The 121,896-nt window shown below is 37.4% G+C and overlaps 6 protein-coding genes across 7 annotated transcripts; 3 read left to right on the plus strand and 3 right to left on the minus strand.

Moving 5' to 3' along the window:
- Window positions 1-6,663: 6,663 nt before the first annotated feature.
- Window positions 6,664-23,612, minus strand: LOC121419817 (HMG box transcription factor BBX-like). Its single transcript, XM_041614280.1, has 11 exons — window positions 23,529-23,612; window positions 20,547-20,608; window positions 18,016-18,291; window positions 15,445-15,598; window positions 14,329-14,510; window positions 12,716-13,375; window positions 12,364-12,551; window positions 11,544-11,689; window positions 10,896-11,003; window positions 9,603-9,759; window positions 6,664-7,397 (listed from the first exon to the last, which is right to left on the minus strand). Exons 2-11 carry the CDS (start codon window positions 20,589-20,591, stop codon window positions 7,319-7,321), a joined length of 1,995 nt encoding a protein of 664 aa, XP_041470214.1. The 5' UTR covers window positions 20,592-20,608; window positions 23,529-23,612; the 3' UTR covers window positions 6,664-7,318.
- Window positions 23,613-30,404: 6,792 nt separating this feature from the next.
- Window positions 30,405-36,548, minus strand: LOC121420694 (death effector domain-containing protein-like). The gene is made up of 3 exons (XM_041615355.1): window positions 36,182-36,548; window positions 34,974-35,351; window positions 30,405-30,842 (listed from the first exon to the last, which is right to left on the minus strand). The coding sequence occupies exons 1-3, from the start codon at window positions 36,546-36,548 to the stop codon at window positions 30,478-30,480; spliced, it is 1,110 nt and encodes a 369-aa protein (XP_041471289.1). The 3' UTR covers window positions 30,405-30,477.
- A 2,177-nt stretch (window positions 36,549-38,725) lies between these two features.
- LOC121419819 (zinc finger protein 93-like) lies at window positions 38,726-53,709 on the plus strand. Its single transcript, XM_041614282.1, has 6 exons — window positions 38,726-38,756; window positions 45,199-45,485; window positions 46,751-47,146; window positions 47,702-47,850; window positions 49,322-49,574; window positions 50,049-53,709. The coding sequence occupies exons 2-6, from the start codon at window positions 45,227-45,229 to the stop codon at window positions 51,359-51,361; spliced, it is 2,370 nt and encodes a 789-aa protein (XP_041470216.1). The 5' UTR covers window positions 38,726-38,756; window positions 45,199-45,226; the 3' UTR covers window positions 51,362-53,709.
- Window positions 53,710-64,392: 10,683 nt separating this feature from the next.
- Window positions 64,393-74,544, minus strand: LOC121419820. The gene is made up of 5 exons (XM_041614283.1): window positions 74,455-74,544; window positions 70,648-71,480; window positions 69,326-69,994; window positions 67,538-67,778; window positions 64,393-66,710 (listed from the first exon to the last, which is right to left on the minus strand). The coding sequence occupies exons 2-5, from the start codon at window positions 71,422-71,424 to the stop codon at window positions 64,624-64,626; spliced, it is 3,774 nt and encodes a 1,257-aa protein (XP_041470217.1). The 5' UTR covers window positions 71,425-71,480; window positions 74,455-74,544; the 3' UTR covers window positions 64,393-64,623.
- LOC121419822 (histone-lysine N-methyltransferase PRDM9-like) lies at window positions 74,301-84,454 on the plus strand. Of its 2 annotated transcripts, none has more exons than XM_041614285.1 (5): window positions 74,301-74,369; window positions 77,289-77,557; window positions 79,445-80,085; window positions 81,021-81,273; window positions 82,895-84,454. In XM_041614285.1, the coding sequence occupies exons 2-5, from the start codon at window positions 77,323-77,325 to the stop codon at window positions 84,304-84,306; spliced, it is 2,541 nt and encodes an 846-aa protein (XP_041470219.1). In that variant the 5' UTR covers window positions 74,301-74,369; window positions 77,289-77,322; the 3' UTR covers window positions 84,307-84,454. The 2 variants fall into 2 exon arrangements, with proteins under 2 accessions (XP_041470219.1, XP_041470218.1); XM_041614284.1 differs by lacking the exon at window positions 74,301-74,369 and adding an exon at window positions 74,523-74,603.
- A 7,753-nt stretch (window positions 84,455-92,207) lies between these two features.
- Window positions 92,208-119,862, plus strand: LOC121419823 (26S proteasome regulatory subunit 6B). The gene is made up of 10 exons (XM_041614286.1): window positions 92,208-92,315; window positions 102,370-102,462; window positions 103,458-103,644; window positions 104,886-105,032; window positions 105,320-105,523; window positions 114,795-114,962; window positions 115,896-115,972; window positions 116,509-116,677; window positions 117,493-117,548; window positions 118,358-119,862. The coding sequence occupies exons 1-10, from the start codon at window positions 92,280-92,282 to the stop codon at window positions 118,469-118,471; spliced, it is 1,251 nt and encodes a 416-aa protein (XP_041470220.1). The 5' UTR covers window positions 92,208-92,279; the 3' UTR covers window positions 118,472-119,862.
- The last annotated feature ends 2,034 nt before the right edge of the window (window positions 119,863-121,896 follow it).

Raw genomic sequence — 121,896 nt, forward strand, 5'->3', positions numbered from 1 at the left:
AAGGGCATTACCACACTTTGGCCCATAGTCCAAACTCAAATTTAAAGGGAAAGTTCACCCTAATGAAAAGTTTAATTGTAGCAAAAATAGCAGAGAAAATAATAAAGAAATATTGGTGAAGGTTTGAAGAAGATTAAAAAATCTATCAGAATTTCAAAGTTGTTTTTATTTTTGATGTCATAAGCAAGCAGAAGCCCAATATATCATATAATATAAAATGCCTGAATTTCCTTTTTTTATGGTTCATGATATCTTATGTTTTCATTTTATTTTTTTTTAGAAGCAGAAACCGAGCAGGTGTGAAATGATTTTTGTATTGATATACTGAAGGTACAATGAAAACCATTTTCAGTTTTCCGAGAAAATGCCATTTCATTGATTTATTTTTACCATACCATATGTCGGAAAGCAGCTTGCATATGACGACACAAATCAAATAATTACAATTCTAATAACTTTTAAATTCTTTGGATTTTCCTCAAGCTTTCGCCAATATTTTTTAAATATTTTTTTTTGTCAGGGTGAACTTCCCCTTTAATGTAAGCCCTGGTTTAAAGTTGTGGTTTATCTGTTGATACATGTAGTCAACTGTGATACAAATCTCTCACTGTGAGCGAATTCATGACCTCCAGAGATCACTTCAGTCTTTACTCTCTGAGAATAAATAACTGAAATAGTTTTCTTCACCATTTTGAAAACATGACCACAGTGAACATATTAAAACATCCATTGTAAACAATACATTGACATTTTCAGCATCACATATAAGTTTTAGCACAAACCATGACCTAAATTGAATACGAGCCCACACGTTTTGTGTTCAGTGATAAATACTCATAACATGCTTAATATTTCAAGTCAAATACAAATAATCTGTGCACTCATTTCTCTCTGTGTATACAGGTAAGATATATATCTTTACAAAAATACTGATTTCATTCAGCTTTTCTGTACACGTAAAAGGATATCTTTTTATTGCTAATCTAGGCCATAATCCTCAGTGTAATGCAATATTCATTTCAGTTCATGTATTTACAGTTTATACAGTTAAAATAGAAATTGTGTTTGTGAAACACATAATAAATGGCAATAGTTTGAATGTTATACGCTACATGTACAATCGCACCAGCAAACCCAACTCCAAACAGACAGACGGTATGTCATTGGTAATAACATAGACCCGTTACACCGGATTTCCTACCCGAGACCAGTCTTGGGATGCCTCGAGACTGGTTTCCAAAGAGTTGACCTAAATTTTTGACCCCCTATTACACCGGAATCGTAACTACCGGTAGTCTCGGGGCGCCTTGAGAAAGCTTTCTGTGCGTTTACACCGAATTAACAAAGCTGTCCATGATAGGTTAGGCAGGGCGCCAAGCGCGCGCTGTTTGGATAATCGTTCCATGTGTAGTGCATCAAGCAACCCCGTCTCAGACAGGTTTGCGTTAACACCGAATCCAAAGCAGCCTCGGGGCTCCCTGAGACCGGAGGTCCGAGATAGGTTTGCTCAGAAGAGGTAACGGGTAGGTTTGTGTGCTTACATCGGATAAGAAACCTGCCCGAGACTGTTCTCCGGGCGCCCCAAGACAACTTGGGAAATCTGGTGTAACAGATGTCAAAATAGCTACTGATGGTGTAGAGTAGGTTGCACTAGCTATATCTCTGTGGCATTACACAGGCAGACAAAAGAAAGGAGAAAGAATGACGTTTGAATTATATTCAACTTAGAATAATGTAAATCAGTGGAAAAGATAAAATACGGGAGAGGGGAAAATAAAAGCCCCTAAATGTTTTTTTCTTAAATAGCTGTCTTAACTTTCAAAAGTTATTCGTTATACAAGCTAGGTATTAGGCAGCAGAAAGCCGTCTTGCCAAGTTTCTAGGGGAGTTCAACTTGACGGATACTTTAAGCACCATCACTTAACTGGCAAAAATGTAGATAATATCACAGAGTTGTTCGCAGGAAAAAAAAATCATGGGGGCTAGGGGCCATTTTGAGTCCGAAATGCCCAACAGCGCCATGGAAAATCTCCATTTCTTGCAGTGTTAAAGCTTATCCAATATTACAGATTCGAGTAGTTGTGAAAAGTAGTCCCCAAAATTTGAAAATTAATTTTTCGCCTGGTTGTTCATCATCTAAGGAGAATGAAACCTTTGGAACAAGATAGCTTGTGTGAAAACAGAAAAATAAAAAAAACAAATCAATGAAAGCTTGAGAAAAATCAGTCAAATAATGGGAAAGTTATGAGCATAATATATTGCGATCACCTATGCTATGGAGATCCTCCCATTGGCAATGCGACAAAGATGTGTGATGTCACTTGTGAACAACTCTCCCCATTACTTTGGTATATATTTCACTTAAACTGTCTCTTTCATCACATCTATCAGTAGATCACATGTTCTTTAAATAGAGTTTATTTCACCATACTAAAGAAAAAACAAAAAGAGACATTTGGGGGATATCTTATAGTCGATCAAAGGGAAAGTTGTTCACATGTGACATCACACAATCCTTGTCGCATTGCCAATAGGAGCATCTCCATAGCATTAGTGATTGCAATATTCAAATGCTCATAACTTTCTCATTATTTGTCAGATTTTTCTCAAACTTTCTTTGTTCTTATTCGTTGATATTTCTGTTTCGACACAAGCCAACTTGTTCCAAAGGTTTCATTTCCCTTTAATGGCCCAATTTCAAAAAGGTTGCCCAACTTGAGCTCATAAGTTACAATGCATTATCATAACGGCCAACCCTGACACACAGTCAATAGAACATAGTACGAAGAAATGTTGTTGGGAACATTACTACAGAAAACATTTCACAGAAATATCTCAAACACAGATTACATTGGCAATTATCTTTTCCCACAAAATAGGAATATTCATATTTAAAGAGGAAATTCACCCTGAAGAAAAGTTTGTTGTAAAAATAGCAGAAAAAAAATAATAAAAAACATTGGTGAAGGTTTGAGGAAAATCTATTAAAGATTAAAAAAGTTATTAGATGTCTTAAGTTTTGGATTTGTGGCGTCATAAACGAGCAGCTGCCCCATATGTTATTTAATATAAAATGCATGAATTTCATTTTTTTCAATGGTTCCTAATGACTTATTTTTGTTTTTCTTTCCATGATCAGGTGTGAAATGATTTGACTATTGATGTACAAAAGGTACAGCAATAACCATTATCAATTTTCTGAGAAAATGACATTTAATTGATTTTTAACCATTTTCTATGTAGGAATGCAGCTCGCATATGGCGTCACAAATCATTAAAGTTCTAATAACTTTTTAATTCTTTGATGGATTTTATCTCAAACCTTTGCCAATATCCTTTATTATTTTTTCTGTTATTTTTACAATCAACCTTTTTATCAGGGTTAACTGCCCTTTTAATAGGAACAAAGGTAAGCATTATTCATGTTTATCATGTTTGGGCAATATTTTCACCTTAAATTAGCATCCTACAAGCTATAAAAGTGAGTTAAAGGCAAACACATGTCCCCAAAACACATATAAGCCAAAATTTAATATACTTAATTCATAATAAATGAAAAAATATGTTTATTTTTAACAATTCATTTTTTTGAATATTTTACGATACAGTATTGTAGTTTACATCCGTCTAGATATGCGCACAAATTTTTTGCTACGATTGCACAATAGGCAGTCAAGATCTGAAGGGGTCCAAATTGACCCCTCATCCCCCGCCCCTCCCCCCGTAAAATCATGGTCTAAAATAGCCTAGTTAATGAAGCTGCAGATCAATCAATTTCATCTTAGTAAGAGCAAGGCCCCGTCTTACAAAGAGTTATGATTGATCTGATCAATCACAACTATGGAAAATAAGCCAGCAAAGTCAACATACAAAATGCATGTTTGCTCAAAATTCTTTCTAGATATTAATGTATATCCATACATTAATTGATTCCTTGACAATTTTTCTCCTTTGTTTACAAAGGACATTTTGCAAATATCCTGTAGAAAAAATTACGACACTGATGAATTTTCATAGAGTTACGATTGATTGGATCAATCGTAACTCTTTGTAAGACCGGGCCCCAGATGTTAGTGTTCAAGTGAATCATCCCCTTGGTTCATCACATAAAATAAATAGAAGTCTCTTTTTCAGATGCATGAAAAGTATATTCTATTACCTTGTATTTGTTAAGAGCACACACATGACATGTCAAGATGAAATAGAGGATTGGATTTTATTTTAATATAAATGCCAGTTATGGTAACATTTAAAGGGGAATGAAACATTTGGAACAAATAGGCTTGTGTAGAAACAGAAAAATCAAATAATAAGAATAAAGAAAGTTTGAGAAAAATGGGACAAATAATGAGAAAGTTATGAGCATTTGAATATTGCAATCACTAATGCTATGGAGATCCTCCCATTGGCAATGCGACAAGGATGTGTGATGTCATTGATGAACAACTTTCCCATTGGTGGACTATAAAATACCCTCAAAATGTCTCTTTTTGCTTTTTCTTATGATGATACAAACTCTTTATCCATGATGTATTCTTACAAAATATGTATTACATGCCCTCATGTAGAAAGAACACATGATCTATGGATAGATGTGACAAAAGAGGCAATTCAGGTGAAATAAATACTAAGGTAATGGGGAGAGTTGTTCACAAGTGACATCACACATCTTTGTCGCATTGCCAATTTGCTATCTCCATAGCATTAGTGATCGCAATATTCAAATGCTCATAACTTTCTCATTATTTGTCTGATTTTTCTCAAACTTTTGTTGATCTGTTTCTTTGATTTTTCTGTTTTCACACAAGCTATCTTGTTCCAATGATTTCATTCTCCTTACCTAATCTAAAAGTGAGTATGAACATAATCAAATAAAATGACCATCAAAGGGTTTCTATGTATAAATAGAAAAAAATATGTGTCGTATGATTCTAAAAGAAAATGTGTAGCTGCTGTGAAATCAACAAAATAAGTTTGAAATTCTAGACAGATGTCAGGTCTAATTCATTCCAAACAATAGTAATAACACTATGTCCCACATGTTGTTATCTGTGTTGGTGATTTTCAGAGTGATGGTTTTGCTCGGCTTTAATAGCTTTCATGAAGTTAGGCTTAAATGTAAATACCACAATATAGCAGAGATGCCAAGTTCAAAGGCCAGCTATGCATGAGATTTTCTGTGAATCTGAGTGAGATCACAGACATTGTGTACAATGTATATATGGGGATAGGCTGTGATTTTTGCGTGAGACAGAGATTTGAGGGGATGAACAAGAGTCCAAAATGCTTGAGTCTCACGCATAATGCGTGAGACTTGGTAGCTGTGGATATAGTGACAGTTAACCCTAATTTAAAAACTTTCTCATGAAGTCATTGATCGCAGCAAAACTGTGAACTTAGATTCTCAGTGATCGTGCATAAGCTAATAATTATGATTGTTCAAATTAATTGTCCAATGATTGTTCAAATTGATTGTCAATATGACCGTAAACTTTGGTTTAGTTTAGCATTGAACAAGCTGTTTAACAGCTTCTCAGGTAAAATTATGAATGTCGTTCAACTTTCTTTAACTTGATTACATGTGAATTTGATCAAAATGTTAATTGGCAATGCAGAACAGTGGACAATGTAAACCAGTAAACCAAACACACTGTGGCATGTATTCAAATACTAACATGGAATTATGTCCTAGAAATCATGATACTGGCAAGATAAACTTTTAGGACTTCCTGTCTCAGGACTGCTTTTGTTTCTATACACCCATTTCTGTCATTTTTAAGGCCATGTTTATGCTTCCACTTTTCAGGCCAGAATCAGCGTTTCCAAACGTGATTAGTCCAAAAGACGGTTGCGTCCATGCTTACTTTCATTTAAACGCTGTTTCAAAACGCTGATCGTAAACTCACAAAAAGGTGCGTTTGTAAACGTCGTTTGACCAGAATCAGGCTTTCTGGGGAAGTATAAACAGAACCACGATCGTAAACGTGTTTAAATGACGTCATTTGGTACATGCTTCCGGTGAGATGAAAATCCGCGGGCAAATACAGTCGTATTGCTCCATGTTATCTCTACGTAATAACAACAATCGGAAAAAAAACTTTCGAAAAAAGGCGCGCCCAATTTGATCTCGCTTTACGATGCGAAGCCAGCTGGAGATCATGATTTGCTCTGAAAAGTTAAGCATAAACAGCACTCCCAAAACCACGTTTATGATCGGCGTTTGGAATCGCCGTTTGAAATTGCTGATTCTGTCCTCGCAATGGAAGCATGAACACACCCTTAGTGAGATTAAACGCATCAATGCAGATTGACCTTGATTGACTTTGAATTTTTTTTCCACTAATTCAGTTTAGCTTGACATTTTTTAAAGTTAACATACAATACCATATGACATTCATTATTTTTTACTGGGAGACATAATTTTTGGCAATTAGGCCCGTATTCCGAAGTCAGGTCTTAGACCATGGTCTAACTTTGTGCTAAAATTATGGGAAGCCAAAAGTGTCAAAATTTGTATTAAGTTGTATATTTCTTATGTTAACTGTGCTCTTTCCTGATTCATCGATGGTGGACACAATCATCTATTTATACTTCCTAGACAATTATGATTGATATGAGAGCCTAATGAGCTGAAGTATGATATCTCTACCATTAGTGACTTATTTAACAATTGGCTATCCATACTTACACCACAACTTTAAACACGAGTTTAAGTTAAACCCGACTTCAGAATACGGTCCATTGTGTTGAATACAAACATGTGTGTAGCACTTTCCGAACAATAATTAACGAACAGCCTCTATAAAGATATCCTGTTGTCATGATGCTTTGGTCAAGGATCTACAACAGGCAGTGCACCAAGCCTTTCAACAAGGCCTTCCACTGACTATGGTCTGAGGTGGAAAGACTGCACTCACAAGATGTGAAGCAGTGAGCGGAAAGTGCAGTGAGACGAACTTTTGAATCTGCTCATGATACAGGAACAGCCAATCAGGAGGCATCTCTCAGACTTTTGACTCACACACACATATCAACAATGGTCTACGCCAAGGAAGAGCCCATCGTCTTGATTGGTCGATTGTCGTAATTTCCCGCCAAGCACAGAGCGATGAATATCCATGCATTTCTCCACCGGTGAAACTCGAAAAGGCCCTACAGACAGCTTTCTTATTGCCATGTAGTGGTGAAAAAAAAAATTCTGTCATTGTAGCCTCGTTGAAAGGCTCATACACACCATGTTCGCAGTGCTGTTGCTGGACAAATATGGATGACTGAATATTTCCTTGAGGATATTGATGCAATCATTGTGGTATTTTGGTTATGAGACTGTCACTGCTGCGAGGCAGAGGTTGGGCCTTTGTACATGACTGCCAGGGGTACATGCTGTACTTGCAGAGCTGCAGTTTTAAAGAAATGGTAACAACATTTACAATGGAAAGCTATAAAAGGCTTGCTGGCGAAGTTTGAATTGCAAATACAATTTTTTCCGGCCTTTACCCAGTGAAGAATATCGATCTGAAAAAAAGTATTTAAAAAAAATCTTGGACCCAGCAGGATTTGAACCTCTTGAATGATATTAGTATATTGTAGCATCCAGTTCGCAGACACTTTTTGGCTCCCTGTCCGTTCCCGGATTGTATTCAAGCTTCTAGTTTTTGCACACGACTGTTCTTATAAAATTGCCCCGTCCTATTTACTCGATTTAGTATCATATTACCAGCCATCCCGAAATCTTAGATCAAGCTCAAAAGCATTATTTGTTGTTCCCTCTGTCTTTACAAAGTCATATGGTGAGTGTGCTTTTACTCATGCCTCTGCTGTCCTCTGGAATGCTTTACCTAATTCAATGAGATATCAAAGTGATTTATGTACATTCAGGAGATCCCTCAAAACATATCTTTTCAATGCATAAAATACCAACTTTGAACTAATGATCCAATCTAAATATCTTGATTACTTTATTCTTACCTTTCACTATTTCTTCTTTAAGCGCATAGGGACATGCTATCCTATGTGTGATGCGCTATACAAGAATTGAGCATTATTATTATTATTATTAATGTTCAGCATCTATTGAAAATGCCCATCAAATCACAATGGGTAGGTTAGGGGTCATTGTCGAAAGTCGTTTGAAATTTGTCCAGAGTTTAAAGATAAATTCTAGTATTGGTAACGATCTCAAAATGACTTTTTACAGAATCTAATATAATGACCACCCAAGTGTCTGTTTGTATGAATAAAAAATATGTGCCAAAGGATTCTGGAAGAAATTGTGTAATTGCTGAGAAATAAGCAAAATAAGCGCGGATTTGGTCACTTCTGTCGGGTCTTTATTCCAGCAATAATAATACACTGTCCCACGTGTGCCTATCTGTGTTGGTGATCTTCAGTGTGAACATTTTTCAGCGTAGATTTCAAGATTTCACAAAGTTCAGTTTATGTAACTGTACCAGATCTAGATCCTTGATGATATACTGACAATTAAGCCTGGTTTTACAGACTTTCTCATGAAATCAGTGTTTACTGCAACTACTGGCATTTCTCTTTTTAGACTGCAACGTTCTTTTGATTCACTGATTTTCGACATAGGCTGCTTTGTTTCAAAGGGCTTTTAACAAAAGATTATCTGCGTTATAGAAATTCAATGCTGAAATGCCTTAATGAAACCTGTGGGATAAGTTTAATAGTTTGTGCGAAAACAGAAATATCAAAGAATAAGATCAATGGAAGTTAGAGTGAAATTGGATTGACAAAATAGTAATGAGCATATGTTTTCGAGCATATGTTTTCGATCACACCGAAATGAGAGACAAGTCCCAAATCAAAGTTCCTCTGAATTCAACAAACCAATAAAAAAGTCAAAATTTTGAAGATTATTTTTTTTCATTTTCTGGTTCTTCCATGTTTCATAATTACTCTGTGAAAAAAATGAGTGAAATTGGATATGAAACAATTCTGTTGTCTCGGTGTGATGCGTCACATATGTCGAGAACACAAATGCTATGGTGAATCCTCCCATTCGCAATGTAAACAAGATTAGTGATGTCACACATGTTCAGCTTTCCCAACTGGACAATGAAAAAAAATACCCTTATACACATCTCTATGCTCCTCATTTTAATAAGACAACTTTAAAGCGACCTTTCATTGACAAATCACAGGGAAATCAAGGCTTATCTCAGAACAGAGGAGGGACTCAAATCTTTCACTTGGCTGCATGCCTGGGGGTGTTATGTAATAGACGCCAGCATGTCTGGGAGGTCAATAGGAGAGCAATAGTAGACTAACCAACCAGAAGTAAACTGTGTGTTTTCACTTTGAAACATGTAACTTCACAGAGATTATTTATTTTGGTTTAGCAATCAAAAGACCTGCTATGAGTCTAGGAATTGGGATTGTTGGAAACTGGATCTGCGATGATCCGAAGTAAATAACCATCACGAGTTCGGTCAAACTCCTGCTGTCCAAACTTTTATCACATTAGTCCGACGGGCGCTCATGACGGATGGATTATATAATGCAAGTCAATAGGCCTTTTGAAATTTTTGTATTGACTCAATTTTCCCATGATTTGTCAGTGGCTGGGCCCTTTAACCCTTTACCTGCATGGTTTGAGTTCCATGGAAGCGACCTCTGCAAGGTCAGATAAGGTGAAAGGTTGAGGGTCACTTATTGACCTCTTGACCTTTGATCCAATTACTTTGTCCATTCTGGGAGTTGAGTGTGAAGACTGCACTGTGCTGGTAATGCTGTGAGGATCTACAAGATGAGATGATTCAAAATGAGGATGATGTTATCATTTCATTAAGCAATCATACCAGCCATGGCAAAAATTCCTGCAGCCAGAAATTGATCCAAAATGTGCCGCACTCAACCCAGGTGAGATAAATGGGTACCAGCACGAAGTAATTCCTCAAAAGCTGCGAGCACAAGAATCTGCAGACTAGCTTAACCGAGGTATTTAGGAGCACCTTAAGCACCTAACAAGGGGGTTTGTGTGCTGTTCTGTAATACCCTATTATCATTATCATCATCATCATTATCATTTTTTTATTATCATTAACAAATAATAATTGTGTTATTCACAAATATAGCAGTTTGAACAGAATTTTGTTCCCATTTTTATCATCCACTTCTCGTGCATAGGAGATACTTCTAGGATAAAATATTTGAAAATAGTTCTCATACATGCACAATCACTACACTTCCAAGACAATCGTTTGAAAAGTGTTATTTAAAAAAAATTAAAATAATAGTAACATTAATGAGAGAGAGGACAAAACATCTTGGACCCCCATGTACACACAATTGCTTTTTTAATCACCGTAAAAAAAAAATCAAATGCAATTCCCAAATACTTCTTTTTGATTGGTTGAAAATGAATTTTTTATGTTATATTACAACACTCTCTCACGATTATAACTGCCAAAACTTTACAAACTTGACTTTAAAGGTATTATTTAACTTTGTGAGCAGCCGATTTAAAAAATTCTCAAACCAAGATGAAACATGTGTACCAGTGCATGTATTAGAACTAATAAACCCTGAAAACAACCATTATTGAGAATGAAAAGCTAAAACTACAAGGTAAACCCCGATTTTGTAAATAGGCGTCTTATAGACGCCTAAATAGTACGCATAAGTCTATGGGATGAAATTAAGATAGTGTTTCTGGTCACTTTATATTTCAATTTTTGGAAGCACTAAATAATTATTTTTGAACGCAATTTTTTCTGGGCTTCATTTTTGTAACATATCCTAGACACAGGTGACAAGTGTGACCTTCTAGCTCAGATTTTTTAAAAGTCAAACCAATGTTAACCAATCACTTTAAACTTTGACAAATGATTTTGACAGAATTCCCCACAGAGAGGGGACCTTTGACGCCTATTCACCTTTAGTAGGTAGAAGGTGCATAATTGACGATTTCCTTGCTTTTCTTTTCTGGCTGCCAGTGACGGTCATCTCAGTGGAAGACAGTGACCTCATCACTTTACTTTTACCTGTAGACAAAGAAAATCACCCATAATGCATTGTTAACGCTCATACTTTCGGTGGTGGGAGGTGTCAAAGAATCATAAATCACTATACACTTCAGAGGCCAAGAGATTAAAGGTGAAATACCACCTGAGCACTGCGGTGTGCAATTGGATTTGTATATATTTATGTTATGTGTTGTAATCAGAATTCTGTTTTCATCAGATCATTGATGAAAACCAGCTTTTTGCTGATCTTTTGTACATGAATAAATATATTCTAATGAATGAATAAATCTTTAAAAAGCTGCATAATTCAAAGCCTTGGTTTCCCTCTTTCATATGGCAATGTTAAATATTGGCTATGCATGTGAGACAAAAAAAATAAAACATGAGCATAAAACAATAAAAGAATTTTTTTTTATCAATATACATTTGGAACTAAATTTGTTTGCCCTAGAAAAAATGTCTTGAATATTCACTAGCCTGAGGTAATAGCAAGCTAATGGCTTTATAGGGCTTGACTGCCTCCCTCCTACCCTGATTAAGAAGGTGAATGTTGCTTACCCCTTTCTTTGATGAACTTAGCATTCTTGTATATGTCCGAGGTCTTTTTCGATTTCAAACCAGTTTTCTTCTTTGTTCTGAATTGTTCTGGAGCATACTGAGGTAATGTCGCTAATCTGGCTTCGACATTGATCTCACCATAGTCACTACAAAGGTGAAATAATATTAGAGAAATATGATGATAAATAGCCATAACAATTACATCAGTATTATCACCACTGTCACTGCCAACATCAACATTATCAACATCACCACTACAATAATAACAATAAAAGTGTATATTTGTAGAGCGCACACACCGTCAGTAGACGCTCATGGCGCTAGCCGAGCAACAGTTCTCTTTTACAATGTAAAAATTAGATTTTATAGAAATTTATATAAATACTACACAAGAACCATAAACAAGTACAATGTAAGAATAATAATTTCACATATGCTTCATTCACCCCAACCCATCCATCGGCCCATCATCATGCGGAACCCAGTGCCCTCTAGCTGCCCCGTTCACTGACAATTTAAGGGGTAAACCCAGTCAGTACATAACTCACAGGAGCTCTAGCAATCTGAGGACACCGGGTCCCACATGAACAGCCAGTGAACAGCCAATCCCTACCAAAGGAACCATCACCACGAACACCATCACTATCCCTATCATCATCATCAACATAATCATCATAACTGTCATTATCTTATATCATTCAGCATCAGATCAGATCATCAGTAGTGCTTGAAGTCATATTATTAGCAACTTTATAAATCAAAACCAGAACTGTTAAGTTGATGATCGCACACTTTAGAGTTTCACGGGCTTGCTACTTACAAATCTGAGCACGTTACACTGGATCCACTGTTTGTTCTTTTCCTGGGTCTTCTAGCCTTCTTCCCATCCTCTGGTTGAAATACTTCATCTTCCGCATCACTGAAACCACTCATTCCTTCGTTGGTATGGCGCCAAGCCTTCTTACAGTTAAACGGTCTCTCTGGCCGCTGTAGTGATTCTAACATCCCCTGTGTAATAACAAAAAACTATTATGACAGCATTGTTGGGCTTTTAAAAGGGGGTTCCCAAATGATCGAGAAAAAATATTTTCACATGTGATCGACATTTCTGAGAAGAATAATACAATGCAAACCTTCAAAGATCATATCTAAACAAAGATTTTTGTAATTACCTGATCAACGAGCTTGCGATACAACCTCCCCTTACAGGATCGCCTAGACTTCCTCTGCCCGGCTGACTTGGAATCCTCACTATCAGTCAAGCTACCTTCCTTCTCCTTCTCTTCTTCTTCCTTCTCTTCCTCATCCTTCTTCTCTTCTTTTCCATTGCTTTCCTTCTTGAAGACACCTTTCAATGCTCCAGGCCAGCTCAGAGAGAGGGCTTCGCTCTCATCCTTTACCTTCAAAACTTTCTTCTTCTTTTTCTTCTTCTTCTTGGAGCTCTTCTCGCTTTTCCTCTTCTTATTATTCATCTTTATTTTGGTCATCCCTTCCTCCGTTTCCTCATCTTTTGCTTCAACCTTCTTTGCATCGTTTGCCTCCATCACCCCCTCCTCCTCCTCGTTCCTAAAACCCACTTTCCTATCCATGTCATCTTCATCCTTTATTTCAGTTCTCATTGATCCATTGGTTATTTCAGCTGCTTGATTGTCTGAGGTTAACCTGAAATGCATCTGACTGTTAAGAGGTATTGTATTATTGTTATTACTGGATGCATCCAATGTACTATCCTTTGAGCCCACGGTTGTATTGTTAACAGGGATTGTCACATTGGTAAGGTGTATTGAATCAGAGTTGTGTTCTGGATTCATGGCAAGTTGATCGGAGCACATCTGAGGAGCGGAAAAAATGACAGTTTAGGCATTAATCAACAAATCTACAAGACTTTCACCTTTCATTTCGAGGACTTCATCTTATCCCCGAATACATCCCCCTCCTTCCACTCACACCTGCCAAACTACAAATAAATTTCTATCAATAAAACTACAAGAATTTAGAATTACAGCTACCCTCCCCCCTTTCCATGGTCAATTTCAATTCAATTTCAATTTATTTGCTCATAAAAACCCCTTCCCTACCCAGTATTTCAATGTAACAGTTTGTTCATATGAGACCACTGTTTATTCGAACACTATAAACTTGAGTAAACTATCTTGTCAAAATTGATGAAAAATATACCACACAATTTCTTGATTTAATGCACGAAAACTCAGAAAGAGCTATGGATTTCTGGATTCACTCAAGCACGAAATCTGCATAATAATAATAATAATTAACAACATTTATATAGCGCTTATCACAAAGAATGTCTCTAAGCGCTTAAGGAAAATGCATAGTGTGTAATACTTCAAAACTGTCTCCCAAAATAGGCTCAAAGAATTTTTTTTAAATCTCAATATTCATTTAAATTTACAACTTCAGATTGTGACGGAATGAAGAGGGAGAATCACTCTTCCAGATAAGCTTTTCCTGGGGCCCGTAACACAAAGCTTAGCAATGATCGTAGAACCTTTTTCTACGATTGAGTCCATTGACTACAATGTACAATCAAGCGTACGATTAATCGCTAACCAATGTGTTACAGGACCAGCGCTGTACAGGACCCTCATCATTTTTACCATTTTAAAACAAAATAAATAATTTTGCAATTTACAGAGAATCTCGCCTGGCGACTTGTCACTGGTTTTGAGGATGAATGGTCACAAATGTACTAAAAATCAGAAATACTTTATAAATTTTGAAAAAGAATACACATTTCTACATAAAATCATGAGAGCAAGCCTACCTCGGCAAACTGGAATAATTTTGATTTAATGCTGTCATCATCTTCCCTCTCGTTGGTTGCTGGTTCCGAGTTACTCCTACGGACTGTTTTATGTTGGTCAGATGAGGGCGCTACACGTTTTGTACTCGTCTCTTGCTGGCCAGCGAGTAATAGAAGACTTAGCCCTCCCATTTGAGATGGATCTGAAAAAGGAGGAAGTTATTTTGAAGGGGCTATTAACTCAGGCCCGTTTTCAAAACTCAGGGTTTTAATCTAAACTCTGGTCTTAAGTTATGGTCTAACTAGTCTTATTGTATAGGGTCCTAAATATCTGCATCAGGTTTCTCTTGAAAAACGGAAAAACCTGAGTATCGAGCTGTCATCAAGTTTCTGCAGCTGACAGACCTGACCCCAGTTGAGAATTGGCACTAATTGAAATTTTTCCTCATTTGTAATTTATCCTTTCTTGTATTTCTCTAAGTTATCTTAACTTATATGTTTTGCTCTCTTCTAAAGTGCCTTGAGCATTTAATCAAAATGGAAAAGATGCTTTATAAATCATTATTATAATATGCATTACCAAGGAGCAGTCAGAAAAATGAAAGCATCCTATGTCATAAACCCCAAAGAAGGCCAACTCAAGCTTATCCATTTTTCACTAGACACTATGATACAGGAGCCTGTAAAATCAGACTAAATATTGCAATGACCAAGAAAATTTGGTGGGTACGATTAAGAAATGTGAGAGATTTTATGGACCACATCAGGGGTCCCGTCTAACAAAGAGTTACCATTGATCCAATCAATTGTTACTCTATGGAAATCCATCAGAGTCATAAATTTTTCTACAGGAAATTTGGACAATGTCCTTTGTAAACAAAGAGAAGCACAGTGAATTTTTAAGAAAACAATCAATGCATGAATATACATCAAAGTTAGAAAATATTTTGAACAAGCATGCATAATAGATGACGTTGCTGGCCGTCCATAGTTGTGATTGATCGGATCAATCATAACTCTTTGTAAGACGGGGCCCAGGTCTTCAGATCTTAATCCTTTCTATGTAAGGCTCAAAACTTTAGAGTCACCCCTCTATCTAAAAAAAAACCTGGTGGTAAGACCAACGATGTGATTTACCTGCTAGCTTTCCGACGGTGATTCCGGCCTTGTTTTCCTCTGTGCTTGGCAGACGTGTTGTTATATTACCAGGATTGGTTACTTTTCCACCAGCGTGTCGATGAGGACCGCTCCATTTATAATCAGGGTGGGCTTTCATGAATGCAGCTTTACACTGTCAAATTGAACCAAATAATATACATGTATAAGAACTTGCAAATAAATAACGAGAAATGCATCCTTTGTCAACTTATTTAACACCAAACTGAAATCCCACCTCTTTCAAGATAGTTTTTAAAAAAGTCACTTTTTCATGTTTTTGGTTATGTATTTTGTAGAAATAATTAATCTTTACTTATTTTCTTCGATTAATTTAGCGAACTTAATTTTACTTTTAAAATTTTTGCGTATCCTGTTAATAATTGTTTTTCTGTTTATCTGTTATGTATTGTAATGCGCAGTTGAGTATATCCAAATAGAAATTGCGCAATATAAATTTACAATTATTATTATTATTATAATAGCTGAATGCGGAAGCATCGTGGTGTAGCAGTTCTGACTTTCGCCTTGTAATCCTAGGAACACGAGTTCGAATCCCACCATGGCCTAGCGTCCTTTGGCAAGGCATCAATCCACACTTTGCCACTCTCACCCAGGTGTTAAATGGATACCCGGTAGGATGTGAAAGCCTATGTAGAAAGCCTAGCAATGGAATCTTGTTAGAAGGCTTGTTAGAATGCTCCCCAGGGAGTGGAGAAAGTGCCTACCTGTATGTTGTATGCCGCATGCTTGGGTCCAATAAGGGTAATAATATATCTGTAAAGCGCTTTAATATAGACGTTGTTCTGATTTTTTTTAAGCGGATTATCATTAATTTATATTCAGAGAAAAGAATGCGCCACAGTATTACCATTGCTTTAAAGAGAAATTCCAGTAGTTGCAGTAAACACTGATTTCATGAAAAAGTCTGTAAAACAAGGCTTAATTGTCAGTATATCACCGAGGATCTAGATCCGGTACAGTTACATTAACTTAACTTTGTGAAATCTTGAAATCTACGCTGAAAAATGTTCACACCGAAGATCCCCAACACAGATAAGCGCACGTCGGACAATGTATAATTATTGCTTAGAGCGTTGGGCCCGACGCTCTACCCGAATCCTGTGCTTATTTGCTGATTTCTCAGCAATTACACAATTTCTTCCAGAATCCTTTAGCACATGCGTTTTATTTATACAAACAGACACTTTGGTGGTCATTTCATTGGATTCTGTACGAACTCATTTTGATATCGTTACCAAAACTAGCATTTACCTTTAAGCTTGAGCTCCCACTTACCGTGCTCAGTGCATTTAAGGAATTACTAATACCCGGTATTAATAATAATAATAATGCAGGTCTTGTATGCGCATATCACATTATGTCCGTTCTCAGCGATCGCGGAAAATCACGGTCCCTACAAGTGGTAAATTCAATTCCATGACTTTTCACAAATTTTCCAAATTCCCTGACTTTTCCCTGACTTTCCATGACCACAAATTTTTCCAGGATTTTCATGACTGCGGGAACCCTTGACATATACACAATCAACTTAGTTGCCAAACTGAATTTGAAGTTGGGAATAGTTTATTAAACCGGATCAAAAAAGCTACAGTATTTGTAAGACAGTCAACCAGGTTAGGAAATCATTTTGATTATTGGGGGAATGAATGGGGGGGCTAATTTTTTCATTTTAAGGGGTTCTTTTTATGGGGTAATAAGCAATTATGCAGTAACAGCAATCATTACTCTGCCATAGTTAAATATTGATTTTCCATCTTGAATATTCTGGGGGATCAAGTTTTGACATGGGGAGCGGTGTGTCAGATTAGTTCGGCCCTCAACGCTAGGATTCAGTAATCGGGCCCGGAAGCTTGGCAATGAGGACTTTGCACTCGCGCCCCTGCTTTCAAGCTCAATACTATGGAATCAGGCACACTTCTTTGAAATACGTAACCCCTCATATCTTTATTGCTCAAAACTTGATCTTCTATATTTTTTATCATTGTTTTTTAAGTAAATGTTGTTTACATTGTGATTTGTTTTCTCTGTAATTTACCTTTGTTAACCTGCTTGTAATATATTAGTTCATGACCTGGGGGGGTGTTTCACAAAGATTTAAGTATGACTTAGAGTCGCACTTAAATGCCGAGTTGCGTACTGTATGAAAGGCTTGACCGCATTGGTCAGATCGTGCCATGAGGACGCGCACCACTGCTGCGTATCTATCAATAAGATCACGTGTTGCATATCATGTACGCGTCGGCATTTAAGTGCGACTTAAGTCATACTTAAATCTTTGTGAAACACCCCCCTGGGCTTATTTCTTTTTATTATTATGTACTCACCTATGTTCCTTTGTTAGAATTTGAATATTGAATAAAGTGATGATTAAAAAAAGAATTTGACAGATCTTGGGGCGACTTTAGGAAGAATAGTCCCCCCCCAGCATGTATTTGGTGAGGAAGTTTTGCAAGCAATTTGGGCCGTCATGAGGGCTAGTCGCCCCGTTGCCCTCATGTCTTTCATACGCTGCAGTCAACAATGCCTTACCTCTCTCGCAAGCTGCAGATATTTCTCCTTCTCGTCTCCATCCAGTGCGCCCCACATATCGGCTAACATCTTGGTGCAAGCTCGGTTATCGAGCCACGGGTGCCTAGTCCTCACCACCTGACGATGACGCTTACAGAAGAGTAGGAATGCATTCATAGGCCTTCGAAGCTGATTATCGTCTTGAGAGAAGGACTCGGCAAACAGGTCATCGGGATCGAGATGGGAATTGGGGATGGTCGTCGACGAGGACGATGGATGCTTTCCAAGTAGATCCTCCTGCAAATATTATCACATCAAGGATTAAATATATAACAGATTTGTTGTAACAGGGGGAGAGAACTGACAAACATTGGATGGACTAAGAAGACATGGATGAGGTAAGAGGAGCAGGAGAGTAGGAGGGTTGGATTGAGGATGCAATGAACCGACAAAGTGGAGGGAGGGTAAGGGCAATTGCTGCTGGGCAATTCCATAAAATAGTCAACCTTTTTGTACGTCTGACCCCCATTTTTCTCAAGTTTTACTTCACTTCATAAACTGACCAACTCATGGTCCTTTGAGAACATTACAGACTCTCAAAAGAACAAGAAATCAGAGACAGAAAATTTCATGAAGGTCCCACATATAGGGGGTCGGACGTACATATTTTATGGCATTGCCCTGCTTGTATACCGGGGCCCGTAACACAAACTTAGCATTGATCGTATAACATATTTCTACGATTGATTCCATTGACTACAATGTATAATCAATCAAAATAAAGCATGCGATCAATCGCTAACCTTTGTGTTACGGGCCCTAGATTTAAAACTTTGGATCAATGACTGTAAGTGGTCTCTCATTGACTGTGAGTTGCAAATATCTAGTCTTAAAACATACCTTTGCACTTTGTTTACAGATTACTATTCATAATCCAATCCCAAATCCATATTTCGTTGTTCGAAATAGACATGAAATGAAATACTCTGAAAATTTGCTTTGCCCAATTGATCGTGGGCCCGGCAGCCGCTGTGCAGCGCCAGATCCACGAGGCTCTATCCCTCTAATCGTTGCATGCCAAACAGGGTAGCAGCAACTCCCATCTTTTAATGTCTTTTGGTCTGATGCGGCCGGGGTTTGAACTGTGTATAAAAGAAAAACTAAAATGGTTTTTTAGAAGAAAGTACTCGCTTTGGCTACTTGGTAGGATAGATCTACTGTGGTATGAATGTATACGGTAGTGAATTAGCATGTTATTTTTTTTCAAGTAGGCCTACATGTATATTACAAGACTACACTGCTCAGTGTTGCATTCTGGGTTAAAAACCTAGCCCAATTTGAGTAGTTGATAACTTGAGATGGTGCTATAAGCCAGTTCACAGTAAGCTCATGATCAACTTTTCTCAAATTATCTTTGTGATTTTTCATTAGGATAAGCACTATCATTTTCAAATGTAGATGTTGCGTAAGCTTTACCGGTAGAGTATTCAAATTTTAAGAACAAAAGGCATTGTTTAGATTAGGTGACTAGAATAGTATATCAGGGATAAAGTTTGGAAGTCTGTTTTATTGTCTGCCTTTGGCACATTTGACTATTGTTTAGGCTACTGTCAAATACCAGTGATTATGAAGGCTCAATTTATCACTCTTCAACTTGGATGTGATAAAATAAATATTTTGAAAGGAATACATGAATAATCATCAAATCACAAATGTCTAAGTCAGTGAATTTGAAAGCCACCTTCATGGTTTATCTCAAATGACCTTTTTCTGCTCGTGCGCAGGTTACAACCGTGAACAGGCTTAAGATTCCTGGGGCTTGTAACACAAAGCTTAGCAATGACCGTACATGTGAATATATTTTAACGATTGATTGCATTGACTACAATGTACAATTAATTGTGAAAGTCAAGTGTATGATTAATCACTAACTTTTGTGTTACAGGACCCTGGGGAGTGTTTCATAAACATTTTTGTCTGACAAGTTGTCAGATCTGTCAACTTTCCTTGAATGCAATTGGCTGAGAGTCACTGTTACTATGGTAACTGTCAGTTAAAACAGGACTTGTCGGATAAAACGTCTGGAAGGTAGGAACTAGGAAGGATATTTGTTTCATTTCATTGAAAAACAAGGAAAATTGAAAGTTAAGCACAATACCCTAAGATGTCCAGTCCTCCAGGAAAATATTTTGCTTTAATAGCCTAAGTGTTTTTTTTTATTCATGTATTGCACTCTTTTTATTTTTGTTTTTATGGGTTCTTTTTTATTCTCTCTCACAGCATAATGCATAAATCAACATTTGAACAGCAAGTCCTAAGTACCAATGATCAATGGCATCAAAATGGCACCAAATGCTATCAATCGATGGTGAGATTGACAAAATAAAGTCCAATCCGGTTTGTTTCAGTAGAATCGAGCACTGACAATGTATTTCTTTCTAAATTTACTCTGAAAGTGCCATAATACAATTTTCTAAAAAAATAGATGAAAAGGTACAAAAAATATCGTGTCAACAATCAACACCAATAAGAATATTTCTGAGGTTCTTCACCTTCAATTTCTTCAGAGGACTTTTGAAGTCACTGCACTTCGGCATCTTGTTTTTTTTTATATCTGTAAAAAAAAAGAAAGGAAATAATTAAGAACATATTTATGATCAACAGAACAAATGAACATGTATGCCTAGATTTTCAATTGTACCATGGAACAAAACCATGAACTACCAAGTATGCAGATTTCTAAACATGTTGTGCTTCATTCATGAATCTTAATCCTTTCTATGTTAGGCTCAACACTTTTCAGTCGCCCCTTGTATTCACCTTCCTTTCTCCTACTTAATACAAACGTAACAGTAGTGTTGTTTGCAGATACCAAATGTATATACCTCTCAAACTAATTTAACTTAAATTCTAGTTTACCTGTAGTTACATCCTCTTGCTTGAGAAAAAAGTTGCACAGTGAAATACTTCATACAGTACACGCACATTATTCATTGTGTTTATGGTCGGGGAATGACTGACAAAAACTTTATAGTCTGTTGGAAGGGATTTTTTTTTTAAGTTTAAGGGGTGGTTTTAAAAAAAAATGAGCCAACAATTTTGAGGGGCTCAGAAAAGGCATATGGGGGAAAAATTCATTAAAAGCTGCAAATATCATGCAAAAATATTGACCTTCTTCCCACAAAAATATACTTTTTGTGCAAGACTAATATAAAAGATATATATTTCATCTTTTTCCTTTCCTTCTTTTCTCCATTTTCCTTGGCCCTGAAAATCTTGGGTCCACCTAGCTTTTGGATACTTGTACAAAAGGTTGGTGACTGTTGTGCAGAAGTAAATTTCATGCCTTTGATAAATATCTTTAATAATCACAATATTTTGTATGTCGATTTCCACTCCCTATACTTCTCTTTCCTCTTCTTCTACATGTACTTCTCTTCTTCTTTCTCCTCTTCTTTCTCTCCTTTCTCTTCTCCTTCTCTTTCTTCTCCTTCCTTTTCTTCTCACTCGTCTTATTCTCCTTTCTATTCTTCTTCCTTTTCTTCTTCTTTATATTCCTCTTCTCTTTATTCCTCTTCTTCTTATTCTTCTCCTTTCTCTTCTTCTTTCTCTTCTTCCTCTTATTTTTCTTCATCCTCCTCTTCTTTCTCTTCTTCTTCCTCTTCTCAGTTCCTTCTCTTCTTCTTGTTCTCCTTATTATTCCTCTCTTTCTCCTCCGCATTCTTCCTTTTCTCCTCCTCCTTCCTTTTCTTCTTTCTTTTCTTCTTCTTCCTCTTCTCCTACTTAAGGACTCTTTTTCTCATTTTTTCCTTCTTCCCCTTTCTCTTCTTCTTCTCTTTATTTTTATATTACCCTTCTTCTCATCCTTCTTCCACTTCTTCTTTTTCTTATTAATCCTCTTTTCTCCTTTTTCCTTTCCTTCTTCTCCTCTTCTTTCTCTTCCATTATTTTTTTCTTCTCGCTCAGTGCACTTTTCCTCTTTCCTTTATCTGGAAATTTGCATGCTATGACATAATTTGCAGACGCTGGCAGACGGATTGAGACGGGTTCAAGCCGAGGTAGGTTTCCGTTTACATCTATAAATCCGTGGACCGAGGCCGGCCCAGGGCCTGCAGGGCATGCCTGAGACTACCTCTTGTGAGGTAGTCATGGGTAGCTTCGCCAAAAAAGGTGGTCGAGGTTGGTTTGGGATGTTAACATCTGATTTCTTTCCTACCCAAGATAGGCTCCGAGCGGCCCGGAGCTACCGACTTTCTAGATGTCATGTAACAGGGATCTATGAATTGATTTTCAAACCTGTAAAAAATTAAATTGATCTATTGCAGGTCTATGATTCAAACAATAAAAAACAAAACTCATACTCGGAGTCATAGAAATAGTGAGGACATCATCGACTATCTCGGTAGCATATCCTCTATATTATAGGCTAACTATTTTGTGAAAAAAATAAGCAAAACTGTAACGTTAAGTGTCTGACTTTAAAAAGTCTTAACTTTTACATTTTATTTTTACATCCGATTTTGATGAATTTTTTAGTGTTAAAATTGCTTGTTTGATATTGATGATATTAATCAAATCAACATTTTTCTGAAGTGGACTTAAAGCCTGTGTATAGCTTTGGTAAAGGGTCAATAATGTGATTGATAATCGAATATCATCTAATATGACAGTCTTACTGAAGCGTAGAGACCGTTTGATATTTTTCCAACTGCACTTCTCTGAGAAAATTTCAAATATTCAAATCTTGGATATATAGCGCCCTCTCTCGGCGATGCTTGTTTTAAATTTAAAAAATGGGCATTCAAGCACTTATCTTATAAATTTAGTGATTAGATATCCAAAAGTTACAGACAAAGAACATATCTTGAAAGTTTCAGCCCATTCCATGATTTGGAATAGGATTTAATTGAAAGACAAAAACACACAGATATTTTAATTTGATCGGGTGACCCGATCAAGTTAAATTTCCATGTAAAATCGCCAAATTTATCCTGTAAAACACATTTTCATTTCATATCCTCCACATCATAACTGTTATAGGGCATATCCATTCATATTAGCTAGCAATGAATTGGAATAGTGATAGGTGCATTTTGGTGGATTTACCAAAACTATACACAAGCTTTAACCTTAGTTTAAAATAATTGTCAATTTTCATCTTTTTTCCTCATCCAACGCGGACAACACGTACAAGTAGATGATTTAGCCAATGCCAAGTCAGACAAGCGACAAAATCGCCAATTACAATCTATCCCAATATCCCATCATCATTCACACACGACACAGTTCGAAGCGAGTATAACTAAAAAGCCTTCACACGGTACGGCCGGGGGATCGGAGCGCAGCTGCTGATGCGACTTTCTCTCAACTGCTCTTACACTGCAGCTGCACATCACAAATCGAGCACACCATCAAACACGTTTTTCTCCAAAATCCTCGTTTAAAATGATATGTTTACGATGGAACATGATACCATTCCTCCTGAAGCACTAATAATCAAAATCTCTCTCATACGGAAACCAGTCGACACTTACCTCATTCAATTAAAAAGATGTAAAAAGTCATGTTTCAGAGAGACCATCCAGGCAAGTCAACGCAATTTACTCTAATTTGCATATTTCACGACCCCAGTTGACCTTACAGGGAGCTAGCTGTCGTTTGCAGACACAAAACTTTACCTGAAAGAAAAGTATGTTGAAAGCAGTCTGATTTTACAGACGAAAGTAGCCCTTAAGACCTTTTTTACTACAATTTTGTCAAACCTCAAACTTCAAAAACGATTTGAAACTGCTAGAATTGTTCCGAGGCACACTTTTTAAATGAGATATCAGTCAGGGTCTGTGGCTTCAGACTAGACCAGTTGCATTAGCTCTGCGTTGGGTACTGGTGCATCTGCGCTAGCGAGCGAGCTCAGCAACATCTCGCATCCAGGGATGCTATCATTGATGCTGTGAACATTCGGATTATCATTGAATTGGGATCTACAAAGGATCAGCCAAGGAGTATTGCTGGTAACTAATTGGATCAGCTAGATCAGGGCGGGGACCAGGGACCTGGGAAAGGGAACAGATGGGAGAGACTCCCCAGTCAGAAGCACTAACCGGGGCACTAACACATACATTGGCTGAGCATTTGCCGGGGCACTTGCGTAGGTCGATCTCTGTAAAAAAAAAAATAATAATAATAGTAATTAAAAAAATTGAAAATGGAGCCCCCGCCCGCCCCCCCCCCCCCCACTACCAAGTTTCACGTCCTGGAAAATCCTCATTACCTGCAATGCTAAACGATGCTAAAGCTTAGCTAATGTTGCAGCTTTTTCCCAGTAGGGTAAGCTAAAAATTTCATTTAAAAAATGCTCCACTGCATTTGTTTTTTTTCTTTTTTATCGCTTGCATTTTCTTTCCTATCTTCTCATTCTGTTCTTTCATTCTATCTTTTTTCTAGCTCTCCCCCTCTCCCTCTATCCCCCAACATTCTTCTTCTCTCTCTCTTTTTTTTCCCCCTCTCAATCTTCTTTACATCTTTCATATCTCTCCTCTGATTATAAATATTCACCAAAATATTTAAAAGCAATTCTAATTCATGTTCCAATATCTCTCAAACTTGAACCATTCTCTTTTTTCTAATATTTTTTTCTCTATTGAATTCATCGCATCAAAACCATGAATGAATAATTGATGTTTTAAAGGTCGACCACTACAAAAATTTCATTTCAATAAATGGGGAAAATCAAGTATACCTCTATAAATTTAAGATTAGATACAAAGTAAGAAAGTTGTGACCTTCCAAATTTCACTTTACCCATGGACCTAGTAGGTCCATACTTTACCTAACAATATATAGGCCTTCACTGCTGACCCAAGGATAAATATAAATCCAGCTGATATTTACCATGGGCAGAAATCTCAGGGGGGGGGGGCGTGCGATCCCCTACCATTTGGGAAGGGGGAGACACAATATTAAATGTACCCCATACTATTTGTGGTCTTTTATGATGGAAAAAGCAGACTTGTGCCTCCCCCACCCTTTTGAGAGCCATAATTAAAAAAAGTGTTTTTCCCAAGTGTGCCCCCCCCCCCCCTTGAATTGAAAGTGATATTTTTTTTTGCTCGTCAAATTTGCTTTACTTTACATTTTGGGTGAAAAGCTTTTTGGAAAATCCTGAATCCTTCCCTGGTCCCCCCACCCTTGGGGAGCGATTTCCACCCATGGTATTTACTACTGTTTGCAAGTGTTAATCATGTAACTGATTTGATAAAAGAACAAAATAAAACCAGCAAATCATGTGGAAAAATCAATTTAAATCCATATATCTTTATTGTACATTCAAAGAAAAAACAACATAATTCTATTGATTCTCCAATAGGTCAACAAAATGTCATCTTTCAACATTTGAAGGTTGCCAATTGGGTGGAGATAAATGTATTTGTATTACTTTACAAGAACCTTGGAAAAATAAGACTTTCGGTTTGTTTGTAATAAGTTGATTTGCATCTCATTTTCTCTTCATTAGCATCAAGATATTATACAATTCACCTGAAAGGGGTACTCCAGGCTTAACAGATTAGGTAAAATCCAACTTAACAAAAAAAAACTAGCACATCAATGATGTGGAGCTCATCCGGCATCTCGCAACGAAATTTAACACAATTTTAATTTCAGCCCAGTTGACACTGTAGTGTATTATATTGGTGACATAAATTGAGGATATAGAATTGAAATTGATGAAGAAATGACATAGAAGCATTTTTTGTGATCTATGAATAAATTTCATATGAATTAAGTATTAATAATCATCTAGTCAGTTTCTTAACTCTGTGTAGCACCCTGGTGAACCTAATATAGCTCTCAGATGGAACAAAAATAACCAAAATCAATCAACAAATAAAAAAGTAACTTTTGTGAGTTTTGAAAATATATGAATAAATTAGCATATTTAATGAGTTTCAAAATTCTATTTTGAAATTTTGTATCACCACCTCGAGCTATCATATAAAGCAAACAAAATTGAAATTGATCAACAAATGAAGAAGAGGCATTTTCTGTGATTTATAAATACATTTCGCATGAATTAGCATAAGTAGTTTTCTACAGAAAATTTCAAAATTCTGTGCAGAAGTTTGGTGGGCCTCATGAAGTTCTACCAGATGGAAGAAAAAATATCAAAATCTGTCAACAAATAAAAAGATGCATTTTCTGTGATGTCTGAATAAATTTGGCATAAATTAGCATAAGTGATTTTCTACTGAAAATTTCAAAATTCTGTGTAGAAGTTTGGTGAACCTCATAAAGTTCTACAAGTTGGAAGAAAAAAATTAAAAATCGGTCAACAATTAAAGAAGAAAAAGCATTTTATGTGAATTTTTAAAAATATGAATAAATTAATTTTGCATAAATTAGCATAAAAATTGTTCTAGTCAAACTTTCAAACTTCTGTGTAGAAGATTGGTGAACCTCATGAAGCTGTACCAGATGGAAGGGAAAAAAATCAAAATCGGTCAAGAAATAAAGAAGAAACATTTTATGTGAATTTTAAAAAATATGCATAAATTAATTTCGCATAAATTAGTATAAAAATTGTTCTGGTCAACATTTCAAAATTGTGTGTAGAAGTTTGGTGAACCTCATGAAGCTCTACCAGATGAAAGCAAAAAAATCAAATTCAGAATAAGAAGCATTTTTTGTGAATTTTGAAAAATGTGCATAAATTAGCATATTTAATGAATTTTAAAATTCTGTGTAGAAGTTTTGAATCCCCACCTAGTGCTATCATATAAAGCAAACAGAATTGAAATCGTACTTGAAATGGCGAAGTAGTAGTATTTTGAAATTGTGGATGGACGACAGACGCCACGCCACGGCATAAGCTCATCTTGCCCTTCAGGCCGGATGAGCTAAAAATCATAAAAACCAGACAAGGAATAACAAACCTACAACAATCTCAAATTTCACATTATGTCGGTAAAAGAGTTCTCTGCATGTCTTCATGAATATACAATGAGCAAGCTGATGATGTCATGTCCCCACTTGTCGTTCTGTATTTATTTATATGAGATAATAATTATCAACTTAAATTTTTCCTCCAAGAATGAAAAAAATCAAAAAGAGAAAAATCCAACAAGCATAACACTAAAAATTTCATCAAAATCAGATGTAAAATAAGAAAGTTGTGATTTTAAAGTTTTGCTTAATTTCACAGAACAGTTATATTCACATCCTTGTCTGTATGCAAATGAGGAGACTGATGGCATCACTATTTCTTTTGTATTTCGTTATACGAAATAGGAAATATTCAAATTTTTTCCCTATTGTCGTGTGAAACAATGATTTATTCCTCAATGAACATGTGCAATAAAAATCCAACGAACAAGCATAACACTGAAAATTTCCTCTAAATCAGATGTAAAATAAGTTATAATATTTTGAAGTTTTGCTTAATTTCGCAAAATAGTTACATGTAAATGCACATCCTGGTCGGTATGTAAATGAGAATGATGTCATCATCCACTCACTACTTCTTTTGTATTTTATTATATGAAATATTCTAATTTTCTCCCCATTTTCAAGTGAAACAATGATTAATTCCTCTCTGAACATGTGAAATTAGTATTGTTTAATACTTCATATGGTTCAATCAGGTTGGTCCTTCTTGTCAAATCTGTAAAAAAAATGAAATATTGTATAAACTCAAGTAAAGATTGATTCATCCAGGAAAAGTCAAATCATGATGGAAAAATAAATCCTATCATCTGGACTTACTTTGGAACAGAGAACAGTTTCACTTCTGATCCGGGACGCTTCTTCAGAAATATTGTATAATACAAACAATAAAAAACAAAAGAAATAGTGAGTGAAAGACATCGTCTCCTGTTTCATTTGCATGTCACTGAGTTGTGCATATCACTGTTTTGTGAAAAATAAGCGAAAATTTAAAATGTCATAACTTTCTTATTTAACATCCGACTTTGATGAAATTTTCAGCATAATGCTTCCTTAATTTTTCTCTATTAATTCAAATCAACATTTTTCTGGGGTGGACTTGACCTTTAAAAAAGGTAACCAAAGTTTAAAGGTCAGCTATATCAAGAATACATGATTTATTATTCTTGTCATTTCTATTTTACATAACTGAGTAACTCATCAAGTTTGATTTTGACACCTTGCTGGCGTAACAATTATCACAGGTCACAGAGTAATGGTCCATCGAGGGAGAATGGAACAAAACCTACTTTTTTCAAGCTTGGGGTTTTAATGTACATGCACGAAACTAACTTTGTTGTTAGACTTTAGTTTCATCAGTATTTCCCTTCAAATTTGAGTAAAATGCTATCCCCTCTGTTAACTTTTTGTGGGCGACTTGCATGTACATATCAACTGTCTGGCTTAAATATCTGTTGAACACGTTATTCATCCCTACATGTACCTTTTACACCGACACCTTCAACGTTTTCACAGTACCTCCCGTCAACGCTGCATGTCTTGCATTGCTCTTCTAACCATTGCGAGATGTGACAAAGAATGTGTGTGTTTTTGAGTTTTGTCAGACGTGTATCAATCAGATATGAGTATTTGCGTCTGGGACCAACCTTTAACGTCACCATCCGAAAGACGTGACCAGGGTTCGAACCTCTGCATCAATTTGTAACTTCCCCACGTAGCTTGGATTACAGGCCCACACCACAACGCCCAGTTGTATATGTATCTCATGCCAAAATAATCCGCATTTATATGGCGCTTAATACATCAGAACGACGTGTCAAAATGCTTTAAAGATATATCATTACCCCAGTCATCGGATACAATCAATCATTCCTGCACACAATGTGTACACATCCTCCACTCCCTGGGGAGTATTGACAAGCACAAACCTCTCTTGCAAAGTCACATAATGATGTTCTCAACCAAAATTGCAGCTAGACACCAGTTACATAACATTCAATCGCAAAATAGTAGATAATAATAAAACATTTCACTGAAATGTGCAAGAAAAATGTGCAGAGGAGTTGTGGCTCAGTGGATAAGTCTCCGGACTATAAACCACAAGGTCCGGGATTCAAATCCCATCACAGCACTAGCGTCCTTTGGCAAGGCGTTCATCTACATTTGCCACTCTCGACCCAGGTGTAGTAAATGGGTACCCGGTAGGAAGAAATTCCTTGAATGCTCGATGCGCCCGATTAGGGTAGCCGTGCTAAAGCCGGGGTAATAGTATGCAGCGCTTAAAAACATTTGTATTAAGCGCTATATAAATGTTGCATATTATTATTATTATTAAAAAACTCTAATAAGACCAACACCTTACAACAAAGTGGGTTTCTTGCATATACATTGAAAGCGAAAACTTGGAAAAAGTAGGTTTTGTACCCTTTGCTTTTGAATTGAATTGATTGAAAGCATTTTATGTGCCCTCTTCATATGTCAGAAAGTACCCAAGTATTTCCAAGTCTAGAAGAGAAAAAAAATCCTTTGAGGACTGTAAATGTAAAATAAATAAAATTGATTCCACACAAACATGAATGAGGAGTTTACTTTTCAATTTGGAAATAAAATTAAACAGAATATATAATCTTTCTTTCATATGTATGAATACAACTTGATACAATTCTAATCTGCAGTGCATGCAGCAACATCATCAACAAAACCTTCATTTAAGTAAAGCAAAACCAGGGCAAGAATTTAATGTTATTGGAAAGGGTATAATATGTGGAGTGATTTTAAACAAGTTTCATCAAATTTTTGGATTCCCATAAATAGTACAAGACTTTTTAAACTTCCATGACTCTCTTATTTTATAACAGATTTTGATGAAACTTGTTTTAAATTACTCCTCTCATTTTGCTCTACTTTCTTCTTAGAATGATTCTCTAAAATTGGGGTTTTGGTTTCCTTTAAAATTGATATTATTATAAAGTCATGTATAACTTTACAAACAGCATTATATGAAAAAATTCTTCGAGTCAAATATCTTCAGATCACAGAAATGTGTTTGACTTTAACCTATTGTTATTGCTAGGGAAAAACAGCATTCAGTATCAAACATGTTCAGATGCCTTGCATATTCTGATCTGAAAAAAATTCTTAGAATAGGTCGATTATCTAACTTTACAGGTCGACTATACATTCTACTGTAATGTACATACCCCTTACCTTCAATCAGATAAGAAGTTCAAATAATCATCGTCATATCACAGCCCCGTCGTACGAAGAATTACGATTGATCCGATCGACCTCAACTATATGAAAATTCAACAATGTCTTAAATTTTTCTCCAGGACATTTGCACAAAATTCTTTGTATGTACACAAAGAGAACAAAATGAATTTTCAAAAAAACAATGATTGTAAAAAATATGCATCATATCTAGAAAATGTTTTGAACGATTAAACATGCATTTTTAGATGTTGACGTTGCTGGCTTTCCATATTTGTGGTTGATCAGAGCAACCGTAACTCTTTGTAAGACTGGGCCCTGCTTTGTTGGGCATTAATTTATTAAGTTCAAGAGAAGTTTACTTCTTCCAGCTCTATAGTCGTCTTCATCTACATTGACTAAGAGTTTGATGGCTTCATCTCCTACAGCCGTCCTCAAGGAATCCGTGATGAAGACATCTTTAAGAGCAGCCTGAAGCGATCCGTTGATGTAGTCTCGCCAGAAAGCGTCAAGATACGTCAACTCTGAAAACTTGATGTCACATACTATGGATCCAAGGTCGCGACCTTTCAATATAGCACTGGCTTGTGAGAACAGGTCCAGATGACGCCTCAATGGATGCCGTACAATGGAGTGAAGGTGGCCTACGAGAGCGTTGTCATGACAGCAGTATTCAGCACGTACCCGTAGTCTAATGTCTAAAACAGGAAGATAATAATAATATGTCCATTTATAAATCTGTTATGATATATATAGCACAGTTACTATGTGCATATACTCAACTGCACTTTGATACTTGATATCATATTATTACCCCAGCTGTAGCTTAGCCGCCATATTAATAGGTGCTAATGCCTTTGCGGTCAAGGAATAAATCCTACCAGGTACCCATTCACCTCACCTGGGTTGGGTGCGGCACAATGTGGATAAATTTCTTGCCCAAGATATTACGCCATGGCTGGGATTCGAACCCGCGACCCTCTCTTTCAAAGCCCGAAGACTAATCCAGTGGGCCACAATGCTCCACAAATGTGCATTGTACTAAGTAGACTTTAATTATTGAGTAAAAAAAATGCGAGTTAAATTAAATCTACCATATTTAGGTTCAGAGTAATTTAAGGCTTAGCCAATTCAGAATGTTTTTCTTTTGTGATTTGGATGGTGTTATTGTTAAAGAGAAATTCCAGTATTTGCAGTTAACACTGATTACATGAGAGAGTCTGTAAAACAAGGCTTAGTTGCCAGTATACCATCGAGGATCTAGATCTGGTACAGTTACATTAACTGGACTTTGTGAAATCTTGAAATCTACGCTGAAAAATGTTCACACCGAAAATCCCCAACACAGATAAGCGCACGTGGGACAATGTATAATTATTGCTTAGGGCGTCGGGCCCGACGCCCTACCCGAATCCCGTGCTTATTTGCTGATTTCTCCGCAATTACACGATTTCTTCCAGAATCCTTTGGCACATGCGTTTTATTTATACAAACAGACACTTTAGTGGTCATTTCATTGGATTCTGTACGAACTCATTTTGATATCGTTACCAAAACTAGCATTTACCTTTAACCTATCAGAATCAGGTATTACAGAAACATAAACCGCAAAATCAGACAAGGAAACTAGCAAAATGTTATAATTAGACTAAACAGGGTTAGCCAATCTAGATATAAATTATTATAAAGTCAAAGGGAAATTGGACAGAATGAATAGAAAAAAATAAATAAATAGAAAATGTTTTCAAGAACTTGGTCATGAGACCCAAGGGGTGTTTCCTATCGTTATCAAGCTATAGGCCTACACAACTTTGCGACTAAATGTAGACCCTTTCTCAATCTTGGATGCTAAATTATAACATTTTCAATATTTTTTTTTTCTCTCAGCACCTCGGCTACAACTGAAATTTGATTTTGTAAATTAAATTCTGATGAAGGTGTCTGAAATGGAAATTAAATATTTTTAAAGTTTGATTTATTATGGAGGAAATGCACCCCAACTAAAGGACAAATCCAACCCCCCAAAAAAGTGGATTTGAATAAAAAGAGAAAAATCCAACAAGCATGACAATGAAAATTTCATCAAAATCGGATGTAAAAGAACAAAGTTATGACATTTAAAGTTTTGTTTAATTTCGCAAAACAGTTATACATGTACGCACATCCTGGTCAGTATGCAAATGAAGAAACCAATGATGTCATCCACTCCCTATTTCTTTTACATTTTTTTATATGAAATATTCTCATTTCTCTTCATTGTTAAGTGAAAAAAATGATTAATTCACCCCTGAACATACAGGAATTAGCTTTTTTAATATAGTTCAGTCAAGTTGGTCCTTATTGACAAATCTGTAAAAATGAAATATTGTAAAATTCAAACAATAAAAAATAAAATAGTGAGTGAGGGACATCATCGACTGTCTCATTTGCATGTCACTGAGTTATGCATATCACTGTTTTGTGAAAAATGGTGGAATTTTCAAATGTCATAACTTTATTTTAAATCCGAATTTCATGAAATTTTCAGCATTATGCTAGTGTAGGATGGTTATTTTGTCATTTTCCTACTTTGTTTATTTCCTTTGACTTGTGTTTTCTTCAGTTGTTTCTACATTTCTGTTCCGTCTAGCCTTGAGTTCATTTCCATTTCTTTTCAGCACTGCCCTTGCAGTCTGAACTTAGGTTATATGAGTTTGATATTCAATTGTCATTCATTCATTCATTCATTCTGAATGCCTTTCCTCTGATTCTCTTTTGTCATCTTCATTCCTTCTCTATACTCTCTCTTCAGGTGTTCCACTCATTCCATCACTCACCTGACTCCTTAGTTTCTACTTCCATTACTACATAATCACCAGACATCTTTGTCATCTTCATCTCATTCCTTATTGGTTTATCTTATGAATTGGGTTCTTACATTTTAGTTCGATCCTTCCATTCATTTTATTGATTGTTTGACTCTATTTGATTTGAATATGTAAATTATTATGTGATCCCAATGTTAGCTGAGGCAAAGTAGCCCAGAGATTAAAGCAGAGCACTACCAGACTCATTTGGTTGCAGTTCTGTTTATTTGCGTACTATAGTTCCACTTATTTTCCATTTGGTTTCATGATCGATTGAGTTGCTGCTTTGAACTTATATTATTTTCTACCACTCTAAACTTATAATTTTTTTTCAACCTTTACACTAGTTAGATTTTTCTTTTTAAATTTTTCTGGGGTGGACTTGAACAGAAAAATGTAATTTAAGCACAAGAAAGGGTCACCGGTTGCTCATGAAGTAGTGTGTCATTAATGAACACCTTTTTTTATCAGCCCAAGTTGGCTATACCAATGAATTGGTGGGTGAGTTTACTCTGCAAAGACTACAATGGGTATAAAAAGCCTGTCAAAATTTATTTTCTAGGGAGCGGACCTCTGGAAAAAAAAAATTCATTTTCAGCCCTGGCTACATGTACTTTCCACAACCTACAGTGTACTGCCTAATTCTAATATATTGGACACGCTTTTACATGGCATGAAGCCATGATGGCAGTGAATGTGGATTTCAATTTCAAGGGCTTGTGACGTTGCCCCGAGCCCCCGTGTAATTCATTCGCTCCCAGGATATGACATGTGCAGGGTTTCCCTACTTCTGAAAAGTTATTCTATTGCTTCCATTTAAATCAGGATCAGCAGAGGTGCCAACTTCATAAAATGAATACGCAGCATTCGGTAGAATGGATAACAAAACTATTTTGGATGGAAAATTATACACGTGAATCTGTCATATAAAAAATCGGTTTGACCAGGATGAATTTCAACCTAGAATATGACAATTGCAAATACACATGGTATATGAATTGCATATTGTTGTCTGACAAAAGTAAGGTTCATTTTTCTTGGGGGGGCCTAGAGGTAGACTTTCACAGAATTAACAGCATTTTCTTTTTCAAATTTTCTGCACTAGTTAAACTTTATGCATGTGACATCATAGCGCCCTCCTTCAGAGGCTATAGGAATACATGTAAACAGACTTTTTAGAGATACATCAGCTGCATATACATGTATGTACTCAAGGCAATGACTTCAGCCTCTAAGATGGAGCTGCAATGATGTCAATGCATAAGGTCTAGACACACATAGTATTATGTTCACGACACCAGCAACATTTTTAGGCCTGAGTCATGTCAGAATTCTTTTTTTTTCCGGAATCCACCGGTGTTGCGCTGGCCGGAATCCGGTATCCCGATAAACAAATTCAAAAGTGGGGAAGTCAAAAAAAGTCACAGATTATCCAATATTGATTTCATTTTTAAACAAAAATTTACTTTAGAAAAATGTTTAAAATATTATGAGAAGACGGGAAAAAACTTGCCAATGTTTACGTGGCCATCTTGTTCTCTTCGTTAGCAGCTAAGCTATGAGATGCATATAGAGTCTGATACCCATGCGTCTCGTAGCTTAGCCTTAGCTACTAGTAACAAAGGAAACAAGCTGGCCACGTAAACATCGGCAATTTTTTCCCATCTTCTCATCATATTTTTCTTGGTGCTCACCTGAAATGTAACAAAGAAACCTGGGTTAAGATTGGTATGACTGAATAAAACTGGTAAGACTGAATAAAACATACTTGATAATTATGTTAAGATATTCAGAAGATGAAAATGTTAAACTATTTGTCATACACTTTTATCGGAATACCAGAATGGAAAAAAACAAAACCGGAAGCCGCACACATCGGATGGATTCCAGTATTCCGTCCGTTCCGACCCAGGCCTAAACAATTTTATGTAAAACAACAAAATTAAGGAATAAAAAGGAACAATTGGTAAATTATTATCTTACCACATGTATGCTTGGGTCTCTCCCTTGGTAAACCTCTGGCTTCAGGTGAAATCCCAACCGTCTTCTGACATCTGGTTGTCGTGGCAACGGCCCTCGAGTGAACACTACAAGCTTGGGGACGCGAGTCCAAACATTCAGGGTGGGTGGAAGGGTTTACAGATTGTTTTGACGGACTGCAGTTACATGATGATGATGAGGAGGAGGAGGAGGACTCCATCGGCTCAGACAATGACATGGATGGTGATGTAAGTGATGAGGACAAGGAGGATGATGAGGAAGATGATGGATGTTGTCCCGAGGTCGATTCTGATGGATGAGGAGGGGGGCCGGACGATGATGTACACAGATCAAGGTAGTCGTCTACAGGATCAGCAACACCTGTTAATGAAAAAAAGATAATGTTATAATTAATGGGGAACATTTCCATGGAGATACAAAAATAATGAATTTGTGAAAATTAGAATAAAAATAAGTTATCCTTCTTTCAAAGGGCTTTATTAATGACAATGATGATGATAAAGAAGAATGATGATTATGTTATTATGATAGTATGTTGAACATGATTGTGTCTATGATGAGGATGATGATGATGAAGACGAATTGAAGATTGATGTTGATGATGATCATGGTGATGGTAATGAAGATGGCGGTGATGAACTGATGATGTTGATGGTGGTTATGATATCGACTATTGATGGTGGTGATGACGTACATACGACCACACAATGTCAGTTGAAAGTGAGAGACCCGGATGTTGGAAATTCCAGTGTGTCCGCAATGACGTTCATTGTAAGACCTGGCTTTAACTTAAGTTTAATAAAATATAGTTTTAGTCATGATTCATCACAATCTAGTATTGGATTTGGAATTTATTGAGTTTATATTACGATTTTACAGCTACAGCCACCACCATCATGGTGACCATGGGCATGGCCACAGGGAAGTGCTTGCTTACAATTCATACAAACCTAGCTTCACCAATATTTTTCTTTAATGTTTCTACTTTTTTAGTGTAGGGCCTAACCAACTTGTTTATCGGTACCTATTATCAGATTCAATCGCTTGACTTGAAAACTGACAAAATTCAATGAAATTAAACTCTTCAAATTTGCTCTACTATCTAGTCTAGTTCAGTTTAGTTGTTTAGTGTTAGTTTAGAGTCCAAATACCCAAAATTCCCAAATCCCGGGCGTAGTCATTTTCATCACCTCTTTTTCTCTTCCTCCTTGTCACGAATGGGATCAAATCATGCCTTGTAATCAGTCGAAGGACATTCAAAATCTCTTGAAAGTTTGAAGAGTCGCACAGTCCTGATTTCTCCATAGCGAAGAACAGATCGGAAGGGGTCTTGATCTTTCCGCGATCATCACTGATCGAGCTCCCGATGTATAAGTGTTTAAGGACTTCAAAATCATCTTCTGTTAACTGGCTAGACACCACACAAAACATTTCATGAAGAGAAAGGAGTTCAGTTTCCTTGCTTTCTGAAGCAGAACTCAGTGGACGTTGCATTTTTCCTCGTTTTCTCTTCAAAGATGAACATAAATTATCCGAGTGCTCATGAGTCTTAGCCATCTCGTCAGATATTATGGTATTGGAAAATAACAAATTAAAAATAAAAAACACGGACTGGAGAAGCCTACCTATGTACCGAGAGCGCTAAAATTGCTTGAATAAATAATCTTTATCATAAATTATTTTAAGTGGCGTAACATGCGGGGCATAGGCGGATCCAGGGAAGCCGAGGGCCCCCCCCCCCTATTGGCTGAGAAAAAAAAAATTAAAAAGGGGAAAGAAAGAAAAAAAGAAAAAGAAGGGAAAAGAGAGGAAAAACAGAAGGGAAAATAAGAGGAGGAAGACGAGCAGGCGCGCCGGAACACTTTCAGTTTTTTTTTTTTTTGGGGGGGGGGCAAAATCCCGAAGGGGGCACAATTTTTTGACAGCGTGAGATATACCGAAGCGATTGAGCAGGAGAGGGTTTGGGTCCACCCCCCCCCCCCCCACTGTAGGCATTCAACAATGAATTTCTTGAGAATTAAACATAGAATTCAATACGAAAGACTTTACTCATAATAAATGAAATCTACGCGCAAAACAATCGCTTCGGAATGTGGTTTTCGTGTCTGATCAATCATATTACGCATTACGCTTATATTGACTAAAAATACCAGAAATTACATTTTTCATGCAATATCCTTTCAGAAATATTTATTTATGTACATTTACATACACGGATGACGCAAAAGAGCACAATCAAAGTTTCAAGTAATTCCTGTCAGAACAAAGAGTGTATTAAGCAGAAGAACCGAAACAACAGAATCAAAATAAATTCTAATGAATGTCTTTTCAAATTCAAAATGTCATACTGTTCTGACGTGGCAGACGTCGTTAAGCACTTAAATCAAAATTCTATGCAAATCATTTCTGACATCAGCATTGGAGATAGTCCCTGGTTATCCATGCATGGGCAATACGTTTCATATTTTGTAACTAGAGGAAAAGAAATATGACAAGCTTAATTGTCTAAAAATTTAAAAATTTCGGAAAATCATTAAAGTTTAAAACATTACTAGATTTATGTGTTTCCTTTTGCATGTTTTGTATGGCTGGGAAGCACTTTTGGATGACCCCTTCAAAATCTTCTTTTTTTCCTTACACATTTTCTGGGGGAAATGAGACCATAACTAGGAAATGATGAATAACAAATTCCACGAACTATCCGGGGGAAATATTCATTTGTAAATAATCATGAACTGATTAACAAACTACCGCAGTTCATAATGTACATTATGTAACATTATTTAGAAGAAAACAATTAGATTCCAATAGCGGATGTGGTTGACGGTGCACCATGTGGAGCCTTTTTTTCGCAAAAGTGGATAGAGGAAGAAGTAAAATTGATAGGAGAGGAAGTGGACAGTTGATAGTCGAGTCATTTTTTTGTTTAAATGAGCGGAGTCCTGAAAAAGACAGTAAACCAGAAAAGGTTGAAGAGTCTTGAGTAGCCTGATAAATGAGTACTCATAATGTTCTGCACTCAATTCGCCGACTCAAGCTAGCATCTTGTCATTTATCGAAATGTTGCTACCGGCCTTAGGGTAGGTGATTTGTAATTACCATTGTCTGAAACAAAACTTATATCCAATCACAGCAAGGGGGAGAACATGTGGTGGGCGGACTCACCCCACCTATAGTCTAGGGCTGACAACCCAAGCCCTTCTATAGATAGGCCCCTACCTATTTTCAAATATTATGGTTTATTTACGTATTTAAGTATTTACTTGTAAATCAAATAATAATAATTACACCCAAAGAGGATATATCACCGAAGTAGGGGCTTGGAAGGATCTGCGACCCCCCCCCCAAAAAAAAAAAAAAAAAAAAAAAAACGGTTGGTGATTTCTAGTCCGGTGTTGGCATTGGTGTTGATATTAGTGGATTGATTCCCCTGGCTAGTTCCAAAATCTATTCGGAGTTTGCAAAACTGATCCAGCTAGATCACATTGTTGACACCTCTATAATGAGTGACTTTTCAGGACCATCTTCATTTTATGTCTGGTGTTATACTCGTGTAAACAATGGCCTTACAGCAACACCATTACCAAAAGGTCAACACTGAACTTGAAATCACCCTTTGTCGCAGGGCAAACGCATTTATGTTGTCTCTCTTGTGTTTGCACAATTTTTTTTTACAGGATATGGTTATTGACTGGCGACTCGAATGATTGACAAAGCTAAGCTCAATCTTGTATGTTCACTTCCTCCGTGTAGACGACTGTGACCGTGAGTAACCAAAAGATCACCATAATTATCGTACATTTTTTGTGTTTTTTGCAGCTTATGATGATCAAATGCGGAGTATTTGTGCTAGTTATTCTGTAATAGAGTGTCTTGGTGGTATGAGAGGTGAAAATATTTAATTTGATATAAAAATAAAGATGAAATTTTATGTCTTTTTGAGTGTGAATTAGCGAGTCGCAGAGGAAAATGAAAGAAGAGTGGAGCTGGAGGGTCGCGTTGCGAGCCGGGCCCGGCCGGGGCGGATCGGCGCGTAGCGGCCGGCGGAGATGAGGTCCAGTGATTTCTGTATGATGGGGTGTCCAAACTTCGCGCACTTTTCAAAAATATTCATCAGGCTTAATTTTGTCAACAAATTATTCATAATTTATACAAAACCAATTCAAGAAATAGTAACCACATTGACGGCAAGATCGTAAACTATAAAAATCATGGACGAAAATGTAAAGTAGGTCACGGGGTTCCGCCGGTATCGCGATCTCAAAATTCTATTCCGATCGGCGAATGCGGGCTGTGCTGGAAAACCGTTCAGAAAAAGTGTGACCTAACTTCGCGCACCAAAGCTTTTGTGCAGATTTAAACAAAGACTCAAGCTCAAAAAGTGAAATATTTATATCAGATTGATGGCAAAATTCTATGGAATCGGTTAGTACCACATTTAACTCACATTTTTTATGATTTCTGCTTGTAAAATGGTGATATCGTGATGCTTGTTGCTTTCTTCAAAACGGGCGCTAACGGTGACAATTTGCCGATCTTTTGCCAATATTTTCATGAATACTGGACTAATCCTAAAGAAACTTTCAGCGAAGGGTAATTTTAGGTCGCTTTTCACATTGATGATGTCAGATTTTAAGGATATTGGCTAGTTTTGGAGATAATGACCGTCCGCGAAGTTTGGACACGCGCGAAGTTTGGACTCACTGCCATACTGTATTAGTATTAGGCCTAGGCTAATTGAGATTTTCGTGGCTAAGAATTATATGTAGCTATCACAGCCGGTTCGACTTTAACTCATTCTCATATCTGTCACCGTGTTAAATTGGCGAGATAAAAAAAACAATTTCTACAATCAAACTTTTCAAAAAAATTAAAATAAAGAAGACATGCATGTTATTATTATGGCAGTGTATACAGCCACACGCGTGTGTCTTTACCATCCAGCCACACGCGTGTGGTTATATCCAGAACACCTATCTGTGGATACCGCCACACGCCGCCAGTAATAACAGTAAAACGCGTATGTAGGTCTGACCGTCTATATCACGATCAAAATAACCTCATTTCTTCATTAAATTCTTACATTCTAAACCACTCTGATTTCTTTAAATCGTTTCAATTTCATTCTCACCGTCTTCTTTCCTTGCTTTTCTTGTCTTGTTACAAAAGGCCGCCTGTTAAATAGCAAATTTCCACACTTTTTCTACTTGTGTCGATTCTCTACTGACTCTAGGCTATGTGCGCGTACGTGCGTACGTACGAAACCCAAACTGTGTATGTCTACTACTGCGCTGCGCTAACGCTGTATGGGTCTGCCACCGCGAAGGAAGCCAGAATCGACACAAGTAGAAAAAGAGAATTTGCTGTTAAACAGACGACCGTTTGTAACAAGACAAGAAAAGCAAGGAGAGAAGACGGTGAGAATGAAATTGAAACGATCTAAGGATATCAAAGGGGTTTAGAATGTAAGAATTTAATGAAGAAATGAGGTTATTTTGATCGTGATATAGACGGTCAGACCTACATACGCGTTTTACTGTTATTACTGGCGGCGTGTGGCGGTATCCACAGATAGGTGTTCTGGATATAACCACACGCGTGTGGCTGGATGGTAAAGACACACGCGTGTGGCTGTATACACTGCCTATTATTATTGAACTACTCAAAACTATTAAAAACTTACATCGTGTACTTTGAGGTCCATAAGAATCCATTTTTTTTACAGAGACGATCCTGTCACTTGCACATCCCCAAAATAAAAAGTTGCCATCTTGAAAATATTGAGTTTCGCGAGAATTGACTTCCGGGTTTTATTTTTTCTCTCAATCTCATATCATCGCCATTCGATGAAACATCAAATTTCTTTCTTTGCGAAAATGATTTCAAGTTTGAAAAGTTGTTTTGATGCTGGAAATACGAAACGGATAAGCAAAATTGTGTTTTTAAGTGATTTTTTTGTTTGCATAATTCATGAATATTTTCAATTTTTGTTCGGCCTTTTTAATTATCTTTTATTTCTCAGGCGACGTTTTCTTGACGCCGATGTATGAATTGGGGAAGGAACTTCAGAGTAGATCATAACAAGACAATGATGAGTCAGGATCTCAAATATAAATTCAATCCCATCGATGTTTAATTGGACAAACCTGACAAATACTGCAGAAAATTTGAAAAATGACTCTTCAGACTTCACTGTACGTAAAACACTGTTTAACATTTTTAGCTTGTTGTTGAACTAGCCTGTCGCTCTAACAACTATTGTTAAAACTTGACTGTTTGAAATTTGTAAATAAGTTGTTTAAAAAGTTTAAACAATGTCAATGACAAAGACTAAGAGTGACAGGCTTAAACAATGTGCTATTTTTTTCTCACTGTGTTCAGTTCACTTCTTTTTACTTTAACTCGCACTCTTGACTTCAGTCTTCTCATCTAATAATAATAATAATAACGGTTATTTATATGCGCTGTACACAAAAAGTATCACAGCGCTTACAATATTCAGAAATAAAATATAAATATAGATCTTAAGTAACAAAAAAGTATAGAATTGTGTCTGTGGCTGATCTGTCTTCAAAGTTTTTAAGATATCAAGATTCAGATTCAAGATTTAATAAACACACGTGATTGCAGCTTAAAAGTTGAATTGACAGATGGTGTTACAATTAAACAATGATGAAAATTAACAAATAAGCAATATAACAAAGGAGTCAAATATACAGAAATTACAATATAAAGTTTAAATATGGTATTCTCAGGGTAATAGTGGTATAAGATAATATTTGAAAGTTTATGAGAAGATGCATTTTACTAAAGATTTGAAAGACCATCGTAGAAGGTTGTGCAGAATTTCAATGAGAAATGGTAATGATGCCATATATTTCAAAAGCCAATTATTAAAAGAAATATTGTTTGAATCTGTCTATTGGTCATTTTCAAACGTGAGTGACACGACAATCGGAGACGGTTAAGGGATCACATCTTTAAACTTAAAGGTTATGAATCTATCATGACTACTATATTATATACAATGTAGGACTGGCATGGGCCACTGCCAGTTTGATTTGAATTCTACAATTAGTTTAGTAGATATGATCGAAAAATGGTGCGTGAGTGACACGACAAATTTCGGACATGGGTTTCTGACCATTATCACTTATGATTGGATTCGTGCCCAAGTAGCTGACCAGGAGTACTGCGAGTACCCATACATGTACGTAAATAGTGTACCTATTTAGCACATATAGTTAGTATCAATCAAACCTTCTCTAGGGAAAATGGTGCCCTCCTATATACCGTGAGTGACACGACATCCAAAACGTGAGTGACACAACAAGTGCAAAAATACAACATTTATCTCAACAATGAAATTATTTTTGGCATGATGTACAAGACTGAAATCCCATCAACTATAAAACAAGCTTAATTACATAACAACTGCCTTCTTCAAAGTTGATAATGTGTCATTCTGATGATTAATTATTCGTTTATGGTCATATTTGCCCATCAACTCACATTCCCTATACCATACCACATTATTGTCACACTCGAGCTTATACCACTCTCCTCTTTGGATGAGGAGGCACTTGAAGGAGGTGCTATGTGGTCTTAGCATTGGCATCAACTCAAACATTCTTTTTGTGGCCTGATTTCATTCAAAACTTTTAACTGTTTCTTCCTATCTGTATATGACAGTTTACAGGTTTACAATTCAGCATCCACAACGGATGGAAACATTTTTCCTTGTAAGAAAGGTACATGTATTCTCAATTGTCACTCGCATCCTCTGGCATGGTCTGGTAGCCAATGATGTCATGCATGACTCTTCTTTCTTGAAATATTTGATGAGGATATTATCCTCCTTTAATATTTTAGACATTGTCCAAATAGGACTTGGCAGCTTCAACGTCTTTTTTTGTACACTGTATCAAACCACAGTTACTTGGCTGCACACTCCAGATGGACTATTAGTAAATCCTTGAGAAACTTCAACTCATCAAGCATTGGTTTTCTCCTGAACACTGCTTGGTAGTTTGCTGTGCAGGCCCTACATCATCACTAGTGGTATGAATCGTGGCCGAACAAAGAATGATTTTTAACCAGGCATGTAGCTACTTCAAGCAATATCCAAAATGCTCTTTTAAATCTCTTTATATTTTCACCTCAGATGTTCTTGCAAAAAAAAATTTTATTTCATGTCCTCGAATACAAGCTTTGTGGCAAAAAGAGTTCATTTCAATTAATCAGAAGGGAAAGATTTTCATCTGATTTTGAAAGAATGTTTGGTGTTCACAGAGATCTTGTCATACACTTTTCTACCATTAGAATATTCTAGCGATTTCTGCAAATTTCAAAATAAGATCCCAGACCTTGCTAGCTTTAAACTTTCTTAATTAGTAAGACAAAGAAATAACATTTCCAAAAAGATAGGTGAACGTTCTACTCATTTTTGTAAATGGAGACAGAGAATGTTCAAGTCATACCTGACTAACTTGAACCATCACCAAATCTTTATGCACTGTAAATATGTTCAATTGTTCATTACTATGTATAGTAGTTTTTCTCTTAATATGTTCATATTATTGTGTTGATTGATTATGGTATTATATCTCAGTACGTCATCAAAATATGAATTAGGATCCGAGTATTCACACGAATGGAAAGTTGTCAGGGTTTTTGAAACTGAAAAAAACGATGGAGAGGAAAGAAAATGGATGAACTCAATGTCGATTTCTATATGTCCATTGATAGGGGTGAAGTTGGGAAAACAGAAAAAATATTAGCCTTACATAGGCCTAAATGATGTCAGGAACAACATTTTGACTCCATCATTGAATTTATTTAGTAAAAAGGCTTTAAAAATTATTCGATGTCCTTTTTTATACACGATATGAGACCGTGAGTGACACGACATTTCGTGAGTGACACGACATTGTGAGTGACACGACACAACTTTAACAGTTAATTTTAGCTTAACCTTTAAACAATGGACCAAGTTACTTTATATACAATAAAGTATGGGAAAACTGTATTTGCTCCTGTACTGGGATAAATTAATTTTCAGAATACACAGCTCTAGAAAACTTTTTCTCTTTAAAACGTGAGTGACACGACAACCAGTTTTGAAAACTTTAAAGATCTACTTTTTTCAGAAAAACACTTCAGATAATTTTTTTTTGTTATTTAGGAGTTAGATACAATACAGAGCTAATATCTTGCCAACAAATATTCTTCTAATACAAATTTTATATTGTGATAGGCAATGTGTAAATTTTAATGCAAAAATCAACATTTTGTAACATTAAATTTCCCTTGCACTACATTCACTGTATTTCAAGACACAATGAATAATTTTACATAACTGAAATGCAAAAATATACTTTGAGATGTCTAGTTTCAAAAACCATTAATGCCTACTAATTTCTAGCAAGTTTTAATTTTCACCCCCATGTCCACTTTTGTTTGAAAATGACCTATTAGAAAATTGAGTGTTGTAAAACTTTGAAATGGTAACATCAGTTAACTGGCTAGTTTGAGAGCAACTTTACATGACTTAGGAAAATAAATCACAAGAAATCAAATGTAAATATACTAAATAATCAAGAAAATTAATGGTACTATAAACTATAATTTGACATTTTTAAATAACATGAAAGTAATGACTAAAAATAAGGTACGGTAAATATGTATCAAAATTATTTAAGAATATTGATGAGTAGTTGAGCTTTATAGTTAAGTGTTCAACAAGTGGACAATGTTGCCTTAGCTGTATCCTCACTCAAGATAGCTGAAATCCTTCTGTTTGGAGGAGTTTTTAAGCATTTTTTTTTTTTTTGGGGGGGGGGACTTTTAAAATTTCTCCTCCAAGAATAGTCTAGCAGAGAAAAACTGACGAACAGAGACTGAAGCATTTGGTATATCTTCATGACTCAATCAATGGGTCAAGTTTACATTGTAATCGGAAGATATAGTCAAGATAGATTTATGTTTGCTCTAAAAAAGTAAAGAAATTTTGCTCAAGGCATTTTTTGTGAAAAATAAACACCAATTGTGACGGGGGGGGGGGGGGGGGACTCATACATACGTACAATTTGCTTGATCAAATTACACTACAGGAATAACAGGATACTACCAATGTGTTGCTTGAAATAAAAAACCTGAAGTGAAGTCCAGCTATTAAACGATTTTAACATTTTGTCACCAAACACAGTTAAGAAATTACAGACGTCGTAAGCAAGATGGACTATCGGTACATAGACCAACAAGGGTCACAACGAACTGCCTCCCACGAAGACCAGCAGAGCGGTTTGCCGCATCATCAGCAACATTTACAACATCTACCACACTTCAGTCACCAGCACTCCCTGCAACCGCCTCCACATCAACACATGCACCATGTATCACAACCCGTGTTTGTTGCTGCTGCTCCCCATAGTAGCAGGGAAGCTTACAACAGTCGGAGACAGAGTGGGCAAGATCTACAATCCATATTAGAAGGTGAGTTGAGTGTAGCGGACATCGGTACTTGAGGGGAAGATATTGAGGGAAAGAGTAACTAGTAAGTGTAAAGTTTATGATAGTCAATGTTATGATTAGTTATGATAAAGTTTATGATAGTTTATGATAGTCAAAGACAGGGTGGACAAGATCTACAATCTATATTAGAAGGTGAGGTGAGTTTGTTATTTTTTCCAGCATTTCAACACAAATCAAGTTAAATACGAGCAATGTATATAGTACAGAGCCAGATGTAACGAGGATGTCTACTGTTAAAGGTCAAGTCCACCCCAGAAAATTGTTGATTTGAATAAATAGAGAAAAATCAAACTAGCAGAATGCTGAAAATTTCATCAAAATTGGATGTAGAATAAGAAAGTTATGGCATTTTAAAGTTTCCCTTATTTTTCACAAAACAGTGATATGCACAGCTCAGTGACATGCAGAGGAGTTGGTCGAAGATGTCCATCACTCACTATTTCTCACTATTAAATAATGCTAATTCCACATGTTCAGGGAGGAATTGTTATTTCACTTGACAATGAGGGGAAAATTAGAATATTTAATATTTCATATAATAAAATACAAAAGAAATAGTGAGTGTGTGACGTCATCAGTCTCCTCATTTGCATACCGACCATGATGTGCATATAACAATTTTGTGAAATTAAGCGAAACTTTAAAATGTCATAACTTTCTTATTTTACATCCAATTTTGTGAAATTTTCAGTGTTATGTTTGTTGGATTTTTCTCTTTTAATTCAAATCAACTTTTTGTTGGGGTGGACTTGTCCTTTAAAGTACAGCTTGCATTGGAAAGGAAAAAGTAAAATATATTACTGTAGCCGGCAGGCTTTTCTCCCCGACCTGGATTTGTAAGACCTTACACAAGAGGACCATCAACAACATTTTAAGAAGTTTTACACTCTATTTTATAGAAGGTGAGATGGTTAAAAAGACGGGGATATTGAAAGAAAGAAAGAAAGAAAGAGGTAGATTTAAGACTCGTATTTGAGATCTGCTTTATACCAAATTATAGGATAGATTGTTTACAATCTATTTTAGAAGATGAGATGGGTGAAAACAGAAGTGTAGAATAGTGAGAGAATAGGGGAGATTCAGACTCTCTAGTCTATTAAAGAAGATGAGGGGTTTGGTAAAAGTTAGATGTAGAGTTTGAGGGAATTGGATCCTGTTGCTATGTAACTTCTCCATCCGGATGGGTTCATTTCAAATTCAAGCCCTGTATGATATTTCTTTTGTAGTGGCTGGTCTTGTGCCGGTACGTCCGCCTTCCCACCACCCCCAGCATCCTCACCAGACGGACCAGCAGCGTCAGCCGTCGGACACCAGACCTATGCAACTCCTTTCTGATGGACAACTCCCCAGAGACTACAGCAATGTTCCGCCGTCCCTCCAGCAACACCAGCAACCTCATGAAGACTACCAGAGGGACTTTGGATCACACCTTCCCCAGACATCCGACATCAACTCACGTCAAGACTCCAGTTTGGTTGATCTCTCTGACCGTCCTCAACAGACCAACCAAGAATCTCAGGAGAATACCAACGATAGCGATCTTGAACCGCCTAGTATTCTGAGAGAGAAGCAACACCCGGGGCCGCTACCGCCGGCTTCATCACCACCTAAACTACCTCAAGGTAAACTGATTGTAGTAACAGAATTTTATTGCAGTAAATAAATAATTGAATTTATGTATTTACAGCATTTTAAAATTTGGTCATCCTTCTATACTTCAATGCCTAATATGAGTAGAACACTTCATACTTTGATGATTAGTTCTTCCTATTATTCTCATCATCATCCTCTTTCTCCTCTTTCAAATCTTCTCCCCCTGTCCTCATTCCTCTTCATTTCCTCTTCATCCACTCTTTCGTATCATTTCCTCCCCCTCTCTTCCTTCTCCTTTTCTTCTGATTATTTCCTTGTCCTTCTTTTCCTCAACCTTCTTTTCATTTTTCTTTTCTTTTCCTTCTCCTATTTCTTCTCCTTTCCTTATTCTCATCCTCCACATTCCTTCTATTCCTTTTCCTTCACCTTCATCATCGTATTCATTATTATAATTGTTAATACATTTAATATCAATCTGGAGTAATATGCATTAGTGTGTGTCCTGATAGCATGATTTGACCACGCAACTGGGAATTCAAGTGCGACTCTAAATCATACTTTAATCTTTGTGAAACACTCCCCAGGTCTTGTGTACTGTTTTTCTGAGAATGATAAGAAGAAGGTGATAGGAGTGAAGGCTGAGAAAACGGTTGAGAATGGGACAGAGTTCGGTGTATTTCTTGGAGCTCTGGTGGATGAAGCATCTGGATGTGTTGAGGAATCATCCTGGGAAGTAAGTAATATTAATGATAATAGCTGGATTTAAAAGGCACTTTTTGCCCGAGGATAGAAAGTGCTGATATTATTACCCCAGCTTTAGCTGTGCCACCCATCATGGAGCGTTGTGGCCCAGTGGATTAGTCTTCTGACTTTGAAACAGAGGGTCGTGGGTTCGAAACCCAGCCATGGCGCAATTTCTTTCAGCAAGAAATGTATCCATATTGTGCTGCACTCAACCCAGGTGAGGTGAATGGTACACTGTAGGAAGAAATTCCTTGGATTCTTGAGCGCCTAGGCAGCCCAGCTAAAGCCGGGATAATAATGATAGCAGGGCCCGCTGGGAGAACAGTTTTCAGAACTGAAGTGGCTTCCCTGGGTAAATATACCTATAGTAATTATTACCCATATGGGTGCTTAAGCATTCAAGGAATTTCTTCTTACCGGGTGCCCATTCACCTCACCTGGGTTGAGTGCAGCCCAATGTGGGTAAATTTCTTGCTGAAGGAAAACACCCCATGGTTGGGAATCGAACCCACTTCCTTCAAATTGAGAGATGAGAGTCATAACCACTATACCACGATTAGTTTTCCCTTCCACAACCCACGACAGATTCAAGAACCTCGGAAATACAATGTCGCCTTTCCTCGACTTACTTTGCAATTTGCAATTTTATGTCAGCTTTGAAAATAAGCCAGTTCGGAGTTCCTTTCTGCACATCAAAAGATTCTACGCATGATCAGAAGAAGGTCATTTGTACTGAAGTGACATGGTGCTTTAAAATCTAATGAGATAAGCACCAACTTTGATGTCTTGATTATTCATATATTCTTTTGAATTGTCATTTTCATTTACATCCACAAAAAACAACAATGCTTCCACGAACGACTGGTATTTCACAGTTTGTCAAGTACATTGTGCAACATGCTAAGATATGCATTCGAAGTAGGAATGCAACAAATACCTTCATTAAGTGTTCATTGGTGTGCTATTCTAGTCACCTGGTCTATTCAATTTCTTCATCCTGCTATGTAAGGCAAGCTTACGTAATATCTTGCTTTGAAATGCTTTGAAATCTGCCTATCATGATGAAAGAAATGAAAGGTCATTTGAACAAAATTGCCCATGAAGTAACTATGAACTAGTCTATTAGGACAGATTGCTGTTCCGGCTCATTACTTGTTGACAACAACCTCTTAGCTACTCAATGTCATTGATTGGAGATGAAACACAGTGGCATACGCAGGGGGTGGTTACAGGGGTTCAACCCCCCCCCCCCATTAAATTTTGGGTAGGAAACAACCTAAATACAGGTGAGGACCTTTTTTGTTTTGGTTGTCAAAATTTCATTGTGAAGTGAGTGTGATTTCCCCTTTTTCAGTGTACATGTTAAAACAGTATCCCGGAAATCCCATTAAAGATATTTTATATGTCAGTAATGCTTGAATAACTTAATGTGAAACGGGTGAACTCTTTCTATTTTTCAGTTATGTCTCCTTGGCAAGATTCTCTATTACGTGGATGGCAAGTATAAACGTAATGAAAACTGGATGTTGCATGTACAATGCGCTAGGAATGCAAAGGAACAGAACATAGAGGCCGTACAACGCTACGGGTATATTCATTTTCAAACGACCAAGATGATCGAGCCTGGGTCTGAATTACGAGTCTACTACAGCGACGACTACGCCAAACACGCAGGCTTCAAGATAAAATTAAATGACCTCAGCTATAAGGAAGGTAAGTACAAAATTTTATAAAAAGATGATGCAGGGGACACCTTATAGGATTTGCATTTTGAAAAGGTTCCATTCACTACATGTTGTTTGATTTTTAACAGTGCTCTCATTCAGAAAAAAAAATATGTGCGCCAATGTATGTCGTTTATGTTCATGATGTTGACGTTGAGTTACATGGACTGGAAATGAAGACCTACAACTTATACGTGACTTCCCTGCTACTGCTTGTAATTTTCTATGTTTGGTGATTATGCCAAATGCAAATAATTACTGCAATGAATATAATGACATTAATACTGACAGTGTTACCGATAATATTTGTAGTGACATTGACAGTGATAATAATAATAAGAAAAGTTTAAGGACAGTGATAATGATGATAAATAATAATAATAACATTATTGGTATGATAATAACAAAAACAACAACAACAATATTTCTTGTTCACTTTTGTTTTGTCTTCTTTGTTATGCAGAGACAGATAACTTCCAATGCAAGGAATGCCAGTGTTTATACAAATCTGCTAAGCGCATGATGCGACACATCAAACTAGCTCATGACTTTGAGCATACGGGTGAAATACGACCTTTATTTACTTGGGAAGTCAAGAAGAAGCTCCCCGAAATCAGACAACCTTCCTCGACTCATCCGGTCAGAAACGCTGACAACCGATTTATATGCGTGACATGCGGCAAAGACTTTTCAACCAGAGGACGACTGGCGGCCCACGAGACGTTCCATGATTTCGCTGGTGGGATGTACATCTGCGACCACTGCGGGGAAGCATGCGAAAATGCAGAGATACTGACAAAGCATATTTTAAAGCATCAAGCCCGACCGTTAAGATGTGAGATATGTAGTAAGATATTCACCTCAAAGACCAGCCTACATCAGCATGAACGTGAGGTGCACGGCTGGCGATGCACCAAATTCTCTTGTCAGACTTGTAAACAGGAATATGAGGATTTAGCAGAATTCAAGAAACACCAATGTAAAGATTCTGGCAAAACAGTACAGGAAGAACATGGAATAAAAAATAATAAATCAATAGCTTCCGTGAAAGCAGCAGATGAAGGTGGAAAGGATAAGGTTTCCGACAAGCAAGCGGAAGTCTCGTCGGCATTTCCTGTTGATATGCTTGGAAAGCGTTTCTCGTACTTTGACCGCCCGCGGCCGTACAAGTGTCGTCACTGCGGCATGAAGTTCCGACAGTACAACCAGCGGAAATACCACGAGCAGGAAGCGCATGAAGGTAAGGGTACCTACCAGTGTCCTCAGTGCTCACAGAGATTTGCTACCAGATGTAACCTTGATACCCATCTTAAGAAACATAATCCCATCAGACCGTTCCAGTGTCAGCTTTGCGACCGATCCTTCGCGTCAGCGAATGCTCTAGCCAACCATCAAGGAGAACATACGGGGGCAAAACCTTACAAGTGTACCGTTTGCGATCGAGGATTCAGAACGCAGAAACTCATGGGAAAGCATCGGACGCGGATGCACGGCAAACGCGAAAAGCGCTTCGCCTGCTCCTTCTGCGACAAGCGCTTCATGGAGCGATCGAGCTGGCGGAATCATGAGAGGCGTCATAAAGGTATCCGACCCCACGTGTGTTTGGTGTGCGGGAAGGGATTCTCCAGCAAGGACTCTATGGTGGTGCATCAACGTATTCATACGGGAGAAATGCCCTTTAAATGCGATAAATGTGGAAAATCATTTAGGAATAATCATAATCTCACAGCTCATCTATTACATCACGCTACAGAAGGTCACCCAGATAACATCTAGGAGTGTATTGCACTGACGGTTAAAAACAAGGTCTTCACAACAAAACAGTGACCGGACATGATGGCTCAGTGGTATATCATCCGCCTCCTGAATGGGAGGTCTTGGGTTCAATCCCCAGTGGAGTCATGCCAAGACTAAGAAAGAAATGGGACCGTCTGCCTTCTTGTCAAGTGCTTTAGTGTTTGAAACACTAAGTGTTATAATAATATGTTACGCAGGGCCCGATAGGAAAACAGTTCATAAGAGCTGAAGTGGCTACCCTGAGTAAATAAGAATTATTATTATTAGGGATTGTGTCTACAAATGAATTGCACAAAAGGTTGAAAAACAGAAGGTCTTAATGATATATTTTGGAATGTATTGTACTGGATGTTGACTTCACTTTAAACTCCCATCTTCAACTCTATCCCTGTCCATCAAGCCAAAATATTGTGATTAGCTTTATTGGCAATATGAAGTTGAATTGAGCTTAGGTCTCAGTTTTCAGAATCACTAGGTGGTACCATTTTTTAACCAAAATCTCGAAAGTGCCCCCAAATGTCAATTACTCCCTTTTGATTCTCACACCTTCGACATCGGAGAGGTTGTCACCTAAATCATTGCCACAGATTGTCTGGTATGTTTTGTGGCAGAAAATGCAGTAAAAATTTGATATTGGACACAAGATCAGAACTTGTCTTTTTGGTGCAAGAACACCCTTAGCAAAACATTTTCGCACACCCTATCAGTACAGAAATGCCCTTACATACATGTACATGTATGCATGCTGCCAAGGGCATTTTCATGCCCATGGGATGGGTGAAAGCATGGTTTAAAGGCGTTCTTGCACCGACATGACAAATGCATTTATTACTCTGTAGAGGGTCAAAAAGGTGAGTTATGTCTTTCTGTTTGTCAAACCTATTTGACATCTGGCAGGCTGTCTCTATAATTCTTGCCACTGTCCTGTGTGTATGTTCTGGGCTCCGTAACACAAAGGATTGCAATCGCTAAATACCATTGACCTATTAAGATCATCGTTGCATTCGCACTCTGTTTAAAATACTGACTGGGAACCAATCAGTGTGGTTCTTTCATATTATGTTGTCGTTGGATCTAATGCTTTTATTTTCAACCAGACTTAAAATGAGATGAATCAATGCAGGATGTACAGTTATTAAAGATGATTACTTGATGATAATGACAAATACACGAGTAAGTCTGATGGTGACTATACTCGAAGATGAAGATAATATATGCTGCAAATTGATGAAGTATACTTTTCTGTAGCTCTAAACTCCAATCTCTAATCTGTAACTCTCTATTCTATAAAACTGCAATCTCTAACCAATCTGTATGCTGGAACAATCTCTAAAGTAATCTGATTTTGGTTCAGAAGTGGACCCCTTTTATATTGGTCTGGTCTAGACTCTTTACAACCAAACACTAACAGGTGTTGGTCAACCTTGTACACTTGACCAAAACAATCTGTACGTCATGACTTCACTCTGAATTGGAGAGTTGACCTTTTAGGGAGAACATGAAATATAGTGAATGAGAAACTCATAAAATGTGTGTGCGTCAGAGGTTTAGCTGAAGAATGAGTAATACTTTAAGAAAATTGGAATTGGTAGACATACAGTTTCCTGTTTTACTTCCTGTAGAAGCCTTGATTAAATATTGATTATGTATTGATATATTATTGAATATGTGAGATATGTCTTATCACATAACAATATTTGAAATTCATCTCAAACCTTTATGTTACGGAACCTGGTGTGTGTTATGATAGGGGAAAATGCAGTAAACTACCCTATATTGGTCACAACTCGTATTATTTTGGAGAGAGGCATTTTAAGTACATGAATTCATGAGGAAGGAACAATGTGTGTATAGATTACGTACAACTTCAATCTAACATCTCAACTGTTAACATTAGCAGCAAAGGTTTGATCTTTCCATGATGACACCTTACATGTACACATGTGTATGTAAGGAATAGAGTTGAGAATTCTTTCATTATTTGTAGACCCCTTTTTTTTACATTTCTCTGAAATAACTACATGTATTTATTTAATCAACTCTGTATTATTTATGCAATGCAATAAACCTTTTTGAATGTCTGAGTCAGTCTGACCTCAGTTCGTAAGTCTTGCAACCTTTCAGAATGGGGAGAACATCATTTCAGGAAGGTAAATTGGAGGAAGTTGGGGGGGGGGGACATACAGTTGCGCTCAAAAGTTAGTAAACCCCACCACAAAATGCACTTCTTCATACCGAGTGTTGAATGTCGACAACAACACTACAATGCTCGGAGAGCCTAGAGAAACAAACTTTTATTTATCTGATGTAATATTTCATAGCCTGACTTCACAATTAAAAATCCAAAACATGACGGGACACTTAAAATACATACATTTTATAGTGGGGTTTACTAATATATACATTTATGAAACACCCATATTTTCAGAAGGCTGTATTTTGTCGGGTAATCAATGGAGATAACCTTGATTGAATAGGGTGACATTGTACATGAATCAGTTCAAAGAATGTATCTGATTTGAAGGACTTGTGATTTTCCATTTAAAAAATGTTCTTTACCATTTTGGAAAACGTGATTCCATGCCAAATTTGATCCAAACTAGAAACTTCGGGTTTTGTCTTCGAAAATGTACACTGCCAAAACATGAATTCCATTTGCCAAAGGTAAATTATGTACACATTTTGACATAAAATATGAAGAACCAAAACATATTTCCTGCTGGATTCCTGGTAAACAGGCAATCACTGCCCCTTTATTTGGAATATATGTGAATATACAGTAGTCTTGTGTCCGTAGACTTGCAATAGAAGTAGTACATTCTACTCATATTTAAAGCTGCTTTTTAAACAATGTGAAATGAATAAATTAAATGTAAGGGTTGGCCCTTACACTCATGTAATGACTTTTTTTATAAATCAAGGTCTATGGTTCATCTGTCATGTGTAAAGCTTTTAATCTTCGCTATCTTCAATCTGCCTTTGATCCCAGTAGTGTCACTTGCCATGGTGCCATTGCAAATGTGTATGCATGCTTGTTCTAAATTTCTAGGAAAATGGCCATTTTCCCCCACCATGTTTGCGAGCGAACAGATCCGTGATATTTGGAAATAATTGGTTTTCCGAGGACATCGTCTTTCAGATGAAAATTAGGGTATGCTTCAAACACCAACTTCTTTGAGCTCTGATTACCCTCGTTTTTTTTGCTCAAATTTCTTTTAAATCTCTTTTTGATTTGGTGACCAAAGGGGTATTTTTAAAAGTACAATCGTCCTTGTTTTTTTCTGCATAACTGTGTTTTTAAATTCTCATCTTTTGGCTATACATGAAAATTAATTTCTAACCCATCTTTTTAAGCCTATATAAATATATTTAAATGAATTAATAAAAGAGTTAATTTCAAGATTTAATTTTTGACAGGAGGTAAAAGCACCTTCATCCTCTTTCGTCCTCTCTTCTCCCCTATTAATATACTCCGTACAGTGCATCTCAGAAAAAAAATTATCAGTTCTTGTACAGCGCATAACACATAATATGAATAATGTCTCTATGCGCTTCCAAAGGACTTGGATATTATTACCCAGGCTGTTGCAAAAGCAGCTAGCTACCAGCACTCAGCATTTCAAGGAATAAATTCCTGCCATTACCCATTCACCTCACCTTGGTTGATTGCAGCACAATGTGGATAAATTTCTTGCTGAAGGAAAGTACGCCATGGGTGGGGTTTGAACCCTCGACTCTCTCGTTTCAACGTCTGGAGACTAATCCACTGGGTCACAATGCTCCATTATTTGTTATCAATGATTTATCAAAAATATAAATTACAACAGACAAATGACCCATCATTGTAAAGCTTATAATCTCCTCTTTCATCTTGTATAACTCAGATGATTCCTCTTATAGTCAGGTCCAGATTTTAGAAAATGTGCTCAGAAAAAGTGCTTTAGGCATTTTGTGTTAATGCTGATTTATCAATTGCTTTAAGGTAATTCAGGGGTGCTGAACCCAAAAATGCTGTTTGCCAAACTTGATTCCGACGTTTTCATCCTCAAATCGGCAAAAAACAAAATGACGGCATTTTTAATGCAGTTTCCCATATTAAACGATTTTTATGGGTGATTATATCTAAAAATTGGGATCTATGCGTTATTTTTTATACCCAGGGTTGCAAACATAATGTGTCCGATTGATTCGTCAGTCATCTTTAATTCCAAGATGGCTGCTATGATTCACAGCTGCTTATGATTGATAAATATTATGGCAAAATGTTTGATAATTTGGGGCGATGCTGGCATATTCACATTGGATATCTTTAACGTGTACGCCATTTTTTTCCTAGCCTGCATAGCAGAAGCAAGACATGGACCCCGCTTTTCCGACGGCGGCGGCGAAGTCAACATCAAATCTTAACCGAGGTTAAGTTTTTGAAATTTTATAACTTTTAGGGTTTAGATGTTTAGTTCATGAAACTTAGGCATATTAGGAATAAACAAAGTCTATTGACACAGGTTATAGTTACAAAACGTTGTCAAGGTTACCTGGAAATCTAACATAGCGTCCACAACGGCAGTCGTTGTACCATCAATTCCAAAAATCAAGTAAATCCTCAAAATCAAAATAATCAAAAAGCTTTCAACGCAAATAATGAATCAGGACATGTTTACAAGAAAGAAAGTCAGTGAGTGTGTCAGAGAATCCAAGATTACCTTCCAAAAATGGCGTCTAATGGACGTTGTTACTTTGAAATGGTCCAAATTCATATAATATCCACCTGGTAGAAATAAATTTGGGGTCTACCGAGAATAAAATAAAACATATAAAAAAATCATGATTCCAAAGGGGAAAATTACATGTACATTGGAAACATTTCAAGGTTTATCAGTGGTGCAGTTTTGCCTCCCAAAAATAATGATGGCTTAAAAAATAGTTGCTATTTCTTAAAAATCTGGCTGCAAAGTTCATATACATACTATCTACCTACAATGTAAAGACATTTCTGGGCCTTTCTCATGATTTCAAGGGTCGATATAGGTGAAGACAGATGTCCATTTTGTCAAAAGATTGAAGAACGCTCCAAAAATTACATTCAAATTGGCCACCATTATTACAAAAATGACAATACTTCATATTCCATCTATTGCCACTGTTTTGGTGTCTGTGTTTCTAAGACTCATGAAAATATGTTTTACAAGAATTAGTGAATAATTAGGTGGTGGTGCACCAATAAGTAAACATCCAAAAACAAACTTTGAAAAACAAGGTTCACTTTCACCTAAAAATTTCCATAATTCACAGATAAGTATTTCAAGACACGTCATTTTTGTGCTCAGGACTATCCTATATGGTTTCATGATGAGAGGACAACAGTCATTTTCACGCAATTTTAGAAGTCGCTTTGGACTTTTTACGACGAAAAGGAAACTGACCATCTTTTTTATTAGTTCCGATTTATTATTTCAGCCTTCAAACCACAATACATGTAGTGTAGATTTTGTTCACCTAATTATGACTATGTTTAGCCGATGGAAGTCTTTTAAGACTCACTTTGAAAGCCAACTTTAAATAATAGGAAAAATGGACCGCTTCATACCATTGTAACTAATCCAAAAGTATTATTCAACCCTTGAAACCATACACTCTAAAAAATGAAGTGCTAATTCAGCTGTTAAAGAGCGTGTATAGTGGCTGCACTTCGGAGTGCTGATTTGTCTAGTTCAAATTTGAACGAGAAAAATCACCACTCCGAAGTGCAGTCACTATACACGCTTTTTAAGAGCTGAATTAGCACTTCATTTTTTAGAGTGTAGTGTAGACACCAACATCATATTTCCCAAATGGATTTTAAATAGATTATGTCAATTATTGAGTATCAGCAGCCATTTTAGTCTCCTTAATTGGAAGCCATTTTGGATTTTTAGACCTACAGGACCATTGATTGCCCTTGTAACTTATTCTAATGTATTACTTGACTATTAAAACCACGGGTTAGACAACCTACATGTAATCATATACCTCAGGCGGATATTATTAAAACAAACTATGACAGTTTTTATGTAACAATAGCCATTTTAGACCCCCAATTTTGGAAGCCTTTTTTGGATTCTTGGACATGCTGGATCTCTGACTGTCCTTGTAACTTGTCCTTATTTATTACTTGACCCTTTAAACCATGGGTATAACACCATAATCATATAACCCGGGCTGATAATAAACAAACTATGTCAGTTTTTTGGTGAGAACGGCCTATATAGACTCCATTTTTGGAAGCCATTATGGATTTTTGGACATAATGGAACTACTAACTGTCCTTGTATCTTGTCCCAATCTAATACTTGACCTTTTAATCCATGCGTCATACTAAAAAATCATATTCTCCAGGCGGTTATTAAACAAACTGTCGGTTTTCAATTAACGACAGACATTTTATACTCCATTTTTGCAAACCATCCTGGATTTTTTAACATGGAGGACCATAGACTGTCTTTTTACTTAATTGTTCCAACGTATTTATTGACCCATTAAACTATGGGTTAGACACCAACATCATATGCCCAAGGCAGGTATTAATTAAACTATATGTCGGATTTGGGTTTTTTATAGATAACAACAGCTATTTTAGACTCCAATTCTGAAAGAAATCTTGGATTTTTTGACATAGTGGGCTGTCGACTGTCCTTGTAACTTGTCCCGGTATACTTCTTGACCCTTGAAATTACCAATGAATACAACCCAAATAAAAGACACTAAAATACGTAAAAGATGAAATATGAATTTTTAGACCATGGCAGCCATTTTTACGCAATCTTGGATTTTCAGGTACCCTGGAGTGCTTATGTTCCCTCTTTCCCTTTTCGCCTTCCTCCATTGAATACATGTATGCACCGGAAAAGGTGTCTAGGGTAGATAAAGCGCTTGTTATTTTAATTTTCAGTTGATGGCGGCCATCTTAGACGCCATCTTGAAAATAACCACTTTCCCGGATACGGATTATGGTGGATTTTTAGTATGTTATTTTTGAGATCAAATAGTACCAAAAACCGTTGACAAACATTTTTGTTACAAGTTTTGGGGGTCAGAATAGAGTAAAAAATGGGTGTAGAATGGCGGCCATTTTGTTTTTGCCAATCACCTAAAGTGAGTTTGGTGTTGATGGCTGTGTTGATGATGGGCTAATTTTTTTACACCAGACATAATACCAAACCTAACGGAGTTTAATGTTGACAGTTGTTGATGATGGGCCAATTTTTTACACCAGACATAACACAAAACCTACGGTGAGTTAGGTGTTGACAGCTGTGTTGATGATGGGCCAATTTTTTACACCAGACACAACACCAAACCTGTAGTGAGTTTGGTGTTGATGGATCTATTTTTACACTTTCCACAACACCAAACTTGAAATGGGATTGGTGTATATACACCTGTATTGATGCTGGGCCCGTTTTTTACACCAGACATAACACCAAACCTGAAGTGAGTTTGGTGTTGACAGCTGTTTTAATGATGGGCCTATTTTTTACACCAGACATAACATCAACCCTGAAGTGAGTTTGGTGTTGACAGCTGTATTGATGCAGGGCCTATTTTTACACCAGACAAACACCAAACCTGTAGTGAGTTTGGTGTTGACGGTTTTAGAGCTTTTAGTAGTTTTAATGGGCAGGTGATTAACGCTGAACACTACAAACATAACACCACCAACACAGAATGTTTGTCCAATTAAAGGCTATGATTGCTTTGCAAATTTTACAAAATATTATAACCAAAGAAATGTTCAAAGTAAAAAAAAAATATATAATAATAATATATAGCATTTAGAGTGTGCCTTCTATCTAGTTTCCAATTCAGAGGCGTGCATATATATTATACAAATGGCAAAGCATGGATGACAAGGTACAAAATAAATAGGATGCCTATACATACATACATACATACATACATACATACATACATACACATACACATACACATAAGTACAAAAACTCATAAGTATTGTATTATACATGTAGACCTTAATTTACTTACATCATGCCATTTACATTATTCTTATCTTGGCCCTGTCTTACAAAGAGTTACGTTCGATCTGATTAATATCAATTCTATGAAAATCCAGTATTGTCATATTTTCTACAAGAAATTTCAAAATGTCCTTTGTAAACAAAAAGAAGCACACTGAATTTTCAAGAAAACCATGGATGCATGAATACATCATAGTTAGAAAATATTTTGAACAAACATTTTGTATGTTGACATTCCTAGCTTTCCATATTTGTGATTGATTGGTTCAATTACAACTCTTTGTAAGATGGAGCCCTGGGCCCCGTCTTACAAAGACTTACAATTGATCCAATCAATCGCAACTATGGAAAGCCAGCAAAGTCAACATACAAAATGTTTGTTCAAAAAAATCCTAGTTATGAATGTATATCCATAAATTCATTGATTTCTTGACAATTTGGTGTGTTCTCCTTTTGTTTAAAAAGGACATTTTGCAAATTTCCTATAGAAAAAATTCTGACACTGATGGATTTCCATAGTTACGACTGATTAGTTCAGCGAGAACTCTATGGAAATCCATCAGTGTCATAATTTTTCCCACAGGAGATTTGCTAAACAACCTTTGTAAACAAAGGAGATCATACCAAATTGTCAAAAAATCAATTTATGAATATACATTCATATCTAGAATCTTTTAAAAATAAACATGCATTTTACATGTTGACGTTGCTGGCTTTCCATAGTTGTGATTGATTGGATCAATTGCAACTCTTTGTAAGACGGAGCCCTGATGTCAAGTTAATCTCCATGATCTAGAAATCTCCAAAAGGGGCTGTCACAACGACCGTTACAGGTTCATGAGTTGCGGGTGATTTCCCGCAATTCACCAAAAAGGCTTGCACGAAACATTGTGACAGAGCCTATTAAGACACAGATACAATACACATATACCTACCGGTATATAGCAATCATACAAAAACGATGTGACCACTGACCTGTGGTCTTGGAATTTAAATTAAAACCAGTACTCTGGTGTGATCTACCTACACTAAAGAAAAGATAAATCTTTTGTCCAATATCTGTCATGTTATTGGTATATTGCAATTCGTCCACTGCTAACTCATCCACTCACCACATGGTCTACCTTCATTTAGTCTAACGCCATTCCGTCCATCAACATTTTGTCTAGCAACCATTTGGTCCAATAACCATTTGGTCCAATCATCACTTCGTCTAATAACCATTTCGTCTATGACCATATCGTCTCATAACCAGTTGGTCTAATGTTTGTTTTATTTTCATTCATTTTGCCCAATTAACACTTAGTCTAATGAGACCAAATGGTATATGGACTAAATGGCTATTGGACTAACTGGTTATTAGACAAAATGGTGGGTGGACGATGGTTATTAGACCATGTGGATAACTTATGGTAGACTAAATGATAGTAGACGAGTTGGCTTTGGACCAAATGAAAATAAACCATGTTATTACATAGAAACCCAAATTCAGAGATAAAGATGGGCTTCCTCTGGCAATTTCAATTTGTGCATTATTTTGCTGAAACGGTTTGCACATCATGATGAATATAAAATGAGCAAGCTGATAATGTCATTACCCAATATACAATATATTGTATAAAGAAAATATGAAATTATTTGTGTATTTACTCCATGTTTCTCTCCGAAGAATGTGAAAATAGTATTGATTGACGAATCGAGTGAATGCGTACGTGGCAGGATTAATACGCAGTTACTATGTGCATACACATGTATTTGTCAACTGCTCTTTGATACTTGGCATTATCCGAGCTGCCAACCTGAACAAGAACATTTCAGTATTTCTAAAGCTGAAAATCAGTATTTTGGCAAGGAAATCAGTATTTTCACAGAAATACCATAGGACAACACATAAAACTGAAACGTGAGAAATCAGTATTTGCATGAAACCATCAGTATTCTTCTCATTTTTCAGTACTAAATACTGAAAATCAGTACTACTTGGCAGCTCTGCATCATATTATTACCCCAGCTGTAGCTAAGCCGCCATATCGGCGCTTAAGTGTCAAGGAATAAATCCTACCTGGGTGAGTGCAGCACAATGTGGGTAAAGGAAAAACATGTCATGGCTGGGATTCGAAACCACGTCCCTCTGATTGAAAGATGAGAGTCATAACCACTAGACCATGATTATTATTATTCAAAATGAAAGATCAGCATTTTTGCTGCATACATTCGTAATTTCAAAGCTTCGTTATTCCGAAAATTTGGTATTCTGAAGTTTCGTATTTCCGAAAGTTTGTAATTCCAACGGTTCGTTAGTCCGAAAACAAAATGAGGTTCGTAATTCCGAAGGTTCGTTAGTCCGTAAACGAAATAAGCTTCGTTGTTCCGAAGGTTCGTTAATTCGAAAACGAAATGAGGTTCATAATTCCGAAGGTTCGTTAGTCCGAAAACGAAATGATTAACGAACCTTATTTCGTTTTCAGAACGAACCTTCGGAACAACGAACCTTATTTCGTTTTCCGATCAAAGAACCTTCGGAACATCGAACCATATTTCGTTTTCGGATTATCAAACCTTCGGAATAACAAACCTTCAGAATAACGCCATAAATGTTTGGATTAAAAAACCCTTTTTACATTATCGAGGTATAGGCAATTGACGTGTTTCGGAATTACAAACCTTCGGAATTACTAAGCGTAACCATTTTTGCAACTCATTTGGTTACAATAATTTTAATATGAAGATTTTTCTTTTAAATGAGGACATGTCATCGGCTCCCTCAATGCATATATCATAATGCCATGCATACCAATGTTTCACAAAAATGATTCAAAAATTGAAATTCAATTTAGAAATTCAAATAACAATTTTGAAGAAACCCGTTTCTGTAACTAAGTTTCACCTTTTTTATAATAATACTTCAGCCTGACCTATTGAACCAAAACCCCAACACTTAATACTGATTTACACACTATAGACATTTTAGTATACCGCATTTCAATAAAGCAATATCAATCATTCTACAGTACATGATCTTCAGAAGAATACATACAAAATATGTAGTTTTTAACCTAAACGATACTCCAATTCCAATATATCACAAGATCACATGAAAATAAATCTGTAAACAAAGAATGCATGAAAATTAAACAAAGTCATAGGACCTGAGAAAAACATAATTTATCAGAAATTATTTCAGCATATCAGTCTAAACTTTTAAAAATACAATTATTCAGCTTATGAAAACAATGCAAAATCTGATACTAGGTCTTGCTACTTGGAATGATATTGAGACCTTTCATTTGACATTATTCAGGGACTCAGTTTTGAGGGGAGTGAGAGTGATCACTCGCTACCGCTCTCCTTAATCCATTTTGGTAGAGCAATTTATCACTTGCCTCAGCAATATTGCTTAACAAGTGTCAGTCAATGATCAAACTGTTCCAGTCATCCTTGAAAACTTCATTCGCTGTCAAGGTTTTGTAAATAACGCACAATTAAATTGTAAGCATTTAAACACACTTGCAAGAATGACATTAAAAAGTTCAATGAGATAAATATTGCTTGGATCAGATCTATATCTGATTGTTTGTCTCCTTTGGTTGTGGGTTGTAACTTTATTTAGTGTACATTCCTCCATCCATTTTGAAATTGGACGAGAGCTCCCTTTGTATGTCAAAGACGAACCTTTTGTAGTGCTCCCCTAATGCTCCCCTTAAAAGTTTTGGGAGAGCTTTTTATTGCTCCCCTCATAATTATAAAACCGAGTCCCTGATTATTGCTCACTACTGCACAAGTGGAATAATTGCTCAAAGATCGAAGCATATTTCAGATCAGAATATGCAACATAAATATTCCTATAAATAAAAACTTTTATGCCTGCAATATTTTGTAAACTACTCTCTATCAGCACATAAGTGTTTAATGTGAACAGGTAGTTATTTCAGAAAGGTGTTAGTAATTTAAGAGCGACTCTAAGAACGACTGGTGATCTTTTCTATTGGTAAATGATATCCACCGAATTTTCATAGGCATTGATATAGCGCCCATAGTCACTTGTTACTTACAAACAGCTATCCTATCTGATGCCTTCTCATTGTTAAAGGGGAAGTTCACCCTGACAAAAAGTTTATTGTAAAAATAGCAGAAACAATAATGAAAAATATTGCCGAAGGTTTGAGAAAAATTCATCAAATAATTAAAAAGTTGTTAGAATTTCAATTATTTGATTTGTGACGTCATATGCGAGCAGCATTCCTACATAGCGAATGGTAAAAATCAATGAAATGTCATTTTCTCAGAAAATTGAAAATGTTTTTTAATGTACCTTTTGTATATCAATAGACAAATCATTTCACACCCGATCATGAATAGAAAACAAAATCAAGTCATCAGGAACCATATGAAATTTGAAATTCATGCGTTTTATAATACATAACACATGGGGCAGCTGCTCGTTTATGACGTCACAAATCCAAAACTTTGAACTCTAATAACTTTCTTACTCTTTAACGGATTTTCCTCAAACCTTCACCAATATTTTTTACTATTTTTTCTGCTATTTTTACAACAAAGTCTTCTTCAGGGTGAACTTCCCATTTAATTTCAGTTTAATTACCTGCAATTTTTTCATTAAGAGTCTTTGTTACATAATGCATTTGGTTTCTTATGTATACAGTGCGTCCCAGAAAAAAAGAGAGAATTAGAGGTAATTTATCATACCTTAATCACAAATACAATATAAATGACTATCATTGTAAAGCTTAGAATCTCCTCATTCACCTCAATGGTGTTTAAAAGTTTACAGGGTGCTACATAATATTTTAGATGCACTTTCCCTGTTGGGCAAGTAAATTTTTAAACAGTTGGACTGTTGGAATATACTTGCCTGAAAATCTATTTCGCTTGCCCGAAAAAATCCTTAAAAACAAAGTTTTACCTCTTCAAAAGAAAATATTGTGGTTTTATAAACCATTGACATTTTCGTTCTCTCTTTTGACATGAACTGATGTACCTTGTACTTGCATTTCCTTTTTTCCTAAGTGATTTAATCTTGCCCACCATGACCAAAATTAGGGTCAATATATCATATCGGCCCTAATTTGGTAATTCTGTGAGAATTTTTTGCTTACCCATTTTGGGCAAGTAGTTTTGGTCTTTACTTCAAAACACTTGCCTGACTTTAACTTTTACTTGCCCCGGGCAAACGGGCAAGTGCTTAGGTAGCACCCTGGTTTATAATTACATGTCTTTGGTCGTATGATGCACATCTTCTGGTTTATATTCACCCTTCTTCTTATGTTGTAATAGATGAGCATTGTGATGGTGACTGAGACTAGAGCACTTTCCACATATATCACAACGGTACGGTTTCAACTTCTCATGGACGGCTTGCATGTGACACTGTAGCGAATGCTTGGCGGTGAAAGCATTCCCACAGATCTCACACTTGAATGGGCGGTACCCGGCATGTCGGCGTTCGTGCTTCTTCAAGTCCCAGCTCGTTGCAAAGCGCTTGTTGCACTGCTTACAAGGGTGCTTGAGTTCCACGACCTGGTGGAGTCTCCGTATGTGAGCGTTGACAAACTCGTGCCTCGCGAAGCCCTTCCCGCAGAGAGGGCATTTGAACGGCTTCAGGCCCGTGTGCTCCCCCTGGTGATTCCTCAACGCACTTTCAGACGCGAAGGAGCGGGGACACTCTGTACACTTGAAGATTTTGTCTGTATTATGTTTCTGTAGGTGGTTTTCGTAGCGGGAACGCTCCATGAACTGCTTTGGACAATGCTGGCACTTGTACCGACACTCGCCCCCGTGCATCTCCTTCTCGTGAACACGCATCATTGAAAAAGAGGAGTACATTCTCGAACAATGTCTACATTTGTATTTCAACTCAGAGTTCTCAAAGTAGTTTGGTCTCTTCCCAAGCATGTCATTGTTAGAAGCACCCACTCTATCTTCCTGTGAAGTACTCTTGTCCACTGCTCTGGACAAATCCTTTGTACACTGTTTCCTGCTTCCACCCACAGACTCTCCTATACCTTTAATCACGTTATTCCTCTGCAGCGCCCTCTGTTGAGTTCTGACATGATTTTGATCTAGTTCCTTTCCATGTTTTCTCATCTGCAATGTTTGCTGATCTCCACTGTCATCACTGACAACAACCACATCATCTCCTCCCTTTCTCGGTTTTTCCACCCATCCCTCTTCCCTTCTTCTTTTCAGATGGTCAACCTTACGTTCATGAGCATTCCTCATCACGGAATCAACAATCTCATTCACTGAGAGTTCTCTCTCTTGCACTATCGGTCGAGTTCTTGTCGCATGATCACTCTCAAGTTCTACTACACGACCTGTCACCTGACTGTTCCATTGACTCCCTTCCTCAAAAACATCTACAGCATTCTTTGATTTACCAGTTTTACTCGGCTTTCCGTCCTCCCTTTCTCCCCAGACTGAGTCAATGACATTCTTCATCGTCTTTTCTCCCTGTAGTGCCATCTTTTGACCTTGACCAGAGTTGCTCATACCATCCTTATTTCCTATCAACCGTCCTGCTCTTTTACCTTCACCCGCATCGACCTCTACGACTCTATTCGCTTTGTCCTTCTGAGGGTGACTAGGATCCGCAATCAAACGATCCCGATATAAAGACTGTAATTGACTTCTTACTTTTTCTCTGTAATGCTCTGCTTTGTGATCTTTCAACTGTTTTTTGTACCTGAACCTCACCCGGCACACATTGCAGGAGTGGTACTTGTTTTTCTTGATGTGCTTAAGCGTCTTGTGGGAATCCAGTGAGGCCTGTGATCGGTATATCTTATTACACAGCTCGCACTGGAACACAGCTTTTTGATGATCCTCAACATTCTTTTCGTGGCTACTCTCGGGGGTATTCGTTTCCTCGCAGTCATCCGTAAGATCATGAAACGCCTTGTGAGCTCTCAGCCTGCCTTCCGTGGGAAATGTCTTAGAACAAATTTTGCAAAGGAACTCTTTCGTTGGCGTGGGGTTAGGCCCCCCATCCGTGTTCCTTTCATGGTTTCCCTTAGGAGGTTGATTCCTGGTAGATGTTCTATCGTTCGGATTTTTGGGTTTCACCTGTAAATTCATCTCCTGATCTCTGTATACACGGTACATCTTTCCTTCATTCAACAGCGCTCTCTCCAAAGGCTTCTGATTGCTCGCTTTACGTCTTGTTTCCAAGGTAATGAGAGGTCGAAGGTCGGTCAATGATTGTTTGGTTTGGTGAGATAATTTGATGTGCCGTAGCATCAGTTTGGGATTGGTGTAGTGAATCTCACACTTGGGGCAGGAATATGCATTCAAATCTGTAAAGGAGTGATAACGTTTGAAAAGATGAGAAAAAGTACATCTACATGTATGACAAAGCTCAAACTGATGCACATGCATACAATAATGAATGAATGAATGAGCAACTAAATGAAAGACTGGATGAGAAAGTGGGTGGGTGGATGAATGGATTAATGAATGTCTGAATGAACATATGAAAGAATGATGAATAGATGAACAAAGAATAAATAATCAATGGATGAATGAATGAATATTAAAATGAGTGACAGGAAGATATAATTTCTCCATTAAATGAACAAATTTTTGGATGAAGAAAAGAATAAATGAATAAAAATCTGACATAATGAATGGTTTATAATTTAACATGAAATTTTTTTAAGGCAATACTCAATAATATCAATAATATCACTCATATCCTTTCAAAGAATAAATAATAAATAACCAACAAGCAAAGAATAAAAATATTATCAATGTAGGAAGTTACAAGCTACATGTAATGTTATAGGATAATGAAATTCTATTTATCAGGGGCCCGTTGCAGAAAGAGTTGCAATCGATCGCAACTTTACAAATCATGCGCAACTTGATTTTCAACCAATCAACAGTGTGCATTTTGGACTTGCGATTGATTTTTTGACTTGCATTTAAACTCTTTCTGCAACGGGCCCTAGAAGGTTGATTCCTTCAGTTTCATAAAGCCAACACAATGTTATAGAACTTCATTCTCACAGAATGGTATCATTTTACGATTGGTATCTAGTTCTATGAAACCAGGTCCTGTATCCCTCATCCTACTATCATTCAATTATCAGGGCGATTTCCACCAACACTCAACTTGACAGACCTGTGTGAAATGTGAGATCTTTGAGTTTAGTGTTGAAGCCCACACGCTTCGAATACTCCTCGCTGTAGAAAACCCTCAGCTCACTTCCTGGTTCAATGCACTTTGTAGTTCTGAAGTAGATCTCTCCATAGCGTTGTAGAGCTTCGATGTTCTGATCAGATGGGCTTCGTGTGCACCGGATGTGAGAGAGCCAGTCAGAGCCCCCATCAATGTAAAGCAGTGCGCTTCCTTTGATGCATAGCTATTGTCAAAAGATAATAATAATAATGGCATATTTACCCAGGGTAGCCACTTTAGTTCCGAAAACTGTCCTCCCAGTGGGCCCTGCTACATGTACATGTATTTTATTACTCCAGCTTTAGCATGGCTACCTTGATCGGGCGCTCGAGCATTCAAGGAATTTCTTCCTACCGAGTACCCATTCACCTCACCTGGGTCCTACCGGGTACCCATTCACCTCACCTGGGTCAAGTGCAGCACAATGTGGATAAATTTCTTGCCAAAGGAAATTACGCCATGGCTGGAATTCGAACTCACGACCCTCTGTTTCAAAGTCCGGAGATGAATCCACTGAGCCACAACGCTCCACGTTAAGATAATCATGAGATACATGTAACTCTCTCATTTGCATATATATAAAAGTATCAAGCATAGGCCTACAACTGATTTGTGAAAAAGAGAAACTATAAAATGTCAAAATTTCATTATAAATCCGAAATTTGTTTTAAAGCAGTTTGCTTGTTGGATATTTTTCTTTTATTCAAATCCCCTTTTTGTTTTGGTGGACTTGCCCTTAATAACAACTCCACGCCACTTTGCCAAGAGAGTTACAAAGAGATTCAGCTCTACCGGGACAAATGAAATATTTGGTGATATACTACATGTAGCTTGAATTTTCTCTTTCCGTTCGAATCAACATTTTTGCTGGGGTTGACTTGCACTTTAATTTTCTTAGGAATATGTATTTTGTTGTTTTATATTTCACATGTATTTCTTTGCCATTTAAATTTAAAAAATTGTTCATGGAAATCCTCTGGGACACTCGTAACATAACAATGCATCTCATAATTTAATTGTGAATTTAACATTTCAGCCTGCGCAGCTGCTGATCCTTATACAACAATAACTAAACATGCAATAATCAATAACAATGTGATTAAATATTATAACCAATAAATATCATATTTCCACTTATTTTACAGTGTTCTGACAGGTTGCAACTTAGTTCCTTTTACCAAAGTATGGTCAACATAATTCATTACAATAATAAGTTTTTCCATCGAGATGGGAGTTAATTCCATGTTGTTAACTCCATGGCTCTTATCCCCAGTACCTCATTTCATCGATCAAAGTTATACCCCTTCAAGATCCTTCTGTTCGTCCTCTTTCAGTTCTCTTGTTAATCCCAAAGTTTCCAAAACCTGGGGGGCAATATCATTTGTTCACTCATCCTCCAAGTTATGGAATAGCCTCCCTGAAAACATACAACAGTGCTTGACCTCTGAAACTTTTAAACAATACCTTATAACATTTCTCTTCAATTCTTCTTAATTTCTTTTATGATTTCCTAGAGTGCCTTGAGCGCTCTACAGAGTGGATTTGGTGCGATATAAGTGCTAATTATTATTATTATTATTAATTCCTTTTTGGAGACAATCTATTCATTTTTGACTGGTGATTTGCAACACAAGAGCTCAGGAATTGATCACAGTACACATTTTTATTCCACCAAGGAAATCAATTGTACAATCAATCCCTCATCTCTGCATCACTGCCCCCATATCTCACCTCCCAAGATGATGGTGATAAACATCCCTCATCCTCTGCTACCAGACAACCCTCCAGGGGTCCATAGGTCTTCTCCGCTGGGATCTCCTCCTCTGCAGTCACTCCGAAGACGATCTTCTGCTTCGAAGCTGACCCAACAATCGGCTTGTCTTCGGCCGTCACTCCAACGATAGCTCTACTCTGATCCGACTCGCCAACGATCAATCTCTCGTGGGGTGCCGATATATCTTCACCGTCACCGGAGGAGAACTTATACCAGAAGCCTTGAGGCAACGGAGGAACATCCATGTCTCTGTCTTCATCATCATCATCCGTTTCTATCTCATCCAGTTCCCAATCTCGGAAGCTATCCTCCTCATCGATTTGGTTCTCTTCTTCCTCCTCTTCATCTTCATCAAAGTCATCTATTTCCTCCTCCTCATCATCATAATCATCTATCTCATAATCATCTTCATCATCCGTTTCTACATCCCCTATCGTAAACTCCATGCTCTCGTCATCTTCATCATCATGAATACTGTCAAGTTTGGCATTGTTCTTTTCCTTTTTATCCCTCTTCTTTTTCACCTTCTTCTTTTCCACCTCCTCCTTCTTGTCCTCTTCATCCTCCAACCATCCTCCTCCTTCTTGCTGCGATGAATTGTACCAACGCCAGTCAGCTTCAGTTTCCTGTTTTAACATCAATGAAGAATAGAACAATTATCATAATGACTACAAGGAAAAATACAAAGTTCAAAGACATGTAATAAATGAAAGGAATATATTAAAATTTTGAAATGATTTGAAAGCTCGAATCAAGACTTGAAAAAAAAATGGAGAGAGTAGCCAATAAGCACTAATTTTTATAGTGCATAAACAATTTCAATGAAGTCTCTGCTTTCCATTTCAATCAGCCTTAGATGAATAGATGACTGCTATGGATCAATCATCATATCAAATGATGATTGCCGAAATGTTGCAACTAGTGGGTTGTACTTTTTAAACTCTTCATAATCGAAAGATCACTTGCAGTTACTGAATTCATGTTGTAACTATACTGTAATGTTTTTTTTTTCTTCAGTCTTTAAAAAGAATTTCCAGTCATTTAACTTTTTGTCATAAAAATCCTCCAATATAAGTTGAAATAATTTTTTTTGCAGTTTTCATAATGGGCCTCAGCGCAAATGATTGTCTTCTGTTCATGGGTGGGGGGAGGGGAGGACATCTTTGTTTCCCCCCAAAAAAACCCAAAAGATAATCCTCTGCGCTAATGCCCATGCCTGGTACATGGTGTATGCTGCTAATATTATTAATGTTATTGGTTTAATTCTTCATAGTCTCACCATGCTTTGATCATCTCCTTCTCTCTTGACGGGTTCAACATGACTCTGACTATTCACAGCTCCTCCAGTACTATCCTTCTTCATTCCTTCCAGTGTGGCGTCCGGAGTAACAAATAGCAAGGTGGGCTCCGGCAGGCCAACTGTCCTATTTGTAAGCAGGGAAGTCCCAAAACGGCTGACTACTGGGACAATTTGCATCACACCCTGACTATGTGATTCTTGATGATGGGACTGTAATTGTCCGTACTCGCACTGTGTCCCGGGCTCCCTCTGAGGAAGCAGAGCTGGTCCACTGGACACTACTTTTGTTGATGTATTTTCAGCTGAGCCCATGACTCCAACTACAGGGGTATCAACTCCTTTCCCAAGATGTTTACTAATATCGTCAATACCACCTGAAGAGAGAATGAAAAAAGTTTCTTTGCTACTGGGATCAGCTTGACCTGGGTCTTCCGATGCTACAGAGTTGTGAGAAGATTGTCCTGGAAGACCACTATGGGTGGTACCTGGAGCTGAACCTTGCTGTCCTAACCCAGGAGCGGCAAGTAGCATTTGTTTGAGGATCTGGCCTGAGCATCCCTGGCTAGACCAACCTGATGATCCCTCAGTCGTGCTGGAGCAAGGGTGATCATCGTCAGGAAATTCTTGCTTGATGACAACAGGTAGTAGTTCTTTGGATGAATGATCAGCAGACAGTTCCTGGTGAAGCGCTCTTTGCTCAGCCATGATTGTGGGTGAAGATTCTGAGCCAGGAATAACTAATAGCTTGGAAGTCATGGATTGCTCGGAGTCTCTCTCAGTGAGTCTGTGGAAGTTCCAAACACCTCATTCATCTGAAAGTGAAAGTATATTTTAAAGTCTGTAAATACAAGTAGTTTACAAATACATGATTTCATATTATAATCCTGTACTCTTAAAGGGAAAATTTAGCAAAGGAACGATGCCTGAATGGGATTTTATATTTATCATTTAATACATGATTATAAGTAATATTATTATAATTGTTTATAATCAAGTTTCAAATTTTATTATTTGTTAAATAATAATTTAATCTATAAAATGTTCTTCAAAACGGCATTTTGTAACATCGCTATCGAAGGTACATCAATTCAACTGCTAATTCAGCATTCTTCCAGTACCGGTATTTGCGGTTCAGGTAAGGTAAGGTACATGTAGGGTCTAGGTACATGTAGGGTCTAGGTACATGTTCAAGGGTCAAGCTTATAGTATTTGCTTTATTTACAAATGGATCAAGGCTACACCAGATCGGTCTGGTAAGAAACCTCAAATTTTCGATCTTTTTACCTTACCGCAAATACTGGAAGAATGCTGAATTAGCAGTCGAGTTTCCAGGTCTATCTTCTTGTCAGCTTCCTTCATGCTTCAATAACTTTAAGGAGGCAGTGGGGCAAGTCGCTTTGCTCCCTCGCGTTTTAGTTTTGTCCCCAAAAGTTTACACATATCAAATTCTTCATACGGCCATGTTGAATGAAAGTACAAAAAGAATGAAGAAGGAAAGAAATAGAGGAGAAAGAAAGAAGGGGAAAGGAAGAAAGTACAACAATGAGGGAGAAAGTGCAAGGGCTCCAACAGCAAACTCGGAAGTGGGGGTGGGGGCAAGAATGAATGAATTAAGAATGACACGAAGAGTCAACCACAAAACAATAAAGGAATCAATACAAATGTGTGAGGGAAATGAAAAGCAAGGTAATGATAACAAAAATAATGATAATGATGAGGGTAATTTGATAATAAAGAATATCAATAATGATGTTGATAATAATTATGATAGTGATAATTATGATTATGATAAATAAGTTAATGATAATAATGACAATGGTAATAATAAAAAATAATAAGAATAATCATTGTTATAGGAAATAATAAAAGAATAATAATATTAAAGCGAAATTATAATAACAATAAGTAAATATACATAATAGTAGGAATTAACTAAAATGAAATTATAATAACAATAATAAGTTAAAATACATGACAGTAAGAAAAAGGGACAATAATAATGATAACAATTATGATAATAATACCAAGCGTTATGAGTCTACAGCGATTTTATTTGAAGGAATTAAATGAAATACAAGAAACGGAATGTATGGAAGGGGCATATTTTCAATGATAAAAAATATCTATAATAATGATATAATTATTTTGATAATAATAACAATAAATAAAGAATAATAATGATGATGATAGTAATAATGAATAATAATAATAATAATGATAATATAATATTACCAATAATGATGATGATTATCGTAATAATACAGGGGCCGCGGAACGGTTTTCAAAATGGGGGGGGCTGACCATATCCTATGGTCACATTTTTTTTGGAAAAGGTAGGAGCTAAAGCCCCCCCCCCCCCTTCGCGGCTCCTGTACTTACCCAAAGGCCGGTGCTTTTTCCTTGTCACATTGCATTGGGAACCCCCCCCTCCCCAACTTCCGCAACCATACCCAAATGTGTTTTATCCTTGTCACGTTGCATCGGGAAACTGTCCCCATCCTCTTGTTGAACGAGCACGCTTCGATGTTGTGGCGGGACGGTATCATGAGTATATATACTGTTGGAGCTATCCCCACTGCGTGCCAAACGAACTGTGTATCCCATAGCGTGGGGATGGTATCACCAGGGAAGTGTTATGTAGATAACATAACACTTCCCTGGTATCACGAGTATAGCTATACTGTTGGAACTGTCCCCACTGCGTACAAAGCGAACTGTGTATCCCATAGCGTGGGGACTGGATCACGAGTATACTATACCGTTGAAACTGTCCCCACCGCCGTGAAAATCGAACTTGATTTTCCCATTGAGTGGGGACTGTATCACGAGTATATAATAGGGAGAGAACCCTAGTGTTTATATACTGTGTGTTTCATTTGTGTGTGTTATCATTTTGCCACATAGTTGTGCGAGAGTTGGGGACTGTGTTCTGGAGAAAGGAAGTGATTTTCAGTAGATGGTTTCTGGTAGGTATGTAATTCTAATAGTAATAATCCCCACTTCTGGATTTGGGGACTATATCACGATTATGCCAATTTTTGTCTTTAATGAATACAAATTTTGAAAATAAACGCGACCAAAATGCAAATTAATATTCCCTCTTGGCATTAATTGCCAAAAATCGGAGAAAAATCGAGTTAAAATAAAAGGAACAAAAACAGTGACTTACCTCGGCTGTCGCGCAAATTCACTTTCCCATTTTATCCGATCTTAAGTTAAGTACATAAACATATATGGCCATTGAGTCCCCTGTACAGATCGCGGCAACTTCAGTGTCTGACTCTGTAGTGTAATGAGTGAAGCCAACGCCACGGAGTTCAGCTGAACAGAGCCGAGTCGAGACCGAAACTTTTGGTCTAGTCTCGCTAAGGCAAATCCTTAAGGCCCTTAGCCTTAGCCTAGGGTCTATGGGAAGGTTTTCAACTAGGCTCCGTGATGAAAAATTATATTTGAAAATATTTACAAATATCATCACAGAGTCCTCAACTTCTCAAGGCAAGCCTTCATTCAAGGCTAATCAAGTTTCGACCCAGCAGCGGCGGCGGCGGCCCTCACCCTGCCCATCCCAGCCAGCGCGACCCCATCCCACAGCCAGGCCGCAGGCGCGGGGCAGCGTGGGGGATGGGAGAGGACTCGCGCATGCATTTCAGGTCTCACTCCGCTCCGTTCAACTTCAAGTTCGCAGTGTCTGTTCGTAGCTGGTACGAAGGCAATCAAGCTTATTATTACCTTTTTGGCAATTTTTTTTCATTGGTTACCAAATAACCCAAATTTTCATGTACTTACCTTATCTGCGTGAGATGTCCAAAACAAAGAAAAAATGCTGATCCAACACACTGAATAATGAAACAATTTTTTTCGGTAGCGACGCATGCGCAGTGTATGGCTGCTGAGAGAGCTAAAAAGGACACTGAACTGTCAAGTGAAGAGAAATAGTTAAGTTTATACAATATTTGTGTCTGAAAATGGTCGTAATTTCAAGAATCTCTGCAGAAATATACATTTGTACCATTGTGATCATTTTCGTGAGTTTAAATCCTCTGCAAGTCTATTTTAACCGGTGCAGAAATTGAGTTGGGCACAGTCAGATTAGATTTGAATGTTCCCACATGTGTAAAATTGTGTTTGTGAATCGTGTGACAAACTTGCATTTGCATTGCCACCATCTAGCCACAATGATTTACAGCCTGTTAAACTTAAAGGCTATGGCATTAGCGGCCATACGATCTAACAAGTAACAGTAATACTCAGACTCACTTAAGCTGTTTTTCTCTGTTCCTATTCCCCTAGCCTATAGGCTAGGGTAGTTATCAAACTCTCCTTGCTTTTCTTGTCTTGTTACAAACGGTCGTCTGTTTAAAACTTAAACAGCAAATTCTCTTTTTCTACTTGTGTCGATTCTGGCTTCCTTCGCGGTGGCAGACCCATACAGCGTTAGCGCAGCGCAGTAGTAGACAAACACAGTTTGGGTTTCGTACGTACGCGCACATAGCCTAGGCCCTAGAGTCAGTAGAGAATCGGCACAAGTAGAAAAAGTGTGGAAATTTGCTATTTAACAGGCGGCCTTTTGTAACAAGACAAGAAAAGCAAGGAAAGAAGACGGTGAGAATGAAATTGAAACAATTTAAAGAAATCAGAGTGGTTTAGAATGTAAGAATTTAATGAAGAAATGAGGTTATTTTGATCGTGATATAGACGGTCAGACCTACATACGCGTTTTACTGTTATTACTGGCGGCGTGTGGCGGTATCCACAGATAGGTGTTCTGGATATAACCACACGCGTGTGGCTGGATGGTAAAGACACACGCGTGTGGCTGTATACACTGCCTTTGTGTAAAACTAAAACAAATTGGCCTAGATCTATAAAAAAAGTATTAAAAAAACAAATTTGAGGTATGCCTACGCCTACGGCAGTGAGTCCAAACTTCGGGTGTGTCCATACTTCTCGGACAGTCATTATCTGACTTCACCAATGTGAAAAGCGACCAATATTATTATGTTTTGACTTTTGATCAAAAGTTTCTTTAGGATGAGTTCAGTATTCATGAAAATATTGACAAAAGATCGGCAAATTTGTCACCGTTTTGAAGAAATATGATATTTTAAACAAGCATCACGATATCACCATTTTGCAAGCAGATATCATCAAAATTGTGAGTTGAATGTGGTACTAACCACTTGTTCACTGCTACCATCTGGCCTGTGGAGAATCTACAGGTAGGACTATGGTATGCCAATGGGGGGCAATGCTGTATTATAGAGCACACACTCTAAAAAATCATTAAAATATCACTTTTGTGACCAAAATTACTAATTTTCATACAGTTTTAATTTATTTATCATTAGTCATGTGGGAATAATTTTTGTATTCACCAAAGCGCTCAAAAACTTGAATTTTGGGCATATTTTTGTGTACGCCCTCTATTGGTGGAAAGTAATATTTCATGAGGAATCTGCTTATCACATTTTTATTTGCCGCCAAGGTAATCCTCTTGCCGCAAATGTAAACAAAGGAAATTAGTCTCCAAAACTGGAGACTGTCTCTGAAATTGGATACCCAAATTCTTTACAAAAGTCTCTGATATTGGAGATAATTTCCCACATTGGAGACAGTCTCCAATATTGGCCGTGCGCCTCTACTGCTAACCGATCAATTTGATGTAATATTTCACTTTTTGAGCTTCAGTTGTGTTTAAATCTCCACAAAAACTTTGATCCGCGAAGTTAGGTCACACTTTCTGAAGGGATTTCCAGCACAGAGGTCACACTTTCTGAAGGGATTCCAGCACAGCGCGCATTCGCCGATCAGAATGGATTTTGAGATCGCGATACCGGCGAAACCCCTTGACCTACTTTAAAATTTCGTCTATGATTTTATAGTTTACGATCTTGCCATCAATGTGGTACCTATTTCTTGAATTGGTTTTGCATAAATTATAAATATTTTGTCGAAAAATGTTACCCTGATGAATATTTTTGAAAACTGCGCGAAGTTTGGACACCCCATCATTATATGTTTTCATGGAACTTGGATTTGGAAGAAAAATATGAATTGAAGTAAGATTTTGAAGAAAAAAATACATTGTCATTTAGATCTATCAATTTTTATGTAGCTTGTTTTGTATGTAACTGTTAGTGTTACTGTTAGACTTTAGTCTGGTTTGACTTTGAGTAAAAATTAAATTAAAATTTAAGAGAAAGATGAACTGAAGAATATGATTGAATGAAGAAAACAAATTAGTAAGGACTAGTAGAGAACAATGAAGATGAAGATAAATTATACTTAAAAGAGGACAATGAAGGCGACAAAGCAAAGAAGAAGAAACGAGAGAGGGGTGGCTTATCATTTGGACTGTATATAGTGAGGCTGCCTATAGCCTATAGATCTCTTTGTATATATAATGATACTTACATGTATATACCCAGTATACATGTTGCGCCCTCTGTATCTTTTTTGAAAAGCATTTTATTTATTTAAATTCATTTAATTGTTTATTTATGTATATTAATTGATCTATTTTGTTGATCTATTTAAGTAATGTAGGCCTCTACATGTATCTATTTTACTTATTTTTCATGTATTTAAATTTATATTATTTTTGTATTCATTCATTTCAGAGCTCGGTGTGCATGTTGAGGTGAGGGAAGAGAAATGGATCCTAACTACAGAGAGAGTTGTCGCGAGGGATACTTCACTGGAGGAGAGCGAGATGATGCAAGACAGCATCAGATGCCGCACTTCACGCACCAGCTGCCCTATCACTCGAACCTTGTCTCTTCGCTGCAGCAACCAGCAATTGTCTTGGAGCAATCGGATGTTCAGAGGAACAGGGAAGACTTCTCTGGTAGCCATGCCAACCCTTCCATGCTTAGATCCATATACTCGGGTGAGTGTCTTCATTTTGAAGTTCAAGTTGATTGATGACTACTGTAGATTCCCCCGAATTATAATATACAAATAATGAATGTTTATGAGTGCAATGGACAGAATACTTCATGCGGTGAAAGATGAAATGATCCATGGAATACATTTCATCTTTCATCGAATGAAGTATTCTGTCCATTGCGCGAATGAAAATTAAATTATTATTTAGTTTATATGACACCTAAATTTTTTTTTTTCATATGAAATTCATGAATGTCGATGTGAGAATTTGGTCTGTTGATTGTTATGTCATTACAACATGCGCACTGCAAACGTGAGTAGTGCCTGAAGCAGTCTAGCGCGGTGGCGCCTGCAATGGAAAAATTGTATGGATCCAAAATTGCACGGTTGATGACGTCATTGTAAAATGGGCTGAATGAACGATATCAAACAACCAATCAAATCACAAGGATAGATCTAGGTGTCATATTAATGATAATAATAATGACAGTGAATTGATAATATATTCATTTCTGCCTGGTATGGTACTAAAGGACAAGTCCACCGCCAAAAAAGTTGATTTAAATAAAAAGAGAAAAATCCAACAAGCATAACACTGAAAAAATCATCAAAATGGGATGTAAAATAAGAAAGTTAAAAGACATTTGAAAGTTTTGCTTAATTTCACAAAACAGTTATGCACATCCTGGCTGGTATGCAAATGAGGAGACTATGATGTCATCCACTTACTATTTCTTTTTGTATTGTATTATATGAAATATGAAAAATTCTAATTTTCTCCTCGTTATTAATTCCTCCCTGAACATGTGGAATTAGCATTGTTTAATACTATATGGTTCAGTCAATGTATAATTCAAACAATAAAAAACAAAAGAAATACATGGACATCATCGACTGACTCACCTAGTTGTGCACATCACTGTTTTGTGAAAAATAAGCGAAACTTTATTATTTGGACTTAATCTTAATGATTGTGGTGCAGGGCTCGAATTGAGAATCAAGCGGGGCATGGCCAAATTATAATAGGGAACTTAAAGGGAAAGGGAAGGTGGTATATACTCACTTTAGTGGCATCCAAGGCTGTTAAGAAGATGCATCAATAGTAAAATGTACTTCTCAATGTTTACTTGCATTGGATTATCACAGGTCAGCAAGGTCTCTCAACTAAAAGGGCACATATTTTGGTCTAAGTGTACAAATATTTGGAAGAGCATCAAGGCCATTCTTAGGGCATTGGAGACCTCTGATCAGTTTCCTTGGGTTAATTCAAGCCCTGTTGTTTGCAGTGGCAATGGTGGTGATCCATATCCCAATGATGACTTTTGTGTTGATGATGATGGTGGTGGTGGTGGTCGTAGTGGTGATGATGGTGGTGGTGGTGGTGGTAGTGTTGATGATGGTGGTGGTGGTAGTGGTGATGATGATGGTGGTGGTTGTGGTGATGATGATCATGATCATGATGGTGGTGATGATGATGGTGGTGATGATGATGATGATGATGGTGGTGGTGAATGATGATGATGATGATGATGGTGATGATGATGGACATGAATATGATGATGAAGATGATGATGATGGTGGTGGTGGTGGTGATGGTGATGATGATGGTGATGATGATGATGATGATGATGATGATGATGGTGATGGAGATGATGATCATGGTGTTGATAACACCAATGAGATAATAGATGTAAATTATTCCTGTCAGCTCTCATTTTGTATTCTCTTTCACGTTTGCACTGTATAACACACAGGAAAGTGCTAACATTTTTATGTGATTGACCAGTGTTTTACATGCTCTTTCTTTTTATTGTGTTTCTGCTCTCTCTCTCAATCACTATTTTTCTATCCTTTGCTCTTTCTCTATCACTCTCCTTTTGTTTCTTAGGCTCAGGGTCAATACTACCAAGCCCTAACATTCTCCTGCAATCAACCAACCACTTTGCATCATCCAACAACCAGCATCCTCAACACCCGCAACACCAGCAACACCAACAGCAACTCAACCGCCTACAACCGACAACTCGGCCCCACTTCATTCCTCCCAGCACAACTCACCTAGCCGGCCCTAACCTTGCCGTTGATGCGACCGTCGCACAGCATATCGACCCTGGTATCGAGAGAACGGAGACTTCCAGAGACTCCCTCGATGCTACCTTAAACGAACCCTTGGAGTTGTCCACGCCCAGACAACACCAGGACACCTCGTCAAAGACTCTCATGAAAGACAAGGTTGCAGTCCCACCAAAGCCTCCCAACCCTATCCTCCAACCAAAGCATCTTAACCTCATGCCTACGCCCCAACCCAAAAGCCTCTTGCCACCTCTCCGGAGAAGGGACAGAGTTCAACCCAGGTCGGGCGGTCAGCTTCCAGAGTTCCTCGCCTTCAAGTATCTTCGTAACGAGAAAGAGAATATAGTTGGAGTTGTGGCCAAAGATAATGTTGATGAAGGCATGGAGTTTGGACCGTACAATGGCAATTTCCTGGATGAAGAGATAGGGTCTACCAAATCTGAATCAACATGGGAGGTAGGGAATATCAGTCCTGCATTCTGATTGGCTCTTGGTCAGTGTTTTGAAAAGAATGCACATGTAACAGATATCTTGATTGCCCATTGACCTTTAATGATTGATTGCACAACTTTGTGTTTTACAGGCCCTGCTGTTGTCTCTAAGCTTTAAAAGTTAAATTACCTAAGTTCTTTGGTTACAAAAACCAAATGTCATCTTAAAGTGCCAGTATTATTTCCTAAAGGCTTGGGAGGTGTTTCACAAAGATTTAAGTATGACTTAGGTCGCACTTAAATGTCGACGCGTACATGATATCCAATGCGCAATCTTATTGATCAATACGCAGTAGTGCGCTTCCTCTTGGCATGATCTGACTAATGCTGGCATGCCTTTTATACTGCGCGCAACTAGACATTTAAGTGCGATTCTAAATCATACTTAAATCTTTGTGAAACACCCCCCTGGTCCTACTGGCCAGTGGGCGCAAAACGTATTCATAACGGGTACAGCAGACATGCAAGTTTTGAGGAGGCTCCATCCATTTCATCCTCTCCAGACAATGGAAAAAAATGGGCGAACAATGAAATCACAGTAGACGGATGCTTGACGAATATAAAGCGTATGAAACACGTAGGCAAAGAGTACACGACGGATACATAACGTTTTCAAACAGATGGCAAGATTCTGTTCCGTTTCACGTCCTCTCTGCATCCATACGTGCAGTGGGACCAAGCCTTAAAATCAATCAGTCAATGAATTCTTCACTGTGTAAAAAAACAGTCCTTCATCTGCAATCAGCTACATAATCTCCTAAATAGTTATTCAATAAACTACATGTACATAGTCCACTACACAAGTATGGCAATACTCCACAGCAGGGATGGTCTCCAATGGAAGAAGAAGATGATGATAATTTTGTTCTATTAAAGATTTTCTTATTTCTCTTTCTCTAGCTCTGCACTGGGGGTAAAGTCTTCCTCTACATGGATGGTAAGAAGAAGGACCAACTAATCTGGATGTCCTACGTTCAGAGCGCTCGCAACGAACAAGAACAGAACCTAGAAGCATGCCAATACTACGGACAGATCTACTTCAGAACTACAAAGTGCATTGAACCAGGAAGTGAACTTAGAGTGTTCTACAGTAAAGAGTATTCAGAGTCCATCGGGTTTAAGAGCACTCTCAAAGACTTGGATTATCATGAGGGTAAGCAAATTTGAAAGTTCGAACAGGGCAGTGTTTCAAGAAACATATAGTTTGTGATTTTAACTGAAAGCTGTTTTAGCTAGGCCTCCTTACATCCTTGCATCCAATTGGCTCAGAGCAAATTAGACAGTGAAAATTGCTGGCTATCTGCTTCACGAAACACTTTCCAGGAGACGGGGGGAGGGGGTTCACAAAGATTGAAGTATGACCTTTCATTTTCCGTGACGAGCCATGTGGACGTACGAGATTTAGGAATTTTGGAAGCACTGCGCATGTGCGATGTAATCTGTGAGGAGCCTTCTCGTTCACTGCCCAAATCTGTGACTCGTATTGAGGGTTTTGACGTTCGGTGTCATAGCGCTCGAATGAGCGCTAGTTCGTACATGATGACGTCATCCAAGCTTAGCAAAAATGAATGATGCCCCATCAACATTCAAGTTTCGTTGATTCAGCAGGGCTGGTAAACTGCAAATTACTGCTTGTTACCAGCTTTTCCATTACATTTAGTGTGTCCTGTTTTCAGACACTACATATCCGATCTAGGTAATTGATGTTCTATTTCAAAACAACTGTGTTTTTTCGGCTTTTTGCGCAAGAGTGCAAATGTTGCACCCACAGTCGTCCCATACTTCTTAGCGTGATGCTACGCCTGATTCTCCGGCCGAGCATCGGCCCACGGCTCGCTCGCAATCACGGTGGTATATGCCGTGTACTGGTACGCGTACGTCGACTTAAATCAAAACTGTTTTCATCAATGTACGAACGTGATACTGAACAAGCGGTGTCACCACTTCCGGTGAACTAGGGCTACGTTGCAGTCGCAGACAATTGAAAGCTTGTTAAGTACTAAACAGTGTTCACCGATCTGAAACAGTTGCAGTTGATCGTTAAAAGGGGTTAAAGTGTAGAAAGAGCATCTCTGTCTCATGTCTTTAAAAAATTAAGAGCACCTAAGTTATTATCATCACAGCTAAGTTATTGTCACTATTGTGGCATTCCTATACCAATTTGATTGTAGCAATTAACTGAATTTATTTAGGGTCATGCTAGAGATACTCTCAATTGTAGTATTAGGAGGCTGCACCCTACAAGCTCGTTTTTTTAGCAGCTTCCTCCATTCCCAGCCTGTTTTATATGATATGATTATCTTGTCTTATGAAGGAGTTTGCCACAATGTTAATCAGATGTGAATTGTCTCATGAGGTGTGAGTCATTACATGTTATGAACTTGAATTGTAAAAAAAAAAAAAAAAATTATTACTTGTCAGGGCATGGCGACTTTATTTTCAAGAACTGGGATAGGACATAAAGTATTCATTATCTAAGACTGTTAGGCCCAAAGTCACTAAGGTGGAATCATGAATAAGATAGCGTATCTAACCACAGCAACAGGTGTCAATTTTGGCGCACTGACAAAAGCGTGCATCAGCATTGGAATTTTTTTAATGTATGTGGTAAAATAAGCGTAATTTATACAGGAAATCTGCATAAACCATGGACTCAACCGTGGGTTTTCAAAACCACCTTTGTGGATTAGGGCCTTCAGGTCTCATGAATAACTTAAATATGAAGTCTTTCACTCATTACTCTCTGTCATTTGCTGTTTATATTTTCGTTGCAGAGGATGACTATTTTCAGTGTAACTCCTGTGAGAGCCAATTCCCAACAGCCAAACGAATGTTCCGTCACATGAAGTTTGATCATGAACAAGACTCTAGTGATGACCTACGACCTGTGATTACATGGAAGGTCAAATGTAAGACAGAATGCACAAAGTCAGAGGAGTTACCTTCTTCAGGATTCAAGGATATTGAGACGGAACCCACGGAGGGATCGTCACAGGTTTATTCCCCAGGTCAGTTCATCTGTACGATCTGTGGCAAGAAGTTTCCTACGGAAGGCCGTCTTGAAGCTCATTCCATGTTTCATGAATTCAGCGAAGAGCACACCTGCATCATCTGCGGAGAGAAGCAACGCAACTCCAGGGCTCTCACCAAGCACATGGCCAAGCACGAGACAGTCGTCCACAAGTGCCGCAAGTGCGACAAGTCGTACAAGTGCAGAAACAGCTTGCTCCGTCACAACCGGGAGGCCCATATCCTGGGTCGGAAGCAGGAGAAGGGGAGTTTGAAAGACGAACAAACCCAAAGGGAATACAACAAAGATGCAGATACTATATGGAAGAAGAAGAAATACAGGAAGACTCCAAAGTCAGAACCCAATCCTGGTTTGCCAGCCGAGGTTCCGGGAGAGACTAAGGTAACCAATGACAGTAATCCTGGGACAAAGGCTGCTCCAAGAAAGAGAGTTGCAAAGGCTAAACCAACTCCTGAAGAACCTAAGGATATGCTGGGAAAGACAGTAACATACTACAATAGACCTAGACCTTTCAAGTGTAGGCATTGTCCACGGCGATACAGGTCCAAGACCGCAGTCTTGGAGCATGAGAGGGAAGTCCATGAAAACAAAGGAACTTATAAGTGTAACCTGTGCCCTCGTGTCTTTGTGAAAGAGAGTAACTTCTTTCAACACTACCAGAGTCACGAGCAGAACCGTCTCTACCGCTGTTCACTCTGTCCGCGTGCCTTTGCATCAGATAGTGCCCTCGCCAACCATCAAGGGGAACACACAGGCCTCAAACCGTTCAAATGCGAGATTTGCGGCAAGGGATTCCGGATCCGCAAGTGGGTGTGTGCTCATAAACGCAGGATGCATCAGACGAGAGAGCTGCGCTTCTTCTGCTCCTTCTGCAACAAAGGATTCACGGACAAAGGTCCGCTCCAGAAGCACGAGCTGCGTCATAAGGGTATCCGGCCGTTCGTCTGTATGATATGTGGTAAGGGGTTTGGAGTGAAGTATGTTCTTGAGGTCCACATGCAGAGTGTACACGCCGCGGAGAAGAAGTATCAATGTGAAGTGTGCGGTAAGAAGTTTTCATTGAACCAACACTACGTGACTCACATATTTAAACATAGAGCACAAGGAGAAGACATTCCTGGATTAGCCTCAGCCCAGGAAGGTCAGGAGAATTGAATAGCTCCTCCTTTGAGTGGTATTGTCAGAGAAATTCAAATGCAACTCTTTCTGCAACATACCCCAGGGCTGGCTCTTGCAAAGAGTTGCGAGTTATCCTGTCAATCACTTCTATGGAAAGGCAGCAACGTCAACATATGCATGGGTTCAATGTATTTTAGTCAGGCAGCATATGTCATGATTTACCGGCTACTTCGACAAATTGGCTAAGTCTGATTTTTCACTTTTATGTGATTGGTGACATCACAAGGAACAACTTCCAACTTGGTGACAAATTTCTAATGGTCATCTTGACCATGTTAGGGGTCAAAATGTGGTCAATAGGGGTCAATTTTTTAAATTGCCCCAATTCTGTCAAATGACACATCAAATTGTTTGTCTTGTTATACTGAACAAAAAAGTGTACACAATCATATACTCTTGACCTCCCGTTAAAAAGTTATGACTGGAAATGTCAAAGGTCAACGAACTTTTGTTCAATGGCAAATTACATTGAAGGTGTTAAGAAAGCTCATTTTTTCCGTGTTTTTATGCATGTGTGTACTTTTTTTATTTTCGATTTTGATAAGTCCATCGTCAGAAGTCCTTATCTAGAAGATATAAAGGGTCAAGTCAAGGTCAGGGAAAGGTCAAAAGGTCAACAAACTTTCATTGGAGGCCAAAGTACACGTCTAATATAGCGGTTAGAAGTTAAGAAGTCTTATTTTTCGTGGGTTTTTTATTTTGAGTCTATATCTAAGAAGATATTTTATATACAAAGGGGTCAAATATGCTTATTTAGGAACAATATAGATAAACAGAGATAGACGTCGAATAAATTCAGTGTGGTATGGTATTGCAGGAATACTTTGAAAAGACTTGACAAACCCTTATGCCCTTAAAATCTTATGATCTTCAAGATGTGATGAGTGCAACCAGGGTGTTTTTATTTAGGAATTCATTCAATTCAAGTTCAGTTCATTTTCCATTTTCTAATCTTTGATATGTAAAGAAGTATTTCCTTCATTTGCTTTGTACAGAATATCTTAATTAACAGAACTTATTGTAATGTATTGGGGTATAAGTATAATACTATGTTAACAGAAAAAAACACATCGACTGATCAGTGCTCCCAGCTCCTAAGAAAGATGCCCAACATTTCATTTGGATTATCTTGCAAATAAGATAATGAGGTTAGGATTGAGGATGATAAGTTGGGCTCCAATTGCTCCTCAATTAATTCTAATGTCTGACGGTTATATTGTTTCTGACAAAGAAGCAACATCGTGTATGCATGCTCATTGTAGTCATGGATGTTCATTATGCTGATGTAATATATTCTGACCATTACTCGATCTCTGGAGTCAAGAAGGACTATATTCACATTTATGGTTCATGTGCTGTTCTATGCTTATCATTGGGCCCTTTTGCATTTTGTAAAGTGAAAATTTATAAGGATTTCGTGCATACTTTTGGTCAATTGTATTTATTTTTTTAGTAAAAATGCAAGTCTTCACAATTTCTGGGGGCAGCTGCCCCCCCCCTTCCCGCTGCGGTATGGCTGTGGTTTACTTCAATTATATAATTATTCTTTCTAGTAACATGCAGGTAATTCAGCAAGTAGGAAAAAACAAGAACGACAAAAGAACGAAAACAAAATCGGCATCTTGTATTAAGTTTAGTTTCACGTTGTATGCTCTGGAAACACACACTTGATAAAATAGTACAAGCCGCGTTAATCATGTTAATGTCAGCACATAATCAGGAATGTGTAGTCGTTGGCTCCAGAGATCGAGTAATGGTCAGAACATATCACATCAGCATGATGGATACCCATGACTACAATGATCATGCATACACGATGTTGCCTCTTTGTCAGAAATAATATAACAGTCACACATTAGAATTAATAGCAATTTGAGTCCAACTTATATCATATCATCCTCATTCCTTACCTCATTATCTTATTCGTAAGTTAATCCAAATAAGATGCTAGGCATCTTTCTTTGGAGCTGGGAGCACTGATCAATCGATGTGTCTGTTAAAATAGTGCACATAATTATATTCCCCATTACATTACAATACACTCTCTATTGATTAAAATATTATGTACAAAGCAAACTAAGTATTAAATGTATCTTTACATATCAAAGACGAGTAAATTGAAAATGAACTGAACTTGAATTGAATTCCTAAATCCAGAAACTCGGAAAGAGCTGGTTGCACTTATAACATCATGAAGATGATTTTAAGGGCATAAGGGTTTTTTCAAGGCGTTTCAAAGTACCACACTGAATGTATTCGACGTATATTTCTGTTTATCTATTTTAAATAAGCATATTTGACCCCTTTGTATATAAAATATCTTCTTAGATATAGACTCAAAATAAAAAACCCACGAAAAATAAGACTTCTTAACTTCTAACCGCTATATTAGACGTGTATTTTGGCCTCCAATGAAAGTATGTTGACCTTTTGACCTTTCCTTGACCTTGTCTTGACCCTTTATATCTTCTGGATAAGGACTTCTGACGATGGACTTATCAAATCGAGAATAAAAAAGTACACACATGCATGAAAACACGGAAAAATGAGCTTTCTTCACACCTTCAGTGTAATTTGCCATTGAACGAAAGTTCATTGACCTTTGACATTTCCGGTCATAACTTTTTAACGGGAGGTCAAGAGTATATGATTGTGTACACTTTTTTGTTCAGTATAACAAGACAAACAATTTGATGTGTCATTTGACAGAATTGGGGCAATTTAAAAAATTGACCCCTATTGACATCATTTTGACCCCTAACATGGTCAAGATGACCATTGGAAATTTGTCACCAAGTTGGAAGTTGTTCCTTGTGATGTCACCAATCACATAAAAGTGAAAAATCAGACTTAGCCAATTTGTCGAGGTAAATGACATATGCTGCCTGACTATTTTCTAACTCTGATGTATTTTCATAAATCATCGCTTACTTGAAAATTCAGTGTGCTTCTCTTTGTTTACAAATAACTTTGAGCAATTTGATGTTGGAAAAGTTATGACATGAATGGATTTCCATACAGTTGAGGTCGATCGGATCAATTGCAACTCTTTCGGCGTGTTTCTACGGAGAATCATTAAACGGTATTACCTGCGTAAGTATCCAGAATTCCGGAAAACTTCCCTGTTGAAACAGACGTGATGCGGTTTATTGATAAACAGCATCATGCAAAATACGGTTTCTCATAACCACATCTGGGAGGTGGTTAATGCAGTGTTCCGCGACGCGCAATGTGAGGGCGATACGGTTTTTCGATTCCGGAAAAGAAATACCGTTTTTCATAGAGTCTCTATTGAAACACCCTGTTTGTAAGATGGGACTCGGGTGTGGCAGATCCTAGACACCCTTGTCATTCATACATTCTTATATTGTAAATGATAATCATCAAACTTCTAGTGTCTAGTGTATGGCATTTGTAGTCACATCAATTTAGCATCTATGTTACAAATGTGCAAATCCATGATTTAACAGTAAATTCTAATATCTGTCATTTGTTGCCCCTCCCAAACCAATTTGTATTTTTAAATAGGTAGTGCTTCCCTCTTGTGTATTGATATAAAATTATTTTAAAAATACAATTTTAAGGTACAAGAATTTTTGTTTCTACATGCTATGTATTTATCTGTATGGTATACAGTTTGCAAATTAACAAATCATGTTAATTGAGAATTTAACTAATGCTTTGAGCAGCCTCATAATGTGAATTTATTTAAACAACTCATGGAGCCTGAACAAAAAAGTGATTGTGATAATACAGATTGAAATCTTTTCATGATATTGTTACAAGACAAAAAAATTTACTATTTTAGCCACGCAATTTGAATTAGTTGATGTCATTTTTAGAAAACCATAAGGCTAAATATATTTGGTCCTCTATCAGAGTTTGGTGTTTCTATTATGTAATGATCTATTTCATTATGTGTATGGATTCTGTAAAGCACATCAGCGCAAGCCTTAGTTATGAAAGGCTCCTTGTAATAGCTACTCGGTATTATCAATGTTTAGAAATGTGAAACTTAAAGATAATAACAAGAGATACCCCCCCCCCCCCCCTTCCCTGTATTTTGTTATTTCATTTTCTTTAACCCTAACTAGACTGGGCTATTTCGATGCCTTAGAAGAGGGGGGGGGCGTTGATTGGCGATTGCGACGGAAATTAGCACGTGCATTACCAATTGCATAATCTTCAAATCTATATAATCAAACTGCTGAATCGACTCCCCCCCCGGTCTTTTAGGGGTAAAAGGAAAATTCCATTAGAGTTTATATATTGCTTTTCTTGCCTCATATCTAGATCCCAATATTTCATGTGCCAAATTTACATGTAAAGTTCACCATTTTTTTTAGTGGCTAGATTGATAATTAATGCAATGTATTTCTTTCATAGTGTCATTTTGAAAAAGCATTATGTCCTTTTGTCATTGTGTTGTTTTGTTTTATGATGAAAAATATCCTTGCTACAAGCCAATCTTGCTTGATTTTTTTAGGCAGATTATTATTCCATTTGTTCTTAAATGATTCTGATATCTGTTAAATTGCATTTTTTAAATATGTATTTTTAATCTTACCCTATTTTCATTGGACTGCAGTAATTGTGCAAATGACAGCTCTATTTATTACAAAACAGTATCCTGTATTTGATACTAAAAAGGTTCATCTGATTGGTGTGTAGACATGAGAAAAAGTTCTAGATTTTGAAGTCACATACCTGGTTTTTTTTTCATCAGACAAAGGTCTGATGAGGCTTGCAACCAGAGGGGGGGGGGGGGGCTGCACTTGTGAAGGGTATCAAAACACTGATTTTCAAAACGGGTAGTTTTCAAAGACTGGTCAATGGTCAATCGCAGGTCAAACATATTTAGGGTATGTTTTTTTTCCCAAGCTTTTCCCCCAGGGGGTCATATTCTGGCAACAACTTGTTTAGGGGCCAAAATGTGTAAATAAAGCCTGCAAAAAAAACTTGTTTAGGGGCTATTTTGCACCCAGAGAAAAACTTGTTTAGGGGGTGTTTGGAAATAATATGGACACGCGTGTGTACAAGTAATACATTTGACTGGCCCCACCGGGGCAAAAGCTTACCCAAAACAGGTAAAAAATTTTGACTGTGTAATAAAGAACCTTTTCTTAAGTGTTCTGTAATGTGTATTCAAAGCAAAATATGAATTTGCTAAGTTTAGAAGGATTGTAATATCATTGGTGCTGATACATTTGCTTCATCCTTTTAAGTGTTAGTTTAATGCTTAATGCTAATTTAAGAAAATTATAATGAAATGTATTCATTCTCTGAGTAGATTGATATCAATGAGCTTTTTAGTAGATATCTTTGTAATATGTTTTCATATTTAAGATAGTCTCGTGATCAGTTTAGATGTATGTCCTCTTAAATAATATTTCTACATGTACATGTAATACAATTAGTAGGTTACATAAATGTGTGGAGCGTTGATTTTATCTTGTTCGAGAGAATTTCCAAGAGTAAAAATTAGGAAATGAGAGCGGATGAAAAAGAGGTAAATGAGAGAGAGAGAGAAGGGGAGGGAGGAGGAAAGATCAGTGAGAGAATGGGAAGGAAAAGAGATAAAAGAGAGAAAGAGAGAGGGGGAGGGAGAGTGATAAATGACAGAAGGGGGACAACAACAGATGAGAGTGGAGAAGAGAGATAAAGGGGAGAGGGGGAAGGAAAAGAGATAAGAGAGTGATAAATGACAGAAGGGGGTCAACAACAGATGAGAGTGGAGAAGAGAGATAAAGGGGAGATGAGAAAATGAGAAAGCAAAAAGAGGTGAGAGAGAGAGTGATAAATAAAAGAGAAGGGGTCAACAACAGATAAGAGAGGATTGAAGAGATCAGAGAATGGGAAAGAGATAAAAGAGTGATAAATGACAGAGAAGGGGGTCAACAACAGATGTGAGAGGATTGAAGAGAGATAAATGAGAGAGGGGGGAAGGAAAATGAATGAAAGAGAGAGATAAATGACAGAGAAGGGGGTCAACATCAGATGAGAGAGGATTGAAGAGAGATAAATGAGAGAGGGGGGAAGGAAAATGGATGAAAGGGAGAGATAAATGACAGAGAAGGGGGTCAACATCAGATGAGAGAGGATTGAAGAGAGAATTAATGAGAGAGAGGGGGTAGATGAGAGGGAAAAGAGACAAGAAAGAGGGGGATAATGAGATAAAAGGGGAAGAAACGAGAGAAGTGAAGAAGAGATGAGAGTTGGAAAGATGGCTAAACTGGTCCGGAGGGAAATATAGAGGGGTAGAGATGAATGAATGAGGCAAAAATGAGAGAGATTTGTGAAGGGAGAGATGATAACAAGGTACTGGAAGGGGCAGGAGTAAAGAGACGAAAATGAAGGAGAGAGGGGTGTGAACGAAGGAGGTGATGGAATGATAGATGAGAAAGAGGCAAAAATTTATTTTTATTTCATTTCCAGGCAAGAAAACATGACAGCAATAGAAACATCACAAAAGAAATGTAAAATTGAGCACCAGCCAATGTCTGGGGCCACCTAAAAGAATTGAAAATTCTGTCGAGAGGTTCCCCACACTGGATGGAATAACACAAAATAGCAATAAATTCAAACCTGTAATTACAATACTTTCTATAACCTTCATCGTAATATGAATGGGGAAAAAACAAGGTTATCAAATTAATACTTTAAGAAAAAAATGCAGATTGGGTCAAATCAGAAATTAGTCATTTATCAAATTAGAGACAGAGATGGGAGGTCAATATATTGAATTTGAGAGTCTGAAATGAATTGTTGTGACATTTGTCACGGTTATGTGCGGGTTTAACAAAAAAACCCAGCAAAGTAAGTATATAACAAATAATGATAAAAAAAGACTCATACCCAAGTATATTTAAAGAAACGACTTCTTAGATATCAACTGAAATTAAGCTACCATGTAAAGAAAAGTAAATAAATGTATGTGTAACAGAAAAAAAAACAATATTGGAGAGGATGAGGGGAGATTATTAAGGGGGATGCGAGAGAAAGAGAGGACCGGGTCTAGGATGAGAAAGGGTGACAGAAAGAGGAAAGAATGGGGGAGGGAGTGAAATATAGTAAGATTAGAGAGAGTGGATGGAAGCATTTGTAGGTCCAGGAAATAGCTTAGGCAGAGGCTAGGACGGGGTGAGGGGGGGGGGAGTGCAGGAAGCAGATACGAGGGCGGGGCAGGACATGCACCAACACCCTTTTTAGTTTTGAATTAAGATCGTTTTAGTAGCGGGATATGGGCATGTCAACGCCTAAAGAGCAATCAATTTAAATTTGACTAACAAAGGGAAAAATAAAAGTGTCTGTAATTAGATTTAGAGAGTCAAAAGGGGCCTAAGCTTTCGATCCTAGCAGAATCTTCGTCGGAGGCAAAATGACAAACATATAAAGTGGAACAACCATGATATAGACCACAAACAACCAACAGCAACACTAGAAACAAGGAGACAAAAGGGGCATTAGTGAGAAGAGATGACCAATCAGGTTAATGAAGGGAAAGAAAGAAAAGGAGTAGGATTTAGGATGTAATTAGATTTAGAAGATTATTGCTAAAATAAATAGACCCTGTTTTTGATGATGTCGAGACAGGCCCTATCTTTTTGACAAGAAATGCTGCATTTTAATTTAGATTATTTTTAACGTTAATAGTGTATAAGAAAGAAGGTCATACACAAGTTTGACTGTAATCAAATTCTGAAAATCATAATAATAGAAAATCAAATGTTGTTTATGACTTTGTGACTATGTATATACGCATAACATTTTCTTGAACCTGGCCTCGAAAAAGTTTTCTCAAGCTAAATTTCTTTTCGGCAGAGTAGTAAATACCGGGAGTAAATAATAACTCTGCTCTGATTAGGCAGGGGGAAATAGCGCCATCTTCCCACGATTTTTATTTAATTTCTCTCTTCTTGATTCTTGAAGATACCCAATATCGCTGAATTATGGAAGAAATTGGCATTGCTGTCACTCCTAAAAAGGTATATAGCTTGATTTTACAGTACTAAATATGTAATTAATGTGTTAAGTTGATTATGAATTTCAGTAGAGCGAATTGGAAGCAGAATTTTGAGAGGAATTCTCTGACAAACGAATACATGACAAAGCAATATTCCTCTTCGCTTCGGTCCCACCGATCTATGATGGTGTCTGTCCAATTCTTGTAAGCGTATAGTGAGTGGTTGTATTACCGACCGGCCTTGTATTACCGAACGTGCGCATCGTACGCGTCAGAAAATAATTTCATACGCTCCATTCTTTGCAACATCCTTCCAAAGAGAACTTGAATAGAAAGATGATGAAAAATGGTCAAAACACATTTTCAAAGTCTTAATATTCTAAAAATAATAAAATATGGTCAAAATAGCTCATCAGTGATTTTGTTGATTTCTCAACTTTTCCCATTGAAAACACACGTTCGGTAATACGACACCTTTTTCAGGTGACCAAAATATTCACATCCGAAGAGGGGTCTGATTGGAAGCTAATATCATCAAAAGGAAAAACGATTTTGGCAAATTTTTTACATATTTATATTTTGTAGGTAATTGTGTATTTATGGTGAAAGTTTGGTGAATTTTATGAGAATAATATTTTTGAAATGATTGAATTCATGAAAAGTGTTCGGTAATACGATCCACTACCATACCAGACACGGAATCGCCGAATCGGCAGATCTACATTTCAAATTTCAATTCAATGCGATTCATTTCGACGCAATGACAAATGGGGAATCAAGACGTAGATCGAGAAACGGGGCATGCCAGAAACGGCATGTTCTGTGGCAGTGGCATCATTTTAGTGAATTGCGATATAGGCCTAGCTAGGCACGGCCGTAGTCACTAGATGGCGCTGTCGCGGAAGTGCTCAAAATTTGTACGTAAGTTTGGTCCGCTTGTCAATGAGTGAAATCGCATAGCGATGCGATATCGTCAAAATTAAGCCCCTGTCAGCGCGGATGAATATGATATTTTCTCTTTGTGATTGTCCTCCCGTGCGATGAAAAATATGTCATCGTAATGCATAGGACTTTCGCGAGCTACCGAAGTCATTTTCGTGCCCCAAATTCCATGAAATCTTCCAAAAATAACCATGAAAGTGTCGGTAAGTCAAAAATGTCTTGAGTTGCTCTAAATTTTTACCTTATTTAGTTGTATTTCTTGCAAAATGGGTCTCGAAGTGTTCTGGATTTTCCGTTGATTGTGAAACTTGAATTGATTTCCTTTCTGTGTCTTGCAGTTAAATTGCAGCGCGGGGAATCGCAAGGGCTGTGGAAGCCCTTTTCAGTGAGGTTTACAAGCTGAGCTGCCCTTGAATTTGGTCGAATTTCGAGCCATTTTAATCGCGCGCACGGGATGATTAATTAACATAACAATTAGCAGATTAGAGATCAAGATTACGTCACGTACGTGCGTACGTGTGATACACAGAAATGAAATTGAACTTGAATCACACGGAATCACAGTCAAGAAATGCTTTGTTTTCTTTGTTTGCTAAATGATTTCCTGAATTTAAAATCATGAATAAACACCAGAGTAATGACATGAAGGAGATAATCATGGTCAAATGAGGAATAACTAAATATTTTCTGAAAACGAGTGAATATGATGGGGCAATAATGTGCATGCACTGGAAAATGAACATTCACCTCACTGTCAGTGCCGTGGTGTCAGTCAGTCACTCAGACACATGCAGTGCTTTACTGCCTTTTACTGGCATTTTCTTTGCACTGCCGCCGCCACTGGTTTTTCTTTTGCCAACTAGATTAAAACTCATTTATTAATATGTTTGTTGCAATTTTTGAATAAATGGTAATACAAAGTGGAAAAAAAAATGAAGATAAAAATAATTTGGACTAAAAACTTGTCATGCCATCACCCCCCCCCCCCCCTCTAAAAAATACACACTATCTTGAATGACTCGTTAATTTAATTTGCATTGAAAAAATAAATAATTGTATTTATGCACTTTTTTATTTCTCATTCTTTCTGCCAGAATATCAGATGCCATCATGAATAACCTCACCACCAGATTGAACTCCTAAACATCTTGATAATGACTATCTACTGAGATATATCTTGCCTTCTTGAGATTGGAAGTTTTAAGTTCAAGTCAGAGTGACCTAAGGCCCTACTAACAAGAAGAATCCAGATTTACATAAAAACAAATCCCACGAAAGATACAAACTGATTTTACTCTTAATGTGTAGTGTGCATGTGAGACACTGTTTATTTTGAGGAGGACCTCCTGTCTCTTTTTATTACTTTATTGACTGAATGAATGATCAATACCTAAAAGTGAGAACTGATTTTTGAGGACAGTACATTAGTGTATGGTTTTGAGTGAATTTGATTTGAGTAACTGTTTTTCTTTATTATTTTTCTTATAATTATTATTTTGCCTTTTATTATATATTTTCATTTATTATATTGTCAGTTTATTTAAAGGGGAATGAAACCTTTGGAACAAATAGGCTTGTGTAGAAACAGAAAAATCAAAGAATAAGAATAAAGAAAGTTTGAGGAAAATCAGACAAATAATGAGAAAGTTATGAGCATTTGAATATTGCAATCACTAATGCTATGGATATCCTCCCATTGGCAATGCGACAAGGATGTGTGATGTCACTGATGAACAACTTTCCCTTTGGTGGACTATAAAATACCCTCAAAATATCTCTTGCTTTTTCTTATGATGATACAAACTCTTTATCCATGATGTATTCTTAAAAAATATGTATTACATGCCCTCGTGTAGAAAGAACACATGATCTATGGATAGATGTGATAAAAGAGGCAATTCAAGTAAAATATATACTAAAGTAATGGGGAGAGTTGTTCACAAGTGACATCACACATCTTTGTCGCTTTGCCAATTTGCTGTCTCCATAGCAATAGTGATTGCAATATTCAAATGCTCATAACTTTCTCATTATTTGTCCGATTTTTCTCAAACTTTTGTTGATCTCTTTCTTTGATTTTTCTGTTTTCACACAAGCTATCTTGTTCCAATGGTTTCATTCTCCTTTAACATTAAGTTGAAGTAACCAAATTTGATCAAAGTGTTTAATTCTTGGGATAGAATTTTATCAGGTAATAAAACTGAGTTTGATAAATCTAAAAAAGGACACTGAAAAAATATGAACACTTGGAGATGCTCACTAAGAAGAGGAAAAAACATGAAAGGAAATGGAACTTAAGTGGATGTTATAGCATGCCTTTTGCAGATCTTCAAGCACCAGGAATCATAGGCGGTGGAAGTGGGGGGGGGACGTATCCCCCTAAATTTGAGGTGGGGAGGGGACGATTCCCCCCCCCCCAATTTTTTGTTGATAACATTATTTTTTAATTTTTTTTGGCTTGTCAATTTTCAATTTTGTTTCCTGTATCCCCCCCCCCCCGAAGATATTATTTGGTCACTATCTTTTTTTTTGGGGGGGGGTCAAAAGATTTTGGCGGTTCCCCCCTAAAATTTTTGGCTTCCCCCACCAATGCCAGGATGTTCAAATGAGAGTGGCTGAAGTGGAATCTCCGTTTGTCTGTGAACTTGTTATAGAGAATGATTATTCCAGGACAAGTTAGATGATATTACCCAGCCCATGGCATACATCCCAACAATGGAATGAAGGCAGTATACCCCTGTAATACATGAAGTATCATATTATCTTTAGGTTGGTTTGGAAAGTAAGTCCTCTAGTCAATGTTAATGTCTGCCCAACAAAATGGTACTATCTGGCAATTTGGTGGTTCAATCACAAGCAGAAAAAGTTTAGTAAATTGACACTAGTAAGACAAATATAATACAGCCAAACTGTCTGACCCCTTACTTGACTACTGACTTAACTAATTATTGAAAAATGACAAATGCTTAGGCCCTTTGTAACCATTGCATTGGGCAGACTGAAGCAGATGACTACGGTAGAATTCATACTTTCATGAAGATGAAGGAACATCAAAATGATTATTACAATTTAGCAAATATGAATTTATAACACTGTCATGGTTATAAAAAATAATGAATTTCTATCAAGTAAAATGACAATACAATGTAAGAAATAACTGCAATAAAGTAATTTCATTTCCAAACGATATCTTCCATAATTTAATAACCAAATTTCTCAAGATAATATTTCTTCTGCACAAAGTGTATGAAATGCTCAGTGTAAATCATGCTGTTTATAAATCTCTAGGAATTTTTTTTTTTTCAAAATAAAAATACATGTAAACTAAATCAAAACCAGGGGTGGTGGATCCAGGATTTTCCTGGGGGGGGGCACATTTTCAGGATGAAAATTTGTCAAGCAAAAAATGGCCTTATGGGGGGGGGGGGCATTCTTTGATGAAAATTTCACATTTTCATTACATCTTGACTGTAGCTCTCAAAGGGGGGTGGGGTTGAGCTAGATGTGCCCTCCCCCAGATCCACCAGTGATAAAAATCAACATTTATGAAAGATTGCATACCTTATATTCTGAATTGGTAAATTCAATGCATATGTCTACAAAATGAAACTGACATGTTTGGATAAATTGCTTATTTTTGTTTCAAGAAAGAATTCATCAATAACAGCTTAGAGTTATTGAGAAAACATCAAGAAAAAAATAACATTCTGATATGCAATAACTATATCTATTTTATATATGATATATGTTTTTTTTCCCGAAATTCACTGCAATGTTAGATATCCTAAAAAAATCCTGAAAACACATAATTAAAATGAAATTAAACTCCCAGGAAGTGCCCCTGTATACTATTACAGCCCTTGACCTGTATATTCTCAAGGGGTTCAATAATTCCTTCTCTTCCCTTGTAGAGTCGGTTCGGGTGCGAATGTGCCTGAAAAAAAATGATAAGTAAAAAAAGGATCATTAGTAAAAATTGTAGAGAACAGAACATATCATTTTTAAAAAAACTAGCAAGCAAAAACAAAGATTGATCTGGCATTGGAAAATAAAAGGAAATTAATCAACACCGCCCCCCCCCCCCCCCCCCCCCCCCCCCCCCGCTTCAACAATTTTTTGTTGTTTGCTTCTGCCTACAACTTTATAAATTTACCCGATACACCTTTCAAAACTTTTGGCTCCATTATCATGATTATGCCACTGTTCAAGTATTATTTATTTGGAAACCAATGCTAAAACTATAAGGTGAAATGAAATTATATAAAGAAAAAAATATATATTTCACAAAGTATAAAATCACAATGATGTAGGTCATGTTGAAATTAGACCCTGGACTGGACTCAAAATTAGTTCAAGTGTAGACCAAATGTAAATTAGACAAATTGTAGACCAAAATGGCAATTATAATTTTTTTTAAACCAAATGGGTCAAGCCCATTTGGTATATGTATATAGACTAAAATATATGTATATAAGTTAAAAAAATATAATTAAGTAGCCTAGGTTGTGCTGAAATTAGACCAACTGGACATTTCACAAAATGACAATTAGACCAAGTGTAGACCAAATGGGTTTAGCCCATTCGGCATTAGACTAAATGAGAAGTTGGCAAATTGCATGTGAACCAATGAATATACATATTTACAATGTGGGACTGCATGATATAAAGCCAATTTTATGTACCAGTATTTGACAAAGTAAAAAAAAATATATAATTATGTAGGTTATGCTGAAATTAGACCAACTGGACATTTTGCTAAATGAGAATTAGACCAAGTGTAGACCAAATGGCAATTTAGTAGACCAAATGGGTTTAGCCCATTTGGCATTAGACCAAATAACAAGAGGGTAAACTGCATGTAGACCAAATGAAAATACACTATGAAAACGCATTTCACAAGTTGGGACTGATATAGAGAGCCGTAGCAGACGACGGAGATGGGTACATGATCTGCGTCCGCAAAAAACGCGCACGCATCTATGTACTAACATGAACAACAGCATATGGGACGATCTGACTAAAAATCGCACATGCGGGGCTATTTGAGAGTCACAGCAGAGGACGGCTAGCAGACGCCGACGGGCGCGCGCATTTAGCGAGCACATCGTGATCGTTTAAACTATCGATAGTAAGGACAGTGCATTAACAGGGACCCGCGATGTCTATGACTTTTTCGACCCATGTTGGTGCTATGAAATTGCTCTTTTTTGCAGTTTAAATGAATTTTACGTAAGTTTTAAGTGGTTTCACATGACAAATTAGATATTAAGAAATTTTTTGATATCATTCTTGGGGACAACAAACACATTTTGAAATTCTTGTTGTCCTGCCTAGCCTAGCACTGCCTCACACTTTACTTTAGTAGTCAGTAGCACTCACACATTGTACGAGGTTAGTATGTATAGTGAGTGGTTGTATTACCGACCGGCCTTGTATTACCGAACGTGCGCATCGTACGCGTCAGAAAATAATTTCATACGCTCCATTCTTTGCAACATCCTTCCAAAGAGAACTTGAATAGAAAGATGATGAAAAATGGTCAAAACACATTTTCAAAGTCTTAATATTCTAAAAATAATAAAATATGGTCAAAATAGCTCATCAGTGATTTTGTTGATTTCTCAACTTTTCCCATTGAAAACACACGTTCGGTAATACGACACCTTTTTCAGGTGACCAAAATATTCACATCCGAAGAGGGGTCTGATTGGAAGCTAATATCATCAAAAGAAAAAACGATTTCGGCAAATTTTTTACATATTTATATTTTGTAGGTAATTGTGTATTTATGGTGAAAGTTTGGTGAATTTTATGAGAATAATATTTTTGAAATGATTGAATTCATGAAAAGTGTTCGGTAATACGATCCACTACCATACTAACCTCGTACAATACTTAATAGACCGTGTTTAACCCTGGATTTCGAAGTAGTCGGCAAACATCGCTTCATTGCTGAAGTAATATTTGCCGAAGCTCCTTCTCGCTACGCACCGGGGCTCTTGCCGGTAAGTAGCAAGAGTTTGTTGAATATAAAAATAATAATAAAATAATAATCCGATAAAAAAAGCACATTTTTCTTACCTCGGCCTCGAAAGTGACTTCGCTTGTCTCTTCCACGGAAATACAAGGAAGCCCGTTGGTGGCGCTAATAATTTCACAACCTTGATTCAGCTCCTCGGTAATTTTATAACTGTATCTAAATTCTTTGAATGCGCAATCCTCATGATTAATTTACTAATTATGGGCACCAATTCATGAAATGCCTTCAAAAAACATAATTAATGATTATTATTGGTGATGATAACACTCATTTGCATTAATTTAAAAAGATGACTGATAAAAAAAAAATGAAAATAATATACGTGCCTGGAAAGAAACCAGCAGTACAAGCTTTGACGAACGTCAATAATACGTATACGGTATACCAAAGTCTATACAATGAAAAGATTGGACACTTCACGGACTTTGCGTAATGCCTTGCGTCGATATGCGTGTAAAATAGTGTAGGTGCCTATTCTTTCCCTTGTGTCTTTGATATGAATATAAATCGCGCGCCCTCTTCAGGAGAAAATTGATATCAACGCTGACTGATTTCTATCTCCGTAAAATCTTCACTAAAGATCAAGAAAATATACATATTTTTAGAAAGAAACTTCAAGGAGAAGTCACGGAAGGATCTAAATGATTCGGTAAGTGTCATAGCAGGATGTGGAATATTTATTTATACATAATATTTTATGTGGGCAAAAGCCCACTGTATTTTCGAAGTGTAGTGGTGTGTCGCGTGCGTATGACTGATAATCCTTCGCTCGCGAGACGATATGAACCCATGGGTGAGTCAGTAGAGGCGCACGGCCAATATTGTCTCCAATATCAGAGACTTTTGTAAAGAATTTGGGTATCCAATTTCAGAGACAGTCTCCAGTTTGGGAGACCAATTTCCTTTGTTTACATTTGCTGCAAAAGGATTTAATACTTGGCGGCAAATAAAAATGTGATAAGCAGATTCCTCATGAAAAATTACCCCTTGGCCCTTTTCACCGTCTACTTTAAAAATTGGTAAGCATCAATAATAAAAAATACTGGTCATTCACCCTATGAAATGGAGAAATACAAAAATATAACATTAATGATTTGCAATACTGATTTACAATACAACATTGTCCAAAGTGGATGAAGCAAGTGGGAGTTTGATGCATTGATGGAGAGAAATACTATAGAAAAGAAGAAAGAAGCAAGAGAGCAAACAGACAGAGAGAGAGAAAAAAAGGGGGAGAGAGAGACAGGAAAAGAAAAAAGTACATTGCATGCAGTTAGGGAATATTGCACAACAAAGTACATGCTATGTTAAAATGCAATCATAAAACTTATACATATGAGAGATAATTGTTTTAAAAAATACATTGTGAATACATTTGGGCAAACATTAAAATAAAATCATCATCATCCCCAGGATGAGCAAACCAACAAGTACATGTGTAAATAGAGCTTTCTGAAGATTTATATAAATGTGGCAGATAACAGTGTGATGAAATCAGAAAAGAGAAGTTGTAGAAAAGTGAAAAAAGGGAAGAGATCAAAGGAACAAGGAAAAAGAGAGGAGAGAAAGTGATAGAGAGGAGAGAGAAAGAAAACATCACAAAGGAGTATTGCACATCATATGAGAGAAAAAGAATTTATGCATACAGATATAGTCTTAGATTAACCATTCTTGTATTCAGTAGGCTAGCAGAAATGACAGTGTAACTGAATAAATTGCACACAGTAAATTCACTGACTGTTTAAAGTTTGAATGAATTCCGATATCTGTCAGTTCTCATCCTGGGAAGAGATAGTGCAGATGCATTCCTCAGAGTATGACCACAGTCACTACCTCTATCTGCAGGAAGGAGATGTCGATGCATCTTAGATTTGAGAAGAGATTGAGCAAATTTAAGTGAAAGGGTAGAGCGTCTCTCTTCTAGAGAGGTAACATTGAATTCTGAGAGCAGTTGATCATACGGCTTAATGTTCGGGTATGAGATAATCCTAAGAGCTCTTCTCTGAACACGCTCAATGCAGGCAGAGTGGTCACGTGTGATGCCAGATGTCCAGACAGGAGCTGCGAATTCAAGCGTCGGTCGAATATACATCTTGTATATGATGGCAAGATCTTATGCGTTCATCAAGTTGATCAAATTTGAACAGAATTTTGGGGAAATCCTTTTCATAATTTTCATTTTTTTATTTGATTAAAACTCGTTATGAAATAGTGAATGCTTGGCAGCCTGGCAGTAACAGCTAACGTCAACATGTCAACTTATTTCACAAGCTAGTACATGTAGGCTAAGCTTCTCCTACGCAAACGCAGCTACTAGCACAGCTAACTGTCAATCTTCACTACAACACAGGCAGGAGAAACTGCATTAGTGCCATTACATGTATTTCTTCAGGTACTGATTGTTACCAAAAATCAGGGCTGAAAATCCTAATTTCGCCCTTCAAATTGCGGGATCCTCGCCATATTTCCACAGCACCCTGTGGCTTAGTTCAGATTTAAGAAGTGGGGTCACCAAAAATATGCTAAAATCTGTGATTTTGTTCTGCATTCACAAACTTAATTTTCTAGCAAATTTAGGGTGGTATCTTCATAAACAAAAGCGCAGAATTTTCGGAGATTCAGTGATTGGATACAATTTTCTGAAGTGCCACGCCCGTGATTCTAAATAAAAAGTCCACTCAGTTACAGACTCACAGACGCTTTATTGACTAAATAAACCGATGTCTATGGACAATTGCACTCACTAGATCCTGCTCGAAATTTGATGGCAGAAGGCCATATTTTGGTATGTCATTTTACTCCCCCATCATATATGTTATGTTCTATATTAGGGCTAGATATGTTATTTTGAACCTTCTCCATGTTTTTATTTTCAATTTTCCTCTTACTCTTCCCGGTGTAATAGCCCTTCTACAACAGTATTGAACCCAACTTAATACAACATAGGGTCTAAATATTAAAGCACAAGCGTCCTGCAGCTACTCTACAGCAGCATTGACCAGCGGGTTGTGGAGCACTGCTCTGCCTAGGCTTCATTTCCTCAGGTGATGTGATAGCTAAAGTATTCCTTTTCTGTATTTTTGTTTGTTTGTAGGAAGAGGTAGCATCACCGAGTGAATCAAGACCAACATCAACAGGGTCTGGATTAGAGAATATAGCCACAGATGATCTCTATTCGAGATACAAGGTTTGTTGATGATAGGGATGATGATTATGATGATGACTATGATGATGACGAAGGAGATGATGATTGGGGGTCCGTAGCAGTACTGGTTCGTAGTGGTGATGATGATGATGGTGGTGGTGGTGGTTTGTGATGTTCGTGGTGGTGGTAGTGGTGATGATGATGATGGTGATGATGATGATGATGATGATGACAACGATGATGATGATTGGGTATTCGTAGTGGTAATGATGATGATGATGGTGGTGCTGTTGATGATGATGACAATGACCACGACATCGATGATGATGATTGGGTGTTCGTTGTGGTGGTGGTGATGATGATGATGGTGGTGGTGTTTGTGGTTGTGGTGGTGGTGGTGATGTTGATGATGATTACAATGACGACGACATCGATGATGATGATTGGGTGTTCGTTATGGTGGTGGTGATGATGATGATGGTGGTGGTGGTGGTGTTTGTGGTTGTGGTGGTAGTGGTGATGTTGATGATGATGACAATGACGACGACATCGATGATGATGATTGGGTGTTCGTAGTGGTGGTGGTGATGATGGTGGTGGTGGTGGTGTTTGTGGTTGTGGTGGTTGTAGTGATGATGATGGTGGTGGTGGTGGTTGTGGTGATGATGATGATGATGATGGTGGTGTTTGTGGTGATGATGATGGTGGTGGTTGTGGTTGTGGTGATGATGATGATGATGATGATGGTGGTGGTGGTTGTGGTGATGATGATGATGATGATGATGATGGTGGTGGTGGTTGTGGTGATGATGATGATGATGGTGGTGGTGGTGATGATGATGGTAATAATGATGATGATGTAGAAGATGATGGTGATGATGGGAATGATGATGGTATTAATTAATGCTAGTGATGAAGGTTATGTCATTAATGATGATGATGCATGGAGTTTGTGGTGGTGGTAATGATAGTATATCGTTAAAATGGAAAAAAAAATAATACAATTAATCTATTTATTTTCTCTGATTTTACTGCAGAAATTACAACAGCAGCTGGAATTCCTAGAAGTACAAGAAGAGTACATCAAAGATGAACAGAGAAATCTCAAGAAAGAATTCCTTCATGCCCAGGAAGAGGTCAAACGTATTCAGAGCGTTCCACTTGTCATCGGTCAGTTCCTAGAGGCTGTTGACCAGCACACTGGTATTGTAGGGTCAACAACAGGTGAGTGACAGGGAATGCTACTGGTCAGTTCTAGTTACAAGTGGGTTTCCCTTGTTATCGGTGAGTTCTTTAAGCTGTTGACCAACACACTGGCATTGGAGAGTCAACGACAGGTGAGTGGCCGGAATGCTAGTGGTCAGTTTTAGTCACAACAAAGTGGGTTCCCCTTGTCATCAGTTAGTTCCTAGAAGCTGTCGACCAACACACAAGTATTGTAGGATCGACCCAAGACCATCTTCATCTGTATTTGGGTGCTGTGCTAATAAGAAAATTGGCTTATCAGTGTTGTCACTAACACTAACACAAAAAGATCAACAATGAAATTGAAAGCTTCCATTAGTAGAACACTTCAGTAATACTTCCAATAAAGATCATTGCAGGAGATGAATGATGATGTTCTCCTAATAGTTGTTTGAAAGGCATATTCAGGCAACTTCCCAAGGCTAAATGTAAATGTGTTCATTATTGAAAATCTGAAGAGCAAATATCTCCTCTTTGTCTAGTGTGTGAAATTGAGAATTTTAAAATTTAAAAAATTTGACAGATGGAACTGCAAAGCTGGTACGTAGTGAAGCTTTAAATATAATGCTCTTGTAACTGTTGTAAATTCCTTTAAACGTTTAGCTGATTCATAAATAATTTAGTGTGACCCAACGTCACATTGCCCAACAAATCACAGCATTTGTAATATTTTGCACATTAAAGAATGTTTGCAACTGTGCAGTCACCAATGCAAGGAAGCAGTAATACAATGGCCCTTATTCTGGAGTCAGGTTTTACTTTAGACCATGGTCTAACTTTGTGCTGAAATTATGGGAAGCCAAATATGTCAAAATCATGTTTTCATTGATTTTTTCATTTTTTTTTCATTTCATTTCATTGATTGAAATGATTGCTTCTAATGTTCACTGTGCTCTTTCCCCTAAATTTGTAATGGTGAAGACAAGCATATTATTCATCCTTTCCAGACACTTCAGAATTATTTGAGACTAAAATGAGCTGATATACATTCAACCTCTACTGTTACAGAATTATGCCACAACTGGCTATCCATAGTTAAACCACAACTTTAAACCAGTATTTGAATTAAGCCTGACTTCAGCATATGGGCCTGTGTGTACATCTACGCTAATGATATCATCATATCAATTATCATGATTTTAAGTCACATTTAAATCCTTTTTTTTCAACAGCCCACACTCCATTTTTTTATTTCAACTATCTTTTTTCATTTCATATAGGTTCTAACTCCTATGTACGTATCCTGAGTACGATAGATCGTGAGTTGTTGAAGCCAAGCGCCAGTGTCGCTCTTCACAAGCACAGTAATGCATTGGTCGACGTCTTACCGCCAGAAGCTGATAGTAGTATTATGATGCTGGGTACAGGTTAGTATGTCTACATCATTGTCATCATAGTCTAAGTCATCTTCTTCATCGCCATCATAATCACTACCACCATCACCATAGTCATTGTCAGCATCATTATTGTCATTGTCAGCATCATCATTGTCATAATCGTCACCACCATCATCATCACCATCATAATCATCATCATCATCATGACCATTGTAATCACCTTTATCATCATCATCACCATCGTAATCACCATCGTAATCATCATCGTCATCATCATCGTCATCATCAACTTTCAAGATATTTATCCTTGTTTTCAGATGAGAAGCCTGACGTGGTGTATTCAGACATTGGTGGTATGGACATGCAGAAGCAAGAGATACGTGAAGCCGTCGAGCTCCCTCTAACTCACTTTGACCTCTACCAGCAGATCGGTATTGATCCTCCGAGGGGTGTGCTTATGTTCGGTCCTCCCGGGTGCGGTAAAACCATGTTAGCTAAGGCTGTAGCGCACCATACAACAGGTACGTCCGTCAGTCAGTAATCAGAAGATTTAACTTATGTATCGGCAAAGTTGAACGGGCGTGGCTAGATTCAGTTTACAATCGCGCCAATCATCAATTGCCTATCAATACCTCCCCCCTCAACATTGCATAGGGTTAGGGTTGGCCAACCCATAATAGTCTGTCCTTAAAGCAAGGTTTACATCAAAACCGAATTCTGCCAAGTAAATTCTGTATGATTCTGCCCAAAGTTGGCCTGATTCGGATGGATTTGTTAAATTTGGAACCTATTTGCCAAGAATTGACTGCCCAAAATACGAGAATTCCTCCCAGAATCCAACCGAATTCCATCTGAATGCATCCCAAATGTGGGCGTGGCCCATATTTAATTTCTCATGGCCACATTCAGGAGTATTTTGGGGGGTATTCGGTTGGTTTTGAACATTTCAAAAACGAGCCGTATCCCTTGTGAACTTTCTCACATTCGGGAGGGAAAAGGGAATACTCCCGAATATGTGTATTTCGGATGGATTTGCAGCTGATCAGGTTTCGGTGTAACCATTGCTTTACCCAGCTCTCCTCTCAACTACTTTGTCCTCTTTGGCCCTCTATTCTTCCTCCAGCCTCCCATGTTGACTACAATCAAAGGCCATTCTTGTGATGTTATGCACTGACATTTTACCATCTATCTAGAGTATAGTATAGTAAAACATGTTGACTAAAGCTGTACCACATCCTACAACTAGGGTCATGCAACACAAAGATTAGTGATTAATTCCTTAAATGAAACAGCCTATCAGGATCATTGTTGAATGCACATTTTGCTCGGTAGACTGACGAGGAACCAATCAGAATTGTTCTTTGAAATTAGTGATTATTCGCTAAGCTTTGTGTTATAGGGCCCAGTAGGGGATGGTAGTGATAATGATAAGGATTGTAGAAAAAAAAGAAAAAATAAAGGAATTTACTTTATTAACAGGAAACATTTAAGATATTTTTTTGCATAGTGTTTAGGCGGCTTGTCAAAGGTGTGCGTGCGTTTTTACCTTTATATTCTGCGGCGAACCCGCTCAGCGTGTCATTGTCCATTTTTCTTTCCTACGGGTCAGTGCTCTTGCCATTTAAGACGACAGCGTTCCCTTTTGCAGCGAAAACGGAAGCGTGCGCTTTTATCTTTTCTTTTGACACCCCCCGGTTGACTCTCCGATAAGATGTTTCTGCATGAGCGCCCTCTATGTCCACGATATCGACGTCTTAGGCAAACTATTAAACGAGCGATCTCTAGTCACTGATCTGGATATCGTTGTGTCCTTGTATCGGTGTGCGTAGTTCAGTGGGGTATACATTTTCAAAAGTTATGCTTTCACATTTTTTTGATAATTTTTCGTTTCGGGTTTCAGTATATGACAAAATTCAATAAGATTTAGATTTCATTTCTTTAATAGAACAATTAAGCTTTAGCCCTTTAGCACGAACATGTTGTTTTATTTTGAAGAACATACCGTTAAGAAATTGAATTTCTGAAAGTAAGTGTTCAGGCGAGGGTAAGATTTTTTTCATCACACTGAGCCCGCACAGTCAGCATTGTCGGGTGAAAAGGAAAGATATGGAATTGACCTTAACATCTTTGTAAACAAAATGCAAAACCCCACGCAAAAGATGCAATATAAATCATACCTGGGTCCCAAAATGATGGCGTTTAAAGCAATACACTGAAACGCTACTGTGAAAAAAAACACTAAAAACATAAAATGCAAACGTTTTTTGGTGGAAAAAAGGCTGAAAACTAAGGGCAGCGTTGAAATTCAAATTTGAGCTTAACATAGGTCTATGTTTAATTTAGCCCTCTTGTCAATTTGTTTTTGCTGTGAAATGTCCTTTTTTGAGGACTCTTTTTGGGCGATTTTGCCCCCCCCCCCTTGTGGAAAATCCTAGGTACGCCACTGCATTTGTTTAAACATTTGAATTCTAGAAACTTATATATTCACACATAATACAGATGCCGTGCAAAACAAACGAATAAAATATAATTTATTTGAACTTTAAAAATAAAATGGATGCTCAAGCTGTCATATCGGTCATTGTAGCTTAAATGCACAATCCTTGAATTTCATTGCCCGAAATTCAGAACAAAAGGTACTTTCGTTACTTTTTAAAACCATTACAAACATCTTTACCTTCGAACGAAATCAAAAGCACTTAAAAATGAATATTGAAATTATCAAAGTTGAGGTAGTCTTGACCATGAATAGAGTTGAGTGTTTATAAAGGAATTATAGCGTCTTCTATTAATCACATTCTACACTTTAATGACCGATGAAAAATATCGCGTGAATGAAAATGCAAATTAACACATTTAAGTGACTCCGACATGATATTGGACAGGAAAATCTATAAAATCTTTTTACCTGGGATCCGTCTTTATTCTCTTATATAAATTTCCCCTGTGATCTAGAGTGCTCTGTGACCTAGTGTTCTTGATTACCATCCTGGAGCCACATAACCGAAGGGGGGTCTGGGGCTGAGGCCTCAACAAGTACCATGATTTTATGCATGGTGACCCACCCCTTCAAACCAGTCCGCTGGGGGGAGGGGACTTAATTATTTCTTTCAATTTTCCTGTTCTACTTATAATGTTCAATTTTGTCAACTTAATTCTGATGGTTCCTTTTTCATCCAACTTTATTTCTTCCTTTGAATTTTTCTAAAACTTTTCTATACCTATTCTTTTTTAACCTTCACGTTTGACTTGAACAATACGTGTATATTGCCGTTGGTTTCTTCTTCCTATCAAATATTTAAATTAATCTGCAATGTGTGTATGTCAAATTATTGCGAATGAGATTCCCAGTGTCTAAGATAAACATAATTTACCGACGTAAAGTTAGTAATACGAAAGCCTCTTTGGCCTAGTTTCCCTTCCAACTTTGTACTTCACCTGTTAATCGTATAGCTGCATTCTGTATAGCTTGCATATTTAAATATGCACCAAACAATACATTAACGTACAGAAATGGTAATACCTCGGTCACATTTGCTCTACGGCGGCCATACAGCGAGTCGAAAACAGCCGTTTTATTCATTTTATTAAAACCTATATTTAGCAGGTCCAAAAACTGTTAAAATGACTGTTTTCGACTCGCCTTAGAACAAATGTGACCGAGGTATTTAGCATACTAGATCAACAAGAATGGAGTGCATGCTGGTGCGGATAGCGCCGTATTTATTTTGAACAATAGTTGGGCTCTCAAAAGTATTGTGTTCTATTTTGTGACCTCTAGAAGTCAGTGGGTCTATACGGGGGTCTATATTCTGCACATCAGAGGGTACAGTTATGTAGTGAATCCGGGGGGGGGGGGGTCATCCGGTCCGTGTGCCCCCCCCCCCTTTGAGAGCCTTTATCAAATTTGTTAATGTAAATATGCCATTTTTACACAAGTGTGCCCCCTTTATTTGAAACTCACAACATGTATTTTAATGAGAACATGTCGTTCATACACAAATGAGGACCTTCACTTTAGCCTGGTAAACAGAGAGTTGGTAGGCAATAAATATGACTCAAATGTTCACATTAAGAGTAGACCTATAAAGAGGGAAGTTACTTGGTTAATCAAAAATGTGTTGATAAAATATCAGTCGAACGTTATGTTATAATCTGCTTCGCCAAATAGGTTTTATGTAATATTGCTCTTTATAAAGGCAAGCATTAAACTACATTAAATGTCGAAATGTTAAGAAATATAATGGAAACCATATCAAAATGCACATTACGAAAAGAAACAAAATCAAGGTTCTAGTATGGGGACAGAACGAGAACAAGAAAACTACCCATTTGATGCTCATTTTAATTCCCCGAAAGCCGGACGTTGAAAATGACATGGGCCAGCGCATTGCAAGCTGTATTTAACGGCTTACCCCATTGACAAGGTAGATTTAAATTACCCCATTCTTGATTGGGGAGATTAACGTATATTCTTGAACAAAGAGGTGGTCTGACGGGTTGCGGATTTCAATAGAAAGATGACCTCTTGATTGGTAGGGGTATGTCAAGGGGAGATTATCACTTTGTCAGCGCGGGTGACTGTCTTGATACTTTGATGTTCCCCGATGTGCCTTCTATTCGAAAACCGTGTTTGCAACTAATCCCAATTATGAGACTATTTGGAATCAAAATGAGAGCCTAACTGCACCCTTTTTATAGATTTCGTTTGAAAATAAAATACTTACGTTTAAGGTAAAATTGGAATATGAGAAGGCGCTTCATAATATGTAAACCAAATAGTGTCACTTTTAAGCTTTATTCTTTTAAATCAAATGTAAAAATATATGTAAAATAATCTCGCAAGCCTAATCTAAATAGTGCGAGCACGAAGCGCGCGCTAATTTTTAATTTTTTATTTCATGTATTTTGTCCTAAAATAGCATTCTGGCAATGCTTGTGATCCTAAACGAGATGAATGAATTTAGTACGCATTGATTGTTCTGATAAAAAAGAATTTGTTAACGGCTACTTTTAATTATCTGTAAATGAAAACGTTACATATTTCAACAATCAAATAATGCGAGCGCGAAGCGTGAGCTGAAAATATTTACTTTTCTACATGAAGAATAGAAGTTCTAAGCAATCTTTGTAATCATGAAAAAGGTTAATACATAACTAAGCAAGCGAAGCGAGCGCGAGGAAAATTTGAGGTTTGTAGAATTGTGAGTGGATATGGATCACAGTTAAAAAGGAACATATATGATTCATTATTATTACTTTGAGTTTTGACATAGGGCCGGGATATTCGAAGAACAATATTCCATCATGTGAAAATTATGACTGTCTTCCTATTTCTCTTCTTATCAAATCGCGAGATGAAACTTTTTGATATTCCATTCTGAAAAAGGGACAATTTATCAATAAATTAATTCATTAATCTAATAAGCCTAATCAGAGCGCGAAATCTGTCAATATTATATATTTAAAGCACTTTTGTAATTATGAATAAGATGCCTGAGTTGATATATTTTTAACAATCAATGTGCGCGCAAATCGCCAGCCGAAAATTGTTGATAAACTGTCATAAAATGGAGGTTTTAATTAGTTTGTAATATAATTAATATTGAAATTTTCATAACTCACCAATCAATATGCGAGCGTGCAGCGCTAGCTAATATGTTTTACAATCTGACATGAATAGGGATATTCTGATAACTAAATATAATCTATGTCTTTCAGGATCATGATATGAAAACCCTTTTATAACAAACATGATAAATGAAAAACGCGTCTCAAGTTATACATGGTTCATTGCCGGAAATATACCAATCATCTTCGTTTGTTAATGTTTAATCATCAACATTATCACTGATGTTATTATTCGTATTATCATGTCCATTAATATCACTTCAAAGTTCTAATTACCACCATCACCATCACTGTTATCATCACCATTCATTCATTATCTATTTCCAATCGTTCTCCAGTATCAATTTTATAGTTTATAATCCCTGGTGAGGTGAATGGGTACCCGGTAGGAAGAAATTCCTCGAATGCTCGAGCGCCCGATCAAGGTAGCCGTGCTAAAGCCGGGGTAATAATAGCAGGGCCCTCTGGGAGAACAGTTTTCGGAACTGAAGTGGCTACCCTGGGTAAATGTGCCGCTATCATTATTATTATTATTATTATTAAAAAAATGAAAGATAATGGTAATGATTATGGTGATGTTGGTAATCATGAACATTACATCCGTTTTGTGAGATAATTTATGCGATTTTACACGCTAATCGCTACTCGATGATGGTGAAAGAAATCTTTTAAATAGCACAACAGAAGTCGGGGCGGTAGTTACTGCATACACATACTTTAATACACTACATTATTACAAAAGATTCCCCATCGGGCGGGCCAACGGTCTTTTGAAGTAGGTTTATCTATTGAAATTACGACAATAATCACGGCAGCGGATATGGGGAATTCAAGACTGTGAGCTTCTAGCTCTCCCATTGTTTTCTGTGGCGAACCCGCTGAGCATGCTATTGTCAATGATTCTCTACTATACGGGTGACTGATCTTGCTTTTTCATGATCATAGGCCAGGGCAATGACTAAGAACAGTTCGATGAGTATCAATGCCAAGCAATCCTGAAAGGTCAATAATGTTCAATTCTCTATATGGAGAAGCTTATATCATGGCCCTATTTGCTTTTGCTTTTAGGCCAGTATGTGTACTAACTAATATTAATAATAAATAATCACATTCCATCTATTTTAGAGCAATGACCTAATGCTAATATCACTCTACATATCTTCCTGCAGCTTACGGCCCCATAATTTATCTTCACCCGTGAATTACCGAATTTTAAAGCTTAAATTATTGAACATAATGGCATCCTAGTATTGTAATGATGTAATCACTGCAAGTGCAATATAAATAAAAACATTAATTTAATTCTACTCACATTGATTTTACTTTAGAACAAACTCACCCCCTCTTCTACTTCTTCTGTTTCTCCGTCGTTATTCTTCTTTTCCACCTTATCATTCTTCTTGTTCTCATCCTTCACTCCCTTCTTCATCTACTCTTCTTACTCCTTCTCCTTTTTTTAATCTTTTTTCTTCTTCTTCATATCCTTTGTCGTCTTTCATTATTCTTTTTTCTCCACCTCATCCTTTCCTGCTGCTTCTTTCTTTTCCTTCCTCCCTCTCTTCTTGTTGTTCTTCTGCCCACGTACTTGCCCTTCTTATACGTCTCCTACTGCTTTTCCTTCGTCCTTCTTCTTTTTCTTCTTGCGTCTCCTTTTTTTTCTCTATCTTCCTTTTCCTCTCCGTATCCTTTCTCATCTCTCATTATTAATCTCATCCCTTTTTACTGCTCCTCCATTCTACATGTACGTCTGCTTCTCCTTGGTAATTCTTCTTCTCATCCTCCTTCTCCCACCCCATCGATTTATGATGATAAAATTATAATGAAATAATAGAAATGTTAACGAAAATAATACTTATAATAGAGAAATGAAGATGATTGCGATAGTAACAGCGGTGATGACGATATCGATAACTATGGGAGGATAAGACCATGTACAGCACAACGTATCAGGCGCAATTTCAAATATGATTACATGACGATTTCGATACGAAATATTCATCATAAATCTAGACCTAGTACATTAATATACACTTATCTTTGTAGAATAATGAAATCGCCGCTCAATATCGATAATTCTGATGATCACTAAAACAGAAAAGCATACGTGGGACAGTGTATTATAACATTGCCTCGAAAAATACCTGACATTTGATGGAATTCTGTGCTTATATCGCTCATTTCTCAGCACTTTTACGACTTTCTTTCACAGGGCTATTTGGCAAATATTTTTCATTTATACAAACACTTCGTTGGTAAATTTCATTGGATTCTGATCGAACAAATTTTCAGATCGTTACCACAGTTGGTATTTATCTTCAATTCCGAACATTACGTTTAATACGTTAAACCAATTAAATGAAGTTATACTTTAGTCTGTTATATGTTGTTTTTATGTTTTACTCTCATACCCCGAGAGGGGATCGATAGGGTGAAAAAAATGTAAATCTAAATCAGGGGCGGATCCAGCCTCCGCCAATGGGGGGGGGGGGTGATTTTTTTTCACCCATATTTTCCCCGATCGGCCGCCCAAGGTTGATATTTAATTATTTCTTTGAATTGGTTGTCCCAGTGGCGTAATGATTATTAAAGTTATTTAATAAGTCTTCGCATCATCTTATTCACTCGCCTTCCTCCTCTTATGTTTTCCTCTTCTTTTTTTCCTCCTCTCTTTTTTCTTTCTTTCCCTTTTTTTTGCTCCGCCAATAGGGGGGGCCTTTGTAAATGTAAATCCAACCAAGAATCGGATCTATACAACATAATGTCTAAAGGTCAGGGGAGGATCCATGACAGGGGAAAAAAGTTCCGCTTTTAGGGGGGGCACTCTTCTGTTTTGGCTGCATTTTGCATTACAAATTCTAATTGTGCCTCTCATAATGGAAGGGGGCAAGGGCGGCTCCCCCCTAAATCCCCAGTGATAGAAGGGTACAGGAAGTTTGAGGATGCTGATTCATTCATGGCATACAATTTTCGAAATAGACGACCACAATTTCGTAAATATCCAGTCCACGCGCATGCGTACTCTCATTCCGAAGACGCAAGTCATAAAATAATTTCACCCCCACCTGATCACGGTTTCTGCGAGGACACAACTCTGCTTTCTCATGAATATTGATTTCGATGCAGAGGCAGAAATCGGGAGAACCCCTCTCAAATTTCCGAGTTTTTTCCACTCTTTCAACTGTATTTCCTCCATTTTTTTCACCCTTCCTCTTATTCCATCCCAATATTATTTTCTTATTTCTCTCTGTTTCCCCTCCCTTTTCTCTCCCTTTGACCTCTTCGTTTCTTTTTCCTCTTTTCACAATCCCTTTTGGTCCCGTTTCTTTAAAACATGGAGATAAAGAAAATTAAGAGACAATATGTTATCCTGGGGAAATGGTTGCCCGTCAAAAATATGAAAAAACTATTTAAAACAGTTTCTAATAAATCTTTGTAAATCTTTTATCTTTCTATGCCTAATAGAGCTAAGCTGTTCTGGTCATATTTATCTTATTCTATTTCCTTCTGTTTTTTTTTTTTGGGGGGGGGGCGTTCTCGACACCTGTTTGAGATGCGAGTAATAATTAATATTCCAAATCGACGTGAATTCTACGAATGGCTTGGGCCTACGAAACGAAAATATGTGGAATCTTATTTTCCCACCTAAAACATGAATTGACTGTCTTCCAATTGCAAACAAAGAGGTTTTCATGGTTATTGCAGCAAATTCGAAAGATCAGTAACGATTTTCGACACATGCGTGATTTTTTTTAAGCTACCGTGGCTTTATGAATGCACCCGATAGATGCGAACCACAGTTCAGAACAGTGACCCGAACTCTCGATCCGACAGTCAATATGAACATGATGAAGGCACACATTTGTTTTGGTCGTAGAGGGAGCTATTTAGAATAGATTCTTCGGCCTTTCGACAGAAATTAAGACTTGCAGGAAAGACGAACAAAAGAACGGTGGCATTAAAGGGCCTTTGATGGCGGCCGTTCCTTTGAAGACAAGGGAACGTTGGGCGGGAAAGCCGAAGCGAAAACCCGGATGCGGGAAGAACGATGAAGAACGGTGCATGGACTTTTGACAAGCTACCTTAATAAACATCGTCTTCATCCTACATAATCTGAATTCCACTTTATTTAGCTCAACTTGGTTTTTATTCCTTTTGTTTCAGCTGCATTCATTCGAGTGGTTGGTTCGGAGTTTGTTCAGAAGTACCTTGGTGAAGGACCTCGTATGGTGAGGGATGTGTTCAGACTCGCTAAAGAGAATGCCCCGGCGATCATCTTCATTGATGAAATTGATGCCATCGCTACCAAGAGATTCGACGCTCAGACCGGAGGTGAGAACAGGGGAGCATTTCATGATATAAATACTGTTATAAATTAACTGAAATACTTGGATCTGATTTGCTCAGAGCAAGTTAGTCACTGACAAGATACTTCACGAAACACTCAGGAATGTTTTCAGCGATTTTTAGTGGCACCTTTTTCCTCGGTAATTTTCACTGACAACTGTTACTTGCTATTAAATCCTTGTATCTGAATGGGTCAGATCAAATTAGGCAGTGAAAATCACAAATGAGATGCTTCACCAAATAGGGTAGAAATAAAATTAATATCATTGATTCCAGGGCCCTGTCTTACAAAGAGTTGCTATAGATCCGGTCAATCGCAACTATGGATGCCCAGCAATATCAACATGTATTATGCATTTTGTTCAAAATATTTTCTAGCTATGATGTATATTCATGCATTGATTGTTTTCTTTAAAAATTCACTATGCTTCTCTTTCTTTACAAAGGACATTGTGCAAATTTCCTGTGGAAAAATTTATAACACTGATGGATTTCCATAGAGTTACGATTGATTGGATCGATCGTAACTCTTTATAAAACGGGGCCCAGATGTGATAATGGTCTAAAAATTAGTTCAAACAGAATTGAATTAAAAGACTACACAATTGTCAATATGTCATAATTGAGTCAATCTTACAATAGCTTTGCCTTTTATGAACAGCATTGCCAACTTGGCCCCTCCTTTTATGTCATTCACTCAACCATTAATGAACCATTGATGGCTTTGTGGTACAGTTGCTGACCGGCAATCAGTGGCTGACAGGTTCAAATCCCGATGATTCCCATTTTTTTCCAAACCTTTTTTAAAAATCAAATATGCAATCTAATTCATTGGTGGCAAGTCGGCAATATATTCAAATGATCTAGCATCCCCAGCAAGTCGTTAATGTTCCATTCTTTCAATTCTTCCAATTTCAGCTGATCGTGAGGTTCAAAGAATTCTTCTAGAGTTACTCAATCAGATGGATGGCTTTGATCAGAATGTCAACGTTAAGGTATCGTATTCTTGAAAATGTATTTGAATAATAACATTATGTTAGAGTGTAGTGGTTTCACAGTACACCATGTATTCATTCGTGGGCATATGTTGGTCCTAAAAAGGACCATCCAAACTTGACGTTTCAACAAGTGTGTCCTCTTCAGAAACCAATATATGCCCATGGACGACTACGTGGTGTACTATCAATCCACTACACTCTTCTTCTTTGCCATGGAAACCTTTAGAAGTTACAACATAATGTAAGGTTTAATATCGTTTGACCCACTTACATCTGTCATGACTCTTACATTTTTATGTTTCAGTGAGCTCAATCTTTATGTTCATCTTTTAACAATTTCAAGATTGTAAAACCGATTAGTTTTATGTATATTCTTCAGCATAATGTATCATCACGCATTGTACACACCCCAAAAGTTGTTTCAACCTCATCATATATGTTTTGTACATGGACATCCAGTTGTCGTGGCATCGTCATCTTTAATCTATTTTTCTAATGGTTTAAGGTTGTATGAAAACTCTGTTTGATTCCAGGTTATCATGGCAACGAATCGAGCCGACACCCTTGACCCCGCCCTATTGAGACCGGGCCGTCTAGATCGTAAGATTGAATTTCCACTGCCGGACAGACGTCAGAAGCGTCTTATCTTCAGTACCATCTGTGCTAAGATGAATCTATCTGATGAAGTCGATCTAGAAGATTGTATCCTTTTTAGACCCTAATAAGACACCCTTCCGGGGGATTCTATGCTAGAAATATCAGCCATTTTCACAACATTTTCCAACCTGCTGTCCAAACAATCAAGGAACTCCAATTTGTTTTGTTGAAATAACAAAGTACTACTGGGTAGACATGTAATAAATGACAACCAACCAAAAAAGAGGTGAAAATGTTGTGTGTCATACGGGACATTTCTGCATCCCGTATGACACACAACACTTCCACCTTTGATTAACCCATAATCAAGCATTTTTTGTTGGTTATTAGTTTTCACATCACTACCCGATATATATTCATCATTGACAGAAAAGAAACCTCTATTGCTCAAGCATTCAGCTAAAAGACTAGAAATTGTTCTTAAAAAGTCCTGGGGCCCGTAGCATAAAACTTTTTACCTGAAAAAACTCGGGTTGTTTTACCAGAGTTTTGGCCCTGTGTTAAAGTCAATGGCAGAAATCAGACTAACTTTAGTTTTCAGTTTTTACCAGAGTTTTCTCAGGTAAAAAGTTTTATGCAACAGGCCCCAGTTCAACACTCCGCATTTTTGGATGATATATATATGCTATTGCAAAATCACTTGTACTGCATTGCTCTGTGACTATATTTCCATTTAAGTGTCAAGCAACATTTGAGACCAGATATGCAAGGCCGCAGTAGGCGGGTCCGAAAAAACCAAATACTTTGTAAGTGCACATCAGACCCAAAAATATGATTTTATTTACAAACCCGATGCAAATTAGGTATCTAGCCGATGTTATTTTATGATTTATTTACTTGACTTTTATTCCTCTGATCAGACGTAGCAAGACCAGACAAGATATCAGGAGCTGATATCAATGCTATCTGCCAAGAGGTAAGCATTCATCATTCATCCAGTTCATCTAATAAAAAGATTTTATCCTTTTTTTAAATTTTTGTTTTCTTTTTAGCTTTTAGTAGGGTCTTTCCATGAAAAATGGGCACAAATTATGACATTTGATGGACACAGTAGCAAAGTGACGATTTTATAATTTTCTTTTGAAATGAGAACCATGCATAGGAAAATCTGTGGTATGTAGCTCTCTGACTTGACAAGTCAAGATGCGCATTGTTTACAGTTTTGGTCAACCTAATTGCCATTATTTGACTTTAAGGACCAAATGTAGATATCCCGATGTTACATGGACACCGTGTACATATAACAGGTATACACTGTTTTGCTCACCGACTTCATAAAGAAGTAGTCTACATGTAAATGGCACAAAATTACCAGTAAAATGTATGGTCTTAATGAAAATATAAAGCCTTCTGTTTTGTTGTTTCAGCTTATATGGCACGTATCATTTGGGCAATTCCACAGGTTGGTCCAAATCATGTAACGTGAGTAACCGACACATTCCAAAGATTTGCCAGGAGCATAATAAAATTTCCCAAGTTTTGTTTTTATACAAAGGATAGTCAGACTGTGTACTTTGTTGTAATAAGGAGATGTTTAGTTCCTATCAATAATATTGGAGTTACAGCTCCAAGTATGAGTCAAGGTGTCTCCAAATGTAACCGTGGAATAGCCCATTTAGCAGTGAATATTTGCACCAATTCAATAGACAAACAAACCTACAAACCTGTCTCTCTTAGCCTTCATTCAATCCTCTCTCTTATTATATTCGTGTGTCTTACCCACAGGCTGGCATGCAAGCTGTGCGTGAGAATCGGTATGTCATCCTGGCAAAGGACTTTGAGAAAGGCTACCGGAACAACATCAAGAAGGACGAGACTGAACATGAATTCTACAAATAAACCATCAATGAATAGGGGCCGGTATCACAAAACGTAGCAACTGTCTTGCTATTGATTGTCTTACGATTGATCGTACATTGTAATCAATGCAATCAATTGTAAAGAAATGGTTCTACAATCAATTGTTCAGTTTTGTGGAACAAGGCCTAGGCAGAGATTAATTTAAGCATAATAACTATGTGCAGACTCCCAAAGGCAGTTTCAATTGTATTATGGTATATGTAGATTTTGTATGCATGATTACACTAATTTCATCATGCATAATGAGTAAAGTCTGATAATTCAATGTACGCTTTTTGCAAAAGGCGCTAAATTCGTGCTTGAATGAATCACGATAGTACGAGAAATCTACACAGTTCATGGTCTTGTGCCATGTGTCAATTGAAACCTCCTTTGAGAATAACGGCCTTTTTGTCCACATGCGGTCTAGACGTGAAAGGATTAACCTTAACTCCTTATACCTTGGTCACATTTGTCCTACGGCGAGTCGAAAACAGCCGTTTTAACCATATTGTGTACCAACTACGGCCAAATCGTGGTTTTGGGAACCACTTGTAGATTTGTGTACGCACACTTGCGTACAAAGTGAATGGAGGTGGAAATAGGGAACCGTGCGTGTGACTGAATAAAACGCTGCTGTATGAAGTGAACGGTGGTTCCCAATATCACGATAATGCCCCAACTACATATAGGTTGTTTGAATTAAAATTAGTAAAACGGCTGTTTTCGACTCACTGTACGCCCGCCGTAAAGCGAATGTGACCAAGGTATTACTATAATGGGCTAGTTTAAGCACCTCTCTGAACAGACCGACACCCTCGTCCTCACAATCTTAGATGTGAGCACTCATATTCATAGAACCTGATCACAAAAGTCAATTGTAAACTCAGAAAAATTGGGGCTACATTCAACATTTCTGCAGAAGCATAAATATATCAATTCTAAATTTATTTCAATGATATCATTATAAATGCCTTCCATTTTGACCGAGATCATCAGCACTGCTCTTTGCGAAAAAGCAGGGATCCCAATTTGACCTCTCCCCCAGTCAAAGTACAAACCTCCTTGAAATGAAGAAGCAGAGATGTTGCATCTAGGATTTAAAAAATGATCATTTTGCTGTGGCAAATTAAAAAATAAACATACCCATAGTAATTCAAGATTACAGGATGAGTACAATGTTGTTTACCGTGCCATTTATCAGTAATTACCACTCACCACCCGGGAGAAAAGGGCAGCTCGTATTGTCCAAGGCTTGAAAGCTGTCTTCTTATTCTTCTCTCTTTAGAGCTTCAAGATGGAATAATCAGTTTTAGATATGTTTAATTAATATAATTCATTCCTTTTTGTTATTATGTTTCATTGTGTATTGATAAATTTCATTAAGTAAAGATGTAAGTAAAAAAAAAAGAATGTTTGAATTATCTTTGATGTTTTGAATTTGTGATGCGTTTGTATGGTTGAAATCTGCAATGATGAAATTGAAAGAGATGGAACAGAAATGTTGCAAAAATCAAATATAGAATAATACATATGATTTAAATAGCGTCTTTTCCATTTTGATTAAATGCTCAAGGCGCTATATGATATTGATGTTTTTTATTTGACGGTGGTAATGGTGATAATGAACGTACATGTATTGATAATGATGTGATGATGATGGTGGTTAAGGGGATTATACTGATGATGATATTGAAGGTGATTGTGGTGACGATGATGATGATGATGATAATGACAGTGATAATGACGGTGATGATGGTGGTGACGATGATGATAATAGTTGTGATGACGGTGATGATTGTGACGATGATGATAATGACAGTGATGATGACGGTGATGATTGTGACGATGATGATAATGACAGTGATGATGGTGGTGATGATGATGATAATGACAGTAATGATAATGGTGACGATGATGATGGTGATGATGATGGTGGTGATGTTGATGGTGATAATGACAGTGATGATGACGGTGATGATGGTGGTGACGATGATGATGATGATAATGACAGTGATGAGGACGGTGATGGTGGTGATGATGATGACGGTGATGATGACGGTGATGATGATGAATCATGATGATGGAGGTGATTAACTTGTTGGAGCTAAGACAGCTTTTCTTTTATTTCCTGAATATTATTGGTAGAATGCAAACCTCATACCTCTTCTTTCCTTCCTCATCAAATCTCTTATTCTTTCCACTTCTCTCTTCCCCCTGTTCCTCTAGCACTCATTCTCTCTTCTCAGAAAACACTTTGTTCTCTCTCTATTCCCTTCACACTCTCCCCTTTTTCCCCTCTCTCCTTTACACATCCACCGCTCTTCTCTCCCCGCCCCCTTTGTTCTCTCTTTACTCCCAATTAGATATATTTATTTCCCCCTTCATATAACCACTCCCCCTCTCTCTCATGACCTCTCTTATTTCTCCCTCTCCTTCCCTCACACCATGGACCATGCTGGCACCCTCCTTCCTCTAAACGCAATAGCATTTCTCTTTTGCATCTGCTTATCTTTGCTCTATCCCCTCTTACTTCACCCCTCAAACAATTACCGCCTCTACCTCCCCCTCTATTGCTCAAACAAACCATCCCCTTTATATCTCCCTCTTGTTTGATGGATAAACAGCACAAGACTGGGACATGCCCAGCACAGTCTCGTGTTCTCCTTTTTCGTTCGTGATTCTACAGAAACGTCTTTCCAAACGCCCCTTTTTCCATGTTTCATGTTTGTGATTTGAAAGACGTTTATTTCCACTTTCGACTAAACGCAATCGTGATTCTGCAGAATCGTGATTTGAATCATGATTCTAGTCATGATTCTAGGGTAAAAAAGTGTTGAATAAACGCACCCTAGGGTAAAAAAGTGTCGAATAAACGCACCCTATATGCATAAAACAAAATGCTTCCCTCGATCTCTCTGCCCCCTTGTCTCTCGCTCTCTATCAATCAAACAAATCCTCCCCTTCTCTCTCTCTCTCCCTTTTCTCTCTCAAACGAATCCTTCTTCTCTCCCTCACATTCTTTCCTTCTAACAAATTCACTCTCTTTTCCTCAAAGAACCCCAGTCTCTCTCACACTCTTTCCTTCTGAGAAATCCCGGCACCCTCTCACTCTCCCTCAAACAAATCACCCCCTCGATCTTTCCAATTTTCTCATACAAATCCCTCTCCATCCCCCTCTCAAACTCTTTCCTTCTAACAAATCCACCCTCTCTCTTAAACAAATCCCCCTCTCACTCACTCTCTTTCCTCTAAGATTTTTTTTCTCTCTCTCTCATACACTCCCTTAAAGGTAATGTCCACCCCAGAAAAACGCTGATTCAAATCAATAGAGAAAAATCAATCAAGCAAAACACTGAAAATTTCATCAAAATCGGATGTGAAATAAGAAAGTTGACTTTTTATAGGTTTCGCTTATTTTCCAC

Source organism: Lytechinus variegatus, chromosome 8 (genome assembly GCF_018143015.1).
Source record: "Lytechinus variegatus isolate NC3 chromosome 8, Lvar_3.0, whole genome shotgun sequence".
In the NCBI taxonomy this organism is placed as follows: Eukaryota; Metazoa; Echinodermata; class Echinoidea; order Temnopleuroida; family Toxopneustidae; genus Lytechinus; species Lytechinus variegatus.

What these genes read in the sequence shown, in the direction of transcription:
- LOC121419817 (XM_041614280.1), bottom strand. Translation starts at nt 20,591, where the DNA reads ATGCCGAAGTGCAGTGACTTCAAAAGTCCTCTGAAGAAATTGAAG. An exon ending in TAAGTTCATCAAAGAAAGGG is followed by an intron (nt 11,004 to 11,543) that starts GTAAGCAACATT and finishes CTTTGTCTACAG; the next exon opens with GTAAAAGTAAAGTGATGAGG. An exon ending in GCACCTTCTACCTACTAAAG is followed by an intron (nt 9,760 to 10,895) that starts GTGAATAGGCGT and finishes CTCATCTTGTAG; the next exon opens with ATCCTCACAGCATTACCAGC.
- LOC121420694 (XM_041615355.1), bottom strand. Translation starts at nt 36,548, where the DNA reads ATGGCTAAGACTCATGAGCACTCGGATAATTTATGTTCATCTTTGAAG. An exon ending in AAGGAGGAAGAGAAAAAGAG is followed by an intron (nt 35,352 to 36,181) that starts GTGATGAAAATG and finishes TTTCATTAACAG; the next exon opens with GTGTTGCTGATCCTGTAGAC. An exon ending in GAGACCCAAGCATACATGTG is followed by an intron (nt 30,843 to 34,973) that starts GTAAGATAATAA and finishes TTCCTGTTTTAG; the next exon opens with ACATTAGACTACGGGTACGT.
- LOC121419819 (XM_041614282.1), top strand. Translation starts at nt 45,227, where the DNA reads ATGGACTATCGGTACATAGACCAACAAGGGTCACAACGAACTGCCTCC. An exon ending in ACCACCTAAACTACCTCAAG is followed by an intron (nt 47,147 to 47,701) that starts GTAAACTGATTG and finishes AACACTCCCCAG; the next exon opens with GTCTTGTGTACTGTTTTTCT. An exon ending in TTGAGGAATCATCCTGGGAA is followed by an intron (nt 47,851 to 49,321) that starts GTAAGTAATATT and finishes TCTATTTTTCAG; the next exon opens with TTATGTCTCCTTGGCAAGAT.
- LOC121419820 (XM_041614283.1), bottom strand. Translation starts at nt 71,424, where the DNA reads ATGACTTCCAAGCTATTAGTTATTCCTGGCTCAGAATCTTCACCCACA. An exon ending in AAGGAGATGATCAAAGCATG is followed by an intron (nt 69,995 to 70,647) that starts GTGAGACTATGA and finishes ATGTTAAAACAG; the next exon opens with GAAACTGAAGCTGACTGGCG. An exon ending in AGATCTCACATTTCACACAG is followed by an intron (nt 66,711 to 67,537) that starts GTCTGTCAAGTT and finishes ACTCCTTTACAG; the next exon opens with ATTTGAATGCATATTCCTGC.
- LOC121419822 (XM_041614285.1), top strand. Translation starts at nt 77,323, where the DNA reads ATGGATCCTAACTACAGAGAGAGTTGTCGCGAGGGATACTTCACTGGA. An exon ending in GCTTAGATCCATATACTCGG is followed by an intron (nt 77,558 to 79,444) that starts GTGAGTGTCTTC and finishes TTTGTTTCTTAG; the next exon opens with GCTCAGGGTCAATACTACCA. An exon ending in AGACTTGGATTATCATGAGG is followed by an intron (nt 81,274 to 82,894) that starts GTAAGCAAATTT and finishes TTTTCGTTGCAG; the next exon opens with AGGATGACTATTTTCAGTGT.
- LOC121419823 (XM_041614286.1), top strand. Translation starts at nt 92,280, where the DNA reads ATGGAAGAAATTGGCATTGCTGTCACTCCTAAAAAG. An exon ending in ATCTCTATTCGAGATACAAG is followed by an intron (nt 102,463 to 103,457) that starts GTTTGTTGATGA and finishes ATTTTACTGCAG; the next exon opens with AAATTACAACAGCAGCTGGA. An exon ending in TCAATGCTATCTGCCAAGAG is followed by an intron (nt 117,549 to 118,357) that starts GTAAGCATTCAT and finishes TCTTACCCACAG; the next exon opens with GCTGGCATGCAAGCTGTGCG.